The sequence below is a fragment of the Hippoglossus stenolepis genome, chromosome 3, assembly GCF_022539355.2.
Source record: "Hippoglossus stenolepis isolate QCI-W04-F060 chromosome 3, HSTE1.2, whole genome shotgun sequence".
In the NCBI taxonomy this organism is placed as follows: Eukaryota; Metazoa; Chordata; class Actinopteri; order Pleuronectiformes; family Pleuronectidae; genus Hippoglossus; species Hippoglossus stenolepis.
This window is the reverse complement of record NC_061485.1, coordinates 16,140,433-16,274,037: the sequence shown is the minus strand read 5'-3', so window position 1 is coordinate 16,274,037 and position 133,605 is coordinate 16,140,433. Positions and strand designations below refer to the sequence as shown.

At 40.6% G+C, this 133,605-nt stretch overlaps 9 protein-coding genes, 1 long non-coding RNA gene and 1 pseudogene across 16 annotated transcripts; 4 read left to right on the top strand and 7 right to left on the bottom strand.

Moving 5' to 3' along the window:
- Nucleotides 1–14,500: 14,500 nt before the first annotated feature.
- gata2b (GATA binding protein 2b) lies at nt 14,501–22,628 on the bottom strand. Its single transcript, XM_035147928.2, has 6 exons — nt 22,430–22,628; nt 21,678–22,108; nt 20,538–21,128; nt 18,839–18,984; nt 16,287–16,412; nt 14,501–15,507 (listed from the first exon to the last, which is right to left on the bottom strand). The coding sequence occupies exons 2-6, from the start codon at nt 21,895–21,897 to the stop codon at nt 15,223–15,225; spliced, it is 1,368 nt and encodes a 455-aa protein (XP_035003819.1). The 5' UTR covers nt 21,898–22,108; nt 22,430–22,628; the 3' UTR covers nt 14,501–15,222.
- Nucleotides 22,629–33,223: 10,595 nt separating this feature from the next.
- On the bottom strand, nt 33,224–39,539 carry si:ch211-157b11.8 (fibroleukin). Its single transcript, XM_035153349.2, has 6 exons — nt 38,784–39,539; nt 37,961–38,156; nt 37,558–37,635; nt 37,361–37,473; nt 36,948–37,210; nt 33,224–35,969 (listed from the first exon to the last, which is right to left on the bottom strand). Exons 1-6 carry the CDS (start codon nt 39,051–39,053, stop codon nt 35,627–35,629), a joined length of 1,263 nt encoding a protein of 420 aa, XP_035009240.1. The 5' UTR covers nt 39,054–39,539; the 3' UTR covers nt 33,224–35,626.
- Nucleotides 39,540–43,154: 3,615 nt separating this feature from the next.
- Nucleotides 43,155–52,047, top strand: LOC118104821 (ras-related protein rab7). 3 transcript variants are annotated; one of them, XM_035152032.2, is made up of 7 exons: nt 43,155–43,512; nt 43,600–43,675; nt 47,622–47,684; nt 48,226–48,352; nt 48,863–49,081; nt 50,450–50,578; nt 50,680–52,047. In XM_035152032.2, the coding sequence occupies exons 3-7, from the start codon at nt 47,632–47,634 to the stop codon at nt 50,773–50,775; spliced, it is 624 nt and encodes a 207-aa protein (XP_035007923.1). In that variant the 5' UTR covers nt 43,155–43,512; nt 43,600–43,675; nt 47,622–47,631; the 3' UTR covers nt 50,776–52,047. The 3 variants fall into 3 exon arrangements, with proteins under 3 accessions (XP_035007923.1, XP_035007922.1, XP_035007924.1); XM_035152031.2 differs by lacking the exon at nt 43,600–43,675; XM_035152033.2 differs by lacking the exons at nt 43,155–43,512; nt 43,600–43,675 and adding an exon at nt 43,534–43,552.
- A 1,468-nt stretch (nt 52,048–53,515) lies between these two features.
- arpc4 (actin related protein 2/3 complex, subunit 4) lies at nt 53,516–58,143 on the top strand. The gene is made up of 6 exons (XM_035151335.2): nt 53,516–53,630; nt 54,445–54,563; nt 54,652–54,763; nt 54,865–54,960; nt 57,236–57,406; nt 57,650–58,143. Exons 1-6 carry the CDS (start codon nt 53,628–53,630, stop codon nt 57,653–57,655), a joined length of 507 nt encoding a protein of 168 aa, XP_035007226.1. The 5' UTR covers nt 53,516–53,627; the 3' UTR covers nt 57,656–58,143.
- A 2-nt stretch (nt 58,144–58,145) lies between these two features.
- Nucleotides 58,146–75,834, bottom strand: pfkfb4b (6-phosphofructo-2-kinase/fructose-2,6-biphosphatase 4b). 5 transcript variants are annotated; one of them, XM_035151333.2, is made up of 14 exons: nt 75,677–75,834; nt 66,271–66,387; nt 66,050–66,146; nt 65,138–65,204; nt 64,957–65,031; nt 64,815–64,871; nt 64,038–64,159; nt 63,750–63,957; nt 63,503–63,649; nt 63,309–63,413; nt 63,087–63,216; nt 62,415–62,477; nt 62,032–62,096; nt 58,146–59,887 (listed from the first exon to the last, which is right to left on the bottom strand). In XM_035151333.2, exons 1-14 carry the CDS (start codon nt 75,717–75,719, stop codon nt 59,828–59,830), a joined length of 1,356 nt encoding a protein of 451 aa, XP_035007224.1. In that variant the 5' UTR covers nt 75,720–75,834; the 3' UTR covers nt 58,146–59,827. The 5 variants fall into 5 exon arrangements, with proteins under 5 accessions (XP_035007224.1, XP_035007221.1, XP_035007222.1 ...); XM_035151330.2 differs by lacking the exon at nt 75,677–75,834 and adding an exon at nt 68,718–68,940; XM_035151331.2 differs by lacking the exons at nt 58,146–59,887; nt 75,677–75,834 and adding exons at nt 59,926–61,880; nt 68,718–68,940.
- Nucleotides 75,835–77,892: 2,058 nt separating this feature from the next.
- LOC118103005 lies at nt 77,893–79,489 on the top strand. Its single transcript, XR_004694782.2, has 3 exons — nt 77,893–78,271; nt 78,600–78,692; nt 79,196–79,489. It is a non-coding gene; the product is annotated as an uncharacterized LOC118103005 (long non-coding RNA).
- Nucleotides 79,490–83,041: 3,552 nt separating this feature from the next.
- On the bottom strand, nt 83,042–89,102 carry LOC118105351 (MAP kinase-activated protein kinase 2). The gene is made up of 10 exons (XM_035153019.1): nt 88,415–89,102; nt 86,397–86,536; nt 85,371–85,435; nt 84,851–84,930; nt 84,644–84,770; nt 84,387–84,462; nt 84,138–84,262; nt 83,724–83,809; nt 83,552–83,632; nt 83,042–83,421 (listed from the first exon to the last, which is right to left on the bottom strand). The coding sequence occupies exons 1-10, from the start codon at nt 88,700–88,702 to the stop codon at nt 83,206–83,208; spliced, it is 1,284 nt and encodes a 427-aa protein (XP_035008910.1). The 5' UTR covers nt 88,703–89,102; the 3' UTR covers nt 83,042–83,205.
- Nucleotides 89,103–89,990: 888 nt separating this feature from the next.
- On the top strand, nt 89,991–92,685 carry LOC118105046 (annotated as a pseudogene).
- Nucleotides 92,686–95,205: 2,520 nt separating this feature from the next.
- uroc1 (urocanate hydratase 1) lies at nt 95,206–104,417 on the bottom strand. The gene is made up of 19 exons (XM_035152247.1): nt 103,898–104,417; nt 102,158–102,288; nt 101,499–101,592; nt 101,344–101,403; nt 101,136–101,264; nt 100,988–101,049; nt 100,786–100,852; nt 100,000–100,143; nt 99,827–99,915; nt 99,181–99,243; nt 98,893–99,072; nt 98,711–98,808; nt 98,543–98,615; nt 98,241–98,430; nt 98,034–98,132; nt 97,827–97,926; nt 96,001–96,082; nt 95,812–95,911; nt 95,206–95,692 (listed from the first exon to the last, which is right to left on the bottom strand). Exons 1-19 carry the CDS (start codon nt 104,021–104,023, stop codon nt 95,552–95,554), a joined length of 2,028 nt encoding a protein of 675 aa, XP_035008138.1. The 5' UTR covers nt 104,024–104,417; the 3' UTR covers nt 95,206–95,551.
- A 2,571-nt stretch (nt 104,418–106,988) lies between these two features.
- Nucleotides 106,989–112,985, bottom strand: LOC118105161 (protein transport protein Sec61 subunit alpha). Its single transcript, XM_035152621.1, has 12 exons — nt 112,831–112,985; nt 112,108–112,175; nt 111,922–111,987; nt 111,185–111,263; nt 110,968–111,099; nt 110,782–110,891; nt 110,238–110,391; nt 109,947–110,107; nt 109,606–109,803; nt 109,252–109,443; nt 109,083–109,159; nt 106,989–108,135 (listed from the first exon to the last, which is right to left on the bottom strand). The coding sequence occupies exons 1-12, from the start codon at nt 112,835–112,837 to the stop codon at nt 107,949–107,951; spliced, it is 1,431 nt and encodes a 476-aa protein (XP_035008512.1). The 5' UTR covers nt 112,838–112,985; the 3' UTR covers nt 106,989–107,948.
- A 13,262-nt stretch (nt 112,986–126,247) lies between these two features.
- Nucleotides 126,248–131,975, bottom strand: ip6k2b (inositol hexakisphosphate kinase 2b). The gene is made up of 5 exons (XM_035151823.2): nt 131,302–131,975; nt 128,696–128,927; nt 128,406–128,593; nt 128,087–128,262; nt 126,248–127,996 (listed from the first exon to the last, which is right to left on the bottom strand). Exons 1-5 carry the CDS (start codon nt 131,513–131,515, stop codon nt 127,382–127,384), a joined length of 1,425 nt encoding a protein of 474 aa, XP_035007714.1. The 5' UTR covers nt 131,516–131,975; the 3' UTR covers nt 126,248–127,381.
- Nucleotides 131,976–133,605: the final 1,630 nt, after the last annotated feature.

The window sequence follows — 133,605 nt, the reverse complement described above, 5'->3', positions numbered from 1 at the left end:
GTCTTTGAAGTCAGCTGTGTTACTGTATATGTGAGCAGAGAGAGCAGGAGAGATGTAAATTACTTTTGGAGCAGGCTTCAGCTACTTTCCATAGACGTTTTCAGTTACGTCCCGTACATGGTCCAGCCCTCATCCCAGGTTTTGACCCAGTCTGTTGCCCCCTGTTGTCAACACTCTCTCTCTCATCCTGTGTGTTGACTCTCGCTCTCACTGGTTTGTCATTAAGGGATTAGTAGGGTGTGAGGGAGATGAAGTGACCTGAGGTGGAGCTTGTTTTCGTTTCAACAGAGGACGTGTGCCGTCATTCAGTAATGTCTCGCCACCATTTTGCCCCAATTTGAATCCAAGCTCTACAGTGTTTTAGGCTGCATCCATAATACTACTATCTCTGTCCAGAGTGTTTGGCTCCGTATCAGTTTTACTCCCCGTCCATACTAACATGCCTGAAAACACAGATCATGTGACCCCCTAGCATACTAGTCTGTCAGAACTGAAACATAATGGTTACACAACTCTTCCTGGTCTCTCTCTTCTCTTTCTCTTCTCACCCCACTTTTCCACCCACCTCTCCTCTTTTCCCCATTTTTCTCCGCTCACCCCAACTGGTCGAGGCAGATGGCCGCCCACATTGAGTCTGGTTCTGCTGGAGGTTTTTATCTCCACAGTTGCTCATTGTGGGAAGTGCTGGCTTTCTCTATAATTTTCTAAGGTCTCGACCCTCTATTTTAAAGTGCCTTGAGATAATATATATTATGGTTTGGCACTATATAAAGAAAATTGAATTGAATTGGATAGAATACACTGGTCATGTGTGTGCTTGTGTAAAATAAAGAAAGCTTGTGATCACAGGAAGCATTTGTTTGCCCCTTGGCTACAAACGATAAGCAGCAATGCCTGAAAAGTAAGAGCAGGGTTTTGTAAAATGCAGAATTTAACTGCACAACAGCTGTTTGCAAAGACAACAGGGTCAACAACACTTGTAATTGATTATCCAAGTTGATTTCTTCACCGGTAGCCGAGGCTGATGCCTGTTGAGGGTTATGAGATAGGAGCCCGAATCAGCTAAGGCTACGTCATGACAGAAATGACCCAATCAACAAGCAGTGTCTACATCATCATTTCCAAACATCTCAGATTCTGCCTGTCCAGGCTAAAACGCAGCCCCTGAGTTTTCAAACATAAACTTGGCCAACAGCGTTTCCAAATGTTTTTAGCGGCTCTCAAACTCTAAAACCCATACTTGGAACCAAGTTAATGCCAACATTTTTAGTTTTGTAATAGTTATTTCCTTGCCTAGTTGATATAAGTTAATAAACTGTTAAATGTGCTGACGCTGACTTCCTCTTACTTCTCCACATCTCTCCCACTGTTGGGACCCAAGGCCTCCAGCGTCCCAGCATCCTTAGTGTGCCGGCTGACTCCAGCCCAGCTTCCTGTTATAGAAATTCACGGAACCGTGTCCCCCACACAAGCAGATGCACAAACATACACACACACGCACGCACGCATGCACGCACACATGCACACACACACACACACACACACACACACACACACACACACACACACACACACACACACACACACACACACACACACACACACACACACACACACACACACACACACACACTCTCCTCAGAAGCCCTGCAGCCATCTGTAGTTGAATGATTGTGTGTGTCTGTGTTTGCAAGGTACAGTATACTGCATGTGTGCTGCTTGCCCACACAATAGAGTCTGTATGAAAGAAAGAACAAGATCAGCCAAACTGCAGAATGGAAGGTGAACCGGTGGTGTGATGTCATGACACATGCATGTGCGTGGTGCTTCAGGCTGTCAAAAACATCAGAAAGCATATTGTAATGTAATGTAATAAATCCTCTGTTGAGGTGGGTAATTCTATGTGAATTTTTAAAGTTTTTAATTGACACATCAGGTTAGCTCTGTCAATGAAAAACAATGTCAACTCACTGGAATAAAACAACAACAAACATCTGTTTGCTGGGTTTGCCATATAAATATTATGTAGGATGTTGTTTACTTGTTGCAATGACATCAACTGGACCAAAAAATGTAAACTTAAAACATTTAAAACATTTCGAAGGGAGCTTGGTGCTCAGAATTAGACAATATAATGATAACGGTTTAATGAACTACCTCAGAACAATTGAACCATGTTAGATCCTGGAGCATACATTTCTATCCATCCTTCCATCTTTTATCAATACTGCTTTTTAGGGGTTTCAGGGGTGCTGGAGCCAATAGTACACTATTCACTGCAGTGATATATTGAAAAGTTGCAAAAATATTAACATTTCAATCTTCACTGAGTCTTCTGAGTCAAACAGTAATGACACACAAGACATTAAATACCCCCTGTTGGCAGAGATCAGCCTTTCATAGGTTAATAGAAGTGGGTGGTAATTCATCAATTAGTCCCTATCTTGACGGCAGTCATTCTAGAAAGGAAGTTACTTTGTGAAAGTGTGAAGCAGAAGTCAATCTTAATCATTATATGAAAAAGAGATACAGGTAACAATCAGTGTCATAAAAAACAACATGAATTCCTCTGTTTGGAACATACAGTAGTCTTTTTATGTGTACATCCCAAAAAATATATTTTTGACAATTTCTTGACCATATTACCTTCTCTCTGGGAGGGAGAGATTTTCGCAATGCTCCAAAATCTGAGAGATGCAGTCGAAGCATGATTTGCTTGGTCCTAGTTTCTATTGCAAAGTCTATTTTCTGATGAATAGCCCCCTTGTGTTTGGCAATCTGTGATTTGAACACATGTTTGGTCTGCCTTACATAGACCATACCACATGGACATTTCAGGTGTCTGATGAATTGGAACAGCCTTTACAGGGACCACATCTGTAGAATCCAGAGGGTGGAGCATGTAGTTTAGGGGCTCAGGTTTGGCACTTACCCACACCACGCCTCAATTGTGGCCCAGTGAACTGTGTTTTGAACATTGTTCAGTTATCTTTTACTATCAAAGTAAAAGCACAAAAGTATAAATTCCGTAAAAGCTAAGTTGTTAAGTTCGGTGATGCTCCATGTCAAGTAACATCCATCAATTCTTACATGAACAATCTTAAAAAGAAAAAGGATTTATACGTCAAAGTTAAACTGAATATCCTCCTGATTTTGCCTTTTAATGATGGAATAATGCTCCAACAATAATTTTCTTGAATAAAATGTGAATCACACATTTTTACATGGAGAATCCCCAGAATTACGATAAGCAATGAATTTTTACTCTAGATAAAATTAGTAACTTATATGAATTCATAACAGTGGCTATAGACACTAAAGTTCTGCATTTTATATTTGGCAGCTATTGAGTTCTTCTATCTTCAAATAGTGTTTAAATGCAAAATGCTTGTGTTTAAATGAAAAGTAGTAAATTTGTTATTGTGACACAGTTACATACAGTACTCACAGTCATGAAGGTGTAATAGGAGCGCAGCACAATAAAGGTGTAATTTATAGTCCGAGTGGAGCGGAGAGGGTGAGCAGGTTGAGGTTTCAGAACATGGACTAATAACCTCACAGTGTCACTCAATCCACATTGATTGTGCCGAATCTCCATGGCTGCGTTGTCACGGCAATCTGAGCAGCATTGTCCTCATATATGGCCTGGGGCAGTGGCTCATGAAGGAAGTATTTTCTTAAATGACAATAAAAAGCACAATAAGAGGGTGTAAGCGAGCAGTTTGATCATATTTATTTCACAAAAGATCCAGTTTAGAGGAGACAGGTGGATTTCCTTACACTCTGTTCACTCAGGTATGAGCAGGAGGACTGTGTGAAAAACTCAAAGTGAATATCTGTGTTCAGATGTGTGACCGTAACTCACATGAGTGCCTCTGCTTTTCTGTAAAAACTATTTCTTATTGACTTATCTGTCTTTGCCATTGGATTTTGTGCATGTGATTGTCTTTGATCGTAAAGATCAGTGTGTAAGACTGATGTAACTGGCTGGGCTGTGGCCCACACTGACTCCTGGGCCCTCACAATGGTTGAGGTCTGTCCGCTACACAGTGAAAACTCTGTACTAAAACCAGTCTCCTAGCCCCCACACGTCTCCGCTCATGATGTGGTGGTGCAGCACAGAGGGAGGCTGCTGAGATGCTATCTGACTCGGTCAAGAGAACAAATCCAAAGAAGGACTTGATTTAGAAATCATTATAATTCTAGATCAATTCCGCAGTTTTGGTTCTTATCGTATAGAATGTTTTCAAAGTTTCTTGTTATTTCAAGTTGCCCTGAATTTGGAGAAAAAAACCTTGCATGTTGAATAATAGTATTTTCACACTTGAAGGTCTGTACCAACATTCATGTCTTTGTTACATTGCCTACATTTGATTCTGTGAGTTTTGGTTTCACATTGCACTTAAGGGGCATACTAACCAGGCCGACTGGTACAGCAGTAGTAGCATAGCAATAGTTGGGAAATAGAAATAGCAGCATTATTTTTGGATGTGTGACCAAGGAAGCATTGACTCCTCAAATATCTTTGTTTAGCTCAGTTTTTCTGTGATGTTTACTCTTAACCAAGCAAGCCATAGTAGTAGCTGAGACCAATGTGTTGCTAATAGAACACTATACAGTTACTTTATGTTCAGACAGAACATGAAGCGAATTTAGACATAAATCAAACAAAAAGCATTAAAAATCAATAGAACAAAGAGATTCTGAATTGGCCCAGGGCGATGTGAATTGACAGAAAAACACAAACACATTAATGTTTCCTCTTGAACCAAATATTTCATGCATATCCCATGGCTATGAATCTGCTTCATAAATGTTTAGACATGAAAAAACAGAGAGACCGGGGGAACATAACTGAGTGAGTTCATCAGGTACACTCTGTTGCTAGCTAGCTTACAGCTAATGTCTGTACAGCTACATTAGCCAGTGGTCATATTTGTGTAAATGGTGCAAGATGAACATTTGCTTCACTTTTCGTTTGAACACATCTTTGAATTACTGTTTGGCTAAAAGTTAATGATTCTTCTCACAGGGTAACGACATGCATGATATGTTAGTTAGTTTAATCTAAAATGCCCATATGTGTGAATGAGAACATGCATGGTTTCTGTCTATATGTGTTGATTTGATGTGTCTTTTTACTTGTAATCCTAGAGGTGTATTTATATTTGTTTATGTATTTTATTTAATTACGGTGTTGTACTGTCTTTGGGGAGCATAACTAAATTTGTTTAAGTTTGTTGATAAATTTTATGAGATTTTCCAGACAAAAGCAAACTTATACATACATTTATTGAGTACAGAGATATTTGTTTCTCAAACTAAATAGTTATTTGTGTAACAATGATTTTCTACTACAACGAAGTATTAGAGCCAAAAGGGTTTAAAATCTGAGATTTTGAAAACAAGGATGTAATGTAATAATAGAAGACCAGTATTAAAATTAATATGGAGCATTTTTTCTTTTTAAATATGTCCCTACCACTACATACTATACAAAATGTAATGTACATTCCCCAAAAAACTTTATCTGTGCTAATCTTTTTAGATCGTGAGACACAAATATAGACTTTTACTTTTTTTTTTTGTCTAATGTGTGTGTGTGTGTGTGTGTGTGTGTGTGTGTGTGTGTGTGTGTGCGTGTGCGTGTGTGTTTTTTTTGTGTGTGTGTGGCCCTCAATGACGTTAAACTGTTTAGGAAACACACATTGTCTGTGGGCTCATTGAGTTGTAGCAGCTGCAATCGCCTGCAGTGATTTCTGTCTGCATAAAACGTCTCTTCTGGAGGTGACAAAACAGCGTCATTATACCGGGGCTGAACAAAGAACAATACAACTGGGTGTTTAGGCCACTACTACAATAGCAGTGAAATTAAAGATGTGAAGAAGCTGGCGGAGGCTGGGTGGAAATGGTTACAGAGGTACGATTGTGCTGGGAGGGGAGGGGTCTGTTGGGTTATGTCCACTTAAGCTGCTGCAGAAGCTACAGGTGAGGCAGATCCATGTCCGTCACTCTCCTTTCTTTTTTCACTTCACCTCTTTTTCTCTTCACATCCATGTCTCCAGTTTCTCTTGGCCCGATTTCCATCCCTCGCCCAACCTGTGTGTGAAAGTTGCTGTAATTGTTGTGTTTCTCAGAAAACTGTGCAGTTCTTTTGAGGCAATATGAGATTGTTTGTGTGTTTCTCACTCAATGTGAAATTTGAGAGGTTTTTAAAAAAGATACTTTTACAAATTATTTATGAGAGAGTAACTGAGCTGAACAAATAAGTCGGTCCATGTCTGATACAGCTCAGCAGGGTGGTGGAAGGGTTAAAGAGACACACACACATTTTTTTTTTAAGAAGAAGGGGCAATAAAAAGGAGAGGAAATGAAAAGCAGCTTGATGGTGAATGGTGATAAGAGGTGCACTTGTCAAAAAGACAATCAGCTCAAATAAAAAAAGTGGGATGAAAGAGAGAAAATAGACAGATAGCGACACACATGTCACATCAGGATACCTTTGCGATTATGAGGGAGAATCAAAGCTTTAGAAGTTTGCGCATGTCATCCTGCCTGTGTGTGTGTGTGTATGTGTGTGTCAGGTTTTGCATATTTAGCTCATTATCAGTTCTGACTGCAGTCATTTCCAGTGCTCTGAGTGTGATATCGAGCTGTGATCTGCCTGGGGGAGGTTTGTGCTGTAAAAATTGCTGCAGTTGTTTCATATGAGGAGTACGTCATTGCTGGGATTTAATACTGAGCCTCTAACACTTTTCAGCTCTGCTTAAGATGACCTGATCACTCTCCTGGACATCAGCACACACGAGCCACAACACTCTTTGCTTCTTTTACAGATTCACTGCTTTTCTCCTCTCTTACACAGCTTTCCTTTTCTGTCTGTTTTATTGTTATTTTTGCGCTGCAGTAACTGTCCTGTTTCTCTCTCCGTCTTGTTCTCTCATTCTGCGTTTGTTTCTCCCCAGTGTTTGGTCTCCAGCCAAAGGGGCCCCTGCTTTGGGCTGTTTTATGCTCTGCAGGTCACTGTAAGGTCAGCTGAGAGGCAATATTAACAACGGAGACACTTGGCATACAGCATAAATCTCTAGAAATGATTATCGCCACTCTCTCAAGCAGCCCTGCTCATGGCAATCACAGGACACTGCAATTCGTTCGCGGCACAAGGCACAAATCAGTGTTGAAAGCAAAGCAAAGAAATGTCTCAGTTTGATTCTCTGCCAGATGTAGAAAAATTGCATTTTTATGACACTGTAGTGAAAGTGAAACATAACTGTGTGTAAATAGTGAGTAAATAGTGGAAGGGTGTGGGCCCAAGTGAAAGCTCCACTTACAGCTGATGTGATAATACAGCAAAATAAAATGGTTAAATCCCACGGCGAGATGGAACAGCGGTGTCCAGGGACCTTCTGCTAACTGTGTGCACACTAGTGTCACATCGTTGTGTTGTTATCTGTCAAATCTCATCATACCAAAACATAATAAGTCTACAGTAAGTGCATTGTTGGTTTGTGTGTGTATGTGTGTGTGTGTGTGTGCATGTAGACTGCGTTGTAGATATTTGGCTGAGTCTGACAACCTTCTGAAACAGACAATCTGACGAGTCACTAACTTCAAGCAGTGTTTGTAATGACTTTGGAGCCTCCTGGACTATTTCATTGGCACAACAATTGGTTCACACTTAGGGAATGTTTAAAAAAGTTTCAACAACTGTTGTGCTTTGTGCTAATCAGCAAATGTTAGCATGCTAACACACAAACAACATGGTAACATTGTATTGTACTTCACCATGTTAGCATTGTCATTGTGAGCATATTACCCTGGCAACATTAGCATGTTTAGCAATGAGGGAAATCCTTGAATTAACACATAAGAAAAACATAAATGCCAGGTCTCTATCATGTTTGGTATGTCTTTTGAATAGTGGTCTTTTAAATTAAGTCATCTCATTGCATCCTGTTCGTGTGCAATGGATTAATGGTGCCTGACTGCAGGATCCATCCATCCATTCATTCTGTCGCATATTGAGTCATGGCAGAAGCAAAATAGTCCTTATTCCAGCTCTTTACAGGAGATCCCAAGGCGTTTCCAGGCCAGATGACATGAATAATCTCTCCAGAGTGTTCTGGATCTACCCAGTGGTTTACCAGTTAGATGTGCCCTGAAAACCTCCAATGGAAGTTGCCTAGGAGGTGCCCGAACCACCTCAACTGACTCCTTATGTTGCAAAAGAGCAACAACCCTGCTCTGAACTCCCCCTAGATATTAGTGCTCCTTGCCCTATCTCTATGAGGGAGTGTAGCTTCCCTGCAGAGGAAACTAATTCTGGCGTCTTGTGTCTGCAATTTCGTTATTTCGGTTAAAACCCAAAACTCATGACCATAGGTGAGAGTCAAAACATAAATCAACTTGTAAATCAAAACCATTGCCTTTTGGGTCCCTCTTCACTACAATGGTCCGGCACACGCCCTCCTTAACTTCCCAAGCTGCACCAATTCGCCTGGAAATCTTCTGCTTCATTCTGCCACAGTCTACGTCCTGCTACTGGATCCATGAATTCTCATTTTCTTAAACTTAAGTTATGAGTTAGCATCATCTTGGAGAGTGACCTTTCGAAACAACTACAAACATATTCATCTGATGTTGAACAACATGTAAACATGAGTTGTTTCATCCGTACCCTGGACTTTACACCTACACCTAGTTGTCAGCTTATTAGGCGCACCTAGCTAAAACAAATGCAATCTAATACAGTATTTCTGCAAAAAATCATACTTCATTAAAGTTATAATGTTCAGTTTGTATTAAAACTGTGTTAAAGAGGTGTTGATTCAACTACTGCATGGGATCATATAGTTGCACCACAGCCTACACTCAACACAGTTGAATCAACATCTTTTTCATCCTTCATGGAGGAGTTATTGTGAGACTCTACTGGCTAGATCGACCCAGTGAGATGTCAACTGAGTGTATATGGGCCAGTGTAGGTGCAACGTACCTGGATGTTTTGTCCCTCCTTCCCTAGTTCTTGCCCTCCCGGCCTAGATACCCCGCCTCTCAGATTTCCTGAGGGCAGAGCCCTGGGCTTTTTGTCAACTGTGTTATAAGATAGTGGGACCCAGACGCCCAGTCCCTGGGGCCCTAACACACAGGACATTAGCCTGGTGCTTACAGTATAGCTCTGTGGAGCAGATGCATTTCTCACTCCCTCTCTCTCTCTTGGACCCTCCCTCCTTCTTTCATTGGTGCAACAGGCAGAAGAAAAGAGGTGATTGTTTGGAGACAAGAGGGATGAATTTGTCTGCCTCAGACAGGAGAAGAAAGGCAGTTTGAAAGAGACTTGTACTTGGTTGTGGATCGGGTGGTTGGAGGGTGTCCCACTTTTCTTTGGTGTCTCACTTTTTGAAAGAATGCACCATGTGTCGGCATATTCTAGCTTTTCTGGAGAGCCCGCTCTACATTCACAGTGTGTGTGACTGTGAAGTGTGTGCATCTGCTGGAGTGTGCACTGCCAGGTGTTTAATAATCAGGGTTGAAACTAGAAGATGTCCATATCCACACTCGTGTTTATGCAAGTGTGTTCACTCTCTCTGAAAGTTATGTCACTGGCATTTTGTTCATTTCTCCTCTGGGACACAACCGATTCTTTCATTTATTCTGGGGATCAGTGATAGGAGGCCTGTGTTTCTCTCCCCTCTTACTCTTTGTGTGTATTCTGGTCCTCTTGAGATCACAGCAGAGACTTTGAACCAACCCAGATCTCACAGAAGCTTGCCCCAGATTGTTACAGAGCACCGAATCCCATTGGTGCAGATGTGACACATCTCAATTCCCCTGGTCCTTCAAGAGTGCAGTGAGAGACCATGTTGTTGAGAGACTATGTCATAGGTTTATTTGTCTCTTAGTTATCCAGGGACAAAGATTTACTTTGTTCTCCGCATATCAGCATATGTTTTTCCAGAATATTGTCATGGTCAAAAGCTTGAGTTTTTTTAAATATGTTGTATTCAAACATATACTACTACTACTATTACTGTTAGATAACCGGCTTTACATTTTATGACAACTGGGCAATTCAAACATTTCTGGCAAATTGATTGTCTTTGATAATATTAGGTAACTGTCCTAGTTAACTTCATGAGGATTGTCAACATACATTTGTCATTTTCCTATATTTGGGATATTTTGGGGCATTAAGCCTTTAATTGATTGGAAAGCCACTATAGTTGGACCTTAATTTTGTCATAAAACGATGCAGACAAAATTAGTTGTAATCTTCCACGTTTCCACTTTATATGGACGTCCTCGCTCATCATCATTATTACGTGACATCTCCCCTTTCCTTTCCTCTTTCATCTCCTCGATCACCATCTCTCTGCTAACTCACCCCTCTAAAGTCCATTCAGACTTTGTTTTGGTTACATTAATTGAGTTTGGTAGAAAAACAAATGCTCCAAGGAGCAGGTACTTATACAAAGGTGAAAGCCGTAAATCTCACTCGAGAGCTGATTTAAGATGCCCCCCTATAGTCCCCAAACCCTTCCTCCACAGAGAGGTTCAACTCGCAAAAGAGACTCGCCTGCTTTTTATCTCCTCATTAGGGGAACTCTTGCTCTTTCATTCTGTCATATTTCGGTGGAGAAGGTGACATTTTAAAAGGGTCTGTGAATAAGTCTGTGGGAGGGCCTGGGAGAATGACAGAGTAAGTGCTTCCAGGGTGAGAGGTCAGCGAAGTCTTGAGAGGAGGCTGCAGGCTGCACTTGGGTTGATCCTGAAAAGTGTGTCATCTCAGGGCTCGCTGCTGGAGCTCCGGGGAGCGACGTCCCTTAGCTTTCTGAGGAACTCCTGCACTCACAGACAAACTCTGTGCAACTTGAATCTGTGTCATAGACTGTTTAACAAATAACCTTATCCTGAAGAATTAAGTTTCCCTAACTTTGATCTTTAGTTGTTGAAATAATGAGTGTGTGGCTTTCAAGCTTACCAATAATACCACACTTAGTGTTTTCCTTCCATACATGTCCTAAAATCAACATCCACAGGTTTTATATCAGCTTGAAACAGGTAATAGACAATGTGACAGTGACAATAACACCATTAAAAATATTATAGGATTTCAGACGTTTTGCAATCACTCGGTCACAATGTTTCTTCAACCTTAAAGCAGATGGGATGCTTACAGTGATGAATCATCTACCTCAAGCCAGATCAGGTCTGATAATTGATTTTTAAACAGACAATATAAGAAATATATAACACAGGGGTTAGTTACACAATTTGAAGCAACAGGTTTAAATTGTGAAAAAATAAGCTCTTCTGGTCTTTTAAAGGGGACATAGCATGCAAATTCCACTTTGTTAGTGCTTCTACAGGTTAATGTGGGTATCTGGCATGTCTACCAACCCAAAAACTCTGGGGAAAAAACACTCGCGCGTTTTGTTATAGTTCCTCTAAGTCAGAAACGTCATGCTTGAGCGACTCGATTGCGCTTCCTGGGTATTGTGTCGTAACAAGGAACTGGAAGTCTCCCTACATGGTCTTGGCCCACCCCCACACTCGTTACTTCCGGGTTTACACCGGAGGCTGCGAGGCAGCGCAGCGCCGTTCCCAAGCACGCAGCCGGGCTGTTCACACGGGACGAGCATTTCTCCGCTGGTCAGCCCGCGATTCACTCACATGTGGCATTTGTCTGGATCGTTGGGACTGGGAGGCTGCAGCAGCTGCTCGGGAGCGACCGCTCGCTCTCCCGTGCGTGAGCTGGAATTTGTGTCAGCGCCACACAGCCCTGCTGGCTGTGGAGGACTTCCGCAGTGTTCAGCGCTACTGTAACCCCCGAACCCCGACATTCAACGGGTACAACAACAAGCGGAGAAAGCAGAATCGCGGGCTGACCTTATATATACAGTCTATGGGGCTGACCAGCGCGGAGAAATGCTCGTCCCGTGTGAACAGCCAGGCGGCTGCGCGCTTGAGAACGGCGCTGCGCTGCCTCGCAGCGGTCTTCCACACTGCCAGCTGTGTGGAAGACTTCCGCAGTGTTCAGCTCTACTGTATGCCGGGTTACAGTAGTTCCGCCGGGTTACAGTAGTTCCGCCGGGTTACAGTAGTTACGCCGGGGTACACTGACGCGAGGCTGCTGCGAGGCAGCGCAGCGCCGTTCTCCAGCACGCAGCCGCCTGGCTGTTCACACGGGACGAGCATTTCTCGCGCTGGTCAGCCCCATAGACTGTACATATAAGGTCAGCCCGCGATTCTGCTTTCTCGCTTGTTGTTGTACCCGTTGAATGTCGGGGTTCTGGGGTAAATGATGGTCTTCATAGCCCCCCACCTCTCTTTCTCTCTCTGTCTGTCTGCTTGTGTGCTTGTAGTGGATGGGCAGAGGGGACATTTAATTATGTGATTGGGAAAATTAAAACTCCAGGACAACAAGGGAATACAAAGTATGGGATGCATATTTGATAATTTATATCATATAAAATATGTAATTTATATCGTTTAAAATCATGGGGGAGAGGGGGAGGGGAGCTGGCTCATTAGCATTTAAAGGAACAGGCAGTCAAAACAGGTCGCTCTGTGGAGGGCTGTTTTATACAGGGTAAAAAGGGTGCTGTTTGAAATGATCCTTGTGGTATTTTGACCAAAGTATGTTACAGACATTTCATTAAGACCCCAAGGAACCATATCAACTTGTGGTAAAATGGGCATGCTATGTCCCCTTTAAGATATGTCTTATTTAACTGTGGGATTAGCCTCATGCACCAGGCTGACAATGAGAGGGACTATTTCGTAAGAGTATTATCCAACGAGCAGATGCAACTGGTTAAGTAACTGTGGGAACATATGGCTCAACCTGCTCAATTTCTGTCAACAGCACTAATCTCCCCCGACCGGTGAAGTAACCTATTTGTGAGAAAGTGGTTGTTCTTGTCAACAAGGGTGAGGGGTTATTTAACTTCACTGATACTGTACACTTTTGACATCTATTCTGCAAAGGCTGTTCTGAAAGGAGAGGAAATAAACAACTCCTTACCTTTGCAAAGGAGGTTAGCTTTTCGCCTCTGTCCATCGTTTGGTTTGGTTGTTTGTGAGCAGTACTACAAAAAAACTACTGAAGAGATTTCTACAAAAGTTGGTGAAATGATGGGCCATGGGCTAAGGATAACTCATTCTGGTTTGGGTCAAGTCTGTACAAAGGTACAGTTCAACGAATTTAAAATTGTGAGATACAATGATTTTTGACATTTTCACCAATATCCCAGGGAATAATTCCTCGATCTTGATGAAAAATCAGGAGTGTGGGAAATTTGGTGTGAATTCAAATAAAAACTTGGATCTAGTAAATAAACTGTTGAACCTTGGATGGGATTGGTCAGACAATAAATGATATAAAATTGGGAAGGGAACTTTATCCATTAAAATTGTCGCACTGCTCTTCTTTTTCTGGTCTTGTCTGTAATAACCCATTTTTGGGGGTAAGCTGAAATAAGCTGTAAAACTAACAAATGCATGTCACCCTCCTTGTTGATAAGACCAACTTGTTTGCTAGCAGTTGCATATTTACTTATTAGTCAGACAGGGAGCACCATTAGTGTTCATTTGGAGTCATGCTCCGGTCCAATAGATGAATGTTAGTCCAATATTCACTCCATTTGACCTGTTTTTAGTCTCCACCAACGTACTGGGTGGGGGTGTGTGTGCTCAAAATGTGCTAAATGCTCCAGTACAGTATGTTTAGCGTGTCGCTAAGTTTGTCTGTCTGCTGTTTGCGGTTGAGCAGATAGTGTATAGTCAAGTTTGAAAGCTTTTCCACTAAAAACAGCTGCAGATAACAACAATGCTGTGAGAGCATAAAGCTGTGCCCCACAAAACTGAAACAATGAGCTGAGAAGAAAACTAAAAGTCACATACATATACATGATCCGATGTTAATATAAGATTATTGGGCAAAACTTCTCTATGTTTGTAGAATCCTGCAAGAAAAATAAGTTTTCACACTCATTAATGCTAATTACATGTTTTTAATAACAACATTAGCCAGCATATTTTTACGATTACAAACCTGTGCTTTCTGATGGGCAGGGTGGAAGAAGTGTTGGGTGAATTTACAGAGTAGGGGGGTGCAGAGATATTGTGGAGCAATATCAGGATAAAATGGTTCACACACAAAAAACTATGAATCGCTCGATCCAGAGAAAAACAGGGACACAGGAAATGATACAGAGCATCTGATGCATATGTTTACCATAAGATCATTAACTGTGTGATGCATTTAAAAGTTATTACTATATCTTTCATTTAAGTGAACTTGCAATAGTGCCCTCATGAAGTTTGACTGTGTAACATACATTCACCTCTTGTGTCTCTCAAATCAAATTCAACACTGTACTTTGTCGATACTTAATCAGTCCTAGTCAGTACAATAATCAATATGAACACTACTGTATCTGTTCTTATTTCAGAGACTTACATGTTTGGTATTGAATAGACGGAACAGACTGGATAATGAACTTGATCTCTTTATTTCATATGAGTATAAATGTTGACAGCTCAGACAAAGCACTTCAGCTAGAAATATATTCATAACTGGGATAACAGTATCCATATTATGATTCAAATGATATATTCAAAGAAAAGAAGGCAGTAAAAATAAATTATCTGAATAACAATAATAATTATAATAACAATAATTATAATAAACAGTGTCAAATTAGGATCCATAAACCTTTGTTGTTTGCTTGTTTCTTTTGTGAAAATTCATTTTTAAAATTGTCCATGAGGAAAAAATCCAGCATCTTTTTCGTTAAATGTTGTGAAGGGGAAAACTCTGTCTGGGACGTCCCCCTCTTTCGAACACATTTACAATATTCACAGTTATATAAACCTGCTCAGCACATACTGAACCTCACTGCAGACACTCAGGGCGTCAGCGGGGACTGTTAGAGGAGATCTACGAGGAGTGATGACGTGTCTGACAGGAGGCACAATCCTCCTCCATCAAAATAGGTACCTAGATAGATAAGAAGTAAAAAGGTCCTCTCCTCCCATGATACATCTTTTCTCCGACATACCACTGGCCTAACCAATCAAGAGACAGTCAAGATGTAGACGCACCAACCATATGTCTAACATTGTCCTCACTGTCCTCTAGTGAGACCCTCATACACCCTTCATCAAACTGTTTCAGGTTCACAAAGTAGCTCGAAGCTAACCCCCGTCTTCGCCTCCTCAGCCCATGGCCGTCACCATGTTTGAGTGGTGCGGGTGGCCAAATGACGGGTGTATCGGGGTGGGTGTGGGGAGCATGTGTCCATGGTGGCTGAAATGTGACAAGTGGCCCATGGACATGTGTCCGGCCAGAGAGGAGGCGCTGAACGGAGAGCTCTTGTCGTGCAGACATTTGGTAAACTCCTCGTAGCTGTCTCCGCACCGCTTGCCCTTTTTAGATTTGTTGGACATTTTCCGGTTGCGTGTCTGTATCCCCTCCTTCTTCATGGTCAGAGGCCGGTTCACCTGTGTGCAGAGGGAAAGGTGATCAGATAAGTGATGTGATCAAACCCACAAATTATGAATTTCATGAACTAGTAGTCAAATAAATTTTCAAATATGGATCATGATAGTTCTTTTGTTAAGTTTACAATATTCTATGTACCTGTTATTGTCAACATATTCATCCCCCAATATCCTACTACCCTATCCAATGTGTGGCCCTATACACACTGGTTCCTACTGAGAATGTAAATCTTTGAAAACAGGTTCCTCAAAGCCACTGATGTTTTCAACAACCGTGCAACAAATGTGCAAATGAATTCAAATAAACCACAGTCACATGTCAACAAATGCAACAATGCGGCAACTATATCAGACTTTTACACAGACAGCACTTTAACACTGGAATTAGTTAATTGTTGGTTTTGGTCTTTTCATGGGATTTGTTGACAATAGGAAAAATAAACAATAGGACCAGACTTATCCATCACAATATACATTTTTAGCTTGTTAATATTATTCCTTCAGGCTTAATATATTTGGAGTCTGGACTTGTGGCAGTCCCACTTATCAGCAGTCCAACCTTTATGACTCTCAGGGGATTACGCCTGCTATGGAAACAATAAAGCACAAAGAAAGAAAACCCCAACTAGTCCAACAGAGCCCGAGAGTAAAACAATCCTCACTCTCTTCTTCCGCTTCTCCTTTCTCTTGCTTTTTCTCTTTCATGCCACTTATCCCTCTACAATCAGTCCAACCTGCCTGCCTACTCCTGTGAGGGAGAACATCGGCCAAAGACTTACGTTATGCAGTTTGTAGTAGAGGCCGCAGGCGTTGCACACAGGGTCGCCATTTGCATTGCGCCGCCAGAGTGTGGTGGTGGTCGTCTGACAGTTAGCACAGCAGGTGCCTGCTCGTCTGGCAGCGGACTGTGGAGAAAAAGAGGACTGAGTTTAATGAGAGGTCAACAGCACAAGCAGACACAGCGAAGGCAAGTTGGAGAATGCATTTAACTTAAAGAATATAGTTCAGTGTGGACAATATATAAGACATAAAACTAGTTCAACTTTCTATTCTGTTGATTTAAGCTGGTTTTATGACATTAGGGCCACAACTAACTATTATAAATCAAGGCAAATTGGAAATGTTAAAGATGCTTATTATAGGTGTCCATAGTCCATTGTGTTGTTTTGTCTGACTGACAGTAAAGATTATTTTATTTTACACACACACACACACACACACACACACACACACACACACACACACACACACACACACACACACACACACACACACACACACACACACACACGTTTTCGTTTTCAATACCATGTTTAAAATCAAAACAAAAAAATTGCATTCAATTTAAATTAAATTCCACAATTGTCGCATGAATTTCAGTCATTGAATTTAGTTTTCTAAAATTCACATTCGAACCTCTAAATCTTAAACTGATGAGTGAGCAGCCTCATCTCAGTTCTGGTACATTTTTCAAGCCTGAATATAATAAATAGTATATACTTGATATATACTTTTAACGAGCCGTATTTCCAATACAGGAAATAAATATAGTGATATGCTCGCTCCTACAATGTTCTTAGAATTGCATTAACTAAAACAACATGAACAAGTTAGTCAGTCACTCCTCAGCCTCCATAACTTCTCCCAGAGCCCTTTTCTGTTTCTCGCTGCTCGGTGCGTTTCTCTGTCAGCAGCGGAGCAGCGGAGCAGCTTGACCACCACAGCCCGAGCGGGGAGTGTGTAGTCAGGAGGCCGCGGGAGGAAGCAGGCTGCCCGCCCCGCTGCTTTATCTGGACCGGTCAGGCATCCGGATAGGAAGCTGGTGGAGGGCTGCTGCCACTGTGGAGCTCTGCAGCGAGCCCCGGCCCAGCAATACGGAAACCAGGCCTGATATACGGCCGCATATGCATTTATAACCTGTACTAAAAGGCACTGCAATAAACACTCCTGCAGCCTATAGACTATTGTATGAACCAGGCTTCATAATAAGAGCAGAAGCAAATTTCTGACCTCAAATTATGATCGTTAAATGATGCCGTTTTTTCTCACTGTGCGCTTTTCTAACTGCATCTTTTTTTCCTTCAAGTTCCGCACTTATCTTTACTTTTGCATGAATTAAAATAACTAATCTTTTATTGCATAAATATGTAGAGCAAGCCCTGTTTTTACATCGCTTGTCCCGCTTCTGTCTCAAACCATCCCGTCACACTGGTCTAGTTTCTTCAAAATAAAAGCATTTTTAAAACATTTTCATCACTACCAGGTTTAAAAGTGTAGCAGCTCACTGTCGTTCATTGTTAATTAGGCCTCTACTGATTTAATGAGCAGCGTCTGTTTACTCTGCAAATACTGTCTTCATCCTACAGCTGCCTCCTGCTGCATGCACAACTGCTGCACAGTGTTGCATGGATGCATTCAGGCTGCAGAGACCTTCCTTTTCAATTGTTATCTCAGAATCTAGGAATAAAATATTTTGAACAATCACAGCTGCTGCTGAAACTAAAATAATCTTGTAGTTGAATTACAGGTATATAGTATTTGTTGTATTCTTGTTTCCCGTCTTCAAAGCATTTTCCTCAAATTAGATCACATATTTCAAATGTACTTTAATTGGTGTTTAATATTTGAAGTCTCCTTAAATCGTGCAGCTGGATGAGTGTGACATGAAGTTAGAACTGGGCAACACTGATGTTTGAAGCAGGGCATGGTGGGAAATATTTGACTTTAATCATTTCCAAATTTGCTTTGATCCTCTCCACACGTCCATAGAAAATTGTGAATCATAAAAAAAGTACTTAAGAACAACAGCTTTGTGACGATGCATTTTCTCAAAGCTTTCACATGGTCGGTTTAGAAACAGGAGACATTTCTCCACCACCGAAAAGGAACAGCAATCCCTCAGTTCGTTTGAAGTTTTCAAAAATCACCAAATTTGGAGACACATGTTTTTCACTAGACAGTTTCTCTTCTTCCCACGTGTCAAAAAAAAACAGCCCTCACTTAAGAACCTCACACAACAAATTTCACTATGAGTTTTTAGTGATGGTGCTGTGGCCCTGCTATCAATGACAGCATCAGAAGTAGCAGTGATAATGATAACAGAAACAACACAGATAGTCCCACTCTGCTAACGGCCTGAGCTGAAAGAGCACGAGGTGAGCCACAAATACAATGCCCGGAAACTGATTGGGAAAATATAACTTTCCTGGCATTGTACGCACCCCCTCACCCTCTCTCCCCCTCCACCTTACACTCTTTTTTTTTTTTATTTACTGCCACATCCAACATTCACACATGCACAACAAGTGAAGTGGCACAGGAAGAAACTCACCAGCCTGCGTTTGGGTTTGATGAGGGGTCTGTTTTGGCCGTTCATCTTATGGTACAGCCCACAGGCGTTGCACAGGTAGTGTCCAGTGCTGTCACGTCTCCACAGAGGCGTGGCGGTGGCTCCACAGTTTACACACTCACGGCCCTCTGAAGAGAAAACACACATATGACATTTTTTTAATAAGCATTACTAACAAGGAGTTACATTTATTCATCCTATATGTCGTCACCAATTTTTTAACGCATGATTTTATCAGCAGCTTTGACAAGAATTGATTTGTTCTTGTGCACAGTGCGCATGTACATTTTCTTTAGATCACAGCATGTACTTCTGCTTTTATACCCCTTACTAAAGCATCTGCATGTGCTGGAAATTAAATTGACTCCTTTAGTTTGCATCAGAGAGTTTGCTTTACCATCTGCAGTAAGTTCTCTGTGCGTTCACCCTCCATTTCTTAAGCTTATTCTCTTTTTAAAGAATGTTAACAGGATAAAACCGTCTGATGATGCATCTGCACATCAGCAGAGCCATACATTCCCACTTTATAAAATAGATTAGTAGAATTAAGTTCATTTCGTATTTGTTTTAATGTTAACAAAATACATTTTACACTCAGTTAAGATGTCAGCTCATAACTCATTCAAAGACTTGTTATTTAAACTGAGGTCAGGTTACCCACCATGCTAATACGCTAGTTAAACACGATCGGGTTTGAAGGTGGAAGCCTCCTGGTCTGTAATCAAATAACAATCAGGCCAATGTAGTCTTCTGTAACAGAGAAGCGGCTGTAGCCTATAAACTGAGGTTTGGGCTCAGAGCACCTGAGGATCTTCCTTTCACACCTCTGGGCTGGATCCAGCTCAGTGTTGGTGATGCAGCCACATGATACGTTTAACCACAGAGTCACGGTTAACAAAAGAAGATTATCACAGTCTCTGTGATGGAGAACAGTGCAGGGCAGGCTTAGGCCTATGACTGCTATTTATATTTTTATTCAATTATTTTTTCCAAATACCAATTTCCATATATAAATAAATAAAGCTGGATGATGCTCAAATCACAACACATCGCAATAGGCTGGATTTAATATACTTTACAGAATATCACAAAAATAAATAAGTAAATCTGGCATTACAACATTGCCAATGGTATAAATTAAATGGCTTTAATGTGTCTTTTTTAATTTATAGAGGATTTAATAAAACAGGAGATCATCTTTCAAACTGCACTAATCAAAAACCTTTTTTATTTCATTCAACGAATATTAAGTATTTTATTTTCTTTGATAATCATTACAGCTCATGAGGCTTTGTGTGAGAATAATCTTGTATATTTGCTTGACATAACATCAATAAACGACTTGGATTTTAATGGGCGTTGTATTTGTTTATGTTTGAGTCTGTTCATATGCAATGAGGTCTTATAGTAATCCTTTTACAGGGATATTACACAATGACTTTAAACAATGCGTGTAAAAACAGAGCAAAACGATATAAAGCTGCACTTTAAAAAGAATAATCTCGAATATAATGTGTCACGGGAGATTTTTAAAAGTGTATTCCTTTGCTACCTTCCTTTGAGTTTTAGTTTAGTTACCACTGACTGAAGAGGGTGGAAAGAGTAAAGACAGTCTCTGTATGAAATGTATGTGATTGGATTTTGGTGCTGATAGTCAGTGTGGTGTTTGCAGGGGACTCACCGGTGCAGGAACGGGCCTTGCCCTTGTTTTTGTGCATGAAGCCGGGCGACGCTCCCAGCAGGCTGCCCGGGTGGAACAGGCTGCCGCCGTACTCGTGTGCCGCCGGTAGAGAGTAGGTGGGGTACGTGGGTATGGGGTGGTGGGTGGAGGGCGTCTGGGCGCTCATGGAGGCCAGGCTGCTCCTCAGCGGACTGGAGCCCTCCATCTTCATCCCCTCCGCCAGCGACACCTGGTATTTGATAGAGTCCTTCTCGTCCATCCTGGTGAGCGACGAGGGGGACGCGGCCCCCAGGTCCGGCGATACGTCCTTTGGCGGCGTCGGGGGGAAGGCGTACAGGTGCGGGCTGCTGTGGGACGGCGGCGTTAACGACGGGGCGGAGATCGTGTTCGAGTTGCTGCTGCACGGGTAGACCGCGGAGAGGCCGCCGGGGGACGCGGAGCCCGGGTGGTGCAGGCTGGGCTTGCTGAAGGGACTGACCGCCCAGGCGTTGTGGTGGTGGGCGGACAGGGCTGCTTTGCCCCCGTCCAGCCATGAAATCCCCGGGCTGTGGATGAGATGAGGCCGGCAGACCTGACTCCCCGTCAGTCGAGCTGTGAAATCAGCCAGCAACAGAGTGTTTATTACGCACAAAGATGACAGACTCTTTCATCATTTATCTCTGGGTTTCTGGGGCATGATGGTGGAGGCGGACATAACTAAATAACAACAAGACTTGTTGATTCACTGGATTAAATCGGTTGTAAATAAAGTTGTGAAAATAAAAGTTGACCAGTTTTTCTGCACTAAAATGTGAATCTTAAAAACATTAAATTCAAAGTTGCGTTAACCATTTTATTTGATGTTTTACATCTGAAATATATGACTGAAATAGCCTACATAAAATTGTAATGTAAAAAATGTGATCGCCACATAAACTTGTTTATCACACACAGATTATTCACAATTCTAATAGAAACCTGTCACGTGTTTGGCGTTTAATTTAAAAGAAATACTAAATATAAATTCATGATTTGAGGGTGTTTTATTTTTATAAATAAAATATTTTACAACTCATATTTTAGTAGCTAGATGATTTTTAGTCTTAGGTGTGTTTTTATGTATTATTAAAGTAGCACCCCTGCGTAAAGGCTCCATCTTACCGTGCGCTTGGCTGTAGGACACCCTGGCCCGGGCGGAGTTGTGGTAGTACGGGTTCCCCTGCGAGTCCAGGTGATTAAAGAAAACATCCACCTCGTCCGGAGGCAGCAGCTGCGCCGTGGGCTCCATGTAGTTGTGACCCAGGTGGTGGGAGTCCGGGTGTTGTCCGTTCAGCACGGCGTGGTGGTGCATCCAGCGCGGCTGCTCGGCCGTCACATCCATGGCTCTGGTTGTGTGTGTGTGTGTGTGTCTGTGTGCTGCGATTTAGAGAGTCAAATAATGTCCAGGGAGAGGACACAGGTTTGAAATTAGTCCTTTATGAGATCTTCACCGTGTCCATTCACAGCAGATGACTAATGCTTTGTGTTGTTCTCTCCTCGGAGTTAAATCCCTCTCTGGTCCAGGACATGGACTCGAGTTTGACACTGGAAACCTTCAATAAGAAAACATCACATGTTAATATTTTAAAGGCAGAAGTGTAGATGTTGTTATGAAGCTTGCTCTCTGTTTGTCAGCATCACAATACTAACACACACACACACACACACACACACACTAACACACACACACACACACACACTAACACACACACACACATACACATACACACTGCTGAGGTCGTACATGGTGCGATGCAACTTCATAGTAATATTTTTTTTAAAACATCTCCACCCACAACAGTTACGCACACATCACCCCTCACATCCACTCCATTACGCGCAGCCACGGTGTCAAAAAGACAAACATGTCTTACCTCTTTGTCTGTTGTTGTTTCATCCACAGGATCCGACCAGCTCACTCCTCCTGTCGCCGGTGTCTGTGTCGGTGCTGCAGGTCTCTCTCCAGCTGTCTGTGGTGGCTTTTTGTCGGCGTAAAGTAAACTCCGTCCACTGGGACTGAGAGCAACACGTCTGACTGAGGCTGAGTGCGGCTGACAGCGCGGGGCCAAGCTTGTCAAGCCCGTGGGAGGAGTCTCCAATAAAGCTTTGACTCAGCCAATTGCACAGCACCTCGACAAAAACCTCACAACACCCCCCCAAACTCCAACCACCAGAACATCGCTAACACATAGAGTTCATGTAAAAATCCTATTATAGGTCTGGGCTGCTATATATTACATTATATATATTATATTATAATCATATATCATATTCCAAGCCCAGACTTATAATAGGATTTTTATTTGGCATTTCATGTGACTTTGATGTGACTAATGTTTCATCAGGAAAACAATAAATCCATCTGTTATGTCACTATTATTTTATGGTCGTCCATGTTACTTGTGGTCATTAGTTATTGCTGGTAAGAAAATGTGATGAATACACACCAACATCAGAGGTCGGTCTAGATTATGGTTTTATTCTCTACGTCTTTTCTTGCAGCATCTTTTTGGTTTGAATTTCTATAAACAACACAACTCATCCCAACACTCCAGTTAATCTGCAGTCTTTAAGTATCGTTTTAATATCGGTTACATAAATGTGAAATATTTTTTAAGAAGTCTATAATCTCCCCCATGTGAGTGATTTGTGATCGTTTCTGATAATGATTCTATGGATTTAGGTGTATTATTTGACATGTAAAAGAAGAAAATATAGTTATTGTTTCATTATTTATTACACATTTTATGTCTCTCTCTCCCTCCCTCCCTCCCTCCCTCCCTTCCTCTCTCCCTCCCTCCTCGCGCACATGATTGACAGACAATAATTGGAGAGGGAGCGCGTGCTGCCCCGGCCAGCCAACACTGCCGCCTGCTTGACGCCGTTTCCTGACGTCATGTGCATCTTGGAGAAGAAGAAGAGGAAAAAAAGGAAAAAGATTCAGGACATGAACTTTTTCAAGGCAAACACACACACACACACACACACACACACACACACACACACACACACACACACACACACACACACACACACACACACACACACACACACACACACACACACACACACACACACACACACACACAGACGGGGGTTGCCTGCAGTCTGCTGCTGCGGTCCCAGCGGATGAACTCGAGGAAGGACACTGCAACTGATATTTACACTGCGGCCACATTAATAATACATCAAGTACATCATCCAGAGCGACTGTGATTTCCAAGAGCAGGTCCACTATCACTGCACGACACGCGACTGGCAAGGTGGATTAACTGCACAGATTAGATTAGATTAGATTAGAGAATTTACTTCTTCTTTTTTTTTTGAAGAATCAGACCCACCAACAAGTTTTATTTGCTCATAATTAAGTTAATTATTCAACTAAAACAGTGTTTCCATGAAGAAACTCTGTTCTATTTTTCTCTATGAATGAATTTTATAAGAACATCATGTGTTTGGGGTTTGTGTGGAACTTTTTAGTTGGAGTTTGGATGCAACAGATCCAGAGATGTGAATTTAGTCTGGATTTGTGTGATTTTTCATCTCTCTGAATTTTGGTCACTTGCATCGAGCCATCTGAAAATAAAGGTTATTAATTTCCAAAAGAATGCTATATCACATATTAGCATTTATATGGTCCACAATGATTTCTACTATCTAACCAATTACAATGGGACCACTAATTATGAGACACACTTAATGTGATCTCATTTAAACCGAAAAACTAGGATTTAAAACCACAAATTCCTGCACCTGCTGTTCTGTGCACATTCAATTCAGACCAAGAAACCCATTTTCAATTGATTATCTCTATCTATCTATCTATCTATCTATCTATCTATCTATCTATCTATCTATCTATCTATCTATCTATCTATCTATCTATCTATCTATCTATCTTGCAAATCTATCTTTGATTTAAAAATCTCTTTTTTGTATTTTTATTTGTTGTTGTTGCTGTAACATTTAGCACCACTAAAATGATTTTAGATAACAGTAACTTTACATATGACTCATGCATACATCAGTGTAGATAAGTCTGGGCCAGTTTGATTAAGGCTGTACCATAAAGAGCTGAGTGTGATTATTAAACCTCTCGTGTCCCTGCATGAGGAGGAAATCCAGGGTACAGTGGTGCAGAGAGCAGATCGCACCGGGGGGACAAGTGTTGCAGTATTAGAGCTCATCAGCATGATAATGTGGAAATACACATGCTTTGAGTGTGAGCCCTTTTGATCTGGCGTGGCGATAAAACCTTATCGTCGAAGAACATCCACTTCCATTTTAGGATTTGACATTAATTCAATCCGCTTTTTTCCCCTCCTTCTTTTTCTATTCCTTTTTTATAGTCTGCTGCTCTTTCTCTCACTGGAGCCCTGGAGAAAGAGAGGTCGCACCTCTAAGAATCTCATTATATATAAGGAGCACCAGTGAAAAAGAAGAGGCTCCAACAATAAAGATGAATGAAAACTGAATGTCACTAAGTAATAATATAGCTGTAGTATACTAGTAATAGTATAGTAGTAATATAGCCATGTAAAAAATGACAAAAGGCAATACGCTAATAAAATGTATTATTGTTAGTTTAATAAAAAAACCTTGAATAATAATCATAATAATTGCATTCATCCTCTAGTTTATTATTATAGCCTTTAGTTTATTATTATTAGTTTATTATCAAAAGCCCCATGATGATGATGATAATAAGAAGAAGAAGAACAATAATAATAATAATTTGTTTTGGGGGTAATTTTGTTTGTATAAGTATTATCTGTAATTTATTTACACGTGTTATTTTAATTTATTTACAAGTAGCCTATTATTTATTTATTTATTATTTATAGTATTATTTCTCTGATCTTTATTTTTTGATCTTTTGTTTTCTCTCTATTTATTTATATCGCGTGACCCTGTTGTATAAAAACATAATTATTTTCTGCACTATAAGAGCACGTCACATTGGTGCTCGTGTGTTCAGTCGCAGCTTTAAAGAGGGAGAGGGAGGAATCCAATGCAGGATCCTCGGCTCCCACTGATTATAACCCATCGCGGGGTAATTTCTCACCGGTGCTGGCTAATCTTTGTTCTTTGTGAAGATAATAAATAGCCTAATCGTTATCAGCGAGCTGCTGGAGGTGTCGCGGAGAATGGGGCTGATCGGCCCGGGGAAATAGGCTCCAAAGTGCCGCGGAATAAATGCCATTTCTTATCTCCCTCCACCAGATAATCGCCGCCTTTTCAAACCCCGCACAACACACGCATCTAATGCGGGGAATGCATCATGTGCTGGGAGCAGATCAGTGAGAATGATTGATAGATTGATGGATAGATATGTGGAGGTGGAGGATGGAGGGGTAGCGTGGTGTTGGCTATTATTTACAAGTTTAATGTTCTGCATGTGCGAAGTCTTTATTCTGTGTATTTAGGCAGCATTATGCACACTCGCCCTTTTTTCTCCCTGATTTTTTGAGGTTATCTGAAGGAGCCATCTGAGGTTCCGGTTCTTTGTTGGGATCTTATTTCTTTCATGTAGGATTTGACTGGATAAGAGTTAAACAGACTCAGCCGCTTCACGCAGGGAAACAGAGATAGATGTGAATATATATCTGTTTTCATCTGCTGCACATTTAGCCTGAAATGAGCCACGTGTACAGATGCGACACGAACTGGTTCCACACAGGCCTGCTTAGATTTACTGGAGAAATGAAACCCAAGGTGTTGGATTTTGTTTTCTTATTAAATTTTATTATCTTGATTTGAATCCTAAAAAAATGTAATTACAATCTTGGATAGTTCTGCTTGAGAGCACTGGAGGTAATTTGATTAGTCCTATACGTGTTGTTATGAGTCACATGCTATATAGGCTTAGTGTACCATATTCATATGAACATCAGCATAGTAGTTAGAGCTATATAGCTTATATAACTATTTCATAATTTCACTCAAACACCTATAAACCCAATTTTGAAGAGTTAAATCAAGAAATCTGTTTTACATTTATTCCATTTTGGTTTGTCCAAACACAAAGATTGAAAAGTAACAATTACAAATAAGATAAAATATACAGTTCTCTAAGAAAAACATCACCTTTTCATCTCAAAAGCTGTAGTTCCATGTCTCGTATAGAATATAGTATAAAATAAAACCTTTTCCAAGTATAGGCACAGAGAACAGAGGAGAATCGTTTTTAAAGTGTCATGCAAGAGTGTGTGTGTGTGTGTGTGTGTGTGTGTGTGTGTGTGTGTGTGTGTGTGTGTGTGTGTGTGTGTGTGTGTGTGTGTGTGTGTGTGTGTGTGTGTGTGTGGGGAGTGACCAGTAATGGCAGAAAAGGTATTTTTCCAATATATACAAACTGGATTCTTAATAACTTGGCAGCTGCAGCAGCCCTCGGTGCTGCTGATGGTCTCCAGGGTAACACAGATAACAGCGCAGTCATTTTCCATATCTTACAGTCTATTATATTCAAGGATTAGTTCTCCTTCTCCGAAAAGGTCAAACATAAAGTCAAGCCAGCAAGGAGTGCTCCTCCTCCTTCTCCTCCTCCTCCTCCTCATCCACCTTCCTCCTACACTGACAGAGCATTTCCCATTTTTTCACATTATCTATTAAAACCAGTGTGATGACCTTTGCTGACACGATGCTTTGATAGATGCAAACCTCCCCACAGCAGACAACAGACGTCCCTGCATCGCCTTTAATATTCTCATGTGGACCTCTGTGTTCGACTTCAACATTGATTTCCTCTGGTGTTATCTCCTCTGCTGAGTCTTTCGCTGTGTTTGTATTATCCATCTAAAATCATATCATCTCTTTTGTCCGCCATGACCCAAATATTGCTTTCTCTTGACTCAAGACACAAAAACAAAGATAAGATGATACAGAGTCACATCAGTAGCACATGTAGGGATGTACAGTACCTCAGGCCGCAGTGCATTTCAAATCATTTTAGAGAGTCAGGGATTGTCAGCGGCCTCATTCAAAAAATATCCTATAAGGTCAAGTGTAGCCTCTTACTGCTTGATTTAGGAGACACTTGTCAGCCCTTCAGTAACTTTAAGACTCATGTTTTCACTTCAAGGCAAATTCACAAAGCACTTAAGTTACACAGAAGTTAGAGCTGAGTGCTCGTCAGTCACTGAGACCTGCTTGTTAGTTGGATTCTCTATTGATGCTCGTCACATCAGTGTTTTGAAAAAAAAATCCAACAATAATGAACTCATAAAAAGCAATTTTTTTATTGTAGATTATATAATATTCAAACAAAACCTTTAATCTAATTAAATTTTCATTTGATTTAATTATTTTAAAATATTTTTTCATTTGAATTAACTTTAATTTTATTTAAATTAAACTAATCTACACTTTTTATTCAGTTTAATATAAGTCTTGATTTAACTCAATTCAAACAATTTTATTTAAATGTGATTTAATCTATTTTTTAAACTATTCTCAAAAATTCAAAATGCAATTCAAATGTATTCTTCAATTTCTGTTTCATTTAATTTCAATTTTAATCTTTAATTTCCCCTTTTCATCTAATGTAATTTAATTTAAACTACCACGATCAGGTCTTTATTTTACCTTTTGCTCCATTTAGGACCACTGAAGGGGAAGCGAGAGACGTCGCTGGATGTTGGAATAAACAGACGGACAGCGACACCTGGTGGAGGAGAGCTGGTCTCTTCGTTCTTCTTCATCCCCTTTTCAAGTATGTTAATTCACTGTTTAAATCATGTTTGATTCATGCAACTGTAAATCAACAACCTGCTTTGGCTCTAATGTGAGACGTGTACTTCACAAGACTAAAGTTTTTCTGCTCCTTAATAAGTCTGAATCACTATTTACGGCAAATGTTTAACTTTTACTCCATGACATTCATTTGAAAATTTTAGATTCACATTCAAATCAATACACAATATAATATAAATCTAATTATGATGTATTATTATTTGTTAAAATACACAGGATAAGATCTTATTGATTCACCAATTGCATCATTAGATCGTACATCAATTCATGAATAATTTTAATTTCAAATAAATAATAAAACATATATTCCTCTGAAACGTGCCCTTCCACATAATATGTCCTTCATTTCCTCTGTAATGTTTGATGCTAATACTTTGTACTTCTACTAAAGTAAGATTTTAAATATATGACTTTTATTATGAAATGTCAAATTATACAGTACACACACATTGTTTCTGCTCTGGTGCATCACCTTCCTGTTACAGGTGGTTTACACACATCTCCCTGAAGTTGACTTGATCTCTACTTTCACAGTGTATCGTCTGGACAAGGCCTTTTCAGCCATTAGAGGTCAAAGGTTCATTATCTGACTTCCTGTCTGGAGAGCAGCAGGAAGTGAAAGTTTACATGTTGTCACTGACAACCTGTCCATCAAACTCTGTGACACTGGAGCTGTCCAGGGAGTTTCAGAATTTCAAACACCGCCACCACAAACTGCTTTTATTTAGTCTTTGCTTGAAGTTCCAGTTCCTGTGTGTGCAAGTGTGTGTGCAGGTCTGCACTGAATTTCATGACATGAATTTCAATAGTTGTTCAGACATTTCGGTGTGGATAAAAGTGTTGGACTGACTGACTGACATTCATCGCTGGATGGCCCCAAGCTTATTTAAAGTAAAAAAAAATGAGCTGAGATGGATAATGTCTCTTATTTATCTCAGTGTTTCTGTCTGTCAGTCAGGAAGTTTCATCCGTGTGTCACAGAGGAAACTGAGTGACAGCGATGACCCCGACCTCCAGACACATTCACACCTCAGATTGCAAAGAGTTTATAATACAAAATCTGTGTGCTTCCTAGTGTTCTGTATGTTAGAGTGTGTACCTAGGTGTGTGCACATTTTGTGTCATGTTTTTGTGTGTCTCTCTGCTCAATCTGTGTCTGATCCTCAGTGACTGTGAATGTTTGAATACCCTGACTGCTGCTTTACGTAGGCTGATCCTGCCACACACACACACACACACACACACACACACACACACACACACACACACACACACACACACACACACACACACACACACACACACACACACACACACACACACACACACACACACACACACACACACAAAACAGCATCCCATTCATAGAGGAATTGGGTGTGTGTCTGTTTTGTCGCTCTACCACAACTCTCTGCAGGTGCAAGACAGAGAAGAAGAGAAACACAGCTGACCATTAGGCTGCTTTACCACATCCTCTGTACTCCACCCTCACATGCATGAAAAACCCACACTTCTCTCCTCATGTTTCATAATGTATTTACTGTGTCTGTGTGTTCATTAATTGTCAAAACATCTCCTGGTATTTTCTGTGGATTACTATGAGCTGCTTCTGGCCTCCGGCTGGTTTCTTTCATATGTAGGTGGGTATTATCAGTTTAGATAATTCTTTTTATTTGAGATATTCCTTTCCTATCGCTATCAGACTGACAGCGTGGTGGATTAGAACGGAAACAGTCAACAGCAGAGACTCTGATGTGACTCACCTCATTGTAAAGTCAATCAAACAACGACAAAGAAACAGAAAATGCCGAAGAAAAAACAGAAACAAAACCACCACAAAGAAATGCAACTGAAACAATTACAACTACAAAGACACACAAAATGACCACACTACAGAAAGACACAAAACTGCTACAAAGAGACACAAAGCTACAGTCAGAAACGCAGCCACATCATTTTCACTGGGGGCAGCACCGTTACAAGATGCAGGACAGTTCCCAATTCAAATCCTGGTTCTTTCTGGGTGGAGTTTGTATGTTCCCTGTATGTTTTCTCCACAGCTAACCAGACATTGTTGTACTTTTAACAGAACCACAACACCTATGTGATTATGAAAGGAGCTAGAAGGGCGCTCAGAGGCCACACACAGCTCCACCAAGGCTACAATGTCCAATCTCGCCCCAAAGAATGTGCCGATCCACCTGTTTATCCAGAGCTAGTCCGAAAGCAATGGGTTCTTCTTTGGGTGATGATGACCTCCTTGGCTGAGGTAATAAATGACATCGTTAGAAAATATAGACTTGATGCACTGTATATTGTTAAAAAATATAAAAAATATACTTTCATTTAAACTGTAATGCATTTGATATGTTATGAATTTACAAAAATAGATGGAAATTCTGGGTTACAAACCTTTAATCTTTAGTTCTTTATCATATTGAAGGCTTCAGCTTTTGCAGAGAAATGTTGTGGCTGCAGTGAACACAGTCCTGAGCCTGTCGTCGTTTCACTGGGCCTTCTCTTCACCGTCCTCACCTCGGATGTGAGAGGTCATTCAGGGTCACGCCGGTAATGTTGCTGCTCAGTCAAAGTGTGCAGTCTGATTTGATTTCTAACTTTATGTAACCCGTATAGGAGCTGACAAAGGAGAATATCAGCTGTAATAGATTCTATAGATTCAATAGAATGAGAACAAATTCATTCAGGGTCACACACAGCACAGCCGCGGGTGCCTCCTCCCCCCTCCCTGTGAAACCTCCGCCATCTTGTGCAGGTTTATAAATGATGAGAGATGGATCGAGGCCTGCCACATGGCCTCTGTGTCCTCCCTCCCCTCCTCCCCCCAGCTCCTCACCACATCAGGATACACTTGTTCTTGGTGAATTCCGGTTTCAAACGGAACGCTGCCTCTGCTCTGCTTTTCTGCATGACCAGTATTAAGAGCAGGCGTATGCTGTCTCTCAGTGGCCCTGCGGTCAGGCAGGGGGAGCCTCCAACGGCCCGTTATACTCGCACACCTCTAAAACCATCACCCGCTCCTGCTTCCTCCCCCTGGGCCTTCCTCACCCCTGACAGTCCCCCAGTGCACGGCCTTATCACCATTAGAGCAGATTAATGAATGAAAGGTTCTTTCCACTGCAAGCCGCTGAGTTCATCACGTCCTCTCGCATTTTTCACACTGTCACATGATCAAATCACTTTCTTCTGCTGACACACCACTGTTGAGCCTCACATGTTGTTTGTTAAAATCCCACTTTAAGACTTTATTTTATTATAAACACAGTATTTAAAATTTCTCAAACTGTTCTCACTGTAGACGGTTTCTGCTCTTTGACCTCTAACCTCAACAGTTATGCCCCTAGTGTGGAAAGAGACACACTGCAATCCATTGTCTTTTTGTTTTAGGTTTATTGATTTGACATCAAGTATTTAAACCCGTCATGTTTTCAGTGGCTCCGTGATACGGTTTGAAAGAAAGTGCACATATCAGTGTTAGACATCACAGCCACCAACAGAAATCACATTGTACTGAAACATAGAGGCTTTATTACACAGACGTATGACATCATCAACACAGCAGGTTTAAACTCTGTGTTTGACCCATTTATTGTCTCGGAATGTTTATTTTCACATAGAACACAATATCTATTGTTCGGTCATTTCTATACCTTTTTTTACTGGACTTTTTTGTTTGAGACTGAATCAAAGTTTCTCATGGGGAAGGAAGAGCCAGCAAGGAAAAGTTTCCTCTTTGCTAAACAACATTGCCCCCTGCTGTTAATCAGATAAATCTCTTGGCCACAGTTTTATTTGTTCCAAGAAGCTTTGAGCAGCAGACTTGTGCAGCTAAATAAAATCCTGCACTTTACCTAATTTGTTTTACACAGGTTCAGTTTGTTTTGCAGCTAAATCCGGAACTTATACCTATACTCTGCATCTACACATGATACTGTCCCTATATACCCAGACTCAGACTGATTAATTGAGCAGTGTAGCTAATCATAATTTTAAAAAGATGGATGGATAATGCCAGAGTAGATTATTTGAAAACTTGGTTTCAGTTGCCATTTGGAGACCTGTTCATACATACACATATGGACAGATTATCCTAAAACTTGGTGGAAGGATGAAATACAGTTCAGGGAAGAAGCCATTAAATGTCGGTGCAGATCTGGATCAGTTCATTATTGTGAGATAAGGCGTTATTCAACATGTTCCTGGATTTCTCAAAGAATTTATTTTGATGACAAAAGAATCAGACATATTTAATTAAATTGTGGTTTCATAAAGGGCCTTGTTGGAGGTATGAACTTCTGTGAACTGTGTGAATCTGTAAGAACTGTGTTTCTGTGATTATCATAACCTTTTGAATCAGATAAGACATATTTCATGTGTGTCTCTGAGGGTGAAGCGGTTGCTGGCATGTTAATGTCTGTCTGCGGATCAACACAGTTTTATAACGCAAACATATGTAGGCTTATGTTTTCAATCCTGTGGCACGCAGAAATAAATGACAGAGGGCACAGAGGAACCTCCCTCCGAGGAGCCCTCCCTGTGCTCCGAGGAGGGATGTGCACAGCTAACCGCTGGCCAGGCTGGTGCTTCCGGCCCTGGGGCAGCAGCAGCTACCGGTACCCCTCACACCCTGCAGCAGCACCACTATCACCCGCTCCAGACACTGTGCCAGGATACTGTGGTGACACAACCCTGAGCCTCTGTTCCTCCCTTGTCAACAAGACTGATGGAAGCAGTGAGGAGGAGGAGGAGAGGAGAGAAGAAGAGGACACGACGACTAATTGATATTTAAAGAGACAACAGTTCAGAGTTTGAAGAACATTCTGGAAGATAATGTGATAATGAGGGCGTGAATGAAAGAGAATGAATTAGAGAATCAGTGAAAATAAAGGAAGAGGCAGGAACAGAGTTAAAAGTGATTTATTTTTCTATATCAGTGATAACATAAGGTGAAAATCTTCTTTTAGGCATTTGAAAGGTTGATTATACAACTCACTTCAGTATCTCTCAAAGACAAAACCTTTATTTGGACCAACAGGACCTTTGCCAGGATCTAAATTAAAGTTATCTTCAGGTTTATGTCAGCTGAAGACAACTGGTAAGAAAACTAAAAACAGATACCTTCAGCTGACTCGAAGCTTCATACTCAGCCTCTCCAATAGGATCAGTAGCCACCAGGGGGCAGAATATGGAGCCTTTCACCTTTTAACCTTGTGTTGTTTCCCCAGTAATACAACAAAACACACACAAGGACACACATTCAAAATCAAAAGGGAAAGCTGATATGTATAATAGCATATATGGGTGACTGATCTTGATTACTTTTGGTTCTGTGTGTGTGTGTGTGTGAACAGGGAAAAGGGTAAAAGGAGATTGTGGTTGCATAACAATAATTAAGGCGGCACCATCAAACAGCCATTTTATTCTCAAATTGTTTTAATGAAGTCAAGCAAATCATGCACCTCTATGTGCTGAGAGAAGCCCTTCAGTCTCCTGTGTGATTGTGTGTGTGTGTGTGTGTGTGTGTGTGTGTGTGTGTGTGTGTGTATGCGCATGCACGTGAATGCAGGCATGTCATAGTGTGTGTATAAGTGGTGTATGTGAAATACTGTAGCTGCTCGAGAGTCTGTTCACTGTGTGTGTGTCTGTGTGTTTAGGCCACTGGTTAATATTAGAAACACTGCTTGTTGGAGCGACTGACAGCTTATGATGTACACTGCTAAAATAGGTGCAGCCGTTTTACACACACACACACACACACACACACACACACACACACACACACACACACACACACACACACACACACACACACACACACCACTTCTGCACGAGCCAAACTCAGCACTCACACACCAACACTAAACTCCCCGAAAGCCTTTGTGAAGCGCAGCCAGAGGGAGCTGCCCGCAGGACGCCAATGTGAAAAAGCAGGGGAGGCTGTGTGTGTGTTTCTGTCTGTGTGTGTCTGACTTGATAGTAGTGGGCGGAGGGTGGGTACTTGGAGTCAATGAAAATAGGATGAACCTCGCAGGGGTCAGCATCAGTGTGTCTCAGCCTCAGTGTGTCTCAGCATCAGTGTGTCTCAGCATCAGTGTGTCTCAGCATCAGTGTGTCTCAGCTCCTGGGAAAGTGGTGGGGTGAGATAAGTGGTTTCTCCAAAACTGGACTTCTCTCTGTTGACTGTCAAACCATGAGCTCTGGGTTTGGTTCTGTCTGTTGCATGAATTACACAGTGAGGGATCAGTATATCACCCCCCTGTCAGTCTCCCTCTGCAGCATTACAATGACCTCTTGACTTCAGGAAGTTAATACGACTAAAATACATTGACTTGGCAGGTGGTGGCATAAACACATTCCATAAATCCATGCATTTACATAAATATGTTTTATTTTCTTTATTGTGCTGTATGTGCATGTGCAGCTTTGCAATAAATTCATCCTCTATATGTAAACAACATCTGTATGTATATACGGGCCTCACTGGGCATCCCACTGATTGAGTCACACGGTTATTTTTTAACGTGCAATAAAGAATCTGTAAATGTAGAACAACAACAGTAACAGCTACAGTTATTTCAATATATATTTCTTTGTTTCTCTGACATGGTGTTATCACAGACTGTTCTAAAAGATGGACGACATGTCTCCACTTCCTCCCGCTGTCCAGAAATATATTTCCAAAATATCCCAGATACAAATGCTGCCATCTTGCACATGTGGAGCAGTAGCGATCAGGGACTGGAGGTCGAGGTCCCACCAATCAATCGTGAGTGAGTCTCAGCTGTCAATCATAAGGTTTCACCCGCCCCCGTTTTTATATCATTAAATAACTCTAGCACTTTAACAATCATCAGTGTGATAAGAACTACCTAAAATGACAGAAAACATCTTTGAGAAAAATTTGTTTGTCTTTTTAGTTTGGTCGATGGTGGTGGGGTATAAACCCCACCACCAGGTGGCGATTGAGACACTTTGGCTTCACTTTGGGGGAGCAGTCATAAGGTCCATCTTTATGTACAGTCTATGGAGTAGCCCCATAATTAACAGAAGTATAATGTAATGTGGGGTTTAGCCTCAAACAGTCTGCTAGTGAATATGAAATATTGTTTAAACATTATCTTTTGTATATTTTTCTTGAATCTATTAGCTGCCGTCTGCATAGATTTCATAAGCGACACAAAAACTGCTCTAAACACAGTGATGTCCACACTGTAACTCTATATCTCACATCTGTTCCTCAACTGTGAGTGACATGATCATTACAGTCGGTTGTGCCACTTATTTTCAGTTGAGTCATGTTAGATTTAGGACCTCCCCACAAAGTTCTTAGGTCTCGTTTTCATCTCCACCCTCTTGAAGGAGTAGCGTTCTCCAGTCCGTCCGTCTGTCAGGATGTACCACGTCCCCCAGTAGATACCGTTGGTCACCCCACTGTAGCGCCCACGGTAGTACCGACCATTCAGGTTGGCCGCCAGGCAGGCATCGAACCACCAGCCTGTGCCGTAGTACTGACCACAGTTTCCTGCTGCGTAGCGGTCATGATCCCGGTCAGCGGTGCTGAAGGATCTGCCGTCGTGGTTGTAGCGTTTGCTGTAACTCAAGGCGTTGCCTGCATCTCCAGAGTATTCACGAGCTGTCAGACGATACCTGGATGGAAAAAAAGTAACCCATGACACATTTGTCTTCATGAGTGTACTGTGGAACCAAGTGGAAAAAGACATACTTAACCTATACACAACCTACTCTAGTGGTATAATATCACATTCAATTAGGTGTCAGGGTGTGAAAAAGGTTTGGTTTAGCAAGTTTTGATTTTGCAATGCAGTAAAAGATTCAATTTTACTATGAAGCTGCGTGTTTTACTACTAATGTGGTGAAAACAAATGTTTTTATTTGATACTGCAAGAACATCATATTTTCTCTAAAGTTAAAGCAGTTTTAGTATTTTTGTGGTTATTTGACAAACACAGTCAAACTTAAACCTTACAACATGACAACATGACTGCTCCCAAAAGTGAAGCCCAAACGTCACTGTTGCCCCCTGGTGGCTGGCTGCAGTGCAGGTCATAAATCCTGCCTCCTCTGTGTTAGTGAATGGTACATGGACCAAACAAAAAACTCTGTGTACACGTAAAATTAATTTATCTCAAAGACGGTTTCTGTCATTTTATATAGTTCCCTGATTAATGTCCAACTGTTCATGTTTCCAGTAAGTTTGGTTTAGTAAGTTTTTTGATGCATTAAAAATGGGTTGAAACATTGTGATTGACAGCTGAGAATGATTGGTGGAGTGCATATGTCGGCAGGACCTTGTTACCGCAGCTCCGCACCATGGTCACGACTGTGCAGACTTAAAAGTCAAAAGTGCAAGATGGCAGCACCCGTATCTGGGATAGTTTGGCTTTATTTTTATTTATAATGGGTGGAAGTGGAGACGCTTCGTCAATATATATATATATATATATTTATCTATAAAAAATTATAAAATAAGAAACAACTTCCTGGACTCATAGTTTTACTGATTTAGTTCTTCAGCAATGTTTAAGATATAAAGACACAATTTCATGGCTTTGAGTTAATTCCTTCCATCTGTCTATAAGTGTGTGTTGGTGCAGTGTGCGTCACCTCTGTGCCTCTGAGGCCACTTTGAAATTGTTGTAGGTGGCATGGCGTCTCTGATGGTGCCAGTCCTCCAGCTCAATCCGGAGCTGGTGTTGGCCGACGGAGGTGAGTGCGGTCAGCACTGCGTTCCCCAGCCAGTGCTCTCCCTGCGGACTCCCAAAGCCCTCGCGGTATTCCTGCCATGTCCTGTTGAAGTTCAGCGAACCGTCCTGCCGATTCTGGATCACCGTCCAACCACCGCCCGCCGTCTCCATGTCACATTTAGCCTGAGCCATAACAAAGACTTTGATATTATAAAGCCTAGATTTTGCTGATCCAGAGATGGCTTAGACATCTCTAAAAGAAGCAGAGCAGTATATGTGTGTATGTGGTGGGTGGGGGGGCTGTGTGTGTGTTTATGAGTGTATCTGAAATACCTCCAGTGCCGGCCTGTGCAGGTCAGGCTGAATGGTGTAGATTCCATTGTCTTTGATGCCGATCCTGTAAATCTCTGCACAGTCCTGAGGATGTAACCTCTCCAAAGGGGAAACTGAGAAACACACACAGGACATTTTCTATCCCAACTTATTCATCCATATTAACTGGATCATGTGACCACACCTCCAGCCCATACCTGTCGGTGGGTGTTGTGTGATGCTCTTCAGGAACAGCAGCAGATCTTTCTCCCCCTCTCTCCCCACTGCTGCACTTTCTGTGAGCCCAGAGAGAGATCAGGTTGTTCAGTGAGACACATCACGCTGTCGTCAGGCTCAGAAAACAAATGCTTTGTCTTTATTTACTGTGCAGCGAGCTCCCTGTTTGTTTGATAACTCTTTAAAGCTTTTTTCACATTGTGAGTTTTTCTCATCCCTCTCTGTGCAGTTAAATTCCTATGCACTCACCTATGACCGACACTTAGCAGGCCTCATTGAGGTTCTGTTTACTATGTGTGGGGGAGTGAGCATGCTGGCATTTGTGTGTGAGTGTGTGTGTGTGTGTGTGTGCAGAGGTGGGGATTATAAATGTGTACTACTCACCTAGTCGTTTGGCCATCACCCCAAGGGCCTGGCTGTGACAGTGGAGGTCACACTCTGTCAGCACAGCTGCCATTAGAGCCAGAATGGCTCCCAGAGAGTTGCTCTCCTGGCCCCCGTGGCTCCAGGCTCCTCCTGTTTCCTGGAGAGAGTGCATGCAGCGCTGCAGCTGAACGAGACGCTCTTTGACAACTCCAGTCTGCAAAGACAACGTCCGGAGGGTTAAATATTGTCTATTCCTCCTTATTCTTCAGTGAAATGTTATATCTATAAATGTTGAGTGAAAAAGTTACAGAGAGGTTCAACTGTGCATTTGCATGGTTGTGCATCATTGACATGTCAGAGGCTTACAGCTGAGCGACCTGTTCTGTGTCACTCCTAATCCGTCTCTTTACACTTACATCAGCCATTGTGATCGTGTCCCTCCCGCACCTGTTGCTGCATGAGCTCAGCACAACCATATGATGAGGACATTTTTAAAGCAGACCTAATTTTATCCCTTCAGTGACTGTCATTGCTGACTGTCATTGCTCCATGGCTGTTAGTTGGTGCCAAGTTTAGTGTGCCGCCTGTCCCTCGAGTGAGGACCTGCTGGCCTGTGCCTGATAGTCCGCCGCTAAGTCGTTGTTGGCACACATGAACGAACAGAGCAGAGGGTCAGCTCTGCTCTCTGCCTCGTCTTGTCTATTAGACCCATGTCACTCTTAAGTGACTGAGAAACATCTGATTGAAAATTGCATCATCTCACTTTTCTTGTCACTTTGAAAAATATTCTATAATTGAGAAAAGTGCATAACCGGACCTCCCAAGGTTTGATGCCACTTACCTTAGGCTGAACCTGGGGGGACTCGTGCCTGTGCTCCGACCGCCGTGGAGCGTCTGAGATGGCTGGATGTGAAACCCCCATGCGACAGCCTGCTGTCCCAGTCTGACCCTCACAGGCCCCACTGCCCACTCCTGCCCCCATCCCAGGTGGCATGGGTGCAGCCACCAGACTGTCCCTGCAGGGAGGGTGTGTGCAGGCCGGGGATGCATCTAAGGACAGCAGGGTGCCCACATACAGTGATAGCATACCAAGAGAACCAAAAGGAATCATGGGAAAATGGAGGCTTTTCCCAAACTTTGTTTTAATCTCTGGAGCAGTGGTCCTGCCGCCTCTCTCCAAGCTGTTTGTCCTTTTGTTGTTGTTGATTCTCTGCTTTTCTTTAAATCTCAGTAAGTGCCTCTTCAGGTGGAAAGTGTGTCCTCTTCTTTTTGTCCAGATCTTTCTATTGCTGTCTTCTTTCTATTGCTTTCCTTTCCTCCTCACTGCTCGTCCTCCTCTTTCTCCTGCTCCTCTCTGTTAGTGAGGTTGCTTTGGCTCAGATTCCTAGATAACTGCGGCACTCTTTGCTGTCTGACACGGACCAATGCACCCACCCCCTGATGCACGCACGCACACACACACACACACACGTTTGTACATCTATATTAGTGAGGACACTCATTGGCATTATGTATTCTTTAGCCCCCTACCCTAACCTTAATCATCAAAACTAAATGCCTAATCCTGACCTGAACCTAAGTAGAACCCTTACCCTAAAATCAAGTCTTAACCCTCAAACAGCTCGTTAAAAGTGAATGTCCTCACTCGGTAGGTTGTAGGATCCAAATGGTCCTCACAGAGATATCTGTATGAGTACACACACACACACACACAGGCAAACAATCTGTCCATCTCCTCAACTCATCTTCTTCGTCCTCTTTTTGACTCCCACACAGCCACAAGGTCACACACACACACACACACACACACAAACACACACACACACACACACACACACACACACACACACACACACACACACACACACACACACACACGCACACACCTCAAATGTGGACAGAATTGGTGCAATGTCTTGAACACATGTAAATGCAATGCAATGTAAATGCAAGGCAATGTAAAAGTATGAATGCCCTTCACAGATTAACACACTTTATTTCTGCATTAATGTTTTATTCCTCTCCAGTAGCATGAACTCGGACAGACACTGAACACCTCATAGCTTCAACCATCAAGGTGCATCAATGACAGTGTTTGCAGAGATGAAAATGCAGCAGATGCTTCAAATATGTGGCTCCTTCCTTCCTCTCCTTGTGCCGTTTTCACGTCCTTTTGTAACGCCAGTATTTGTGTTTACAAACTGAGTTCCAAAGAGGTCATAAAGACTTGACATTCAATAGGTGCGAGACAGAAGGAATTCCTCCATAAACACCAGAGTCGTCCCAGTCATCAGGGCTCTGCACAGGCACACTCCCAGTAACAAGGAGGACAAACATATAGACACATGTGAACACGTAGAAGAAGGAAATCAAGATGAGAATTCCGTTAGGTTCAGATAATGTCCTAATACGAAGCCGATGGCAGCTCAGCTTTGTTATTTAAAGATTGAAGATTTAAAGGAAGGGATTGGAGCCAATTTTAATGTTACTATTTTCACATAATGGTTAACGGGTGGAAGTGAAAGGTTTGAGCAGCTATCCTTATTAGGACAGACCAAAATCTTAACTCTAACCTTAACCTAACCACAACTTACATCTTACCTCCAGACTTAATGAGTATTTGCCTCATTGGCGCTGTGGTTCCCATGAGATCTACTGGTCCTGACAAGGTCAGTGTTCGTGCTGGAAAAGGTCCTAAATAGGCAACAAAAATGAGTAAACACAAACACACTCACCTATCTCTTGTATTTACTGTGTCTGTGTGTTAATTAATTGTCAAACCCTTTCCTGGTATTTTCTGTGGATTACGATGTGCAGCGTCTGGCTTCCGGTTCGTTTCTTTCATGTGTGTTTGTGTCGGTAGGTATAATCAGATTAGATAATCCTTTGATTCGAGAAATGGAGTCTGCCTGATCAGCATTTTCAATCTCATCACCTTACCTTTCATTATTCTCTCCTTCCCATTCACATCAGACTGGCAGTGAGGTGGATTCAAATGGAAACAGTAATCAGCAGAGACTCCAGAGGCAAACTGATGTGAAGCATTATCACCAGATATTTTCTCCAACATGAAGGTTTTGATCTCTTCTTATGGTCATAAACACACACACACACACACACACACACACACGCACAAATGTTTGTACAGCTATCTCAGTGAGGACCTTACCCTAACCCTTACTATCCAAACTAAATGCCTAACCCTAACCCTAACCCTTAACCTGACCTAAACCTAATTCTTAACCTAACCCTTAAACGAAGTCTTAACCCCCAAACAGTCCATTAAAGGGGGGTCACAAAGTGAGGACCGGCCAAAATGTCCTCACTCCGTCGGTTGTAGACTCAAACTGGTCCTCACAAAGATAGCTGTACAAGAGCACACACACACACACGTCACTCTATATTTGTGAGGACACTTATAGGCATGATGCATTCCATAGCCCCTTACCCTAACCTTAAACATCACAACTAAATGTCTAACCTTAACCCTAACCTAATTTTAACCCTAAACCTAAAACCAAGTCTTAACCCTCAAACAAGCCTTTGAAAAAGTGAGGACCGGCTAAAATGTCCTCACTTTCCGAAAATGTCTGTAAGGTCTATGCTCAAAATGGTCCTCACAAATACATAAGTACAAGTACACACACACACAGGTCTCAGGGGTGTCCCAGCCTCAAATGTGTAGTCACCTTTCAAATCACATTCAAATTTCAAATTTGATTTGTATAGCCCATAATCACAGATTGTCTCATGGGACTTAACAAGTTGTGACATACTCTGCCTTTAACCCTCAATAAGAGTAAGGAAAAACTCTATTCTTAGAGGATCCCTCTCCTAGGGTGGACGGCAGTGCAATAGATGTCGCGTGTAGCTGAGCACTTCATCAAAATAACAGTATTTACAACATTGATGAGAAAAAACAGTGTCTTATATAAATGGAGAGGTATATCAATGTTTAAAGTATTTTTATAACAAAGAAAATGTCTGACAGAGAGGAAAGGAGCAGTAATGACAGAGGTGTTTTCAGTACAAAAGGTGCAAAACATGAAGGTATAGGACAAAGTTTGGGAAAACTGCTTCGCTTGGTCCACTCATTTAAAATAAGCTGGCAGTGCTCTCTAGTGGTGAACTATTGCATCTTTCCCTTTTGACAGTGATTCAGCACAATGAAGCGTCACATTCATAACGTGCTGTTGATCATATGAAGATGAAAAAGCGTCACTAGTGGGGGGGGGGACTGATGTGAAGCAGGAGTTATGTGCTCTCACGAAGGAGGATGGCAAGTTTTTTTAAGTCCTTTGAAGAGGTCTTATATTTTGGCTGTTAGAGATTCACTCCCCTCAACACGACAAAATTAGTTCTTTAATGGCTATTTCAATATCTAAAATTTTGTAGAGGTATAAATAGTTGGATATAAATTGTGAAAAATATTAATCTGCACTTCTTTCGTCTTATCGGTTATACAGAATTTCCCCCAATGTTGCTTAAAAATAGATAGATAGAAGGCCCTGTTGATAATTTAAACAAATTTGTGAGTAATTTGAAAACGTTAAAATGAATGAAGTAAAATGAAGTCCACCAAATTTTCTGAATATGTTATTTTGGAATATACTCTTTCCGGATCCTTCTGGCAAACTTCTTCTCCTCTTTTAAATCTCTATACTATACTTTTATTGGTGTGCGTTCGCCTAGTTCTGATCTTACTCTCTATTTTAATAATTTTATAATGTTTTATTTTATCTTATTTTATCTTTTCTCATATGAAACATTCATAATTTCGTTTGTGTGCTCTATTGCTGTGTGATCTCCCTATTGTTTGTCTTCAATTTTTTACTTGTAAAGCACCTTGTAACTTTGTTTTGATTAAGTTTGTACTTCTTCTTGCTCTTTTTTCAAATTTGTAGATTAAATCATTAAGTGTTTTTTTCCCTCATCACTGTTTGTAAATAATACTCTTTTCTGTTTATTTTCTTTCACTTGTTTGTATAATTTGTCTTTTTTATTTACATGGTTGAAATAAATAAAAATGAATGAAAATGTGCTATATAAATACAGTTTGCTTTTATTATTATTGTTGTTGTTGTTGTTGTTAATATTCCTGTGATCACTTTACTTTATTCAGATGAGTAAAATGTTCTGAGTCAGATTTTGTTTTCTGTAGTGCTGGTGGGCGGGGAACCTTAAAGGAGCTGCGTGCTACGTAGGACGCAGACGTATTGTTGGAGGAGGAAGTGAAAGGGGAAGAGAGCAGCAGCAGCAGCAGTAGCAGCAGCAGCAGCAGGTCTCCAGGCAGAACAGCCTTCTAACAAAGTGCCAAATTTAATCATCTAAATCTGCCTCCTCCGCTTACGACACTGTGCTTTTTAAGTGGTCACACAAAGGGCGACTCTGTTTTTTACTAGCATCTGAACCGAGGGGTTGCCAAACTAACGCGAGCTTGAGTTGCCAGCGAGGAAGCTAGCTAGCTAACTGCCGTAACGCCTAGTTAGCCTCTGACGCTAGCTGCCCCCTGAACAACAACAGCCTGCTCCGGTGCTCAAGTGTCCTCTCCGCTGTGCCACAGCTCCAAAGTAAGTTCTTACTTCCAGGTAACACCAGTCTGATCCCGAGGTAAATGTGAACCCACTCGTTATGCGCTCTGTTTCCTGTTAATGCAGCTGCGGCTAATGTTAATGGTGCTGCGGTGTTTTTCGAGAAGCTGGATTGCGAAAACGAGGCCCGTGGCTCCTCTGGGTGAGACGACGTCGATGCAACACAGCTCCGTGAAGATGTGTCCTCTGTCAAATGTTGAGAGGGTGAAAGTTTGAAATACTCAAGTTTCCACGTAGCCCTCATGCTCCCAGTTAGAAGCTGCAGGACGCACTCAGCCCTTCCACTGAAAACTCCACGTTTCTGTGCTAGTCATGGTCAAAGGTGTTGTTTTTTTTTTTGGCGACACGTTGTTGTTGGCAGTGTTGTGTGTCTGTCGTTGTGTTTCCAGGAACACGGGACTTTTAGTTTCGGTTGTGACTCATGCATCTACATGTTTTCACTTTGTTTAATCAAAGGTATTTGATTAGGTGGCTTCAACGCCTATTACTTGTACCAACGCGTTGGGTTGACACGAAACCGGTGTTGTTGACGTCCAAACTGAGAAGTCCTAATGTTTTTTGATGCAGTCATGTAACCTTTTCCCCCTCTTGTCTCCTGCACCGCTTTCCTGTGATGCAGTGTTACACAGTGAGATGAGTCCCTGATCTGCGATTTAGTTTTTAATTAATTGCATTAGATGACAGCTATTCATCTCAAGTTAATTGACATTAAAATAATTTGAGTCTGAATGACCTGTCTGGTTGTTTGGATCAGCTTCAGTTCAAGCTCTTCTCATATCCCATGAGGTGACATGTCTGATTCTTAATATTATCAGTATGTTATTTATATTATCATTATGTTCCTGCTGGCATGGTCAGCGTGTCTCTGTTTTTCATTTTTCCACAGTTAAACATGTTGCCCAGACGGCTGCATTACACCATCTACCTTCCAGTTGGTTCTGTTAGTGGTGCCCTTCAATGTTTACAGTGGAATTAGCAGGTTTTTGTCTAAGCTCTTGTGGAAACATAATTTTTCTGTCTTTCTCTTAATACAGCTCTGTAATATGAAGGCAGAGTTGTTAGACGTTGTGGGTTTACAGAAACATTTGGCTTCACAACATACTAGAAACTGTTAGTGCTCTAATGAGTTATTCTTTTAACAGGTAGAGTTAATAGAAATACTAAATGAATGTGTTGTTCAGAGCATTGAGCAACCTCTGAACTCAGCTGTCCCAATCTATATTTAGTCCCTGGTTTGTTTTCGACTGCTAGTGTGCTTGCATCATACACAATGTATCATTTACAGTTGTTTATCAGCTGAAATTGAGTAAACAAGTAACTTTAAACTAGCTACCATTTCTTTGTGCAGGGTCAAAGTAAACACATTCATTTAGTATTTCTATTAACTTGCAAATACTGTACATATTCTTCGTCATCTGTATTCAGTTTGTTACAAAATGCTCCTATTTGTATCAGTCAAATTTTCCAGTTAACATTGATGTAGCAATGATAATAATATTAATCAGTCAGTTTGGCGAGAGGCCTCCACCCGATTTCAAACTGAGTCTCCTGTCACAGACTATAATCTCGTTCAGGAATCTGTCTAATGCTCTTGTCTGTGAGACGATCAAGATGTGGGATGAGTTAGCTCTGTTGTCATGTGACTGTGGTGTGAGCATGCCCAGACTTCAGTGATGTGCTGCTGCTCTTGCTCCTGTCAGCTCGTCTTCACAGTATGGTAGTCACTGGAGTGCTGTGCTAATTCCACCAAGAAAGAATGCAAGTGTACTTTACAGCTCCAGGTGGGAACCGAAGGGTTTATGCTTCATAAGGCTTAAGTTAAGAATTTGGATTTATTTTCATGGCTCATAATTCAGTGTAGAATCAAATTTTTTTTATTTTGTGTGTAAAATGTTTTTGAAAGTATTGTTTATGTATGTTCTATAATTTTTGAGTTTACCCTGTACCCTTTGTACACGGTGCAAACAGATGCTAACCAAATCTCCTTATAGTCGCCTCTTGTAACATCTCTGAGTGACCACTACGTCCTCAAGTCCTTTACATTTTTGTGGATGATCACGCTGCGTGACACATAATAACTTTGCTAAATCAAGATTGATAGTGAATGGATTTTCTTATCCTCCCATAACAATCTGATAATTTAACAGCTTTTTACCATAATCCTTGTTCAACTGGACGTCTATAGAGAGCTCACTTTCATTTCCCTGAGTTTCTGTAGCGACTCATCTCACACTTATTTTCTTTAACAGTGATCCTTTGTCAGACTTCAGTCTTTCTGATTCCAGCATATGTGACAGCTATGATTCAGATTCTCTATGTTTTTTCTGTTCATTCAGCTTAGGTGCCGCAGTCTCAGGTCTCATCATGTTAGGGAACACCCGAACTTACGTGATGTTCAGATAGGAAGTGGTCAAGTTTTCTTTTAGACTGTTGTGTAACAGGTTAGTGCACTTCACAAAAACAGATGGAAGAAATCATTTAATTTCCCTAAAACCAGTCACAGAACTTGTGATTTAAGAGACATTTGTTGAGAAACAGTATAGACAGCAGGGCAGCTACACATTGATTTCTTGATTGACAGTTGTTCCAGTATTTTTTTATAGCAAAATATGAACATTGTTTGCGTCCACCTCTCAATTGTTGTATGCTTATCTTTTTCATACAAACTGAATATGTTTGGGTCTTGGACTAAATTTCTGTTTGGGATATTTAACAGGTATTTTTCACAACTTTTTGACCTTTTCTGGACAAAACAGTAAGTCTGTTAATCAAGAAAGATATATTGGAGAATAATCATCAATGAAAAAATGTATTTATTTATTGCAGCCCTTAGTAATTAACACATGTAATTGTCCTTAGTCACATTTAAGATCTCCTTCATTGTAGTAGGGAAACACTGCATCTTATTCCCTTCAGACATTCACTACTGCACCCACCCTCGCTGACAGCATGCACATCTACAGTAGACTTTCTAAAGTATATTTCTTATCAAAATCAGTGCGCTTGCATGTTAACTAATGATAGAGCAGACTGCTATGTAATCGAGGTTTATTTTAGAAAATCCCTCAGGACGGAAACATAGACTTGTTTATTTACTGTTCTACACTTTGTTTTGTTATGAGTAGTAGTCTCGAAAAGTCATGATATACTGTAAATAGAGAATGAAAAAACTAATATTAGGAGGGTTTAAAAATGAGTCTTCATCGGGGCAGTGCATAAGCAAATCGGTCTCACCAATATAAAAACTTAAAAGAATAAACGATGCAGAGTAAGTTTATGTAACTTCTATATTTATTAAAATATCGGCTTCCAAAAAGCCATATCGTATGTGCACTACTACCAACAACTTCTTGTGGAAACATGGTTGAATGCATTTTTAAAGAAGTGTAACGTGATTTGCTCACTTGTGCATTTGGAAAAATCTCTGATCTTGCTTAATCAATTTTTACAAAAGGAAATGATGCACATCGCTGTTCACTGCTGCATTCGAGTTTTCAGAAATTACACAGATTTCGTAATGAAGATTTCCTACAGTTATTGCTGCAGGTATGAATCGAAAGCACTGACAGAGATTTTTTTTCACTAAAATGTAATATGAAGACTCAGACAATAGGGCTTTATTTAAATGCACATGTAGAGTGTCCCCTAACTCATGGTGTGTATGCTGCTGTAAGTGTAGTGTACTGTCTGTAGAGTGTTCTGAGATCATCAACACATGTAGTAGCTGGTCTGCACAGTGAAGGTCAGATCAGCAGAAAAGTTCAGATGTGTCACTCGGTTTTGAAGAGTCCGTTCTTAAGGAGGTGACTTCCTGTGGTGTGTAAGAGGGGAAAGAGAAAGAATGATGTGGTTCTCGTGATTTGCCCAGCAGCGTAGGAAGCGCATGACTGGAATAAATGGTATTCAAACCTGATTGGTCCACGGGCAAGAAGCTCTACACGCAAATTTGTAGACTAATGTTTTCCAATGGCCTTCTCTGCTCTGAGACATATTTTCTTTATTGATTTTTATGTGATGATTAGTTTGTGACAATATATATTCTTGTAAAGTGGAACTTACTAAACATTTTACTGTCTGTCTCTCTGCAGCTGCTGAAAAATGACATCCAGAAAGAAAGTGCTCCTGAAAGTCATCATCCTGGGAGATTCTGGGTGAGTCCCAACGTGGCATATTTGACGTCAATCATCGGTTATTAATGTTCTAGAATAGCTTGGTGGGAAAACACCTAAATGCCAGGGTGTCATTAAACTTTGGAGTTGAATCCTCTGTTTAAATCAGTCTGTATTAAGATGACTTCCTTGTTGGCAGGAGTTATGATTGTGACACAAGCTGTATCCAGGCAGAATGAGGCCTCTGCTCTTCACCAATGCAGCTTTACTGTTTTTCAACCATCTGCAGAACTAACCAGACATAATCACTGCCGTTACAATACTTATAATGTCATTATAATGCTTAGTACTGCGCTGGGTTGTCTTAGAAACATAAATTTGGTTGCGTTTGGCTATTTTGACATCAAGTGCTCTCTGAAAAGCTCAACATGCATAACATGGTACAGAGAGTAAATAGGGTCTTGATTACATCCAAAGTCACATGGCTGTATTTCATCAGTCAACGTGTACCACAGTTTATTTCTTCTCCTGTTCTACCACCTACAGTGTCTGTTATTCTGTTATCTACTCTGTCGTTGCTCAGTGTTGGAAAGACCTCCCTCATGAACCAGTATGTGAACAAGAAGTTCAGTAACCAGTACAAAGCTACAATAGGAGCAGACTTCCTGACGAAAGAGGTGATGGTGGACGACCGGCTCGTTACAATGCAGGTGCGGCACAGTTACAACTAATAATAACAATAACTTGGGTTTATATAGCCCCTTTCAAGATATCAAAGGCTGATTTACAAAGTTTGAAAAATGAAACAGATCAAGGACAAAAACAATTTTGGGGAAACTCTAGCTGGGGATAATGAAACTTTACTGGTCAAAAGCCGTTGGGAACAGAACTTAAGGAGTTATTTTAAGGAAACGGTTTTAAGGAGTTATTTAAAAGTGCCCAGAGATGGAGGATTGCTAATCTCTGCCAGGAGCGAGTTGGCAGGTTGGTGCAAGGCACGGTGAGCAGACCTGTATATCAGGATTGTAGGTTCTGGGATGAAGTACAGGGGAGGAGGAGGTCAGAGAGGTACTGGGGGAATGAAGCATTAAATAATTCAAGCATTTAAACAGCAGCATCCTTTGAGATTATCATCATATTGCTGTATTTGTTTCCATCTTTTCCTCACTCCTGTAATCCTCTCCATTTATAAAAACTATTCTCTTTCTATTTTTGTCTAGATATGGGACACAGCTGGCCAGGAGAGGTTCCAGTCCTTGGGTGTTGCGTTCTACCGTGGAGCAGACTGCTGTGTGCTGGTGTTCGATGTGACCGCACCCAATACGTTCAAGACACTCGACAGCTGGAGGGACGAGTTCCTGATCCAGGCCAGCCCCAGAGACCCGGAGAACTTCCCCTTTGTGGTGCTAGGCAACAAGATCGACCTGGAGAATAGACAGGTTGGTACGAGTAGATAGTGCCTCCATGATGGACACATTTTAAATCCTGACCTATCCTCCATTGCATTGTCCATATGTCAGACCTCCAAACACTTAGGCCCAGCTCTTGTGGGTGTGTTTCAGCTGTGAACATGCATACGGAGCCACATGGAGGGTTTTAGTGCTTTTAAAACACTTCTGGCTGCACAGCGTGAATATGGCTGATGCTCTTAAATACTTGAATTGACATCAGCTTCAGGATATGCCACGTGGCTCATACTTTAAATGTAGGGTTATCAAGTGGTTCATTGGCATGTGGCTTAAAAATATGGTTATTTGTGAAATTGTTTGATCTGGCCAGAAGCCAACAAAGCTTATTTTATTTTGTTCTTGACTGCCTTTTCTGTTGTCTTTGTTTTGTTTTACTGATGTTGGATCCTTCAGCTGGGACTTCTACATTCACTTCACCGTCAGTGAGGTGTGCTCCACCTTTGTGGTGTTGTCCATTATTCCTGTCGTGATTGAGCTAAGCTGAGTGGAGTGGTAGATTTTACATAAAGAATAAATAATCAAATTCAGATCTAGAGCAGAATGTAGAGGTCGTGTTGATGCACAAGACTCAAGAGCGACGTTCACATCTGTGTGCAACAAATGACTGATAGAGGATAGCATAGAAAACGACCGTGTTGTGTTTCTTAGCAACGTAGTATTTAGTCTGTGTTTGTCGGCTGCTGTTGAGTTTGTGTCGTTTATACACCGTGGCTTTTTCTGCTGCTTTATTTTGCTGTTAATTCTGCAAGAAATGACAAGCTGTTTGATTTATATAGCTTCATTTTTTCTCCATAAAATGCATTGACGCCCGCTGTCATGTTAATTAGTAGATTTGTATTTATCAATTTATCAGTTGTGTGGACAGGCAGCAAAGTGCCACAGTGGATTTTTTTGGTTGCTTTCGGTGCAGTTTTCACCTGGAACATCTTACATGTATGAAATACAAATAAGCCTGGCAGCCTTAAGGTATTCTTTCATAGTTTTATCATCATTATTAGAACTATGCAACACTCCCTCCATCCCCCTTTGACTGTATTTTTAAAGACTACATTTCAAGTGAATCACTTTGTCATTTTCTACACACGTAATTTTCTTCATGCTTGAGTATATTTTCTTTCCACCCCTGGTTATAGGTTGTCAATGTAACCCTTTAATGCTCCAAATCCATTTTGATTTTAAGCATGAAAAAAAGTAAACATGCATAGTAACATTCAGATTGACATTACAGGCTTGATTTAAAAAAAAAAAAAAAGTTTTTTTTTTATTGAATCTCTAAATGACAAGTTTACTGATTTAAGCTTTCTAAATTGATAATTCTCTTCATCTTCATACACACAGGTAACCACCAAAAGGGCTCAGGCTTGGTGTCAGAGTAAGAACAACATCCCCTACTTTGAGACCAGTGCCAAAGAAGCCATAAATGTAGAACAGGCATTCCAGACAATTGCACGTAACGCCCTCAAACAGGTGAGTCACAGCTGCTTAAAAATGAAAATGATAAATGAGTTGGTGTCATGTCTTTTCTTTCTTTTTTCTACACTGCTGATGTCTCTCTTGATTCCTCACAGGAGACAGAAGTGGAGTTGTATAATGAATTCCCAGAGCCCATAAAACTGGATAGGAACGACAGAGCTAAACCTTCAGCAGAAATCTGCAGCTGCTAAAGGACAACTCGGACCATCTTCTCTCTTGGCTTTCTGAACCACCCTGTCACCGGTTACATCACCTGCACCTTGCTCCGAGGGAAAATACTTCCCTGCTGGTCTTCCTTCTTCACACCTCTGTTCATTCCATCAACACAACCCCACACAAAGTACGCTGCACATGGATGTACCCCACGCCCACCGCCCACTTAGCACACAAATTAATACACTAGCGTACTCGCTGCAAAATCCATTGCCCAAAGATCACATACATGAAAAGAATGACACCCCTTCTGACCTCACGGTCCCTGACTTGATAGCGAGTGATCTCCAATTGTCTGCCTGTGGCCCCTGATTCCCACACACAGGGGCCTGAGGGAGCTATGTTTAAACAGTGCAATTGGGAACTCTGGATGGACTGGCTGATGCTCTGTAGTGTGAGACGATGTTGGCTAGTATCGGCATTCCAAGTATCTTATTCTCATTGTCTGTTTTCTCTTTGCTTTATATTGCCTGTCTTTCAACAAATTATATTTGTGTGTGTGTGTATATATGTTTTTCCTCAATTGGCTGATAATATTTCTGAAGCCAATCTGAAATATACTTTTTTTTTTTTGCACTTTCTTTTTAAGTTTTTGTCTTTTAAATGTGATAGTGGGATGACTGATTTTGGGCAACGTCGGCTACACACCTTCAAATGATCCCTGTTCATTCTCCTTGTCTAATACACACTGAGAATCTGTTTGGTGATTGTTTTGCCTTCTCCACTCAAGGTTTGTGGGTTTACAACGGCCTCACCGAGCAGAAAAATTCCTGAGAAGACATGTTGAAGCTAATGATGCAGTCACAGTGTAAAACATGGATTAATTCTTAATATATTAATATTTGCCTTTTATGTAACATTACTTGTACCGCTACTATTACTGCTGTATGTGTTTACGTCCTTCATCAGACATCTTTCAATGCTATGGAATTACAGTACGTGTCACCAACACACACACACACATACATCTGCCTTCTGTCATGTCTTTGTTATCGCTGTTCTCTCTATCTGCTTGTAGCTCAGGTCGGCTAAGTACTTAATATTTTTAATGGATTGTGTATTACGGTGTATAGACAATAAAGGTAAAAGGCTGATGGACTGAACAGAAATCGATGTTCTCTCTCTCCATTTAAAGAAAAAAAAATCCAACGTTTTGCCCTGCTATTACTCCTTATAGATGAAGATCACTTCGATGCCAATGATGTTGTCAAACAAAATTGGGATGTCAAATAATAAAACTCTTGAATATATCTGTGTATGACTTTGTGTGTCAATGTGTTCAATTTCTTGCATTTCCTTCATGCATCCAGGCTTTTCCTTGCATGAGATACACTTACTTTTCTTCACATTTGTGTCTGATTTGAGACGTGGGTGTTGTGTGATGGAATGTTTGGATGAGCTGCCGTGTTTGAAAAACCTGGTAAATGCTTCCACAAAGGGGTTTTCACTAAGATTAGCTATTTTGACATCTCACGAGGTGGAGGACCACTCGCACCTTTACATCTCTTAAATTTGGTGACCATCACAAACTCGCATGTTCTCTAAACTTACCCCATTGCTCTATACTTGCTATATAATACACTATTATTACTTTACTTTCCAGCATGACACTTTCTACTTTGAGAGAGAGAACTGTTATATTCAAGGGTCCCAGTGAGGCAACATGCACAACAAACTTAAGCAGCTTAATATAATTTAGAAATTGTATTATACGTGTGTGTGTGTGTGTGTGTGTGTGTGTGTTTTCTGATACATCATAATTTCTTCAGTGTGCCAGGACACTGAGCCCCTACTAACTATATTTAGATCAACTACAGCACTGACAAAAAAAGGTTTCAAAGTCTTAAGATAACACGCTCACACAATATGTAGACTTCTGTGTGACCCACATTTTGACATGTGACTGTAGGAAAAGCACAGATGTGTTAAATAAATAACGCGGGCTGCATTCCACCCAGGTGAATTTGTTACACTTCTGTTCTCTCAGCCATAACAAATCAAAAATGTCTGCCATGCAAAAGGTCTGTTCTCATGCCTGTTCAGGGAAATACAGTTCAGCAGCCACCACCCAGTGTACAGACACATTTCCTTCACTGCACTGTGTGAGCAGACAGTCGGGGCAGTAGCCAGGATGTGATGCAGTACTGAGGTCATTAGTGCAAATTACACAATAAATAAATTAAAAACTACTCTGGTGTGTTCTGGGGAATTCCAATTTCTTTTTCAATGTGGTAATAGTTTATTATTAATAATAATAATAATTACATTTTAAAGTCTACATTACTAAGTGCAAACAGACATAAATCACCATCAGCAAAATAAAATTACATCAGTTTTAAAGTGGATAGGGTAAAAACAAGTCGATGCATAAAAACCAAAACCATGATATGTGAAAACAGAACTAGAGAAATTAACACACACACAAAATCAGGATAAAAAAGAAAGTGGGACTAAATCGAAACTCGTCACTGAATGACGACGTTCTCCCACATCATCATTATGTGATTGTTCAGAATGTCAAAATAAAATGACAGTAACCTGTTTAAACTAATGTTTCTACAGGAAGTTTAACATGTTTTCACTTTCAGCTTTGAATCCTATGTTGAGGAGCACAGGGACTGTTGTGCTTGTTTCTTTGCCTGTAATATTTCATTATAGATTGATTAACTGTAGATCGATCATATTTATTGTGAATATACGTTTGTTATTGATATTATATGTGTGATGGATGACAGATCAGAAGCAGCGGCTCGGAGGAGGCAGAGCGGACTTCCGGTGTTCTGACAATTGAAGCTACTTCCGCCTTTAGCTGCTCTGCTCCTCCAGAGAAATGGTGAGACAAACTACACACTTACACTGATTCACACCGACTCAGTTTAATACGTTTTAACATTTAACCGTATCGACATTAAACTGTTGCAGCTCGTCGACTAACGTCACATCCGTGTTGGGAGTTGCAGCGCGTTTCTTCCTCCAAATGTTTCATCTCCTCCAGCTAAGCTAGCTAACAGGCTAACGTTAGCTGGTCCAGGCTCAGAGGAAACAAACGAGAACAGAATAATTCAGCGTCTTAGAAGCGATCAAACGTATCACTGTCGGTGGTGGAGTCATAGTGAGATGTGGTTGTTCAGTATAATGTCAAAGACTGTGATGGGCACGAGATGCTGCTGCTTCAGGAACTCCTGATGATCCGACCCGGTTTTAAATGTATTTATTGTGCAGCTGCTAATTCGTGTTACCAGCCACAGTCGCGTCAGTGTCATCCACCTGTCGTAGTGTGACACTGATGCACACAACCGCCACACAATGGTTTTCAATGTACTTGGACGGAGGTCTGCTCCTCAGCATCACATCCCAACCAGCCCAGCTGCTCTCAGCTTTATGAGGCCAAGAGCAAGGAACAGGAAAAGACATATTAAAACGTTTACATAATTATTAAATATGAAGAAGCTTTGGATGAATTGCTAGTTGTCATGTGCAGATCCAACGTGAACGAGAAGTCGCCTCTTCTGGGTTGAGACCAAAGCCAGATTGTAATCTGTAACCAGGGAGGAAGTGTGTAATCGAAAACATGTCTCCAGTCAGTCTCGAGCGTTGGTTTCAGATTCGCTCTCTTTGACGAATTGATCTCTCTTGCTCCTCCTCAGACGGCCACCCTGCGACCATACCTCAATGCGGTGCGCGCCACCCTGCAGGCCGCCCTCTGTCTGGAGAATTTCTCGTCACAAGTGGTGGAGAGACACAACAAGCCAGAAGTGGAAGTGCGGTGAGCCTGTCATCATGGCTTTAAAACAAAGAAGTAAAAGAGTATAAAAACACCATTATTAAGAGTATGTGTTTCGTTCCACTTCCAGAAGTAGTAAAGAACTGCTGCTCCAGCCAGTGATCATCAGCCGCAACGACAAGGAGAAGGTTCTGATCGAGGGCTCCATCAACTCCGTCAGAGTCAGCATCGCTGTCAAGCAGGTCGGTCGGCCTCCAAACTGATGGGCGCATAGTAACGCATAAAAGGATCAAATTTCAATGTTAGACGACTGACAACTGTTTCCCTCTATCTGCTGCTTTAGGCAGATGAGATCGAGAAGATTCTGTGCCATAAGTTCATGCGTTTCATGATGATGAGAGCAGAGAACTTCTTCATCCTCAGGAGGAAACCAGTGGAGGTATGTGGGCGTTGAAAAAGGGTCAAACACATTTACAGGGTTTAGTTTGACATTTCCCCCCCAAAAAAATACAGACAGACGGACGAAAATTTTTTTACAAAAATAAAATCTGTCCGTCTGTCCGTTGTAGACGGACAGACGGACGGATTTTATTTTTTTCCGTCCATCTGTCTGTCTGTCCGTCCAAAAAATAATAATAATACAGAAAGACAGACATCCGTCTGTCTGTCTGTCTGTCTGTATTATTATTACATCCGTCTGTCTGTCCAACAAAAAAAAATACAGACAGACGGACGAAAATAAATAAATAAAATCCGTCCATCTGTCCGTCCAAATAAAAAAAAAAATGTCCGTCTGTCTGTCCGTCCATAAAAAAATAATAATACGGACAGACAGACGTCCGTCCGTCTGTCCGTCCAAAAAAAATAACGGGCCCGAGCACAGGCATTTTGAAGCCTGTTGCGGTTAGTGGAGAGAGCGATCAATGACCAAGCACACGTCTCTGCGTTGCATGCGTTTTGCGCCAAGGATAAACGCTTCACTTCCTGCGTCCGTCACACGATGTCGATCCTTGCCTGCTAATTGCTCATTACGGTCCACGCTATCAATTGCAGATCACATGGTGGAAATTGTATGTAAATTGAATGGTAGTTGTAAAACAAAGCTTAGTTCCTCTTGCCAGTAGGTGGCGCCATCAATATTATTACATACAGACTAATAGATCTGTTCAAGTAGGGGCTCTGATGTAGCATTAGCAATTTTGTTTCAATTGGATAATGTTACAACAATTTAATTTTCACACTGATCAGTAGGTGGTGCTATGACCCTGAACTAATATTAATATATGGAGCTGTTCAGGTCAGGTCAGTAGGTCAGTAGTTCGGAGCCGGTTGGATAATGCGGAGTGGATTTACAAAGTACTTCCTGTTTCATGGCGAATCAGTAGGTGGCGCTATGACAGTAAGGAAATATTGACACACAGAGCTGTTCAGGCTTGGTCTCTGATCATGAGACAGAAGTTTGGTAGTGATAGGACAATGCACAGTGGAGTTATGACAACATCGTGTCCTTTGGCGAAGGATGAACCTTCGCCGCACCTCAATGTTTACACGGTTTGAGGAAATGTCACAATTCTGACCATGGTCCTATGACTTGACTGAGCTCATTTGAGCTGTATATTGTAAAGCAGCCAGGAGCAGTGTATCAAAGTATAAAACATGTCACTCCCTTTAGCCAGCAGGTGGCGCTGTAATGATGAGTCAGTATTGACACATGGATCTGATCAGGGCGGGACTGTCAATGTGTGAATGAGGTTTGAGGCTGATAGAACAATGCACAGGAGTTATAATAAATCCCTCTTTTTTGGCGAATCATCAAAGTTGTACGCCACACCACGGTCACACCGTGTTATGAAATCATATATATACCAAGGTAGTTTATATCTCCTTCTAGTTGAGATGACACTCATCTCAATTTGAAGTTGATCTGATGAAAGCCCTAGGACAAGTTCGTCAAAGTAGAAATGTCTAAAATGGTCAAAATGGCGGGCTTCCTGTTTGGTCTCCGAGTTTACATCTCCATCTTGTTGAGATGACACTCACCTCAATGAAGTTGATCTGATGAAAGTCCTGGGACAAGTTATTCAAAGTAAAAATGTGAAAAATGGCCGTCCGTGTGTCCGTCTGTCTGTCCGTGTGTCCGTCTGTCTGTCCGTCCGTCCGTCCGTCCCTCTGTCTGTCCGTCCGTCTTGTCTTACATGTCTAGTTTGGAGTCGATTGGTCCATGTATATCCGAGATACAATAACCTTGTGTTTTGATGGCGTGTAATCAAACTTTGACGCCACGGTCACACCGTGTGACGAAAACGCGAAATTCGAGGTAGTTTATATCTCCATCTTTGACACTCACCGTCGGTGCTCGGGCCCTAATAAAATGAAACACAGTTGGAAAATACCATATGGAAAAGCTAATCTTCTGACTATTGTTCAGGGAATGTTTGGAGGGAAATGGAGGATGGGTTTCGGAGGAGTAGCCTGATACACTAACAAATAAACAGCTCTCCAATTAGTGTAGGATAGAGTAGCCCAGCCAACATGATCAAACCCGACCCAAACTCAAGTATCATGTCAATTATTTTCTCCAAGCCCGGCCCGAGGGTTAGGGCCGCAGTGTGGATATGACGGGTCCTGATGGGCTCAGGTCAGCTATCCACACTCCTGACGGCATCCTGAATTATTTGTGTCTTTACATCCATCTCTTTTCTTTTTCTATGCAGGGGTACGACATCAGTTTTCTAATCACCAACTTCCACACAGAGCAAATGTACAAACATAAACTGGTGGACTATGTCATTCATTTCATGGAGGAAATTGACAAAGAGATCAGTGAAATGAAGCTGTCAGTCAACGCTAGAGCTCGTATCGTCGCTGAAGAGTTCCTCAAAAACGTAAGTTTTATTCGTCTACATTTTTAATTAGTAGATTAGTGTTTGTTTTTGCATTATATTTCATATTATGGTGACAAACTATTTAATACTGTTTCTGATTGTTTTCAGTTTACTGCTTATTACTAAAATGTTTTATTATTAAATGGTTATTATGGTGTATTATTATTCATATAAAATCTGAATGTATTTCTTGTTTGTGAGATGTTTTGTAGCTCAGACGTTGTTTTTGTTTTGCTCTTGCAGTTCTGAAACTGAGGAATACATTCTTCTTGCAATCTTGGCCGTCACTTTGGAGCGTTCACATCACAGGGCAGAGACGAGACAAAAAGCAGAGAGAAGTTCAGAAATATAAGATGTACAGTAAATATGTACTGGCCAATAAGGTTTTGCCCGTAAACCTTAAAACGCCCCTGTGCTCAGAAATATTGACATTTGTACATAATGAATATTTACACCCGACATGAACTTCTGCCTTTTAGAACATTGGAATATGTAAAGTCAGGTCCTTAAACAAGAATCAGTATTAATGAGCACAGGGTAATATGGAAATTAGTATTTAAATTTGTATACATACACAACACGTATGCACATTTCATTTTGCTGTTTTGTTACGACATGAAGGCAATCAACCAGTACACGTTTCTTGTGTTAGTACACAGAGTAGACCCTACTGTTGATGGTCCATTTAACTAAATAGACATGTTGGCGGTGAAGATAAATAAAAACATTATTCTTTGTATTTTAGTTATTTCTTTTTTTTATCTGTTGTGGTTTTATGAACAGCAGCTCTGTCTCTCTCCCAAAACATCACTGAGATCGTGACGTCTGACAACAAACAAGGCATTGAGAATATTTTTCTGGTATATACAATATCAAATGTATAATATTACAGAAATTGTACAGTTTTCAAAAAAGACAAATATAATACATTTAAATTTTCACACAAAACTTACATCAAACAAACATGCGTGTACAGTTTGCACTGTACCTTATTTTATACTCCAAATACAACCAGGTACTTGATTGAATGATAGAATTATTATATATTATCAGTCATGCAGTGTCTTTTTAAGTGTCACACTTATGACTGAAGATTTCTGATATAACTTTTACCTCATTTCTTAAAGACTGAAACCTAATAAAGTTCCTCTTTCTGAAGTCTGTTTGAATTACAGAGCAGGAGGTGTATGGCATTCAGAAAGTTCACTACTCCTTCACCACATATTTTGTTTTGTCACAGCCTCATGCTGAATAATAAATAATTTTCTTGCTTCAATCTAGACTCAATACCACATGATGACGAAGCAAAACTGAAATATCACAAGGAAGTGTTTCATGTGAAATGTTTCTACACCTTGATTTGATTCTGCCTGTGGTAAATTCAATTGTTGGACATGCACACACACTCGTCTGCTCACAGCTGACAAGTAAAGGTTGAAGGAGATGCAGAGCTCAGGTCTCCATCATTCTTAAAGGGAGAAGTTAGAACAGCTAGGACTCTTCTTAGAGCCGGCTGCCCAACTGAGCAAATGTGTGAGAAGGGCCTAAGGTGAAGCTAAACTTCACGTGTCACAGCAAAAGGTCTGAATACTTCAGTCTTTTTGCTGTGACGCGTGAAGCTAAACTTCACGTCACAGCAAAAGGTCTGAATACTTCAGTCTACCTTTGTCATAATGGAGAATTGAGTGTTTATTGATGAGGGGGAAATGTTTTCTATATATAAGCATAAGACTGCAACAAAAAGGTTAATACATAACAAATAGACTATACATTTGACAGAAAACGTGTTGCATTTATAATGCTAGTTCCACTTTTTAAGGTGATTTTTTTTTCCCCCAGCACCTTTGGAATGTTTCTTACCATCTGAAATCAAAGTAGGCAAACCCAACACACGAGCTGGTTCTTTTTTAAACTATAAATCGATAACCAGGAAAAAGATATTCTTCTTTTACAAAAATGTAAATATTCATTTGTGTCTTTTGAAAAGTTTCACAACAGTCAGGGATTAAGGACATTGATCAAAAGTGTTTTTAACTGAAGTAACTCCAGTCTCTCATAGCCTTTTTTTGGGGTCATGATACATGTTCTTCATACAAGGAAAAACATCACAAACACAGAAAGCACCTGGCAATATACAAAGAGCACAATATACAGTAGATGTCAAATATAATCCATGAGAAAAGACGGAGAAAGTGAAGGGAATATTACAATGACAACTGACCTACATATCAAAAATATTGGCGTTTTCGAGCTACAGTAACAGAGTTCACAACAAACAGATGTATAAAAATGGATCGTATTTACTCAAAGTGCTTTATAGTTGAAGTCTGGGGAGATGCTCATTTCTCCGGATCAGTGACAGATGGAGAGCACCGTTACAATGACGGGCGAGGTCTCAGCTGTAACAGGAAGTGCAGGAGATCAGAAGTGAGCTGGGACTGTTAGCAGAGCGTCGTCGGTGCTGCGGAGCACAGTCACATTCTGAAAGAGCCATAACAGAAGAGCGGACTGTTATAGTCTCATTACTTATCTGACATTTATAAATTAGATTCTTTACAGAAAAATCCCTTGATATCATTATCTTCATGAAGAGCAATTGTGAGTAGAATGGCTCGAGATATTAATTCATTCATCTGATAGTCAATGTGTCAGCAGTGAAAGTACTTTGTTGCTTTTTTTAATACGTAACAATCAATTTGAACCTTTTTGAGTTGTCAACATTAAAAATCAACCTCATAATCATCTAAATGACAAATCTTAAACAGAACAGACATTTTCAGGAGAAGCAATACACATGTGAGCATGTGACTGTAGGGAGCAATTCATGTCTCAATAGTAGTCAGTTGCCCAAATGAACCATGAAACAGGTTCTGCTTGATGTAATTAAAAACTGTAATACTGACCATGAAAGGTTTCCTTCTGTACATGCTTTTACTGTGTGATGTTAAAAATAGTTGTTTGAATAAAATGTTATTTAAAGTTTATCGGAAGGTAATTTATGGCCTGAATTGGACAAATCGAATGGATATCATTTAATGTTGATTTCAACTTACTTCATGGTTCACATGGACACCTTACTGTTGACACAAGATACAAATGTTGTGTTTACGGCTGAATAATGATCATGTTTCATGGTCTAAAATTATCAGTTTTTCAAATTGTTTTTTTCCAGTGATCCTTTTTGCAAACTAGTCCTTAAAGGTTTTACTGAGGCGAATCATTAAGATCAAACTCAAATCGCTTCTGAAATGTGTTCTGTGATTTTGCACTTTCCAGACACAGTCATGACATGAGTGCAGTTCATGTTTGACATAAAAACAACTGAACACTGATGTCTCCACCAGAAAAATGAACAGAAGAGTGATTTTTTTTCAATTTGTACATTTATATTCACAATGAGTAAACCTTGACAAACACAAAAACAAAGAAAATCGTTCCATTTGATCAAATAATATAAATGTGTTTTCGCCAGCGACGTAAAAATTAATTACTGATTTCATAATAAATTAGGTAAATCCTAATTCTATTGGAGAACTAGTGACTGAAAATTCGGACAAGACATCACAGATTATCCTTCATTTTTAAACAGAAAATAAATCCTAAAAACAAGAGAATGGAAATGATATAGTGCATTTTCTATGCAGCAAAATGAATGTGGATGTTAAATGTATTTGTTCTACTACACACAAGTAAAAAGTCAGTCAGGTTATAAAGCATACATGGAAACAACTTTATGTAAATACAATCAGGGAAGAATTCATGATTTGAAAAATAAATTTATATCAGAATTAAAAACAAAAAGTAATGTGCTTGTTCTTATGTTTTAATTCAGATTGTTCCACCACACGTCCTTTCTACACTTGTAAAGAACCAATGCATTTCATATCCTCTAACCTTGACATCGGATGACCTCTATTCTTTACCTCCAAACTCAAACTGAAAGTCTGGCTGACTGTGACGTCGCAGCAGAACATGCATCGTCCATGCTAACAGTACTTATGATGAAAGGTGAGGACCAGTCAAAATGTACCCACAAAGGTCTAAAAGTCTAACAGGTCCTCACAAATGTAGGTTGACACACACACACACACACACACGCACACGCACACGCACACACACACACGCACACGCACACGCTTCCAGTTATGTCAGTCCCACCAAGATGAAAAAACAAATAATAATATCAAACAGAATTGTAACATTCATTTCTGACACCACTGAGAGATCAATATGAAACCAGAGGTCATGGTGGAGGTAGCAGTGTCAATGTTAAGCGATGTCACAGTTGTCATGGTTACCATCATGGATCTCCTGTGGACGGAGCACAGCTTCCTGGTTGTGAAAGATTTACATTCTTGTGCGATGAGAAGAGCGGGACGGATCCCCAGTGACTGGTCTGCGTGCTTCAGGAGGGAGATGAAGAAAGTGTGGAAGACACATTGTGCCTCTCCAGAGATCACGTTTCACACTGCTTCTAAACACACAGCGGTTTCTGAGATGACGTCCTGATTCAGTCGTAGATCACAGAGGATGTTGTCTTGAACTTGGGGTGAAACCCCTGAGGTGGATTCAACTTGTTTATATTGTCTGCTGACAGACATTTGTGTGCTGCCTAGGAGACCTACCTCTGGTCTGTCTCTGTGGGTGTTCACAGCGTCCACGCTTAAATAGACAGACTCCACTTTACATCCTGAGTGAGAGCAAACACAACAAAAAGGCTCGAGAGTTAGATCCAGTTAGGTGCACGCTATCTGACAACTGTATATCATGTGACGATAGAAAAATAATTCATATGATGCTGTGTTGTTTATTTTTGTGCTATAAATGAATCTTCACAGCAAAATTATATACTGGAGATAAATCGTTATTACGTTTTCTTTTGGTAGTAACAAGATTATCGCAAAATAAAACCAGAGTACATAGAACTACAAGAGGTTACTGCTATAGAATATTTGTGAATTTACAGTAAATACATGATATATGCTTATAAAAAAATGGTATAACTCACCGTAAGCCATGGGGGTCAACTTTAATACAGAGTGCAAAGGGCACTTTAGATAAGGCAACTCATCTGTGGAGACAGAGACAGGAAGTCAACATCTTCATTTCAAGTGTGGAGGTCAGAGTGTAAAACATATTTTCACTTGAGGCTGCAAATGTAACTAAGTACTTTTCAAAATGTTGCAAATTAAAACTCGAAACGAAATAAGCAACAGCGCCTCCTGCAGCCAAACGTGTTTATTCTATTGAATGAAATTTTCATGTAGAGAAAAACAAAGCCTATCAATGAGTTGACTGAAGCTCTGACTGCGCAGTCCCACTCACTGACCTGAAACCCAACTGAATAAATAACAAATGCTAAGAAATACACAAGACTCTGTTTAGAATTCTTTATATTTTAAGTTTCCTCACTGAATATCAGAGATAAATGCAGATTTTTAATGATGTCTCAGTCTTTTGAAGTGATCTCCAGTTTGGCATCACTCTTGAACCTCCTGGACCTGATTCTTGCAGGAGATCTTACCGGCTCACCAAAGTTTCATAGAGCAAGAACAGGTGTTCAGGGTGAGGCGTGGGAATGAAAGCAGCACAATTCTCCCCATTCCAAGTCCGTTTACCATCAAACTAATACAGTTTATATTCTAAATTGGCAAAATAAAAAAGGTTTTGTCCTTCATACCTGCAGACTTGTCCAGGAAATATGCGAGAAGACAGCGCATCACTGCTTGGTGACAAATCACCAGAATGTTCTCTTGTCTCTCCAACTCCATGATCACCGGCTCCAGTCGCTGCACCAGGTCTTCATACGACTGAAAATCACAGACACGTCGAACACAGTCATGAGGACAAGAACATCTACAGAACAATAAGGATGAGACATGTGGAAGAATCCCACTCTCACCTCTCCTTTAGGATAGCGGTAGCGGTACTTGTCTTGGTCTCTCAGTGCAAACTCCAGGGGGTAATTCTCTTGAATCTCTTCGTACATCATTTCCTCACACACGCCCTGAAAGACAGAATATGTGTTTAGCTCAAGAAGATAAATGCTTAAAATGAGCTGCTGTATTCATTTCACAAATACAGAAATCACCGTACAGCATCTATTTCGTTGAGAGACTTCCACTGTTCGTATGGCACTCCAAGGCCCTCTGCCGTCTGGATTGTCCTCTGCATCTGGCTGGTCCACACCTTCAGTTCTTTGATATTCTGCTCCTGGATGAATTTCCTCAGACTTCTGGCAAACTAGAAATCAAGACCTTTGTATTATATTCAAATATTATATAATCATATCTATCCGATGAAAACTCAGGTTTTAAATACACCCATAGTGACAAACACACACCTCTTTTCCTCTGTTAGACAAACCAGAGTCTCCTCCAATGCGTCCCTTGATGTTGAGGTCACTCTCGCCGTGACGACACAGGTAGATGGAGCGCGGCGTAATGTGGATGTTCATCAGGTAGTAGACGATTCGACTCTGGATGTGATCGACAACACGGTTCACCAGGTATTGACGGCCCACGTCCATGATCTTTATGTAGGACAGGTCCCTGAAGCAGGAAAGTCAGTTACACACTAGGATCTTTTGGAGCTGATTTAAATCCACTCTGTTGTTTTTGTGTGTCCTCACCTGTCCAGAACCTCGTCCAGAGGCTGGTAGGACGACTCGTAACATTTGATTCTCCCCATGAAATCCTCGACGGCCTCCTCTGTGTTGCAGTGAATGTAGTCTGGGCTTCCCAACTTCACTTGCTACAGGAGAGGAAACACAGGGAGAGAATGTGAGCAGAGAGAAGGGCGTGACGGCTGCCTGACGCTTTAAGCACTTTGTCATGCTGAGTTTGTTCAAATCTGAACTAGAGCTCCACTGTTCTCTTCCCTCTGACCCTGCTCATCAGCCGCAGACGCAGGTTTTAATCAGCTTTGGCTTCAATCGGCAGTGATGCAAACGTGAAACCCGGGTGAATATTAATTAATTTGGCTAATTTGGCAAGACAGCGAGGTGAGAGAGCGCCCCAGCCTTTGGTGCGTTTGTGATGTTGAACATGACGAACAGGGAGGAAAAACAGAAAGGCAAACTCCTCGACTGGCAATAGGAAAGGAGTCGATCGCCTTTTTTTGCGGTTTGCTCATGTTAAAAACCTGCTAATTTTGGTGTAAAACAGGTATTAGAAATTATAGCTAAAATTCAACTTGCATTACTCTGTTAAAAGTTAAATAATCCACCTATCAGCACCTCTACAACTGGTCTTCATTTTCCTCCAGTCCTCAACAGAAAAGTTGAAGTTGGTTGAAATGTTTCCTATACAAGGACAAACTCACTTGCAAATACTTTGATTTAAAAGTATCACTTAAGTATGCAACTATTTAAACGAGACAGGATTGCATAAATTGAGACAATACTTACCACTATATTTTGTGCAATGACATCTGGGTCCTCACACACAGACTCCACAAAAAACACCTGCATTGACAAAACAATATTTTAGACTCGGAGAACATTAAGTCAAGAGGACTCATGATTCAGATAAAAAGCTTAGTGAAAATACCTTGAACCCATTCTGCTCAGCGAACTTCACAATGGTTCCTCTTCTTTCTCTTGTTGTATTTGTGGCATCAAAGACCTGAAACAGCAGGAAAAAAAGCATTTCTAATTTAGCCCTGACTTATGCTTAATTATTGTATTAATAATATGTCAAGCAGACTTCAGGGACAGTATCAAGGACTCACCGCCACCTGCCCTCCTTCAACACACAGGTACTGCCGAACATCATTGAGAGCTGCCATCGCACAGTGACTGTTGAAACACAGCAGACACAGTCAGTTCACTGCATGTCCAACACTTTTTACCAAGTAGCTGCAACTACTTTTGAATTTTGCAAGACAAGCTGTAATAATCTCAAGGCATTTTATTATGTAATGTGTGGGAAAATTATGAGAGACTGTTAAATTTGACAATGGTTTACAAAAATTATAGTATTTAGAACAGTTATAAGTTCTTCAAAGAGGTAGACATGGTGAAAAGAAGATATTAATTATTTGAAGACAAATGAGGATCAAACAATCCTTTATGATCATGTTTTGTTTGTCATTTTTGCCACTTCTTCAAAATTTGAAGAGCCTTTTTCCCCAATCAGATAAACTGACTTATTCAATCCAGTTTAAACCAGTTACAGAAAATCACTTTTAAAGAAGTAAAAATGAAGTAGAAAGTATTTTCATGACCATCCACTGCCCTAAAAACTGAGTGTACAAAACTTTGGGAAGTGCAATGAATCAAACTTACACCAGAAAATAACTGATATCTCAGAAACTCTGGGAATCTGATTGGTAAACAGACAATTTTGGCAATATCAGTGATTTTCACTTCTGCTTTCAATTCAGGTTTATGCTCACTTCAAATTTGTTCTATAATGTTTGTCTAAAGATCACCAGATTTAATTTAACTGTGTTCTCTATCATACACCTACAAGACAGGAGGATTAGCAAATGCAGTATTATGTAATTACTGTATAGAATAACCAGACTGCTGGTTTTCAGTCCAGCAGATTTCACAGTTCATCAGAGTGGCTGGTGGCTGTATCCAGCAGACCTCACCTGCATGATACAGGTTGAGTGTTAGAGAAATCAATGTGGACTCACCGTCTGATCTTTAAACCTTCTTCATTATCTGGACGGAAAAACTCAAAGGACTTGTAGATCTTCAGACACTCCCTCCGATACTGGCCGACATTGAACTCTATTGCAAACAGACATCATTTGTGTTTAATGATGGAGCGTTTCAAATTTGTTTGCACTTGACTTTTGTAAAAAAAAGTAAACGCCCTGTGCAAGGTTTGTGTGTTTGAGAGTTCAGTCTCTACCTTTGGTTGGCACACCGATCCAGTTCAAGTAGCGTGTGAGCTTCTTCGAAATGTAAGTCTTCCCTCGGGCTGGAAGTCCCACAGTCACAATGAGCGTCGGGCAATTTGTCATACAGACTGAAAGTGAAGCAGACACAGGAACCAAAACTTGTATTAGATTTTACTTGCAGCCCCGTGTCTTCTTTTTCTTATTCAGCTACCCATAGAAGTGACAAAGTGAATAAATGATAAAACAAATGATTCATGTCAGTTTCCTGTCACAGCACTACATGTTAATATTGTTCCACTCAGCAAGAACAGTCGTATTGCTTGACTGAGCTGCTCATAACTACGTTGGCTAACACTGTGTGACAGTGACACACATTACTACAGAAAATCCCTGCCAGACAGAGGAGGTATAATTGCTACAACAACTCAAACAGACTGTGAAACATGTTTGAGACCAGTTCTTAAGGAGAATGAGAAAAAATGAAGAAATGTCAAGAGGACAAGCCAAATAACAGAAGCTGACGATGGAAATGAGCTACTGAATGAGGTATTCAGACGAAGAAGAAGGTGAGGTATTTTATCAACCCTGACCTACTTCGGGTTCAGAGGGACATGCTGAGTAATGTGAAATACTTGGGTCACTGTTACAGGGTGAGGGTTAGTGGAACATTACCAGGGCAATACTTGTTTTAACCAACAGAGGGTGGTATGTGAGTGACTGTCGTGATTGGTTGATTGAGTGTATCAGCGGGACCATGATACTACAACTCCCCGTCAGTACAGCTCTGACTCCAAATCCAAAAGATGGCAGCGTTCGTATCTGGGATATTTTAGCTTCATTTCCGGACAGTGCGAGGAAGTGGAGACGCAGATTTATTTAGTGGGTGGGGTTAAGGTGTTATTGTGGGAGGGGCCATTAATCTGTCACAGCATCATCGCAGGTGTGTTCACCTGTCGACTTTTACAATTCCCGTTTATGTGAATGTACGAATGAAGAGCATGACCACAGTCCCTCCTCCTGTCGCCGGGCGGAGTCATGAGGAGGCATCACAACCAAAGTTTACAGCTTTCTTGTTTTTAATGGATATTAAAAACAAGAAAGTACAACTAGCTATTACTTACTCCTTGCATGTACATATGTATGTAGACGGGCTAAGAAGATTATTATTCATGGTGCCATGTTTCATGTTTGTTTGATGGATATCAAGAGAATAATATTAGTAGAGAAGATTAGCTTTTACAGCTAATGTAGTCAGGACTAGTACGTTAGCTTGTATTATGTATTGTTCTTGTACCAGATGAAATAGGGGAATGCTATATGTTCAAATGATGATAGAATCTGTTGCCTTGACTTCACTACAGTTTGCTGCATTATTGTTGCTGTACTGATGAAGAGCAGGCACAAATGAGCTCGAAACATAGGATAGTCAGTCAGATAACAGTTATTACTCTACACTGACTGTTTATTGCATTTACACTACAAATAAATGAATCTGACACCTCAATGGAAATTGTCATAAACAGCATTTTAGATTCTGCCGCCACCATTTCAAATTGGTATCCTTTTTTTAATGTTGAAATTGGTTCAAAGTGTAAAACTATTGCCTATACAGAACTAAAACCATTAAAAGTAAAATCCCTGTGCACTTCTTCAGATATCTTCCTCGTGTCACAGGAAGAATAGAGAATGACAGAGGATTGATGTCTTCAGAGACATTTTATCACATGTAGTGAGAATTTTATACAATAAGAAATCAAAGATTAGAGATTTTATCACATGTAGTGAGAATTTTATACAATAAGAAATCAAAGATTAGAGATCAAGTTGAAGAGGGTTAAGTGCCTCCTTCAGGGCTGGCTGCAGATGGTTTGAAAAAGATAACAGCTTGAAACAGTCAGAGCTTGACTCAGCAAAAAACAGCTGAGCTGCAGAGAGAGCAGACCAGACTGAAAACTGCTCTGCATGCTCGCATGCTCACAGTCTCTCACAAACACACAAACGCACGCGCGCGCGCACACACACACACACACACACGCACGCACGCACGCACGCACGCACACACACGCACACACACACACACACACACGCACACGCACGTTGGATGTTAGAGAGGTGGTCCTGGGTAAGTCGATGCGTTTGGGTCATGAGTGTGTCATTTGGTCAAATTCAATTAAGTGGGATTCTAATTATTTCTAAGTGCTATTCTGATTTGTCTCCGTGCGTGAGATTTCATGGTAAAAAAATATGCAACACAAGAGGCAGGACTATTCAGCAGTTTGTGCGCAACATTCAAAACAACCGTAATATTAAATATTAAATTCTAAATTAATATTAAATTTAATATTAAAGTTAAAAGACAAATGGGCTCAGGAAAACGATAAGACACGAGAAGGATCATTCGGAGACACACATCGCATCTCCTCCCGGTCACATCCTCTGACGCTCAGCCGCATCTTACCCCGTCTCTGCGCTATGTGGCCGTTTTTACACGGCATCCAGATCTTCCGGAGCGGGTTCTGAGTGAGCTCCCGCGGGGAAGTGTCCAACACGAAGTCCTCGTTGTCCAACATGCTGGACGTCCCCCTCCCAACCTGAGCACACACTGACTGAGGCGGTGGGCTGCAGACCCGACGGACTGATTCAGCAGCAGCAGGAGGAGGGAGCATGTCACATATCAGCTGAGGAACAGCAGCTCCCCGTCACCGTAACGACTGGAGAACATGCGCAACCCAAAGTGATGGAGCAAAACAAAGCGCGTGGAGCAGGATGTACTGTAACTACTATTTCATACATGTTGTTCCCCCTCACCTCAATTAATTAATTAGTTTATGCAGTTATTTGATTTCCCTTTACAGTGTTATCCCAGGCAGACCTGATATAGGAATATAAATAATACAAATATGCCATACACAAGGGATGAGAATTGCAAGGTACGATACGTGACACATGGCCCACGATAGCATCATTACTATAGAGCAATTCTGCGATAATCGATATAATGCCAGACAATCATATCTCAAATACATCGTGATAACTGCCAAAAGCTGCTTTCAGACATGCACTGAACTCTGGATAATCTCCAGACATTTTTCGGAGTGGCTGTACATGAGAGGACAATGTCCGAGTGAGAGAGTCTGGACTTTCTGTGGAGTTTCTGTTTCCAGTCCTCGAGTATAAAGTCCACAGAATGTCTTGAGGAGCCAAATGTGAAACCACAACAGGAGATCCTCCGCAGGATTCAATACAAGTGAGTGGGCGTGTTGATGAGAACCCACTACAGCAAAATACAAAATACAAAAGTCTCAGGATAAAAAGCACTACCATGATAAGGACTGATGCCAGTGTTGATGTGCTGTAAACAAAAACATGTGATCCGCAGCAGAATTTATACGTTAAAAACCTGCTGCACCACCCCTCACCTGAACACTCAGGTAAATGGTCAGTATTTATATAGCACCTTTCTAGTCCTCATGACCACTCAAAGCTTAACAGTACAGTTTTATATTCACACACACATTCATACAGTGCATCGATGTGCAGCACTTTCTCTTTGAGAAGGGGTAATTTGGGGTTCAGTATCTTGTCAGGAGGTCATAAAGTCTTACTTTAGTGCCTTATAAGTCTTTGACAAACTCACTGCAACTTGTCAATGTCCACACGTGCCATCATTCCAATGTAAAATAACCATAAACTGTCAAAAGTCCTAACTAAATACATATATAACTAAATAACTATAACTATCCAGCCCTTCAATAATCATATCTAATGAGTCAGGACGATGACCAATCGATATTATGTCTCCCCCTATAAATTACTTAGTTTTTAAATGATTACATTCACAAAATTTGGGAATTTGGGAATATAGGTTATAATTTTGAGATTTACTTTTTTTGTACTTTGTCGTGGCTGTTTTTAGTTAATGTTTCACATTTAGCTGAAAGTCTTTGGATATGACTAATAAAACGCCTTGAATCTTTTTCACAAACACATTTCAGTACAGACAGACAAGCCCAGATCCTTGTTTCTAGGAATGATGCGTTACCGTAATACTTCGTACAGAGGACTGAGCTGAAGCAGGAAAAAAGGAAACGATGTTAAGAAAAACAAGGATTCGGTTCACGCGCACCACGCATGGACAGTGAATGCAGCGGGCGACTGGACCAATCAGAGAAGAGACGACAGCTCCAACAGCCAATAGGAGAGGAGTGCCAGGGATACGGAGGGCGTGCATTATGAAGAAAACTATCTCAGCCTCAACAGCGACACGACCCAGGCACGGGCCCCCCTGGGTCACGACCCCGAATCCTTCTTATGGCAAAAGTCATCAACAGGTCCATAACACACACACAAAACACCTCCTGTTACTATGTCAATATTTTATCCAGGATTTAAATCAGCTGCTCTTGTTGTTGGTATTAGATGTGATATACTATTGTATTTATTCATTATTGAATTTATGCATCATTATCATTAATGTTATTATTTTAGAGAAACACAACAACAAGAGAAGAATACAGTAAATCTTTTGCATTGGTTTAAAAATAGATAAATTAAGAGCAGAGATGTTATAATACAACTTGTTATTTTTTCTGATTATGAGTCACGTCTGTTATATATCATGAATAAGACTTGAAGGATATGTGACAAACCTAAGTGTCAATTCACAGAATCAATCAATCAATTATGAGGTTTGATTTAGACTTTTTTTTTTTTTTTTACAAAAACAGTGTTTCCAGCTTCTCAGGTGTGAAGATTTATTGTTTTTCTTTGTTTACTATCGGTGTAAATCGTATATTTTTGGTTTTGGTCTCTGACAATCGTAAATTGTCAACCTGGTCTCTAATTCTAATGGACATATTTCCGTGTTTCCTGGTGTTCTATATCAAAATGTTTATCAACTAATCAAGAAAATGATCGGCAGTAATTAAATAAAAAATGTAATGTATAAATGTATTAAAAAAAATTAAGGGAATGCCCGGCACAGCCCAAAGTGATTTTCTCAAACTATTTAGAAAACAAATCCTTACATTTAAAAAGAAGTGCCAGAAACTTTTTGATATTTTTGCTAAACCTATAAGATTTCCATGAGCTCTTTTGTTCAACTAAAGCATAAAAACGTATGTTTCTTTTCTGTTTATCACTCATTTCTCTGTACAAGAGACAAGAAAAAGATGAGTGCAGCCTTGTGATGACTTGTTATGACTTTGGTAGCAGCACTGTTTTTTTTTTTGTCAGCCTTATGTAGTGTCAAACATTTGACACCAGGTGGCACTGTGCACCTATCTTTAAAGGCCACAAGAGTTGAATTTAAATGAACAGACAAAGCCATTAGGACAAAGATGCATTAAAGAGGATGAATTACTCTGTTAGCAGAGTTGTTATCAGTCCAGCATCAAGTGTAACAGTAAACACAGCCAGAGGTCAGTCAGCATGTCAACAGGACTAATCCCATCAGCAAGATACTAAACCTCACAGTTTGTAACAGTAATCCCATTAACACACATGTTATATACCCGTCAACACAAACAAAAATACTGCTAGAAAACATATTTCTGCACACGAGTTGGTCAAAGTTATTCTTTACGCGCTGACTCAACAGATGATTGTTGTTAAAGTCAGTTATTATCACGGCAAAACTGAAACAATAAATACATAATAATTATAATGAATCCAGTAATAAACATGACATGATACAGGATCTAAAATAAAATTATTATTTCAGATGTTGATAAAAAAAAATTGAATAAATGATTCAACAACCAATATTTAAAAAATAAAATAAAATTCTATAAATCATTCAATGTCTGGTTTATATTGATGCATCAGGATTAATGGTCTCCATTATTCTCATATGTGTGAATTGTTCCCGCTTAACATCACATAATTGCCTTAATGAAGCAATATTTGTTTATGTGAAAACAGAGGGGCAGGTGGCAGTTCTAAATCCTAAGAGACATACATCTTAGCTAACAATGTATTTCACTATTATTTTATCATAATTATCAAATAGTCATTACCATCCTAGGTTTCATCTCTCTTTTTCATTTATTCACTGGCTTTGAGTGTTTGAGTCCACAAAACACTTCTGGAGTTTCAGGGGTAAACTTTGTTGTAGCATAATCCAATACAATTGAAGTCAATGGTGACCTAGACTTCAGACGTAATGAAACAACATTAAAAACATAGCATGCCTCCATACTGCTCATGTTGTGTCTGCAAGCCCTGACATTCATATTCAACTCGAAGCAAGGTCACTTACACCAAGTTTTAAGCCCAACAATCCACTGATATCTTCCTACGAGGTGCAATCACGGCCCCTCGGACACACTACGTCCACTAGTTTAGCCACTTACAGCGAACATTTAGGCTTAAAACATGGTGTAAATGATGCCGTTTAGAGTTGAATATGAATATCGGGGCTTGCAGACACTTGGGTGACACCACACGAGCAGTATGTTGTTTTATTATGTCTGAAGTATAGGTCACCATTGTCACTATTACTTCTGAGATTCCAGCTGTGTTTTGTGGACTCAAACACTTCACCCACCCACCCACCCCCAATGCATTTTCAGTTTTCAGTGAACTATCCCTTTAATGTTACTAACAATTACTTTCATGAAAACAGTGTCATTTATACTGATCCAGACAATAGCACATTGAGTGGTTTTCTCCTCAAGACATCAAGACCTGAGAATTTAGGTTTCTGCTGACCGTTTACACCACATGGCCAAATGTAAGTTGAGGGCAGGACATCACACTCATATGTGATTGTTGCTATAACAGCTACCGCAAAGATTTATGGACCCTGGCTGTAAAGATTTGCCCAAACAACAGTTGCTGTCCTCAACTGAACTCACCCTAAAGGAGTTGGCATGAGGACAGGGTTGTCCATATGGTGAACGAACTGTTATATTATCCCCCTGTGGTCTGTAGTGGTTTATATTAGGCCTAGAGCTTCTTTCATTATCAATCAATCTACTGATTATGTTTTGAATTACTGGTTACATTTTGACTATTTATTATGATGAACAATCATCAAAAAAGCTCCTCTCAATTTCCCAGAAGCCCAAAGCGATGCTGCAGTCAGACATCAAATTTACACTAATCCAAAGAACACTCAAGTTGGAGAAGCAGCAAACTATTGCTAGAGAATATACGTGATCATCAAATACACTGGCAACAATGATAAACAGACTAGTCTTTTTAGCATTGAATTGTTTAAACTGTAATTCAGAATCAATAGGAATCCATTGTGTTATCCATGACAGAAGAAACAGTTTCATCTGAACAAAAATTCATGTCTCTGTTGTGCAGAAACCTCACTACATGTGTGAACATCAAACATAACAAATAACACCATCGTCATCTCTGCCCTTGAAAGCTCCCAGATGCAGAAACAGTTGCTCCGTCAGTGCACTGAGCAAGCGCACTGTAACTTCATCACACTAACACACACACACACACACAGAGAGAGAGAGAGAGAGAGAGAGAGAGAGAGAGAGAGAGAGAGAGAGAGAGAGAGAGAGAGAGAGTCTACAGCTCTGCCTGAAGCCTATAATGAGATTCAGAGCGGGTGAACTTTCCCCCAGATAGAGAGCAGACAGGGAGGGAGGGAGCGAGCGAGGGAGCTGCAGCGCGAGAGAGAGAGAGAGAGAGAGAGAGAGAGAGAGAGAGAGAGAGAGAGAGAGAGAGAGAGAGAGAGAGAGAGAGAGAGAGAGAGAGAGAGAGAGAGAGAGAGAGAGAGAGAGACTGAATAAGGAGGAGGAATGATTTCTGGAGATTATTTAGAGCAGGGATGTGACGGAGATAGAACGTATATTGAGTAGAATAAGGAGATTGAAAGAACGGTTGAGAAAAAGCAGGAGGCAGCTTCTGAGGCATGTGGATGATGGGCTGTGGGGTATACGGATACTGTGAAATGCACTTAGGGGTATAATCTGGATCTGCTGCATGCACTGAAGCATATTTCTCTCCCTCTGCAGCAATAAAAACATGGGGCTCTCTCAAGATGCAGCAATCCTGATGCTTTCACAACCAGTCTCCATTGCACTTCCAGCAGATTCATGTGCATAGAAATGGTTAGCAGCATCCTACAGAATGAATAAAATACAAATCTGATGTTTATTTGTTTCCCAGCATGCTTATAATAAAGTCCCTTACGTACGTACAAAGATGTCACTTTCTAGTATGTTTTTCCTGTTTTTCTGCTCAGCCCCTGCCCCACCTCTCTGTGTGTAGGCACAGAGCCAGCACAGCACAGCACAACACAGCTCCTGCCTCACCAACACTGAGCCACGTTCATCCCCTGTACATCTGCCACAACAGCTCCAGCTGCGGACACTAAAAACACCCGTGAACAGCAGAGGACAGCAGCGAATCCCTCAAAGCTGTCACAACATGGCAGCACAGGGAAATGTATTGTTACCCTCTGGGCTACATGACTAACAGAATTGCATAACAGTCTATTCTTATAATAACTGAGTCTTTGGATTATATAGGCCACAGTATTAGCAGTGGTGCAGATGCCATTAGTATGAACATGGTGCCTTGTTTAGTACTCAATGTATTAACTGAAGGACCTTCAACAACAATAGAGATGTAGTGGGACAACAATTCTTCCACCAGGGGTTTGAGGCATCTGTCTTCCATGTTGTAAATAATAAGCAGACTTTCCTTGTAGGAAACACATAACGTATAATTAGTTGAAATTGAAATATGAGACACACATTCTGTGACAATCAGATAGACTGTGGATGTATTTACATTATAACCAATGAGTGAGCCACATGAGGAACTCCTGTACTTTACAATACTGTCCTTTACCCAAAGGATCCTGTGCACAGCATCTCTGGGGAAACAAAAGTTTCAGGGACATGAGCCTGGAGGTCAGGGTCAAGTTGTCTTCACCACTCGCCACATAATCACAGTGGATCTACAACACAAAGCAGCCATGTTGTGTGGATCTACAACAGCAAAGTGACAGGGTGTTTGGGAACATGTAGGAAAACACACCGCCGTGTTTACATCCTCCTCTTCACTGTCCCTGCACAGATTAGCACACAGGCTAACCCCAGCAGCTGCACACAGGCTAAACAGCAGAAGATGCTAGCTCCCCCTTGCTGATGCAAAGTGACAAACTTATGTCCTCCGCATGAAACCTGAAACAAGCAGTGTTTCCTCCAGCTGTGTGTCGCAGTCAGTTCCTTGTCTCCGCTGAGTAGAAAACACAGTCAGCTCCTGTGAAGCCTCGCTGCCTACGTGACACAGACTTGTTTACTTCGGCTAACCCAGCTGCTCCATAACACACACACACACACACACACACACACACACACACACACAAACGCTGTACACACGCCTGAGAGTGTGACGGAATAGAATTAAAAGTGTGTGTTCAGCGGGAGTTCGCGTCCTTACCTGCCCGGTCCCTCGTGTTCCTCGGGCGGCAGGAGCCCCTCATGGTCCCCGTTTAAAAGCCTTTTCTTCCCAGTGTGACACAGAGTGAGCCCCAGCAGCAGCAGCAGCAGCTCAGGGTGAAGCAATGAATGAAGTGAGAGAGAGAGAGAGAGAGAGAGAGAGAGAGAGAGAGAGAGAGAGAGAGAGAGAGAGAGGGGCGTGTGCACTGGGCTTTCTGTACGCACGCGTGCACACCCTCATTTTTCACTGTTTAGCTGCACCTCTATCTTTACCTGAAGGTGTTTTCACCCCCTCCCCCTGGACCCCACAACAGGTTGAAATGATAATCTCATAGATGGAAAATCTGATATAGATGTTTGACCATTTCAACTTAAACTGGTATTTAGGTCACCTGGAAGCAGAGACAAGCCTTGAACACAACGCTGACTTGTCTTTGGCTAAAGGTTTGCACACATTACTTCCAGCAGTTAAACAGCATCATGATCATTCATCTGAAGTCAGGTTTGGCCACCTGGCAGAGGCTGTATGACAAAATTGTTTTGGCCCAGCTTTGGCCCACACTGTCACACTGTCACATAGTCATCCAGCCCACATACCGCGTGCATGGAATGAATGCACTTGGGCGGTCCGCTCCAGTTTGCCAGATCTGGAATGAAGCCATAGCAATACAGCACGTAGAACAAAGGCTCACATCCATTTTGTTCGAGCCGCAAGAAGGCCTGAAGTGCTGTATTGCATGAAGAGGCCCACATGCTATTCCCCCTTTTAAACCCTTTTAGCTCTGTTTTTGTTCTCCACTAACCGACAGGTAAATATCTGGTCTTTTAGCTGCCAAATGCCGCACTATATTGATCACCTGTTTCCTTCTCTGTCTTTGCACCTTTGCTGAGCAGGTAGTGTTCAATGAACTAAAACAGTAAAGTTATGGGTTGAAGCTAAAATAACAAAACAAGGGGAAGTGCGATATTCACGTCAACATCATCTCTATCACTATCAGTGACCCCTCTCACACATTGTCTTTGATACACTGATATAGAAACATTGATACCTGCATTAAGCACAATAATATATAATGTGGGTCTTGCATTAATAATATTGAATACTCTGGTTTCAGTGCAGTCAGGATGAGGTCAGCCACTCTCTGGATATGTTGAAGACCCCAACTAACCACAGAGAAAATTAAAAATGAACTAGTGCTACATTTTACATATTCAAACAGATATTCAAGAAATGTGTGTAATCGTTGCCTTCTTACACATTTTAAACTTGCACTCTTTTTGATCCTCTATGGAACAACTTGAACTGGAGCAGACGGTGGTGGAGGAATCGGACCTTGTCTATTCTCTGTGTGCCTTCAAGTGTCTGCTGGGAGTTGGAGTTGCCTTTCATAGAGGGAACTTATGGTAAGGGCACTTTCTTTAGAGCAGTGGAAATGGATGCTCCTGCAGCTCTTGATCAAAGTCTGAGAGGCTGGGCCTTTCATACACACCAAAATGCTATATCTTAAAATATCCCATATTACCTTTAAATATAACGAACAGTTTATAAGGACTGTAGGACAATTTAAAATAAAGTACCTTGGTTCTTCAAAGCCTTTAATCCTCCAGATGTGTTGATGATGCACTCAACAGCATTGGCACAGACTTCTTCTGGGAGTTTTGCCTGCATCAACCAACAGGCTATACTGTAAGCCCGGACAACTAATGAACTGGAAAATTTTATTTGAATGTACACAAAAAATTTAAGTATGATACCATTACTATCAAATGTAAGTATATTCTACTAATTTGAAGTAGAATATACTTACATTTGTTAGTAATGCTATTAACTATAACTTTTAAGTGAAATATACAAAAATTGTTAAGTTTTGGTTGTATAAACTTGAGTTTTTTATTTCATGACCAGACATCTTTATATCAAGGAGAAGCTGCAGTATTCAGAATACTTTACTAATTGAAATTAAATATTAACTATTAATGACTTATTAATAATGATAATATTAAGAGTTTTGTGGATAAATGAATGACACACCAAATTGTATCACCCCTTAAGTAATTTCATTATATTTCTCAAAAGTTAATATTTTCCTGTCAAACAAACAGTTACAGGTTCACAGAGCATTATTTAAACAAAATACAGGTCGGTTTAATATCCTCATTATGACTTTGGGGTCAAAGTCATGCTGTTACACACCCTGCGACGTAGGTGGCGACATGCACCTGTAAGGACGAAAACGGCGACGAAGAAGAAGGTACCTTCCCGCCTGTACGTGTCGTGCTACTGAAGAGGGTGACGCTATTCTCTTCATGCGTGTGGATTCCTGTTCCTTTTGAATCGTACTTGGGACGTTTGGTTTTTACCATGTCACGGGTTAGTTTCGCTCGTGGTGCTCTTTTTGTGCAGAGTACATTTTTACCCACTTTAACGCGTTTTTGTACCTGTTCGCCGCCTGTTACGTTCACGGACAACGCTCTGTATTTACACCCCGATTGAACCGGATAGCACACCGGACGAAGCGGGGGTTTCGCAACTTTATCCAGCAGAGAAGAGAGGAAGACGGCGGCGCAACTGCTGTGGTGCGGTCAGTTTAATCTGGTGAGTGCTAGTAAGCTAACATTAGCGACGACATTTTAGCTTGTCTGCTACACTGGTTAGCCGTTTTACAGTGAGGTCACATGGTGGAAAGCGTGTGTTTGAATTAGAGTGGCTCTCAATGAGACGTTAACCAGTCCACCGACATTTTTCATCTATTATTTACTTAATTACTCTATGAGCAATGCAAACTTTTATCAATGACCACGTTTTTTGAAAATGCAGTAAGGTGATTAAAAAATTTAGAATATGCAGATATTAAATGCTAAAAACGTGACTATCCTTAACAAACTGTGTTTTATTGTTGTATTCTACGTCCACTATCTTCCAGGTCAATGAGCCAACATATATCAGGTGCCTCATTCTTCGGGGACTGCCGGTCATCTTGGGGGATGATCCCACTGCATTCTTCAGGAACTGCTCTGTAAGTAACTTAATTTGTCTTAAATGTTTGAGAGGCATAGTTTTTCATTTTAAGCCATTGTTGAAGACTGCTACTAATTTTTTTAATCATTTGAATAGCATCAGACTTGGACTTCCAATTTGGCCAAACAATTTGCAGTGCTGCTTTTAGTCTCCATCAAGCTTAAAAGATGTGGAAAAACTGCTCCCAGAAATTTAAGTCCTATTAGTCCTATGTTTGACTTAAATTGTTTTTAAGTGAGGAGTTCTGAGTGTGCTTGTTGTTAAGGAGTTCGAGTAAATTTCTGGGAGCAGTATTTGACATCTTTTCAGTATGACTGGGACTGAAAGTGGGTAAACTTGCCTGAGCTGACTAGCAACAAAAAACACATAAGGTGTGTGAAGTCAGTTTAATCAGTTACTGTCTGTGCTGTTTATGTTGTGCAACACTTTTCATAATAATCTACATAATCTAGGTTGCATAAGTATGTCCTCTGCTTGTCCATTTGTTTCTTGCTCTGTTAGGATGTAAATGAGAACGGATCATACAGTCAAACTGCAGTGGGAATCCTCTGCATGGATGAAGACAATCCTCAACTCAACCCATCCACAGTAGGGATCATCTTGGAAGGGAGCATGGTGATGGACAACCTGGCAAACGTACCTCAGGCCTTCTGCCTTCTTTTTGGCCTAATTTATGCCCTGCACCTCGATTACCCTAAGTATATGAAAAACACTCATTCACAGGTTGTCTAAAAACTGGTATAATGTGCCTTCATTTTCATATTGTATGATCAAACAAATAAAACAGAAAAATTATGCATTTTTGTCATTTAATTTTTTTTATTCTAGTTTAACAAATTATAAAAGAAAAGGAAAAATGTCTCACTTTAACTTAACAAAACTAAGTAGAGTAATAAGGCAGAGTATTTGATATTACAACTGATTTCAAGTTAAGTCAACTAATTTTTCATTGCACACAACTTAACATTTTCAGACCTATTTTCCCAAATATTTTAAGTATATAAAACTACTGACTACAACTGTTTTTAAGTTAAATCAATTTGGCATTTAGTGTTTTGAACTTAAAATAACAATTAAAGCTTTTAAGTTAAATCAACTCAAGTTTTCATGTTCCATTACTAAAATATTTTAAGGCAACCTATTTCCTCAAATTTTCTAAGTAAACTCTACTTATCTGGGCTTACAGTGTAGTCAGGATAGTCAGATCCTTGAACTTCATCATGCAAATACATAACAGAATGAGACTGATTATGGACTCAGCTGTTGTCTGTGATGATGAGAATTGTGATTTGATTGGCCCTTGTATGAGTGTTTCGAGGGCATGTTTTGAACTGGTGGAATGGTGTAACTGTGATGGATGGTGCGTCCATGGTGAAATGCTCCTCATCCAAATGATCCACTGGTTGGATTCTTCAAAGAACAAAAACAAACCGCAAACCATATATTTAATCATCTGCACTTTCCTCAACTTAACAAAGTGGTTTATACTGCTCTTATTCTCAATCCGGTGTGTCACTTCTTGTGCGCCTGCTTTTTCAGTGTTTGTCATCTATATCAAGCCAACCATCGTTTCTGCATTGCATAGAAACTGAGGCTAACGAGTATGAACAGATGATACAGAATAATAGCTTCACCAAATAGTTTCCTTTCATGTGCAAAGAGCAACCACATATTTTATGTGCATCGATACACATGCGTCATCTATTTGTTTGCCATTCTAACCTTGTTTCCTTTGGGCAGCCTTCACTGCCTGATAAAATTCATCAGCGTCTGTCATTTGCAAAGTTGCAGCCTATCTGGTGGCCCTGCGCAAACACAGCAAATCTACCCCAATCCTGTAAATGCTGTGATAACATGTTATAGGACAGATGCTTTCAAACAGGGTCACTTGCATCTGCAGGGAAAGTGTGGAAGAACATGCCAGGTGCCGGGTACTTGCTGGGACGTACAACTCCTGCCACAGTAGCTTCTCATGCTGTTTTTAAGGAAACAAAAGGGAGAGGTAAAATGAAAGGAAGAAAAGTAAGGGGTTAAAGAACAACATGCCCTTGCAGAATTACAGCAGTTTCATGAGGAAAAGTACAGGCACACCCATCACGATAAGACTTCCTATAGTTACCGAAGGACATAATCACATATAGAAACAGCTGTCTCATGCCTGCAGCTCAACTTGTACCTATATAATGAGGACAAAACGTTCTGTCTCCCCATTGATGGGCGTGGTATAGATGCCTCATGTGCGTGCTGATGTGTTTGGGTGGAGTATCTAAAAAATGTTTCTCTAACCTTGACACAGACTCGTCCTCAGTGAGACACACCACGCCTGAACAATGCCAGCCTGGACTCTCACCCTGGGGCTCTTTGGCCTCCAGCACCTGAGCTACTGTCGATTTGATCAGCTGAAATACACCAGTAGTCATGTTGATGAAAGCAAAATATACATTCTGCAGGATTTAAATAGTAATCACGTTGCTTGTGCATATCTATCACAAAGTAGAACATTTTCCCTTCAGCAATTATGTGAAGGAACTGGATACCCCAGTAGTTACTGATTTATCATGCTGATTGGCTGGTTTATCATTAAACCAACTCAATTTTAAATACCAGTATATTGTTAACAAAGCTTCCCAAAAGAGTATTTCTATTGGGTTGAGTTTTAATGCCTCCTCTCTGCTTGTGCACAAACTGTCAAATCCCCACAATGATCTTTAAGAGGTATGTGGTCCAGTTAGTGTTATCTACCATTGCTTAGTTTCTGAATTCTGATATTTTTCCGTCAACTTTTTTCTGTCAAGTCCAGTCCCAGACATCATTTTTAGTAGGTGAGATGCTTTTTTTCTGTGAGTGTGAGGCATTGTGGTCGGCTGCTCCTCAGAGACACCAGTGACCTGTTTTCAGAGGCTGATGATGCTCTGGAATGATCCACTTAAATTCTCTGCAGGAGAACAAACCATTTGATATCATTTAAGAAAGAAGGTTGGTTCCAGGGCTCACCACCGGGCAAGTTATCCTCACCCATGAATCCTGAATGTTGTACAGAAAGGATTCTTGTCATCTATGAATTTTCACTTTGATACAGTTTTCTCTGTTATGCTGATGACGAACTATTATACTGTACATGTGTAGAAAGCTACATCTTACAAGTAACACTGCTGGGTGTGGCAGCATATTCTTCAACCTAAAGGAACTAAATCATAATTATTAACATTTTATACATTTCACTATATTTTATCTTACATTTGTTTAGAGAAATATTGACTCTAAGTTACTTTTATGTTTTTCCACTCACCTAGGAAATCTCTATCTATGTCTGACTCTATTCTTTTTTCTAATCAAACTCTTGCCATCCCAAAGCCTAAATGTGTTTGAGTGCTCCTTGACTCTGTTACACATTTTATAAAGGCATATAAACACTTTCTGCTCGACAGTTACTTGCAGCCACTGATTTATCTAATACTTATTTTATATCACTTACGTCCTTCCCCTCTGTGTGTCTGTGTAACTGTCTTTGTTGTCTTCTCTATTGATGTCCCTGTCTTGATTTTGTTCTGTTTTTTTATGTGACTTCCGTCTTTTATGTGCTGCAGAACAGGAACCTGCTGTAAACCAGTTGTAACTGAGTCAGGCTCGTTAAACTGTAACTGTAATATTACTTTAAATTCTTTCCTGTAAAATAAATCATTAGATTTGAAACTATACGTACATTTTGTTGCTGTTTTTTTAATTAAAGAGAAATTTGAATGCAAGATTTTACATCCTTGACACGTGTGGATTTACAGGTAACAGAAAGGTTCCTGCTTTCTGAGGCTCTTGTATTTTCCTCCAATGGTTTAACATTTTAATTAAAAAGTAAACAATTTAGCTTAAAGACAATAGCTCAGTGAGTTACTTTAATACAACAGGCAGCATTAATGTCTTGGCAGAGCCTCTGTAGGGAGGAAATTTAATGGAGTGGAAATGTCTGGCCGGGTTGATAGATCTACACAAGAGGCACGTTAACTCTTTGACCTCTCATGGTTTCATTGTGCTTCGATTGTGCCTCTCACAATACTCACATATTTAACCATCACAAAAGTCCCCTACCGGACACATTAGCTGGATGTACTGTTGCCTAATAAATTAGTTTTAAGACTTCCACGTATAGTTTTTTCTTTATTTAAAGCAAGAGAATCCAATTTCTTAAACTGCCACAAAATATCTGCATTTAATTTTCTCACTGACAGAAATAATCACCAAATAGATGGAACTACCATGAACTGGATGACTGACACCCTTCACAGACAGAGGTTCAAACTAATGAACACAGTCAAATGTATTTTCATGTACAAAAGTGACACAACACACCTGTAAAACATAAAAAACTCAGTTTTATTTAAAATGTTCGAGTGGTTCCCATCTAAATAAACAACATTCATTACACTATTGAGAGCAGTGATGTGAAAAAGGAGAAAAAAGTGAGTAAAATACAACAGGGACTTGTAGATGGGGAAATATTGCTCACCCTGACTTTTTTATGCTACTTTTTCAGAAAACGTCACCTCTCTATGATTATTACACACTTCTCCATCTCCATCTCCTCCATCAGCTTGTCCGGCTCCATCCGCTCCTCCACTCGCAGGCTTCTTGCGTCTCTTGTTGAGCAGAGGGTTGTTGGACGTGTCCAGGTCTTTGATTTTCACCTGGTCGTAGTCCACTCGCATGGTAGCCAGAGCACTGGTCATTTCCTCCTGTTAGAGGACAGGAGACATGTTGTGTTTTATTCTGATATTTTACTGCCACCTTGTGGTGAAAGCCTGACATGGCCTTAATCGGATCATGACAACATTTCTAGAAACATTTAAATTGAACAAGTCTCACCTTCACATCGTCCCACAGCTCCTTGTCTTCTGTCAAAACACGAGAGGTGTGCAGGGGTGTTGGGGGGACGACCATTGACTGCTGCATGTATGAGACACATGATCGTACATGAATACACACACGGGAGAAATAACAGGCCTGTAGCCACAAAACGTATCAAGTATTAACTTACACTGATCCAGGGATGATTCATGAACTGTGTAATGGTCATCCTTTCATTGGGGTCGGTCTTCAGTAACTGAATGATGAGCTGTTTGGCTGCAGAGAACATGAAAAAAATAACCTCAAGCATTTAACCTGATAGATTGAAATAATTCAGTTACAGTGTGGATGCATTGTTGGAAATAAAACACACACACTCATAGATATCAGTTCCCTAAATGTGTTCCCTAAAAATTTTTTCATCATGATGTAGTTCAGATAAACATGTGGGTTTTTGTTTAAATCCTTGATGTCACCTACTTAGTCCTGGTTTTTGAGCCAGCCATGACACACAGAGTGACAGCTGAGGTGTATGTAAACTCTTTTTAACAACTGTAATATCTTTTTGCTCTTTGACAAATATATTTTATGTACATGGTCTGACCTTCCTCAGAAACATCCGCCCACTCCGGGTTGGGGAACTCGTATTGGCCCAACCTGATGCGCTGCTTCATGCCTGGTGAGATGGCCTGACCGGTGTTAGAGTAGAACGGAGGAAACCCACACAGACTAAACAACAGAGATGAGAACACTATGTTACCCTGATGTCTTCAACGTAAATACACAGCAAACCAGAGAAGCTATAAACATTTCTTTAAGTGGAAACAGTTTAATAGACGCACATGATACTCACAGAATGTACATGATTACGCCCAAAGACCACATGTCACATGATTTGTCATATTTCTCTGGCCCAAGCACTTCTGGGGCTGAACGCAGAGAACAACACAGTGATGTGAAGAATGAAAGACACACATGTAAAAAGCAGGTCAACGTGCACATACACAAGGACATGGTGATAGTGAAGGACGGTAACCATATTTCCAGACACTATTCCTGTATTTACACATTGTCTTTACTGGCAGAAACCCCATGAAAGTAAACACTCACCAACATAATATGGAGTGTAGCAGGGAGTTTGGAGGGAGTTGTGCAGCGTCGTCTCCTTAGCAAAGCCAAAGTCAGTGAGCTTCAGTGTGGCGTTGCTCTCCTTGGTGGTGTACAGCAGGTTTTCAGGCTGTGGGATGACAGAAACAAACCCATTGGAGATTAAAAAACATGCACACGAGTGAGGAATAATTTTGACAGTGGCAGTACCTTCACGTCTCTGTGAGCTATGTCCATGTGGTGCAGGAACTCGATGGCCATGCCAATGTCATGCATGATCTCTGAGGCCTCTGGTGGAAAGAGACAGGACAGATGTACCAGAAAACATGAAAACAACACACACAGCAAGTAAGTTATTTAAATTTGATTACTGCTGGATTAATACAATATCCCAGAACTTTTGGAAAGAGAAGAAAATCTGCACATATATACTCCTCCTTAGATTTTTGATAGATACAGAGTAGCCATCTTAAATGCCCACATAATAAATATATACAAAAATAGATCAATGGATGGATGGATGGATAGAGAGAGAGAGACTGTGAATAAGGAGGAGGAATGAGAGAGCGATAGATGGATAGAGAATCATGTAGGACTCAGGATGGAAGAAGTTAAATTACAGAAAATGTCTAATGTCTTCATTTAAACCTTTAGCAGCTGGAGCCCATACAAAAGTACCATTACACGATACAGAGACTGTGAGATCTGAAACAGCTGAACTCCAGCTCACCTCTCTCTGTGAACGCCTGGTCCCCTCTGGCCTGAATGCGATTGAACAGCTCCCCTCCCACCATACTGAGACAAGGTGAACACAGAGATCAGAACGGGGTCAGCGAGGGGGAAACTCATCACTGCAATCATGGCTTCATTGTGACAAACAAGTCATTGTGCCTCATTATCTATTGGTTAGATGAGTCCAATCTTCTGAGCCACGGCACAATCAGAGGACTGCATTGATGATTGAAAGAAAATAATGACCTGAACACTTCCTGTACATCGTGCGACTTTTACACTGTAAATTGAATACAATCACATAAGATGCAGATAAGGTGATGGTGTTATTGTTCCAAGAAAAACAAGCCTCATTTCAAAGTGCAGTTTATACTTTATAAGAGAGGTTTTCCATAATCCAATAGAAATGGCTTTTCTTTAGCATTAAAGGATTTTATATGTGTTCCACTCACAACCGCACACTGCTAAATACTTATTTTAAAGAAACTCTGCCACAAAATTTGATATGATAAGATCCCAATGTCTTATATTGAAGCACAACAGAAACAGACATTGTCTCTAGTGATTTATGTTTTTTCCCAAAAATGTAATGCAAGTGTAAATTCCAATCCTCAATCGTCATTCAGAATCTGTTTGTTTGTTGGTTAAGAGGATAACACAAGAACTACTTCACAGATTTCCATGTAACTTGGAAGGATGTTGGAAGGAAGGATGTGGGATCTGTTGGTGAAGAACTGGACATGATGGTAAGTCTGTGATGACGAAAAAAAATCAGGACTTTTTATGGGACCGATATCTATCAGCGTGTGTTAATTGGTGCAGATCCACATACAAATCTGGATCTAGGGAATTTAAATGTGGTTTGTGCTCTACTGAATGTCATTCTAGTTCAAATTAACACAACGCTGAACTACAATATAGAAAAAAGGATACTGACAATCTTTTAAAGTTGTTTAAGTCTTTAAGTCTTTTTACAGTCTTTTAATAAGTAGACAGTAAATCACATGGTGCTGGTAATGCTCACCATTCCATTATAATGAGGAGACATTTCTTTCCTTGGTGCATGTTCTCGTACAGGCTGAGGATGGGGACGATGTGGGGACCTCCGGACACTCGCCAGTGCAGCTCAACCTCCCGTCGGGCTTTAGGAGTATCATACAGAATCTGAATAAAGCACAACAGAAATATCCAATTGTTCAGACGTCTAAATGCATAGGTTTCCATCTGTATATGTACAGTATATTTGCAGATCACAGTGTTCAGGACAGAGAAGCTTCATTGATTTCTTAAAAATCTGTTGGAAATATATTTTGCAGAGAAATCTATAATCACATACAGACATTATCTCATGCTCCAGTGTGAAGTCATTCACTATTAATGGCCACTATTAGAGCCGTTAATCTACTGCTGTTTGCTGGTCATTTCCACTGAGAAAATAGAAGCGTTCATACTTTAAGAGTGCATTTAGCAACATGATTTATCTCTATGGACACAGAGCAGCAGCAGTGGAATCATAAACATGAGAGGAGAATGTTCTATCTAACCAGAAATGCAGACCCCAGACCAAATCCATGTGGGATTTAAAAGGCATTTTGAGCACTGGAGGTGAAAGAAGGCTCAGATATAAATGTTCATGAGGGTGTGACTTTAACCAAAGCATCAATGCAAAAAACATTAGAGAACGAAAAACATCCCTCACACACACACACACGAGAAAATGTGGAGGCTGCTCTTTCTGTTCGTCTTTTCTTCTGGCTGTTTATTGACTTACCAGCTTATCAGGACACATATTTCCCAATGAAAATCCCTGTATAATATGTAACAAGCTCAAATACTTACTGCAGATTTTAACTTTCGATAAATGTCAAAGGCCTAGACGGTTGTGTGAAGAATTAACAGAGAACATCATTGTCCACATAAAGAAAAAACTGTGTCAAAATGTCCCAGACAGCATCATCACTGTCTGTCAGACTGTCTGAGTTTAGCTCAGCAAATGAATCTGCCTCATCCATGAGATTCAATCTGCGTCATATCATTCAAACTAGGAGCTATCACTAGAAATGAAACTTTAAAAGTCCTGCAGGGAAAAATCTATTGAAATATAAAATCTATCTAAGACTCAGACAGTGAGAACCACAAAGACAGATTAGGGATGAATAATTTATGTTTTCTCTCTTTCCAGTGACAGCAGCCTTCAGAGGACTGGTTAGATCATGCAGAATTAAGATGAGCACACACACACACAAACAAACACATGCATGTTTTTACTTCTATCTGAGTGAGGACAATCATTGGCATAATGCATTCCCTAGCCATTTACCCTAACCATCCAAACTAAATGCCTAACCCTAATGCTAAGCTATACCTAATTCTAACCCTAACCCTAAAACCAAGTCTTATTCCACAAACAGTCCATTAAAGGGTGGTCAGAAAGTGAGGACCAGCCAAAATGTCCTCACTTTCCCAAAATGTCCTCCGTAGGTTTTAGGGCCAAAGTGGTCCTTACAAAGATAGCTGTACAAGAGCACACACACACACACACACACACACACACACACACACACACACACACACACGGATGGATTTACATTGATTTTCAGGGGACTTACACTAACCCTAACCATAGTTACTACTAACTCTAACTTTAACCTTAACATAAACCGAACGTTAATGAGTTAAAGGGCTAACCCAAACCCAAATATAAACCTAACCCCAACCTAATTTTAACCTAAGCCGCACCCCTATCTTAAAGTAAACCTTATCGTAAAATGAATCTAAACCTAACTGCACCCTCACCTAAACCTAACCTTAACCTAAATGTAAACCTAAACCAACCCAAACCTTGACCATAACTTTAACTTTAATCTAACCTGAACCTGATCCTGAACCTGAACCTGAACCAGAAAACCCAACCTAATCTAAAGTTTAATGCTTTACACTATGGGACTTGATTTATTTCCCCACAAGGAAGAAAAGTCCCCGTAATGTGACTGTCAGGTCTAGGTCCCCACAACATCAGTAATACCCGGACCACACACACACCTTGAGGGCACATTTCTCTCCGGTCCTCTTGCAGAAACATTCCAGCACTTTGCCGTTGATTCCCAGACCGAGAACTTGAGCTGTGATTTTATAATCGTCTGTGACTGCGTTTCTCCTGAAGTGCAGTGAGGAGTAGGATGGTGGTGGAGGCTGCTGCTGGAGGAGGAGGTCAGACAGGCCGCTGTCGAAGCTGCTCCCCGGGCTGCTGCTGCTGGAACCGCTGCGCTGCGTCGTCCCGTGTTGCGCAGGAATCGGTTTTCCCCGCTGCTCCTCCTGGTTATGATGCATATTGTTTGTCTTTCCAGTAAAAAACTGACAGTGGTTCGGAACAGATGTCTCCAGCCTCAGGCACAGAAACCACCCAGTAACATCTTAATCCAGCTGCGTGTGTCCTGATGACTCTCCTGCTTCCAGACACAACATCTTGAATAATCTATAAAAGCTCCTTGGTGTAAAGAAAAGGGCGGAAATCTGAAGTCGAACCGTTATACTGGCATGGAGACTTAAAGGAGAGTCCAACTGGACACTGGTTTCAAACGTAAAAAAACACACTAAATCCGAGGTAAAAGGAACGAGTAAAGTTCTGTCCCGACCCGGCCTGGTCCTCCTCCTCCTCCGCACGGGTATCCGTCTCTTCCTGCAGGGTACAACAACCTCTCAACTCCCTTACGTCAGTGCAGAGCGGCTCAAATTCATCCTCCATTCAGCCACAGACGCTGATCAGTTTTCTTAAAGGAACAACCACGCGTAAAGACGCACGGTGGGGCACCGGAGTTAAGGACCAGAAGATAATGTTGTGAAGACGTCCAGGGGCGTAGGAATGAGGAGTAGGTCCCTTGAAGGAATATTGTTCTGAACTGAACATGTAAAATTAATTTTTCCACTTCGTATATTTGATATATATTTAAACATCTGCACTTTAGAAATATGTGTGGTCTTTTTTCGTTATTAAGCTTTTAAGCCATGTTGTTGTAACCCAAGTCAGGCATCAAAGAGGACAACAAGTTTGTGTACGTACATAATCCAACCTGTAGTTTTGGTGCAGCAAGTTTTGACCTAATCGTGGCTTTGGCCCCAGAATTCCCCTCATTTTCATGTGTAGGACTAAATCTCTTGTTATAATATAAAATTCATAATTAAAAAATAAAATAAAACTAGGGCTACGTTGTAGCACTAACGGGCCCGAGCACAGGCATTTTGAAGCCTGTTGCGGTTAGTGGAGAGAGCGATCAATAGGGCCTCCCACCGTTCGGCGATAGGGCCCTAATTAGTTGCTTTTAATTGATAAGTGGTTTTATATCATTATAGACAGTAAGATAGATGAAATATTGCTGCCAATTCAGATGTAAAGTAAACCCTCTATAATTACGATAATTGCTCCTATATATATGTTGATATGTATGTATATATGTGCTTTTTTCAAAGTTATAGATCGTGTGTGTGTTTTTGTGTTATAGATTCTGTCAGTACATTTCCATAGATATGTTCCCTGCACTAATAGTTTGTTTTAATGGTGTAGTTCATTTGTGCATCGCTCCAGAGAACGAAGTTGCCCTGTGAACTTCAGGAAGCCATAATGAAATGGGAGAAGTTAAAGCCTCCGGAGCCAGATGATCCCATGTGCTGCTGCGAGTGTGATATCTACCAGTATGGATGCTGCTGTGACTATGAAGATCTGGACGAGGCATTTAACAGGTTAGAAGAAGTATGACCTTTAATGAGACACAAAAGGGTCACAAGGTGATTTACAGACATCAAATACAATTTAGATGCAATTCTCAATATCATATTTTAGCCATAATTGTTCCAAAAGCTAAACAAAGTACTTGTTAGAATAAAACCATGTAAATAACCATGCATGGTGATTATGACAGATGAGTGACAGCATCAGTTGCAGCAGGTCAGTTTACAGCACCACAGGAAACATTGCACATGGGAGATTTTTTGTGAACAAGCTCAGCTAAAATATCCTTTGGGATAATGGGGGTCACATATCTCTGACTCGGTTATTTTGGGCATCAAGGACTCAAAGGTTTTGGAATCCCTGCTTTAGTACAATAAACTTCAGGCCGAGTGAAGAAATGTCCCAGGGCCCCAGATCCTTCTGAGACTTCATGACTTCATGTTGCAATGTATTTAATCATAAATTCATTTTATTTTATCCATTTATTTATCTTTTTACAGTTTATTTAAAACCAAACACGTGTGACATCACACCAAAGCACAATATAAAAATTACAGGGTCTGACCCTTCTAATAAGAAAACAACATGTGATTTTTCCTCATATCATCTTATTAGTTTGATCAATGAAAGTGTATTAGCATCATTCCTAATTAAGTTTTTTTATTTTCAAGTGTTTGTAACTGCCATGTGTGCGCTGCAGGTGGCTGAGACACAAACCCCCTCACAGCGGATGTCACTCTCCTGTTCTCGGGGGCCCTGATTGACAACCTGGAGATCTCCATGATCCCGGCCCTGGTGCTGCTGCCTCTGCTGCTCCGGGCCGCAGCGCTGCACTACCTGTTGGGCATCATCATCCTGACAGCTCTGCCCAGCCTGGTCCTCTGGTACTACTACGCCACGCACCGCAAGAGGAGACGCACCCTCTTCTTCGTTACTCTGGCGCTGTTCTCTCTGGCCTACATGTACTACCTCTTCATCACAGAGATTCTACCGCGTGGGGACGTCAGCCATCTGCAGCTGTGCACTGTGACTGCTGGGATGATCCTCACCATCTGATCTCTCATTCACACCAAGAGAGGCCCAGGGTTTCACACCACCTCCTATCACAGCCAGAGTGAGGAGGTTAACAAGGACTCTACACATCTTAATGGATCCATCCAATCAGCGGCCTCCTCCTCCTCTCCTCCTGCCCTGACAGAAAAGTGGAGCAGATGCTCTGTGTGCAAAACAATGCGACCCCCGCGGGCCGGACACTGTCGAACCTGTGGATCCTGCGTCAAGCGTCTGGACCACCACTGTGTCTGGTGGGTTGGATTTGATATTATAACATCTTTATACTTCTTTGAATTGTACATTCACACCACATCATGAAAGTGAATATTGAATTATGACAGATTTAGATAACTGCCCTGTAATTACACAACAACGTTCATGTCTTAAGCAAAGACTCCTACTGTACCCACTGGTTTCCTCAGGGCCGTGCACAGACATTTTGGGGAGCGGGGGCTCAAGTGAAAAACTCTTTGCATCCAAAGATTGATTTTTAAATGGAAACTGCTCCCAGCAAAAATGTCTTGAAATGTAAACTTGAACTAGAAAACTGGTAAACTGGGATCTGTCTCAGGCCAACCAGGAAGACAGGGTGTCTATTTGTCTGTGAGCTTTATCAGACACTTTCCTGAACTGCACACTGCCAAGAACATTAAAGATGATGATGTCAGTTTTATAAATCTCTTTATACCTCATGCACAGTTTCTGAATTGTTTCATTGTCTGCAATAGACTTACAACCTCAAAGACAAAAGAATAACATGTATATATGATGTTAATCTTCCTGTTTATTATTCACATTTACTATATAGATATAAACTCCAGAACCAACCATGATATACTGTGAGTATACTGAATCTATTACCACCAAACTAGAATAACCCACATGATAGTCTGGATCAGGAAATATTCAATAGTCTTTCAAATGTAAACTTCAAATACTACATCTACTGTACATCTACTGAGTTATTTTAAATACAGCAGGTATATGGAGCCAACATATCCAGGTCAGCTTGGGTCTCACATATCTGTGTCTTGTGGGTCTGTGTTGTGTTTGTGTGTTTGTGTTGAGGTGTTGCAGGATAAACAGCTGTGTCGGACAGGCAAACCACCACAGTTTCCTGCTGACCCTCTTGGTGTTCGTGCTGACCTCTCTGTATGGGATCAGTTTGGTGCTTTGCAGTATGTCATGACTCTTCTACTGCCCCGGTGTCTACAGCCAGTCCAGGTACAGCACTCTATATATCATAAATACATGTTTATGTATCATATCTTCTGTCTCATCCCAACAACTACATCAGAAGTCCACATTGAAAAAGTTCACCAAATTAATATAAACACAAAAATTGACTTTACTTGTTGCTATTAGATAATAGGTATGATATGATGATATTAGTAGAATTTGTAAGGACATATATTCTACTGCCTCATCTTTGATACATTGATGTATTAGAGTCATCAGTATTTGATTGTGGGAAACAGTTAAAAGAAGATTCTATTTGGAAATTTTTGACTACTTATTTAAATGTTGTCCATGTTTTGAGGCAATTTAATTTGAAACAAGTCACAGCCTTTGGAACGGCTGTCAAAAAATACAATTAACTCAAAACACATATTTTCAACTTGTGTCTTTGTTAAAATACTGTCAAGTCAAGTAACGAAAAGTAACGAAAAGTTACAAAGTTACGAAAAGTAACGAAAAGTAACGTAACTAAAAGTACAAAAGTAACTAAAAAGTTACTTTTGTACTTTTAGTTACTTTTGTACTTTTAGTTACTTTTTAGTTACTTTTGTACTTTTAGTTACTTTTTAGTTACTTTTGTACTTTTCGTTACTTTGGTACTTTTAGTTACTTTTTAGTTACTTTTGTACTTTTAGTTACTTTTGTACTTTTAGTTACTTTTTCGTTACTTTTGTACTTTTCGTTACTTTTTAGTTACTTTTGTACTTTTCGTTACTTTTGTACTTTTAGTTACTTTTTAGTTACTTTTTTACTTTTAGTTACTTTTTAGTTACTTTTGTTCTTTTAGTTACCTTTGTACTTTTAGTTACTTTTTAGTTACTTTTGTACTTTTAGTTACTTTTTAGTTACTTTTGTACTTTTCGTTACTTTTGTACTTTTAGTTACTTTTGTACTTTTAGTTACTTTTGTTACTTTTTAGTTACTTTTGTACTTTTAGTTACTTTTTAGTTACTTTTGTACTTTTAGTTACTTTTGTACTTTTAGTTACTTTTTAGTTACTTTTGTACTTTTCGTTACTTTTATACTTTTAGTTACTTTTTAGTTACTTTTGTACAAAGTTAAAGAGAACAAAATGTCATTTTTTAAAGTCAAAATTATAAAATACTTGGTCTGATTTAAGTCAAAACTGTGTATTTATAATTAATGTCAATCTTACAAAATATATATATACATATATCAAAATGTGATATAAACTAAAAACCAATTCTGACTTACCAATATGATTCAATTTGGACTTAGTGAGTCAAACCTACAAGAGTAGCTTATAATTTGACTTCATGAATCTTTTTTGATAAATTTCAACCATGTAAGAGGCTAAATGATTCAATTTATGGTGTCAATATTGTCACATTCCAAACGTTTCATATTTTCTCCTGGGAAAGGAGAAATGTTCTTCTAGTTGCACCTCAGATCAGGACGAAGATGAAAATAAAGGTCCTAAACTAAAAGGAACAGACAGCACATTTATATTAAAACGAGTCCAAAAATGTACAAAAATTCTTAAAAGAGCAAATAAATATGATTCACATTTAATCACGTCTAAATGGTTTTCACTAGTGCAGAGGGATGACAGCAGGGTAACATGAAGAGTTGAACGCACACTTCCAGTCGTCTGGTGTCGATTCTACACACCAGTAACACACACACCCACACCCACACACACACGCCACATCTGTACACCATAAGACAGTATCACAACCTCACAGATCTTTTTAGTTACTTTTGTACTTTTCGTTACTTTTGTACTTTTAGTTACTTTTTAGTTACTTTTGTACTTTTCGTTACTTTTGTACTTTTAGTTACTTTTTAGTTACTTTTGTACTTTTAGTTACTTTTGTACTTTTAGTTACTTTTTAGTTACTTTTGTACTTTTAGTTACTTTTGTACTTTTAGTTATTTTTTAGTTACTTTTGTACTTTTAGTTACTTTTCAGTTACTTTCGTACTTTTAGTTACTTTTGTACTTTTAGTTACTTTTTAGTTACTTTCGTACTTTTAGTTACTTTTTAGTTACTTTTATACTTTTAGTTACTTTTTAGTTACTTTTGTACTTTTAGTTACTTTTTAGTTACTTTTGTACTTTTAGTTACTTTTTTACTTTTAGTTACTTTTCAGTTACTTTCGTACTTTTAGTTACTTTTGTACTTTTAGTTACTTTTTAGTTACTTTTGTACTTTTAGTTACTTTTTAGTTACTTTCATACTTTTAGTTACTTGTAACTAAAAAGTACAAGTGTACACAAATGTAGTTTGAGGGAGATAGACCCATGAACACGGAAGTTACAGCAATTTCGTGTGTCACAGCGAGTCGATGAACTTTAACTCCACGCCATTAATATGGCGTTTGACGAAAAGTCACAGTAATCTTATGCCTACATTATCAATGTCTTGAGATGCTTTTGACATAGGTTTGACATGGTTGCAGTAAGTGGATGAGGAGGAATACTTCCAAGTGTAAGACATGCAAAAAACAAGACATTTCCTGTTGCCACCAGGGGGCGCTGTGTTTTTAAGTCATGATTTCTGTGTAGATGTCATCAGGCCGGGACTTTTGTCTTACATGTCTAGTTTGGACTCGATTCGACCAAATATGTCCGAGATACAGAACCTCGTGTTTTGATGGCGTGTAATCAAACTTTGACACCACGCCACGGTCACACCGTGTGACGAAAAATCGATCTTTGAGGTAGTTTTCATCTCCATCTTGTTGTGATGACACACATTTGAAGTTGATCTGATGAAAGCCCTGGGACAAGTACATCAGAGTAAAACATTTTTTTGTAGATCTACACACAAATGAATCAAACACCATAAGAGTTATAATTTATACAGTTTAATTATCAACACAAAATAATAAAGAATATATCCTTATACATTAAATGATTAAAACAGCCTAGTACAATATTGTAGCCTGTTTGACATTATCTGTATTCACAGCAAACTACTTGTGTAACATTGTCATTGCTTTATTAACTACTATAGAACTGGCAGAATATTTTGCAGGTTATAAGTGAAATGAGTTGTTTTTGTGGGTGATTTCTGACAGTCTGTAGTATGAGAAAAAGCCTGATTCAAACACATGAAAACATGTGATGATGCGATTACAGCTGTACTCCTTTGCTGTGTGGCTTCCGATGACTGGTATCCTGTGCTGAAGTGTTAGCTAGGCCTGCAGGGCACGGTCCAACACGAGCTCATCCTGCACAGGAAAAGGCATGGTGACACGCAGCTGTCTGTTTTCCTCCATGGTGCGTTGGATGGTCTCGTAGGCATTGGAGTTTCCAGACCAGCAGCGACGAGCCACCTGCACAGAGACGCACAGATTTGTGCCAGTCAGTCAGCAATAATCTGCAAATCTGAGCAGATTGTAAATAATGATTGAGGCTGGATTTAACAGAGCCTCTCTTCTCTCTACACTCTCACCCCATTGGAGACATCCCAGTTCAGCATCAGACTGGCACGCTTTGCCGTCTCCTCCGAGCCGTCCAGCAGCAAGCCAAAGCCTCCATTCATCACTTCACCCCTATAGGTGACATATAGGTGAATGATTTTGATGAAACCTAATGAAAATTCACAAGTATGACTATTAACTGAAAACCCATGAAGCCTTACCAGCCAACCCCACCACCGTTGTGCAGCGCGACCCATGTGGCACCTCGGAATGCATCACCAACAAAGTTCTGGACCGCCATGTCTAAAGGAAAGACATTAAGAGCTTCATATAAATCAAGAGAAACACTGGAAAAGGGTAAAGTAGAAGTAAGATTTTGAGTTTGTTGGTAAATTCTCAGTCGCAGCTATTTTCACGTCAGTAGATACTCAAAGTAGATCTGTGGATTCTAGTCCAGTTTTCAGGGTGTGGAATTTAGTAACATCTAGTGGTGATCATGTTGCAGCTGAATATCCCTCACATCACCCTCTCCTTCCAAACATGAAAGAGAACCTGAGGCGGCCTTCAGTTGTCATAAAATTTTAATGACAACTGAAAGTTTGTCCAGTTTGGACGACTGTAAAAAAACATCCTCCGTACCAATGTAAATATAAAGGTCTCATTCTAGGGTAAAGAAAAACCAATTCGTATAGCTTTGATAGTGAAAACATTACTAGGATTATTTTATATTTCGTTTCTGCGAATAGATACTTTTGACCTAAATCTTACACACTGAACCTTTAAAGTTTGATGACTCAAATCATTAGTCACAAAATCTCCAGAGGCTCCGCTCCGAATCACTATGTCTTCAGCGAATCGGATCTTGCTGCAACTGACGGATTATTCTTCAACCACAAAATAAACTGCACCAACCACCTCCCGACTGTTTATTTTGTTGTTTGTTTTAGTTTCTTTCCTTTTTTTTAAATTTTTTTTTAAAATCGTCTACGTTCGAGACCGGTTGGTTTTACATTACATTTATCTACATTAGTTTGGCCAGTTTTTCTAATACAGTTCATCTTACATCTTTGTCTACAGAACAAAGCATTAACCTGATAACAAACTAGAATGGCACTAGAATCAGTGGAGCTCATACCTCCCCAAGGCCCAACAGTCCCCTTAAATTCAATCAATCTGCACACACTCATAGATATCAGTCTCCTTAATATGCCAGATTTTTTTCCCTCAAGATGCATTCATCATTCCCTGGGAAATCTGTAAAAATGTCCCAATGTTAAAGAAAGAGATTCAAAATAATTCCTAGATCCACCACTTTTTTCAGATCATGTTTGAACAATTGAATATGTTCTTTCTTGGCCTATGTCCCATCCTCACACTAAGTGTTGTGGAAATCAGTTGGGTAGTTTTTGCATAACCCTGCTGACAAACTACCAAACAAAGCGACGGACAGGGGCGAAAATATAAAAGGATTTCTAGTTTTAATCATTGCTAGTGCAGTGCCAGTTCTAAACCTTCTTGTTTGGAATGGGCTGTATGCTTGGCCTGTGGTGATGCTGGTTGCAGCCTTGTTCCCGATACTGTTAAAGTGACCTGTAGTAATGGAGCCGCTGAAAGTAAAGACCAGCTGCTGAACTCAGTCCACAGAACCCTGAAGCTGCTGCTGCACAAAGAGCTGTTTACCTGTTTATTCAAAGCTCAGTGAAGCAGAGCCCTGAACTGGAGAATCAGTTTTCTCTCTGATGCTACAGAGCTCTAGTCGCCTGTTTATTCAAGGTTTATTAATATACTGCCTCTGACCCTTAACAATACACATACCAAGTGTGAAGCCGATGAGATATGTGAGTCACATACAGACAAGACATTTCTGGGATTACTAGATAGATGTAGACAGTTCAAACTTCCTTCAGATTGACAAACTATCACACAAACTAAGTCTTATTTTTGTTCATGCTATTGTGGTGTTCAAAATCCATCAATCTAAAGTTGACAAATTATCATTGCAAAATGCATCCTCAGTCCTCAGTTACATACAGTGAAGTGCACATACCTGCACAGAAGGCAGATCCGTCATAAATGTTAGAGGTCTCTCTGAAGGGGCTGTCTGTGCCACTGACGTCATGATGGTCTCTGCTTATAACCACAGGAGCCTGAGTGAGAGAATCAACAAAACACACTGTTGAACAACTCCACTGAAAACTTTGATATTGTGCAAACACACTGTGCACATGAAACAATCTTGTTAGCAGCCACTTACTGAAACTCTTCCATCAGCGATAGCCTGGTTGATCGCTAAAGCAATCGCGACTCTTCCTCTCTGGTCAGAGTAGAGGATTCTGGCTTGTGATCCCACAACCTAAACAAAAACACAGAGGAAATCCACCCTCGTGGTTAATTCTGAATAAGGCTCATTTGCACTGTGAGAAAAAGATATACGTAGGTGTTGTTTTTTTTAATAAAGGACCATTTTGTGTTTGCCAGCTTCTCTGATCCAGCGGATGTTGTCGTTGTACTGCTGCCTGATTTGATCAGTCACATTGGCACTAATTTCCTCCAAGACGGTAGCAGCGATGTCATCTGTTACGGCAAGATCCTGGGCGTCGCCAGATGTGCACACCCAGCGAAACGGGCCGAAGCCCAAAGAGAAGATGTCTCTATGGTGAAGAAAGAAGGAGAGCAGGATGATTGTCAGTTCATCAGGAGAAGAAAATAATGTCTCAGCCTTTTTTGCTTTACAGGGTCGATACTAAATCAAATAAGTCTCACCCCATAATGTGCTGAACATAAGAAGGGTAAATAAACTCTGTCGCTCCACCTCCAACCTTTTCTACCTCCGCCCCTACACAGAACAAAAAACACGACTCCCATTATTGTTCTGACATGGACTGAGTGATAATAATGACATTATAATAATAATGTATTATAATCAATTACCAGCTCTTTTTGCCTCCAGGAGGAAAGCGTTGCCATAGTCCCAGAAGAACATGCCAGCATCAGAGAGCTTATTGATTGCCTTTATTTGTCTCTTGAGGCTGTGAACGTACAGGACACAATATTTTAGCTTCATGGACAAACATTTGGCAGAAAACATCTACAGGAAAGTCTAGTCATCTAACCTTTCTTGGACCATGGTTCGGAAACGCTGAGGATCGGTTGACATGAGTTGGTTTGCCTGACGGAAGCTGAGCTGGACTGGATAGTAGCCTCCGTTGAACGGGTTGTGAAGGGAGGTCTGGTCCGAACCCAGATCGACCAGCAGCTCCCCCGTCCTCTCGTACTCCAGCTGAAGTCTCTCCCTGGTTACAGAGATAAAGTGCGAGAAAAGATAGCAACAATTTGAAATAAATGGTGCCTCTTTCAGTTGTGTAGTAGCCGCAGATGTGAGCATTTGAGCTCTCACTCACCACAAGTCTACGATGTTGCCATGGTAACCCAGACTGAGGGGCATCTTGGAGCTTTTGGAGTCTCTGAGAAACAAAATAATAACATTGTGCAATTGTCTGGTCACTGCAGTGTAATGTAACCACGTACATTAACTGTAGTTAAATGTTTTGTCATACTTCTACTCCATCACTTTTCAAAGGTTAATAAAGGGAAATATTTTATTTTTCATTGTAAATGTATTTGACAGTGATAGTTACTGGTTAATATTTGAAATACAAAACATGACTTGATATTTTGCTCTGTTGCTGTATTGTATAGTGGTTTGCGGTTCAATTTGCCATGTGCACAATGTGTCCATCGTCCATTAAGTTTTAACTGTTGTTTCACTTAGTCTGTCTCTTAGTTAGAAGAATTATGCAAAAACCACTGGATGAATAAATACAAAACTTGGTGGAACGATACGATATTGATCAGAAAAGAACCCATAGAATTTTGGTGCGTAAAAAATACATATTTTGGGGACTGATATTTATCAGTGTTTGTAAGTTGGTGCAGATCCATATAAAAATCTAGATCTTGTAAATTTAAATGTGGTTTCATAAGGAAACGGTTGGGCCTTGCATAATATTTGGACATTCATAATAAATCTCAATAATCTTTTCCTACCTGATGCGTTGAATGCAGTGCTCCATGCTGCTGGTGACCTCCATCAACCAGCCCTGCTCATGTCTTTTTCTAAGAGGAGCCTCATCCACCTACACAGAAAAATAGATTCAATGACATTGACACACAGGACTTCCTTAATTCTGGCTCAGCAGTCAGTATTAACAGGAAATGACCTCTGCAATCACGCCAATGCAGCCGGCGATGACGGCAGCTTTAGCCTGAGCTCCGCTCATGCCCCCCAGCCCAGAGGTCACAAAGACACGCCCACTCAAGTCGTCAGAGCCCAGGTACCTCCGGCCGGCGTTCAGCACGGTCAGCTACACACACAAGGAAACAGCTTTGAAAAACATTTATAAGAGGAACTACAAACTGCATCTATGTACATCAACTGTTCCGATTACAAGCAGTGGCTCTTCAACTTTTGGACTTGTGACACGTCATTACAGAAACCTTATTTGTATGAGCTGTGAGAAAAACGAAAAAACGATTAATGATAATATTTTCCTAAAGACTTTTGTTATTATCTTGTGACACCTAGGGTTGTCAAAAGTATCGATACTTCGATACTTTTTCGATACCACATATTCAAAACGATACAATCTCTGTTAATTTCACTTTCAATAGTATTGAAATGTATAAAAGCAGATATACGATGAGATTTTCAACCCAAGGAATTACATAGAAAAAGAGCTCAGACAGTTTTCCCCTGAGCGAAAGACGTTATCATGGTTGCTAAAAAAAAAGTATTTATGTGCCAAGGCACATAAATACTTTTTATGTTAACAAAACCTTTTTTGTTTTATTATGGTATTGAGTCTCGTTGTTTTATACCAGTAACATATCCCAGTATAAAATTATGGTATGGTGACAACCCTGGTGACACCATAATAATATATCCTCTTAGAGTAAATCCATATTTTCAAAGTGTTTGCACATTTACTTTTCATAATTTCACAAACCATTGTGCCATGAACAATCCCCTGAGGTCCAATGTAGCAGTAGCTGCCTGCTGTCATTTGACCGTACCTGAAATTACAGAATAAAAGTACAGTTTATTGTATGTTCATAATAGGTTCCATATGGAAAGGTTTTTCTGACATAATCCTCCAATACCCAATAACAAATAGAAACCAGCAGCAGCAATGCACCTTTAAAACTTACATTGAAACTCCGAGAGCAAACATCTTCTCATACTGGTCTCTGGAGGAGTAATTTGGAACAACCTGCGTGAAGCAAAAAAAGAATGAGTGAACTCTTCATCTATCAGTGTGTCACGTTCTGGAGTCAGATGTGTGTGGTGCAGAGTTACCATGCCGTTGGTGATGATGGCTCGAGGTGACGAGGGCAGGCTGGGAAACAGGCCCATGGGGTGACCGCTGTACATGACGAGAGTTTGCTCCTCTGTCATCTCGCTCAGGTAATGCAGCACCAGGCGTAACTGCACACGCACACACGCACTAGGCATTAACATCGGCTATTTAGACTAGAAGAAAAACATGCATGGATTCAGGGCTTACCTGGGCCCAGTTACTAAACACCTGTCCGTTGCCTCCATAGGTGACGAGCTCCTGGGGAAACTGAACAATACAGAAAAACACAACAAATTTAAGGATTAAAACGATCCATTAAATTTAACTTGACTATATTAATACAAGAAGTGGACGAGGCTCACCTGAGCAACAGCTGGGTCCAGGTTGTTCATGATCATCAACATTATAGAGGCTGCCTGACGTGTTCGGCACGGGTACTGATCTATGGGGTACGCCCTGAGGACACAGACAGAATTGACACCATGACTATGGTGGAACAAAGAAACTAGACAAAGCCATCATGAGGATTTTTTTTTGTCATATAACATGTTCTGTATATCTTTAACAGAATTCAAAAGGGCTGTTGGGCCTCGGTGAATGTACAGTATATGCTTTACTGAGAGTCATTCTAGTTATTCTATGTGTTTATTTCTGGTCATTTTGTATTTGCTCTAACTGTCTCATCTGTTTCATCTTTGAAACTGTTTTGTGCCTCTTAACATCCCTGTGTCACAGACCATTATTAACCAGAAGGATGAATTTCAGATTTCTGCATATTGTTAAGTGTAAAATAAATACCAACTAATATATATATGTATCTCAAAGAGCCCAGTATCAGTCAGACTCTGGTCCTATAAATGAATAGAGTGGTATGTACGATGCTTTCACCTTTTTAAAATTCCTCAAACACAAATAGGAGCGTGGAGGGTGTGTGGACTTTTTATATCCACTGGATGTAAATGAATAAGATACTTTGAGGTAATCTCTCATCATTTTAACTGCTTCCCGTGTTCGGCCTCACCTCATGCGTAACGTGGGGCAGAAGCGGTACATGTAGATGTGTCCATACTGCCGCAGCTCTTGAGCAAATTCAGGTGCGAGAGTTGCGTGGTGAGTGGGAGGAATATAACGCAGTGCGTTTCTCAACGCCAACTACAGGGAAGAGGCATTTACAGTAGATTAGTGAGCTCAGTGCCAATGTTAACAAAGGCAGCAATATTAATAATCTGAAGAAGTCACTGCGATCTAAACAGATTACCTTAACCCAAACAAAAGTCATGCACAGGATAAGCAATAAATCAAATGAAGACATGTGGAGTGTTCTGATCTTCGTCATATTCATTTATAACCTTCTATTGGAGTTTTCACAGCATTTTGTGACATTGACGTGTACATTACCAACAGCTTGAAATCATTATTAAACTATTCTCTGTAATATGTAAACAGGAGTATGAACAGAATATTCTACTTGCAACTCATGAAAACATCACAATCGAAATTATATCTTATTCAGAATAAGGTCAATAGTCAAATTTTTTGCTGTCCTTCCAAAGTCAGACAGATGACAGGAACTTTACTTTTTTCTTTGTTCTTCCTAAAATACATAGAGGGTCAAACATACTCCCCGTATCTCTCTTAATTATTGACTGAAGCCTTTACTCTGAGTTTGGGAAATCAGTTGAGGACCTTGGAGAATAATCAATTTTTCAGGCAGCCCATGAGCAAACTGTGATGATGCAATCAGACAGAGTACACAGTGTGGCATAATGGTGTTTCTTTTATCTTATTTATAACAGAGCAGCAGTCTGATTTAACAGTGAGCTGCAGCCCTGTTCAGATCACAGGTCACTTCATGATACTGTCACTGGTAGCCATCTTTTCTTTTTGATGGTGCGTTTCATATTGTTCTAAACCTTTCTTCACAGAAAACATTTTGACTTATTCTTAAAGTATGTATTATTACAAACATCAATGACAGCTCGGTTGCATTTAGGTGTGTAAGTAAGACAAGCATGAAGAACCACAGGCCTCTGGGCCACATTCAGCCCGCTAGGAAATTTAATCCTACCAGCAAAAAAGTATCTCTCATGACAATAATTATTTTTAATTTGCGATAAAAGAAAATAACATTTTAACTATTCTTGTGTTACATATGGTGTATTTATAGGTGTTTGCTTCTCCTCATCAGATCTTAATGCTTGTATTTACATTAATTATTCAAGTGATATTAATTGTAAGGTGTCCTCGAAGGATCAAGAAAGGCACTGTGAAATAAAATGTATTATTGTTTTTATTATTATTCATATTTATTAACATAAAATTGTGGATGGCAGAGCTGCTAGAATCGGACAAATTAAAATTGTAGAACTGCTTCAAGCATTTTGGTGAGAAGTTTCAGGACATGAAAAAGAAACAAAAATAACTGAACATACATGATGACCTACAACATGAAAGCATTGAGCTGCAAAGTAAACAACAACCTCCCTCTGCTCGACGTACGCACATTAAGAGATGTCACTGAAGTTTGCCTCTGTTTGGCAGAAGTTGAGCCTGTGACTTGTTTTGTTTCAAAAGTGACTAAGATCAGTGACAAAATGAGATGTAGCCATTATCGACGTTATATAAACCATGAGGGATGTTGAGTGCGTCAAATAAAATGTTACACTTGCACTGTTGTCCACACAAAAGTCATCATATCATTAAGTGCATCTGGATTACTACTAGCAAAGATAGGAAAATGGTGGATGCACAGAAAACTCACCCGCTCCTCCTCTGCTGTGAGGTTCGGGGTGCGGATGGGTGCATGTGGCACATTGGGGTCTCTTCCCCGGTTAGGTGGCAAAGGGTCCAGAGGTAAACCACTGCATAGCTCCTTTAAATCTGACATCCTGTTGGCTCGTTTCTGCTGCTCAGACCCGGAGACAGAAATCAGGCAGCTCTCACCCTCACAGCAAATGAGAGAGGGAAGAGGAAAACTGTGATCTTGTCAAGATTTGAGGGCGATCCCTCTTCGCCCGCCTGCCCCATTGGCTTTTTGGTTGTCTTTGCCCTCCACAATCCACCAATGGCACAGCTCCGATAGAAAAAGAGTGTTTGGTAATTATTGATTTCTGAGGGAGTTCGAAGCGGCACATGCTTCAGTGGAAAAACACCACAGACCTCTGACCCCTGATGCTCAGACATGTAACTCAGTTAAACAAAAATGCATGCCAGAACCTTTGGACAGGTCAAAAGCTATCATGTAAAATGCTGTTATTCTGCTTTTCAGTTTTTCTGACACTCACTCTGTATTTCAGGGCATGGCAGAACAAGCACACTCCTCCAGACTCTGAGAGTAAATAAAACCAATTCTGATGCTTTCTCAAAAAGCATTTTCCTTCCTTTTAACAATATCAGCAAAGACTTTAAGTCCTTCTCCCCATGTTACCGCGAGGTCTCATTACTAGCTTGACCCTGAACTCTCTGGATTTGGTTCCTGTGGCACCTTCTCATCTGCATGTGGGTAGATCTGCTCTAGACAGTCAGGACCCTTCATCTATATTATGAGGGAAATGGAGACAGTGTCCTTAAATTTCGTCACACAAGGACCACTGATTATTCCACTCAGACGAGGTAAGTTCCAGTTGATGTCCCTGCTGAGAGGAACCAGATCTAGGATCAGATCGAGGATGAAAGAGGAGGAAAGGTTAAGCAGGGTTTTTTAAACTCCACCAGATTCCCTTATTTTCCTGAGGACAGAATCATCTCCTCACTCCTCAAATAGGTTTAGATTTACATTATCAGATTTTTAATCCTGTGACAGGTCAATTTAACCACTTTTTAACCAGGTTTTTCGGTCTTTTGAGTTAAAAGATGCATCACCAGCAGAATAACTTGAGTTAAAAAGAATATTCAGTGTTCAAGGCAAACAGAGCATTTATAAGTGTCACTTCATGAGAAGATTTTTGCACATGTGCGTTTGCTCTCCCTACACCTCTTTCCTGCATGAATGGATGGATGACATGACTTTCTGAATGACTTTGGAGTATTTATTTCCACCCAATCCCGTATTTATTGTTTTTTATTGTATTAGGGTTAGGGTAAGAACCGCCTCACTCTTGTGAGGCGGTTTAATGTTTCCCGTCTGAAGAGCCAAATGTGCAAATGTGCAATTGAGTTAGGTATTAAAGTCCAGTGTTTCCCAACCAGGGGGTCAGGACCTCGAAACATGACAAGGGGCTCATATAAACAAACACTGGCTTTGTTTTTTACTTTGACAGGTCGACAGCCAAAAGGTGAGTTGCATTCAGTTACATTTCTTCTCTATTTTCCAAGTTTGTTTATTTTTAGTGTCGCTAACCATTCCGAAGTATAGGCTGGAAACCTTAAGGAGACAGAGCCTTTGCCGTGAAGACCATTACACTTTGGAACAATCTGCCAGAAGAGATTATACTGGCAGAATCGGTATCCCATTGTACCTCACTTCTTAAGACACATCTTAAAAAGCTTGTGATGTCTATTGCTTTTATTATCTTAATTTTTCTTATTCTAATTGTTTATGAGTTTCATGTGTGTTGTAAAGCACTTTACTTGTATTGAAAAGTACTATACAAATAAAGTATTTTTTTATGTATGTATGTATATAAACACTGAATTTATGTTGCCTCTATAACATTTTTACTGATTGATTTCTGCTCGTCACTATTTGTTGTTTTATGTATTTTTGTGTTTGCTTTGATAATTGTTAATGTTACTGTTTTCCATCGGCTCCACTGTCACAGCTCCACGTAAACGAGACACTTTCGGTTTCCGGTGACGTTCCTTGGCGCACTGCTGCCTCCCACAGGTCAAACCAGTCACAACAGTCTTTCAAAAGATGATACGGAAAACAGATTTTTTTTTTATGTGCAGCTCCTCTCTTACAATATTATGTTTTTAGTTCAACAGTTTCATTAAGAAATTGTAGCACAGGCTATTCTTGAGAAGAGGCATTTACATTATGAATAGCTTCTGTTATAAATACAATATTTATATTTCTAACGAGAGTAAGGAGGAAAAATATAGAAGTATCCAAAACAATAAGCCTGTCACCAATGTTTTTTTAGAAATGTTCAGTTTAGCAATGCAACTAAATATTATTTTCATTATTGATTAATCAGCTGATTATCTATCCAAGTACATGTTGGGTCTATAAAATGTCAGAAACTAGAGTGAAGGTCAAGTTAACACCCTAAAATCTCCTGTTTATTCCCGAAAGTTTGACACCCACAGATACTCAAATACTGTCAAATATGACAGAGTTGGAACCAGCTAATGCTCAACATTATCGCTTTAAAAAATTACTATAGAAATTCTGATTATCTGAATATAGTTGCTAGTTAATTCAATTCAATCAAATTGATTGATTACCACTCCAGTTCAATTTAGAGGCAGGTGATTATAATCTTCTTCAATACTGTGATATTTGAAAAAAGAAATCACAGGATAAAACATGAATTAACTTGTCAGTCAAATGACTTGAATTTCACAAAAATGTGTTCTCATGTACTTCAGATCACAATAAATGGGACAAAAATATATATATTTAAATAAAATACCAGATAGTATTCAATTAGGATCACCAAAGACAAATTTTAAAATATTGTCTATTTGTTGTGCCCAAATTCAAAGCTGATCTATTGAGTCAAATAGCCCCGGAAATAAAATGTTCTTCTAAAGTCAAAGAACATACCTCCAAGTATTTCGAGCTGTGTTCAACAGAGCCTGGAGACATCAGAATGTGTCATGGTATCGTCAGTGTAATAGGAGACACAACTTAAGCAACATATCAAAAGTAAAAGTCTTGATCCACAAATTCTTTTTTTTTATATAAGTTTGTTCTGAAATGTGTTTATTTTTTACATATTCAAAAGATTTTATCTTACACTTAATACGAACTCAACATTTTTTCAATGCATGGCCTATGTACAGAAATAATAATATGTTGCGTCGGAAAAAGTGATTAATTAAAGAATGCTTAAAGCAGACAATTAAAAATCAAAACAAAACATGGGTAACAAGAGTGAATGTGACGTGTGTTAATACTGCAGCTCCCTGGGAATGCCATACATTAAGACTGAGTGTTATTTTGAATGGTTCATCGTATGACTGTTCACAGTCATAAGATGAACAGTTTCATTTGACAGCTGGAGCCCAATATGAGCTTCACATCCTCTTCTTACAAGACCCTGTTCAAATAAAACCTAAAACAGAGTCACAGAAAAATCAGGAAAATGTACAGTACATGACTTAGAGTCTGACAGTTCAGCTTCTCGTCCACACTTTTACCTGAATGACAGGTCAAGAGAAAAATAAAATAAAGTTGAGAGTAAAAGTGTAAGCTAAATCAACACGAAGCAGATGGTAGAGTGGCGTGTACGCACACAGCAGGTAGTTGATCGACATCCTCCAAGTCGAGTGTGCCTGCATACTGAAGCGCTCACGTTGGTCTGAAATAAGAACCAAACTTCCACAGGACTTCATTTGATACTCAAATGAAGCCTTTACAACAAACATGGAGGGCTTTGATCTCGAGTCAGTTAGAAAACCTGATGAAATACAACTGAAATGTCTGTTTTGTTTGAGAAGATACGTTGGAAGATATGTAAAGGGAGCAACAAGCTGTGGAGTTGTACCAACGTCCTGTTTCAACCGAGATTCCTAAGGAGGTTCCTCAAGCACTATCCTGAAACTGGAGAGCTGACGATGGAGGCGCTTCACATGGATGGAAAATATATTGCAAGGTTGATGGTCCTAATAAAAAGTTGGTTGAAGGTGAGAGGATATTGGCTTTTCTACAAGAACAGGGCCCCCATGCTTCCCATTTCGCTCTGTTCTTTTACAAAGATCTCAAAGTACTGATAGATGATGGTGACGGCCAGCAGGATACCGGTGCCAGAGCCAATGGCTCCGAGGAAATCCGCCATCACCGATAAACCACCGATACACAGTCCACCAAAGGCAGCAGCCGTGGGAATGTACCTAGAATGCAACAACAGGAGTGTGACAATATTAATACACAACATTTTCTAGTAGAAAGGCTATTTAATACATTTCTGATGATTGTGATTGACATTTTGGTATTACTAGAGTCCTTGCTGAGAGTTAGATGAGAACAGCCTCATGTCTGTCTGTTAAATATGAAGCTACAGCAGCTGTATAGAGAAATAGTTATCCTGGACAAAAGCAGTTTCCAAAATATTGAATTATTCCTTTAAATTGTGCAGATTCACACCCAATTGAGGAATTTACAGAAAACTGAGGGAACATCAGTAATAAGAAAAGTAGTTGCATTCTTGGAATGGTGCTCTACTTAGAATTAGCTTGAAACTCAATCGTTGACATTTTTACACTTTTTACACATGGCTCTCAAACAACAAACTAAATCTTGTAGAAGATAATTTCAAGGAAAATCCCATCATTCATTTTAATATTTACAACCGTGCTGTACATTAAAAAGTCTATTGTTTTTTATATATTTATTTTATTTCTTCCGGAATCTAGTTTGAAAAACACAGCAAGTAGTTACAGGTACTTACACCTTACAGGTGATTATTATTAACAATGTGTAACATGCAAGTTGTTCAATAATATTATATAATACCTAAATAAATAAATAAAATATTTAATATATAAATAAAATAAGTTACAAGATTCATGATGATGGTGAAGGTGTGATGGATCTGTGTATGATACGTATTGTGTTGGACTATTGCCTGCAAAGCAAAGTGCTTCTCTTTGAACAGTTTTATTTTACTCTATTTACTTTGTAATGAGACAGTGGCCAAGTGGATTAGATCATGTAAATTCATGATGATGGCTTATAACCTAGCTGATACATTCGTTCCATGTGTGGTTAATGCAGCTAATGAGGTGTGTAAATGAAAAGCAAAAATAAATCTGCACAAGACTAAGATTTTGGATTTTACCTGTTCAGTTCATGCACCATGGAGGTTTCTCTGTGTCCCCTCATCACCATCTGCTGCTCCTTCAGCTGTTTTGCCACCTAGTTGAACATAAAGACGAGAGCTTTGAAGCAAAGTCGGTTTGGAATGGACTGTTAACACCATCAACTATTCAGTAAGAGCTACAACTTACATCTTTAGCAGAGGAGCCAGAGACTTCAATCCAGGTTTTGGAGAAAAATGCACATGAGCCGAGCATGAAGACGATGTAGATGCATGCGTGAACAGGGTCGTCTAGAACTGAGCCGAATGACTCTGGTGGGGAGAGGTAGTAACAGAGACCAGCCACAGGATAGGCACGGGCTGGGCCACCTGACGTTGCGTCCTATAAACATGAGAAAATAAAAGAAATACATGCTTTAATGGGCAGAATATGAGGTCACGGAAGCTAGTAACTGTAAGATAATGTCAAGTAATTATGGAGAGTCATTCTTTAAGAAACTGAACAGAAACTTGTGTAAAAAGCTCAGATTAAATGTATACTTACAGACCACGTTCCAAGCAAATTAACCAGGAAATTGCCACTAAAACGCGTGGAGAGCATCTGGGAGATAACGTACAAGTTGGAGACCAGAGCAGACTGCAGGATGATGGGTATGTTGGAGGTGTAGAAGAGCTTGATGGGGTACGTGTTGTACTGGCCACGGTAGCGAGCGGACTTGATGGGCAGATCCACCCTGAATCCCTATGACAAAAGGCGAATGTGTAGGAGAGCAGTGAATAACTGAACCATGAGTATTTCCTGAACATGCTACTAAATTCTTCACCTTTTAAAAAACGGAAGCAGGTTTATAGTGAAGTAGCACAAAAGATATATCAGCGACTCACCTGAAAATATATCACTACAGCAAAGACAAATACTGTGGCGAGGAGGTTCATGAGGTTTGGCAGGTTTTGTCTGTAGAACGCCTCTCTCAGAGCGCGCACTTTGTCTGTCCGAGTCGCCAGCAGATGGAAAAGAGCAATTATTGCTCCCTCGAACTCGGTGCCTAGAAAACACAAAAAGTCACAAACGAGAGTCACATTTCTGCAGATTGCAGTATAGCAGCAGGATTGCATTAATGACTAGGGTGGCTTTTAAATATCGCACATATTTACAACCACTTTGTGGCCTGTTACCTCTTCCAGTGTTCACAGTCGTGGGGCTGAAGGCCTTCCAGACGATCGTCTCACAGATGTTGGTGGCAATGAACAGTGAGATTCCTGAACCAAGACCGTAACCCTTTTGGAGCAACTCATCCAGCAGCAGCACAATGAGCCCAGCTACAAACAGCTGAAGAAGAAGACAACATAGATACAGTCAGTCGGGAAAGAGACAGTCACGTGAAACTGTTTCAATTATCCATTTATTCACTTTTTTTGGAGCCGCAGCCGCTGATTCTGAGAACCATTTGTTCTAATAACTGAATCTAATGTATGTCTGCCCTTTTTAAAGGCAAACAAAGTTATACTGGAACATATTTTACTTTGTGAGTAAACTCAATTAATCTAACATTTGAGAAACACAAGCTGAACTGATCTAAGCTAACATAATTTGAATAAGACATAAAACGAAAATGTAGTCATGATCCAAATCTTAGTTTTTTAATGCTCTGTTATCACATTATAATATTTTCATTTTAAATGCATAAGATAGCCAAAGGGCTCCTGGATTGGTTCTCACCTGAATGATGATGAGGAGACAGATTCCAGCTCCCATCTCTGAGGGATCTCCATACATGCCGGTCATTACATATACGATGGCCTGACCAATGGTGATGATCATTCCAAACACTGAAAATCATTAACTAACATTAGTCCATGAATTTCATAGTAAAAACAAGTTTTTACAAATGATGAGTTTATTTACATTTCTGAGCTCCATTGAAGAGGGCTCTGTCCTTTGGTGTGTCTCCAACTTCGATGATCTTAGCTCCGGCCAGTAGCTGCATGATCAGGCCCGAGGTGACAATAGGCGAGATACCCAGCTCCATCAGCGTACCTGCAGGGAGATATGTGAGTTAGTTAAACCAGCAGGAGGGGAGACATGCATTTTATATTTTATTCTGCTGTTAGCTGAAATATACCTCTGTTTGAGGCCAGAATTACTCTCATCCAGTAGAAGGGATCCGCGGAGTCTGAGGACATGATGCCAAAGAGAGGGATCTGGAGGGAAAAAGTGTAAGTCCTATTTACAACAATTGATTTAAAAAATGCAATCAAAGAAAACTCGCCTGTACGTGATATTTCAGTTTGGATAGTTTGACTATTGTGCAGACACAGACGTCATTCTCATAATGTGTGTTCCCAATTTCACTACAGGTTGTTAACTACACTGTTATTAATCAGCTTATCAATATTTTCAGAAAAGAAACGGCTAATTCATTAAATGAATCAAAAGCATCAGACATTCCTAGTCGACATTTAGAAATACTGTTTTTTCTCGGTTACCTATCACCCTAAATGGACTTTTACGTTTTTGTCTGATAGAAACAATTTACTAATTTAAGACAAATTGTAAATAATCTGTATTTATAAAGGGCTTTTCTAGTATTAATGACCCAAATCAAGGCATAACTTGATCGCCTGTATACAGATTTTAGGACAATTTGGATGAAACATGATAAATAAACACTCTATAGATTAATAGAGAGTAGTCAACCATAAGTCTGTCAAAGACTTGGTGGTGACATAACATGATTGAATCACTCAGTGGTTACAGTCAATAGTCAATGATTGAATTGTTTTTCTATTCAAAGGCATCACACAACTGAAGATGACTGAAGCAAGAGACTATGGAGGAATGAAGGATGGTGACACTTACCTGGCAACACACCAGGAATATGAAGAGAGTGATGGCCGTCCATAATACCTTCTCTCTGAACTGGATCTGTTGGTCAAGCACATTTCCACAAGTTTATCCTGCAGCTAAAGCAAAGCCAGCATAAAGTTAAAAACAAATGTACTGCTATAAAAGAATAAAATGTGGATGTGATTAAAAAATACACACCTTTCGTTCAGGTTTCTGGATCTCTGGCAGCACGGCACAGAAAGGCTTTATCACCTCTAGGAATTTGACTGAAAACAAGCAGAGATGAGAGTTAAAGTGGAAATAATAGCTGGTCGTCAGGAGGACGTGGCAGTGAATGGGGGGCGGACTCAAGTCAAATTAGATTTTTCACAAATCAAAACCGAAGAGATTTGTAGTCACACAGTTGGTTTTTGTATCATAATGTCTCCTGTTGATCTTCTGGCTCTTTACATTATACTTGTAACGTGTTGACAGAGAAGAGCAGGCAGCTGGTTTCGATCCGGAGCTCGAGACAATACCGGCGCTGTTATGCGTCGTCATCACTAGACTGTCAATGTCTTTGAATGAGAGGCTAGCTAGTTAGCTCACAAGTTAGCTTACGAGACGTGTCCAGACACCAGCGGGGAACAAAATCAGACACAATCCCACTACAAGCAAAAAACTCGGCTTATAGGAATACTACCCAACCTTTAGTCAATTCACAAACGTCTCCTGATAAGAAATGGCTCATAATAATAGCACAAAGGCAAACGCTCAGCTAGCTAGTTAGCAACGCAAGCTAGCCGCCTGCTACTCCAAAGCCAGCGCTCTCACAGTTAGCGAACCAAGTTGTTAAAACAGCCCCAAACCGTCGTGTGGGTTATTGTAGAGGAAGCTGTAGTTTCCAGTGTCACACAGGAGGAGTGAAGAGGAGATACTCACTGCCCATGATGTGTCTAAAGGCTCCACGGCGTCCACAGTTCGGCTCCTTCTGCTGCTGCTGCTGCTTCAATGTGCCACAGTCAATGTGAGGCTCGTCAGGCAGCAGCACGAGAGAGGAGGGGAAACTTTAGAGACACGTCACCACTACACACAGCTCCCACTGAGCTGTTAAACACACAGCGGCTCCACCGGCAGGACGTCTGAAGAGCGAGTCAGACACAATGTGAGGGTCAAATACAAGAGTCAAATAAAATACAAGAGTCAAATAAAATACAAGAGTCAAATAAAATACAAGAGTAAAATACAATACAAGAGTAAAATACAATAGCATTTTATAAACCCATTGAGCTGTTAAACACACAGCAGCTCCACCGGCAAAACGCCTGAAGATAGAGTCAAACACAATATGAGAGTAAAATTAAATACACGAGTAAAATTAAATACAAGAGTCAAACACAATACAGCTTTATAAACCCACTAAGCTGTTAAAAACACAACAGCTCCACCGGCAATACGTCTGAAGACAGAGTCACACCCAATATGAGAGTCAAATTAAATACAAGAGTCAACAGCATCAAAGGATTCATATTTTTATTTGACACACAGCGGCTCCACCGGCAGGACGTCTGAAGAGCGAGTCAGACACAATGTGAGAGTCAAATACAAGAGTCAAATAAAATACAAGAGTAAAACACAATACAAGAGTAAAATACAATACAAGAGTAAAACACAATACAATAGTAAGATACAATACAAGAGTAAAATACAATACAAGAGTAAAATACAATCGCAATTTATAAACCCATTGAGCTGTTAAACACACAGCAGCTCCACTAGCAATACGTCTGAGAGAGTCAAATATAATACAAGAGTAAAATTAAATACAAGAGTAAAATTATATAGAAGGGTAAAATTATATACAAGAGTTAAATTAAATACAGCTTTATAAACCCAATGAGCTGTTAAACACAGCAGCTCCACCGGCAATACATCTGAAAATAGAGTCAAATACAATATGAGAGTAAAATACAAGAGTAAAATAAAATACAGCTTTCTAAACCCACTGAGCTGCTAAACACACAGCAGCTCAACAATACAATATGCAATACATTTAAAGATAGAGCCAAATACAACACACTTTTATAAATCAAAACTCACTCATTATCTACTCACCACTATGCCGATGCCAAAAAGTGTTTGAGTCCACAAAACATTTTTGGAGTTTCAGGGGTAAACAGAGTTGCAGCCCAATCCAATACAATTGAAGTAAATGGTGACCACTTCTTCGCACGTAAAAAACAACAGAAAAAAACATAAAATGCCTCCATGCTGCTTGTGTGGTGTCATCCAAGTGTCCGTAAGCCCCGACATTCAAATTTGACTCAAAACGGCATCATTTACCCTATGGTTTCACCAAGTTTAATGCAAGTCAATGAATTCAGTATTTATTTTGCAATCATCTTGACAAATAAACATACAAAGTAAAAACATTTACACAAACAAAAAACTTTTTCTGCACTTTTTGTTGCTAAAAGTATAAATACTATTATATTAGATGTGCTGTGTCACAAGACTTCTATTCTTTTGTGCCTGGAGTGAAGTACAGAAAGCTTTTCCTGCTAAATTGATCAAACCAGTCATTTTTTTCCTTTTTGTCATGGATGGATAATCTCCCCGGTCCCTGGGGCAAGAGTTGTCCTTGTACTCTCAACAATTATTTACAGAAAAATAACAATTTCTACTCAAATGGAAAACATAGGCCTCATTTCTACAGGAAAGATGTAACTTTAATTTCAGAGAGGCAAAATAACGATTGGGCAAAATAGCTATTGTCTGATAATAACTTTATGGTAGTTGATACAAGCTCAATTAAAAACTGGAGCGAGTACCCTGAATGGGAGGTTTCTGATTTGTACCTGTACCTTGACCGGCCCTGTTTAAAAATCTAGTTTTTGTATATTAATACTACTGTTAATATTTTGCTTACATTGTACATATTATATCTATACTTCTAAATGACTTTTGTTTAAATTATCAGATAAAGCCTATTACATTAAATATATACATGTGTCCACCAGAGAGCAGCAGTGACCTGTAAAATATACCTCAGGAAAGGAGCTTCTGAAGCTGAACTGTCAACAAACACTCCCATCAGACATCAGTTTTCCTACAGAAACACGATCCCTTCACACGCACAGACACACACACACACACACACACACACACACACACACACACACACACACACACACACACACACACACACATACACACACACACACCGAAAGGAAGTGGGATGTAATGTTGACGTGAGTTGATGTGCAGGAATATAAATGAAATATTCTATGAACAACTCGTGTAAACATCATAATCAAAATAGCGTCTCATTCTGAATAAGGGAGTCTCTGAGTGATCTATGAACTGTTAATACATTGTTTATAGGCCTTTTATCCAGCAAACATTTAACACACGTCACAGTGGGTCCAAGTGTTCCTAAAAATAATAACAAAGTGGTGATCAAGAGTCTCAGTTATCAATGTTAATATTCAAACTTGTGCTTCATGTCAAAATATCTTGTGTGGAACGTGCCATGAAAGAACCTCTACTTCCCCACTGACCACTATTCATCAGCATTTTAAAATGTGACTGTTTATCTGCAATCTAAAGGAGGAAAAACCAGAATCCCCTCTGATAATGAAGCTTTGGTACAGCAGTGTTGAGGAGCGAGGGACGAGATAAGTGAGAATAAAACCTTATCTAAGCTTCTGTGTGTTGACATGGAAGCACTTTATTTAGTTGTCACACTTCAGGACAGAGTGCATGAAGCTCAATGTCTCACTGAAGACTTTTCTGCAAAACAAATCCAGCATTTTGAACCTCTGGGCATCCTTCGTGTTTTTTCGGGACATCGAGTCTAAAAGCGTAACAGCTTTGAAGTTCAAACGCCCTGAGGCTAGCAATGGAAAATACACAACAACAGATGTGCGTGTAAGTGAGTTTCTGATCACTTTCCTCTTTACCAGATTTTAAAATCACTGTAAAGGGAACACTCGATAACTGCAATTGAAACAAGACTCAAGGCAAAGGTAAATACATACAAGAGCTATATTGTTCGATTGAGTAGTTGTCTTGTACTATTTTCAATAGCGTCTCAATTCAGGAAAAAGAAATTCCACTGAAACATGTCACAGACATATGACATAATCAATATCAAAAAATGTTCAGCTTCCACATCTTGGAAATACAGTGTTAATTGAGCTAATGTAATGTGTGCTTTATCCTTAAAGAGACCAGCTGGCCCAATGAAAACTATAAGAAAAAGTTCTGAGACTGAATGAGCTCCATTTTTATACATATATTATTGTTGAATTATAGACCACAGGCCAGATATTGAAGGGAACAAAAACCACCTACCATCACCTCGAAATCCCCTATAATCTATATAATATAAAGTTAAAATGCAATATAAAAATGATAATTTGTTATTTCACATGAGGTTGGCTGAGGGCAGCTACACTCTCCTTTAGTACCGATTACAAAACAACAACACCCAACATTATTTCAGAAGTCATGGGAGACAGATTTCATTTCATCAGCGGGCAGTGTCAGACAAGTTGTGCTTTTATTCATTATTTTTGCCAAGATAAACTAAGCTTACTGGACATACAGGCATCAGTGGTGTCAACTGTTTCATCTAAGTATTAGTATAAAAGTATATACTTGCATTTTCTAAAATGGGAAACATTTCTTATATTCTTCCCTTATTTTTGTATTTGATGCCCTTTCTCACAATTCAGCTAAAGGGAGTGAACAGAAACAAGATGAATGACAAATGACAAAAGGAGTGATTCATAGTTGTCTAGACCTAAACCTGCGCTAAGATTGTTTTTAATTAAGGTTAGTTTACGTAATGTCGTGGTGATTATGACAAAATGCTTTATTTTAAACATAATGGGGCATATTGAACAAAATGTACTTGTCTTGTTTTTATTTGAATAATTACATGCAACATCTTTTTCCATAATCTATAATCTTTAATACACTAAGTTCCAGTATTAATGACATTTTAGACACGTTTCTGTATCTAGTTCCTGTAGCTTCTTTGTGTGCACAAAAAAGTGGCAGCTAGTGTTACATAAGAGTCCTCGCTTCCTCTGTAATGTGAGGGGGTGTAGATTTTTTATTAACCTCCTGCTTCTTTTCTCACATTCATCTTTACCCTCCTCTGATGCAAGACAGAACAATTCCAATCTCTTGTTCTCTGGGACTATGGAATGTAACTGGATCCTGAAGTAGGAATGTGACAGCAGATGTCAGGGGCTCTTTAAAGGCCACAGTTACAGGCCTTTACTGTTACAGGATAATACTATGTTCTGTACTACTCTTCCATTTCCCATCCCCACGCAGTTGTCACTGGTGGTTCTTGGAGGGGTGGGGGGGAACAGTGGAAGCATCAACACACAGGGAGTGGGTGGGAGTGAGGAGTCACAAGATTACCATGAGGTCGAGTAGTGTGAGTCACTCCATGCTCAGCTGTCTGATCCCACCTCTCCTGGTTTCTCTTTTCCATTGCCACTCTGTAACACAACACTCGTCAGTCACCATAGAATTTACTTCATTGACTCTTTTTTCTTGTCTTTATATTTTCTTATAATCTTACAAATCTTTATAATCATTTTGAGCATACTGTGAATTATTTGATTGAAATTCAGTTTTATTTGCATGAGGCCAAATCCCAACATACTGTACATTAACTCATGGCACTTTGCATAGTAAGGTCGAGACCTTACTATTGTATTATAGAGAAACCCAACAGTTTCCTCTGTTGGCCACTGACCTTGATCAGAGTCAAGGTCGGCGGCCATCTGCCTTGACCGGTTGGGTTAAGGGGGGAGAAATATGGGAGAGAAAAGAGAGAGGGGGGAGAAAAGAGAGAGAGACCTGGAACAGTTGTGTAACTGTCAGTCTGGTTGTTGAAATGCTAATAATGATGCATAATGTCCTTAATAACACCAACAGCAACTAGAAGGTAACTCGGACAGTGGATCCTTTGGCCAAGACTTGCGCCCTCACTCACAAAGGTAAGAAAGTGAGTCAGCAGGTCCTCTCTGTGTAAATCAGTCACTCTGATCACCAAATCAAAACCTGCTGCTCAATTTCAATTTGACTGTCATACAGTAAATCTGTTGCAAGACAGGTCAGGGGTTAAAGTTGATGGGTTTTTAGCCTGTGGGTTTAATTGTCCAGATAATCCAGTGTGGTGATCCAGCAGACAGAAGAACACTGTGTCCTCGAGCTCATGCCTCAGGTTACACAAACATCTGTAGATCTGTAGATCATAGTCCCACAACTCCTCTCTGCAGCCATTTGCTCCCACGGCATTACAGGGTTACTGGAGACCGGCATGGCTCTTCAGCTTGAAATAAACATGGTGGTTCTTTACATTCGTCACATCCTATATCAAGGGAAAGTCTCTCAAAGTAAAGCTGCTGGTTTGAGCATATAGTTGTGTCCCTTTATATCCTGGTAACTTATCTTGTTAAGCTGCATTTAGTAGCGGTATATGAGGTAAGCTACGCACTAATGTTATCATGCTAACATATTGACAAAGTTAAACTGCAGATTTTTAGCAGGCTTAATGTTTGCTTTGCTGTCTATCTTGGTTCAGCATTTGAGCAAGCTAACTTTTTCTAATTAATATAGAGTATTATCTACATAAACCTAACCAAAGTTATGTTAGGTTGCAATTCTAATAATCTATCTAGTAGATATTTCAGGCTGGACCAAAGTGAAGGACTGACGAACACAGCAATCCCTTGAGAATTTACAAAAGGAGAGAAATGAAGCAGTCTGACGAAGATAAAGAAAAATGTGACATGCGATGTCCAAGTTTGAGATAAGCTTTGTAAATAATAGCACTTTTAAATCCCCACGGAGTGTGTGTGTGTGTGTGAGAGTGTTTTTCTTTGTTGCCCTGCTTATCTCACCAGAACAGCTGGGCCTCAATGTAACTGTCTTATGTAACGTGTTAAAGGTTCCCTGACTTCTACGCTCTTCTCATGACACGACAGTCAAATGAACCCAGGGGAGATGTGTATTCTCTTGCTAGATGTAAACAAACTGACAAATCTCTTAAAAGTCCAGATGTTTGTTGAAGATAATGTTTATAATAACTAGAATGGCACTCAGCCAAGGCCGAACAGCCACCTTAAATTCAAGATGCACCAAAATTCACACACCCATCGATATCAGTCCTCTGTAAATGCCAGAAAAACATCAAGATCCATGAATTATTGCCTAGGAAAAGTGAAAGTGTACAAAAAATAAACCAAAAGAACACGCTCTATCTCGCAATGTTAGAAAAAATCTAACTAGTCTAACCAACCAACCAACCAACCAACTAACCAGCCAAACCAAACTAACCAGCCAAACCAACCAACCAAACCAAACCAAACCAAACCAAACCAAACCAAACTAACCAGCCAAACCAACCAACCAACCAACTAACCAGCCAAACCAAACTAACCAGCCAAACCAACCAACCAACCAGCCAACCAAACCAAACCAACCAATCAGCCAAACCAAACTAACCAACCAACCAACCAAACCAACCAACCAACCAGCCAAACCAACCAATCAACCAATCAACCAACTAACCAACCAGCCTAACCAACCAGCCTAACCAACCAACCAACCAACCAACCAACCAACCAACCAACCAACCAACCAACCAGCCAAACCAAACCAAACCAAACCAAACTAACCAACCAACCAACCAACCAGCCAAACCAACCAACCAACCAGAAACCAAACCAAACCAAACCAAACCAAACCAAACCAAACCAAACCAAACCAAACCAAACCAATCAACCAACCAACCAACCAACCAACCAACCAACCAACCAACCAACCAGCCAGACCAAACCAAACCAAACCAAACTAACCAACAAGCAAAACCAATCTAACTAACCAACCAACCAGCCAAACCAAACTAACCAACCAACCAACCAAACCAAACTAACTAACTAACTAACTAACTAACTAACTAACTACAGCCAAACCAAACTAACTAACCAACCAGCCAACCAGCCAAACCAGCCAAACCAAACTAACTAACCAACCAACCAACCAGCCAAACCAAACCAACCAACCAACCAACCAACCAACCAACCAACCAACCAACCAACCAACCAACCAACCAGCCAAACCAACCAACCAACCAGCCAAACCAGCCAAACTAACTAACCAACCAATCAACCAATCAACCAATCAACCCATCAACCCATCAACCCATCAACCAACTAACAAACCAGCCAAACCAACCAACTAACCAGCCAAACCAAACTAACCAACCAACCAACCTGCCAAACCAAACCACACCAAACCAAACCACACCACACCACACCAAACCAAACCAAACAACCAACCAACAAGAGACGAGTGAAAACACTAATGATGTAACTAAATACAGTTTAATAGCTTCTATGGTCACTCTATTTATTGCAGGAAAAGACTCTGGTGTCAGGGCCGTAGACTGTAAATAGGTCATGGCAAGTATTAGGTGGAAAATGTTTGTGAGGAGGATCAATGGAGCCAGAGAACCAATACAGTCAAAACAGAGAATGTGGTGAGACAAGCAACAACATAACCCCGCCAGGGTTTAACCGCTCTTTACTGGTCTGTCATCAGGCGTAATCCAGATTATTCCAGACTACGGACTGTAGACTCAGCTTCTCAGCCTGTCTTGTCCTATCTGGGTTATTTTAAGTGCACATACTCATACGCTTCACTGTGTATGACCAGGGGGAGCGTCAGTGTGCTGTCAGTGCACATATCTTTGAATAGACATCTTTCTGACAGGCCGAGAGGTGGTTTCTCTTTTAAATTACCCACACAAGATTTACAAAGTCACACACACACGCACACACACACCATGCCTTTACATCCTCACTCACTCTCACATAAAGTTCTCAGAATTTTTTTTCTCCACAGTGGATATCATTAGTTTGACATTGCGATTGCAAATCGGTCCCAAAGGTATTGGGAGCTGTCAGCACCAGACATCTAATTTCCTCTGAATACTTGTGGACTTCCTAAAATATAATCTAATGTAACTTCCCATTTAACCACCAATGACATTTATGATACTATCAAATTAATACATCTATCAAGCAGATATAATTAAAATTGACTAACTGTGACATACAATTAAATGATTGTATGCTGATGTGACTGGGCCACCATCAATCAAACACAAAATTACACCCATATATGTAAAATGATGGAACAGACTATGTGGTGTTGTACAATGGGGCAGTTCAAAGTTATTTTGGGGGCCCCAGGCACAAGAAACCGCAAGGGCCCTACATGATTGTCATTGCTGTAGACTAATGCAATTAGCCGCTCAGGAGCCCCACTCAGTTTAGCCCCCAACCTGCTTTGCCTAACACACTTTTGTGGGTTAAGTGGTAACATCTATCTATCTATCTATCTATCTATCTATCTATCTATCTATCTATCTATCTATCTATCTACTCTATCTATCTATCTATCTATCTATCTATCTATCTATCTATCTATCTATCTATCTATCTATCAATCCATCCATCCATCCATCTATCCATCCATCCATCCATCCATCTATCCATCCATCCATCCATCCATCTATCTATCAATCTATCTATCCATCCATCCATCCATCCAATGTTTATTGAAGTTGTAACTCTCAGCTGATGTTGGTGAAACATTCAGAGACAAAGGTTAAAGACGTGATAAGACTGTACATGAAGACAGTGCCAGCAGGATCACTACAGCCATAGAGGTCAGAACAAAACATACAGCAACCAGCCTGATATGGACCTGGGCTTTTAGGACAGAGCACAGAGTGTTCAGGTTTATAGTGTTGTAAATTCTCCCTCTGATCAACTGCCACTTGATTCCTCCTGGTGGCTGTGGCTTGTTATCTGATCAATCTGTCGACCAGGGTTCAAAGAGGGTTGCATAACCCGCTGTGACATCACAGTCTTTAAACGTATGACATGTTGTACAGCCCAGAGGTTTCACTTGCAACCGTGCAACAGTTTCATTTCCTCTACAAGAACATCTGCTCGTGTTGAGTCTGAGCTGTAGCTATTCTAGATCTGTGAGCAAATTGTTTACCACACTGTAATATAAGTTGATATTTAACTTATATTAAGATAATGAGTTAAAATACCTTGTTTATAGTGTGTTTTAACTTTGTAAGCTCTTAATGTATTTTAGGGTACTCAAATAACATGGACAGAAACTCAATTAGGAAAAGCTGCATATACTGTGCTGTGCCTATTCAAAAGTAAAAAAAGTTTGGGTTAACCCTTAAATGAAGTGCACTCTAGCAAGCTAGTGGTATCACAGAGGCTGCTTGGTTTTAATGGAACAATATTGCACTTGACCTGAGCGATGATAGTAACTATCAGATAACTTTACTCATGGTACAAAGTGCATTTCATTCACAAGCAACTTAAACATAAGAGAAACAAGGTGAAGAACAGAAGCACTAATGAGTTGGTAATAGTTTAAATACATGTTTTGTACCATTGCAATATAATATTTTGCTCTGATTCCTGTGATTTTATGGAAACTAAAATATTGAGCTTACTCCATTGTCCCTTGAGCCTTCCTAAAGGCTGGGATGACACAAGCTCTGACCCGGTGATATGCTTCAGTCGTAATTTTAATAATTGCATTCGGCTGTGCCTCAGAGGGTAGAGCGGGCTGTCCACCAGCAAGAAGGTCGGTGGTTTGATCCCTGGCTGCAGTCATATGTGTTCTTGAAATTGCCCCTGATAGCAGTGTGGGCAATGAATGGTGTAATAGAAGAAGTGCTGCGTATAGAAGTGTATGTATATTGATGTGTAAATTTGAAATGTGCTGCAAATAGTAAAAGCGCTATATAAACAAAGACGATTTACAATTCATTTATTTATATGTTGGGATCAGTCATCACTTCTGTGATAAATTTCATCTTTGGGTATTTCTCTGTCCACTGTTTGATCCGTGGGTTAAAGTGTTGGTTATTTAATATAAGCTCCGATACTTACTTCAGTTTTTTTGCTGTTATTTGAGGGTTTTTTGTAAGAGTATTCATGTACACTTCTCTTTTATTATTGCAGGTGTATGTGCTGCATGGAAGATTCAAATATGTTTCTTCACTTTCACTGGTTAGATCCTCTAAGAAGCAACTTCTCTTTTGCAGCAGGAGATGACATCCTGCAGAAGAAAGCCCTCCAAAGCCCCTCAGACATGCATCTGAAAAGACTACATGACAAACAGGCAAGAAATTCCATGACCTTTGAACTGTGACGAATTCCTTACTTTCTTACTCATAGCAAACACACTCGCTCCCAAACACCTGCATGTGTGCGGCCACGTACGCCTCGTGAACTGTGCACTCACGTGTTATCACATTAATGAGTGCAGCTCTTGCATCATTACTCACACTTTCGTTAGTGGTATTGAGGTCAATCAGGTTTTGTTAGTGCTTTCAGGACATTTCAAAACCACCACTTTGATCCAATAACATTCAGGCTGATCTCACTTGGAGTAAACCGGTGAGTGTTACACTGAGGTTTTCATGAGAGATTTTTGTGAAATGAAGCAAACCTTTTGCTCCATTGAATACAAGAGGAAGCATGACCTTCATCATCACCATCATCCTAAATTTAGTTCTACACCAAGTGTCATTTAATTAGGTTATGAGAATATTTTTAAATGATCAATGAGGCCAACCCACTGCTGCACTGGGTCAGAAGGGCTAAAAATACTAATGCAGTTGCCATAGGTATATGTCATTGTGAAAGAAAAGTCACCAAGACGACTGTCCTACACACACACACACACTTACAGTACATTATAGGGATTATTATGTCCCCATAATATATAAACACACACACACACACTGTAACTTGATTTACCCTAATCTTACCCCATCATGTCCGCCAACACACAACATCAAGGGGATTGTGTATTGTCAACTAACCTAAATCCAATTTCTTAAATATATTTAAAGCCTTCATCATTAAAACCATATGAAGGCGTAGAACAAATTCATCTAAATCTGTTTTTCCTAAAGCAGCAGATGTGCAGTTATTTTTTGTACAATTTAGTAGATAATCCCTCACATATTGTGCCTCACGCTATCATCATCCCTCCAACCTCTGAATGGATTCGATTGTGATTTATCCAATCAAGCTCAAGAAGCAGATAAGATCCACCCATGTGCAGGCATTTGCATCTCTGTGTTACAGCTTCTGTGGCCTATGGATGAATATGTTTGAAGCTGAAATTGATTAATTGTGGTTAAGTCTGTTCTAGTTGTAAGGACAAGGTGGAGTTGTGACGTGTTGTGATGATCGGGACCTGTAGTTTCTATCCTGAGAGGACCCTGCTCTTACCTGGCATTATAGTAACGTGCATCAAGTGAACAGCTCTTAGTGCAGATCTGAAAACATGCAAGATGCACTGAGGACGCATTTGAGATCTGATCACTCAGACCCCAGTCAGAGCTGTTCTGTCACACATTCTTGCAGCTGTGTGGACGCAAATGCATCCTGGGCCATCTGCCACAACATCAACGTATATCAACTGTCCCGGCGATAACAGGGCCGGGATGCGTCATGTTTTCAGGTTGTGCGTCTGTCTCATTCTTCTGAACAAGATATCTCAAGAACAACTTTAGGTAACTTCTTAAAAATTGGCACAAATGTTTTTAACTAACCACATTTTGGTGATCAAAGGTCAGATCAAGGTCTTACAAGCCCTGTTATTGGTCTTGTAAATGCATTAACATAAGAATACCTTGAAGGAATTTCTTCAAATTTGGTACAAATGTTCACTCAGACTCACAGATTAACTGATTGGATTTCAGAAGTTATAGGTAAAGGTCATGGTGACTAAATATAATTGTAATCTAACACCTTGAGGTACTGAAACTGGCTGAAGGCATACAAACAGAGCGGCAATTCTGGTTTTTCGTGTTTAAAATGAGTAAAAACGTATGGAGCTGGTAGAGCTGTGCACAGCTGTGTGGAGCACATCATTTCGCTCAGCCCCTCATTTCACATCTGGAGACACATTCTTATCCACTGATGTATAGGCTGTCCACTTGTGTTCGGATCACCCAGGACGTTTGTTATTTCAGGTGTGTCTGTGTTGGCTGCTATGCCAGGTATGAACAGGACGTAGTCAGACCAGTGAATCCTGACCTGGTCTTTATATATGTATTCTGCAGTTCCACCCTTCATTTGAGGCAAGTACACCAAGTTACTTGAGAGTTTTTCCACACAGCTAGTATTTCCATGGATGCTTTACTCTCCTCAGCTCTGAATGTTCTCCTGCACTGGAAAGCTGATTAGGCGGACTACAAAGATGCAGGTTTAACAGGCAATAACTTCCACTATAACGCACAGTGCACGGGACACATACTGGTCACCTGAGGTTGCTACTTTGGAGCGGGTGGGATATGTAGGCGCTGTAATACTTCCTGCTTAGCACCACAGCTTTAATGGAGGGTTTTCTTGTTTGAAGTGCGTAATCTGCGGCCAATGCCGCCTGGTGCAGATCAGTCCCGATGTCGCCGCTGCACAGCAACTGGGCCAAGAACTTCAACTAACCTGCTTAATATTGAACTCTGTAACAGTGATGACGCACAGGAGGAGAGGTGTGCAGGCTGTGTACTTATGCTGTCACATACAAAGGAAATGTCCCAAACGCCTGATTTCTGTGAATGGGTTTTGTTTAAATTATGCAATCTAAAGAAATAAACAGCACCAGGTGATAGTTAGTTCACATCATGACATCATGGATGGATGTGCTTTGTTGAGCCCAACTTGGGAAAACACACACTACAAAATATAAAGAATAAAAATATAAAGTAAACATGACTGACACAAGACTGTCAACCTCATACAGCATCATCACATTTCTTCATTTTGGTTTAAAAGCTCTATGCAGCTAAAGGATCTGCACTGTAAAGCATCTCACTGCAGAGAAAAACAAACATCTGCTCTAGAATGTGACAATGTTCTTCCAGCTGAAGCTTGATAACAGGTTCACCTGAAGCTGATTCAGAGGAAAAGGTGACACTGTTCTACTGGACTAGGACATGTTAAATTAGATTAAATTAACTTGGTTTGTCATCAAAAGCTTAGACCACTGTTTTTTCGGTTTTGATGGAGTTTAAGGAGGTTTCCATAACCGTTACACATCAAAAATGACATTCACTGTTTATTAACACAAATAACACCAATATAGATTATGAAGCTGAATAGGAGCATGTCTCCTTTATGTATTACTAAATAATGACATCACTATACAGATGCTTTCGAGATCTGCTGTTAGCATCTAACACACGTAAATGAACACACAAAAGAACAGACTGTTTTCTTTTTAAACACAAATGAATGCCTTTATTAACCAAGACACTGTTAACACACTGGTATACAAGAGAGGTATCGGCTCTTGCAATAAACAAAATAAATCAAAGTCGGTATCAGAACATTTAGAGTGGTAATATGGAATGTACTGGTTTCCACTTTTTATTTTTATTTTTAAACAATCCTTTCAAATAAATAGTCTCTATAGTCTTTATAGCTAGTGTTTCTATCAATATATTCTCTTTGCTTAGGCAAAGTTCTGGGAATGAAATAGGAAAGAAATGAGAGAAAAATACAAATAAAAAGACAGTGACAAAACAAGGAAAATATCCCCTTTGCAATCCCCTTTTCAAAATGTCTGTTTTTAGGCAAAAAAGCACAGGGGAGAACAACTGCTGAAAAAAGGCAAATCCCTTCTTCTAGACCTAAATCATCTTGTTCTTCCACCAGAAAGTGTAAATCCAGGTGCCCGGTGGACACAACCCACGTTTGTTAAGAGGGTCTTCAGAGACACCAATATAAACACAAAATGTCCTTATCAGAAGCTTAACTCGTCAATTGCTACAAGACTGCTGATCTAGCCAGCCAAGGTCAGCTTGTACGTCATCTTCGCCACCAATAATGTGCTGTGCTGTAGAGTACTGGCAGTCCAAACTTCATCTACAAAAGTTACGTAATAACACAGGTAAAGCACCACGTCAGGCTCCTAGAAACTACACTGGAGCTTCAGTTATCTCTGCCTCGCTCTGTCTCTCTCAGAGAGAACTTAACAATAAAGAAACTTGTCTGTACCAGAGGGGGGAGGAGAGGCCTAGAATGCTACAGGAGTCCTGGTGTTTGATGGGAGACCTTCGCCTTGTATAACACTTTTCCTGCCATTTAGAGCAGAGAAAGCAGTCCCAGAAGGAGAAAAGTGCAAGAGGGGCACAAGCAGCCCTGTCCTCTGGCAGTTAAGGGAGAGTGCACAACGACCCGCAGGCTCTCCCCCCACCCTGAGATGTCTGATGTTCACTCCGAGCAGAGGAGGATCAGACCCCCATTTGGGCATAAGGACGATGCACCTTGAAGTAGCAGGGTTGCAGCTCACTGAGCTTTTTCCCCAGGCTTGAAATTCAGCTCATATTGGCTCCAGTGCAGCTTCAATCAGTACTGTGATCCTCCAGTTGGGAGATGATGGTAATCAGGTTCTGCAGGCCGAAGATGAAACCACTGTCCTGGCCTTCGTGCACCACACTGTCTTCGCCATAGTGCCGACAAGTGGTGTGAGCAAAGTCAATCATGCGCACGTCCACCACGGGGCTTCTGGCCTCTCCTGTGCTGTGGGAGGAGCGACCACTACCACTGTTGCTGCTCCCTGCGGCCACACCGGCACTGCCACCTGCTGAAGAACAAGGGAAACCAAAGGCCCCCTCCTCTTCCTCATCATCATCTTCCTCCTCGTCCTCCTCTTCATCTGATGGCTCGTCTTCATCACCCTCTTCACCACCACGGTGTCTAGGTCTAGTGGGAGTCCTGGGAGGGTCTCCATCGTAGATGATGAGCAAGGAGCTGGAGTAGAAGCGGTAGGATTCGCAGGCCTCCAGGGCAGCCTGCATTTCCCTAAGTCTGCGCAGCACGGGGGACAGCAGCTCTCGACGCAAGCGACGCCCATTGTGGAAGAACTGGTACAGGGCCTCCTTGAAGCCTGCGAGGGTTAGCTTACGGCCGTGGTACTTGTTCATGAACATCAGCTGGCCTGAGTCTGACTGGTACACCTGCAGGAGTAACACAGAAACATGAGTGTTACAGCTCTAAACGTACAGAGGACTCAAGACTAGAGAAGCTGAGCTGCATATCTACCATACCTGCATGCCACAAAGTCGCACTCCAATAGAGGCTGATGTGCTCTGTTGACACTTGCGGATCTGATTGGCTTTCTTCTCCTCTGATGCATCATCCCCATGCTGGCGAGTTCCCATCTTCAAGTCTAAGACACATGGTACTTTGTAGCGCCATGTCAGATTCTCCAGAAGGATAAATTCTTTGAAAGGGGGTCAAGGATCATACACCAACAAAAGACACAAACTAACAAGCTGTAATCATGCATTTGTAATAAAGCAATAATTATGTATGTCGCTGTACACTGAGACACCAACTAACTGCTGTTCACTAATGAAAGGATACTGTATTGGTTGCGGTGCTTTGCATTCTCCTTCATCCTCTGCAAGTGCTGCTGGTGGCATTTGAGGCTCCAGGGGTTGTGTTTGATCTGTGGAACTACGTTGCCTTTATCCAGGCTGAAGTAAAGAACCTCCGCCTGCTGCTGCTGCTGCTGCTGCTGCTGCTGGACCACCACCTCATCACGATTATAACTGCAAAAGGGGAAATAATATCAGCTTTAGTATTACAGAACTTATTCATGGTGCATCTGGTTGTCTGTGAATGCACGACGGCGCTATGGCAAGCATCTTCACCTCATGAGCTTGTCTTCTTTACGACTGTGACGACCTCTGTCTTTGCTGTAGTTGTCATTCTCCAGAAGCAAAGCGGACTGCTTCTTGTTGCTCCACTTTAGCATCTTGCTCTTGGGCTCGCAGTCTGCTGAGGGGTCTTTGTTTTCCAGGTCCCCTGATTCACTGTGGAGGGGGTAGGCGATGAGGCACAGGTTCCCTTCCTCATCTTCCTCAAAGCTGACTGATACTACACCTATTAGGGGGAAGAATGAAGGTGGTCATTAGTATAGTAATAGTTGTTGTTTGGTAACAGTTTTCCTCAATACAATGTTTGCGTTTACATATTTAAAAACACATTTCCTGAAAGATTTGACAGCCACTGACATGATCATATGCCCACATTAGTAAACACACACGATGTGGATGTAATAGGAAGAGATGAAGGAAGAAAGCAGCCATGTTTGTATGACTCGAGAGTCAGAAAACAAGAGACACAAAATACCACACAAGGCTGAAATGTGTCAAACTGAGAAGGAGATTTATTAAACAACTGCCAAACATCCTCCCAAAAACATACAATAAATCTGAATACATTGTTTTATGATTTATGACATAATAGAATGTGACACAGTTCTCTCTTTACAGAAACATACATGGAGCAGTAGCAATACAAGCCACAGTGAAGACTCAGTGTACAGTGTATGAACATGTCATGATTCAGTCCAAACTGTCCATTATTAAAAAAGTTGTGGTATGCAAAAAAAACACATGTGAAGTCCACCTTCATTCTCATCACAATTTCAAAAACACAGAACAGATGAGGCGGAGATGAGGCTAACAAATGTTCCTAGACTCGTCGTGATGATTGAAGAAACAGTGTACCTTCATGCCAAATGCTAATTAATGACATGTTCCACAAACAGGCACCGGAGTAAAGCCCCCCCATGAACCCCTAGTAAAAGTCCCTAAAAGGGCCTGTCTATGGCAGGGTGGGGGAGGTGTTGCTCTGAGAATAAACATCACAGCTACAGCAGCTGATAAGGATCAAACCAAAGACAGGAAGAAGGGATGTGGTCGAAACAGATCGACTGAAGAATGTGGCCAATACAAAACATCCAAACTCACACATGTTCCAACGTGTATCCAGCAACAGTAGTAGTAGTGATCAGATTTAGAAAGACAGGTTTGTAATATAAAAAAAAACAGCCTGACAACAAGAGCCAGTGTTTAAAAGAGGGATTGTGGTGTTTGAATGTAAAATGGCAGACCTGAGGACCCAGCACTCACATTCCTTCTGCTGCAGGCAGAGGCCTCTGTGACGCCATTAGCACTGACATCACCATCTTACAGGAAGCCCCGCCTCTAAAGTGTGTCCCGATGAACTGTGGTGTCCGTTCAGGAGCTGCACCGTCACCACACCACATACAAGTGTGGGAACTTCTGAGTCACCCTGACTTTAAATCAATAGAGCGGCTTGTAAACGTGTGATGAAGCCAGAGTGCAATTCAGTGAGATTTTTTACAGCCTGATAGTACATATTAATGTAGATTATCATCAAGTTCTGGTCATCTAATATTGCTTTCAGGTCTGTACATTGGAATTGAAAATCCAATCATGTTTTACACTTGATATAGATAAACTGATGTAGCACAACTTAAAGGTCCACCCCTAACTTGTTGTGATCACTTGATCTACACCTACACTTTCAGGAATGTTCCCAATATTTCTTGCTTTTACCGTCAGAGTATAGATTTCAACCAAATTACAGGTCATTGCAATGTGGCCGTGAAACCTTTAGACATTCTTAAAATCAAATTATCTCCCAATCCCGGATTTGTTTTAATAGTCCTATGTTGCATTAGTGGGACATCAGATACCATACGCGTCCTTCCTCATCGTCATATGGCTGCCCACAGACATCCGCATTAGCATGTACTGGGTGTTATTGTCTGTATGTGAAACTATTCTGAGACCGTAGACCTGGACGCATCAAGGGGGCTGTGATATTCAGCTCCAAGCGGAATATCTTGCGTACGAGTGTAGATATGTTTCCATCTTGCACCTGACACCAGGCCTTGGAAATTTCCTCAACGTGGCCTGTGCTGTCGTGCATTACTCCCCCAGTGATGTGGCCCATTTATTTTTGATCTCTGTGGAACTCTATCTCAACTTGAAACCGTAGCCTAGTTAAAAGCCAGACACTTGGAACTGACCTCTGGCTTAATCATCCTGCTGGCAGAGTCACACAGTCCGCCCTGGGGACGTGGGGGGGGGGGGGATGCAGGAGACTGTGGCTGTGATGCTCTGCCAATTCTCACAAGTCACAATGTGTGGCCAGTAAAGCAGGAATTGGGGCATCTATTAATAGTTGTGTGCAGCATTATCTTGAGCAAATGCAAGAACCACCCATTATTAACTCGTGCACGAATTCAGTGCGTGCATTTTGGACATTTCTAGGCCTACTGTTAAATGCAGACAAGAGAGCACCGTACATGTAAAGCTATGAGCACAACGATGAGGAAGAAGAGAGACAGGATTACTGCTGGTATCAAAACAACATCACACATGCTCCGCTGTGGCAGATGAGGTGTCAGTTCCTGCAGATGTAGAGGGGGGGGGGGTCTTACCTTTATACAGTGGGGTGAACTTCCTCATCTCTGCGGGTAGGCTCTTGTAGAACTGATGCTCGCGGGGGATGAGGGGCTTGCAGATGGTTTGCTCCCCGAACCGCAGCACGCAGGAGTGGCCCCCTACCTGGTGCACGAATGGTTCAAGCATTACCCCTTTCCCGGGATACGGAGTCCCGTCCGCCTGCATGAGCGCTTCGAGAGCGGGACTCATCCTCACTCCGCATCGGACAGCTGAGCTGGGGGGACCCACGTCGCACGAGAGGAGGCAAGAAGCTCGGCCGCTCGTCTGGCTCCCTATCCTCGGACGCTTTCTCGTGCTGTGCCGCACGGGGGCGCTGCCGGCTGGTCGCCCGCTGACGGTGAAAAACAAAGGGCTGAACAGGAAGGACGGAGCCAGGCACCAAATCCGCAGTTTCCCCGTTTTTCCTCGTCGGAGGACAAATTAAAACGACCCCCCGCGTGGCTGGATGTGCTCCGTGTGTGTACGTGAGATAAAATGCCTAGTATATAGTCGTGAAAAGCTGCTTAGCACGTCTCCAGACAGCGTGAGGCTCCGCGCTCCTCACGAGGCTCTTACCGAAACTGACGTCCGCGTCCGACCCGCAGCGAGAAAAACAGCATCGACAGCACCGCCCCATCCGCGAAACGGGCCAATCGGAGAGCCGCGGCTGTCGCTGGGAGGAACACCTCGGAGAGGATCAAGCGGTTCCAGCAAACAAAGAGGAAGAGGAGAAAACAGGGGGGGAGGGTAACGCAGGAAAAACACCAGACACACAAAAACACAACACAAGTCACCTCTCCTTCACTGTACTCACAACTCTCATCTGAGGAGACAGGCTGCAGGCTGCGATTTATGTTTGATCCGGTTCTTGCAACATCAAATGTCCTTGGAAGCAGCAGAATTTAAAACGAAGACAAGAGGGAACTGGATATTGCCCTGGCATTTCTCTTTAATCCAACATTTTTGACTTGAGTTCACATGTGTCAATAATAACGAGGGGATACCTTCAAAGAATGATGGAAATTGAAATTCAGAATTTAAAGATGTTGCCTGTATAATCAATACATATTTGTATATTGGGTAAATAACAATGTTTTCAACAAAAAGCATGGTTGATAGATCTTTTAAAGAGGGTCGCTTTTGTCTCACATCAGTGACACAAGACATCGAGGCCTAACTGAGAGTGTTATGCTGTTCACATCATATGTGATGGCGGGCTGAGATTGGGCAGATTTCCATGTTTACGGCTTACATCATCAGACAACTCAGTCAGGGCTGATCATGTGAGGGTTGAAAAATACTCTGCACGCTGCCCAAAACAGCACTAACCATTCAATTTGGTTAAATTACCTTGAAGAATGAAATCTGAGATTTGACAAGCGTACTATTGGGTATTGTTGTGTTGCAGTACAGCAGCTGGACACTGAAAACCGGCACGGCTGACTGACTGAAGCTGCTTTCAAAGCAACTCCAGAGATTCGGAGGAGGAGGTGTATGTTTAAACACAAATGTACAAGTAAGACTCAAGAGTTTCTGCGGTCTTTCTCCACCTGGGCCCCTAGTATAAAGTCTGCAGAAACTCTCACTAAAATGTACATATAACACTAAACACAATCCAAGCATAGCACTGATATGCTAACCACAATCTAGTCACATTTCCTGTGGTGCCCTAAACCCTTTTCTCACAGTATTATAAAATAAAATGTCAGAAGACGAGCATGTTTTGTGTTGGCTCAGATTCATATCTACAATAATTCTGGAAAAAAAGGATTTTAACTGCAGGTCAAAAATGCAGGTTAGTGGGTAAGATCGCCACATTGTGGTGCATGGGCCCTCACTAGTTTGAGGATTATTGCTCACCCAACAAGCTTCATATATATTTACAGACTAAAATGGAACATTTGTCTTGTGATCTAAAGAGTCTGACTGGTGTGCCAGACCAGACAAATCGGAGGTACTGTAAGACCGGCTCGGGTGACCAGGAGGTTACAGCCTAATCACACACTAATCTCTGATGTTCCAGTTCTGCACTGGGATTAGAAATTGGAGGAAAGATTCCCAGACCTGAGCAGGGAGGGGATTAAATGATCAGGTCTGGGACAGGGCACCCAACGTTTTAAGATAGTTAGAACACCATGTCTTTTTACCATGTGAAGCATTTAGATGTGTAATTTCAGTCTGTCCCACATAGTGCTACTTATCTTGAAACTAACATGAATCCATAAACGCTCATTGTTTATGGCTTGCATATCTCAAGAACTGTTCATCTAATCGGTTTGATATATGGTAGTGTATTGTTT

Bases quoted from the DNA above. Each gene is read 5' to 3' on its own strand.
- uroc1 (XM_035152247.1), bottom strand. From the start codon at position 104,023: ATGTCAGATTTAAAGGAGCTATGCAGTGGTTTACCTCTGGACCCTTTG. The intron at 101,593-102,157 runs GTGAGGCCGAAC...CTGTGTCCTCAG, and splicing joins TGCCCCACGTTACGCATGAG to GGCGTACCCCATAGATCAGT. The intron at 98,431-98,542 runs GTGAGACTTATT...TCTTCACCATAG, and splicing joins TATGTTCAGCACATTATGGG to AGACATCTTCTCTTTGGGCT.
- LOC118105161 (XM_035152621.1), bottom strand. The intron at 110,392-110,781 runs GTGAGAACCAAT...CTTCTTCTTCAG, and splicing joins GTCTCCTCATCATCATTCAG to CTGTTTGTAGCTGGGCTCAT. The intron at 109,444-109,605 runs GTAAGTATACAT...TCATGTTTATAG, and splicing joins ATTTGCTTGGAACGTGGTCT to GACGCAACGTCAGGTGGCCC.
- arpc4 (XM_035151335.2), top strand. The intron at 54,764-54,864 runs GTCGGTCGGCCT...CTGCTGCTTTAG, and splicing joins TCAGCATCGCTGTCAAGCAG to GCAGATGAGATCGAGAAGAT. The intron at 54,961-57,235 runs GTATGTGGGCGT...TTTTCTATGCAG, and splicing joins TCAGGAGGAAACCAGTGGAG to GGGTACGACATCAGTTTTCT.
- gata2b (XM_035147928.2), bottom strand. From the start codon at position 21,897: ATGGATGTGACGGCCGAGCAGCCGCGCTGGATGCACCACCACGCCGTG. The intron at 18,985-20,537 runs GTGAGTCCCCTG...TTTTCTCTTCAG, and splicing joins CAAGGCCCGTTCCTGCACCG to AGGGCCGTGAGTGTGTAAAC. The intron at 16,413-18,838 runs GTGAGTTTCTTC...TTTTCTCCACAG, and splicing joins TCAAACCCAAACGCAGGCTG to TCCGCTGCCAGACGAGCAGG.
- LOC118104821 (XM_035152031.2), top strand. From the start codon at position 47,632: ATGACATCCAGAAAGAAAGTGCTCCTGAAAGTCATCATCCTGGGAGAT. The intron at 48,353-48,862 runs GTGCGGCACAGT...ATTTTTGTCTAG, and splicing joins ACCGGCTCGTTACAATGCAG to ATATGGGACACAGCTGGCCA. The intron at 50,579-50,679 runs GTGAGTCACAGC...GATTCCTCACAG, and splicing joins CACGTAACGCCCTCAAACAG to GAGACAGAAGTGGAGTTGTA.
- pfkfb4b (XM_035151329.2), bottom strand. From the start codon at position 68,925: ATGCTCCCTCCTCCTGCTGCTGCTGAATCAGTCCGTCGGGTCTGCAGC. The intron at 64,872-64,956 runs GTATTTTCACTA...TTGTCAATGCAG, and splicing joins CTGAGCAGAATGGGTTCAAG to GTGTTTTTTGTGGAGTCTGT. The intron at 63,414-63,502 runs GTACGGTGATTT...TCTGTCTTTCAG, and splicing joins CTCTCAACGAAATAGATGCT to GGCGTGTGTGAGGAAATGAT.
- ip6k2b (XM_035151823.2), bottom strand. From the start codon at position 131,515: ATGAGTCCCGCTCTCGAAGCGCTCATGCAGGCGGACGGGACTCCGTAT. The intron at 128,928-131,301 runs GTAAGACCCCCC...TCCCCCTAATAG, and splicing joins GTTCACCCCACTGTATAAAG to GTGTAGTATCAGTCAGCTTT. The intron at 128,263-128,405 runs GTATCCTTTCAT...CCCCTTTCAAAG, and splicing joins AAAGCACCGCAACCAATACA to AATTTATCCTTCTGGAGAAT.
- si:ch211-157b11.8 (XM_035153349.2), bottom strand. From the start codon at position 39,053: ATGATTCCTTTTGGTTCTCTTGGTATGCTATCACTGTATGTGGGCACC. The intron at 37,636-37,960 runs GTGAGTAGTACA...CTGGGCTCACAG, and splicing joins GGTGATGGCCAAACGACTAG to AAAGTGCAGCAGTGGGGAGA. The intron at 37,211-37,360 runs GTATTTCAGATA...GTTATGGCTCAG, and splicing joins TGCACAGGCCGGCACTGGAG to GCTAAATGTGACATGGAGAC.
- LOC118105351 (XM_035153019.1), bottom strand. From the start codon at position 88,702: ATGCATCATAACCAGGAGGAGCAGCGGGGAAAACCGATTCCTGCGCAA. The intron at 84,931-85,370 runs GTGAGCTGGAGT...TCTTTCCACCAG, and splicing joins CCAGGCGTTCACAGAGAGAG to AGGCCTCAGAGATCATGCAT. The intron at 84,263-84,386 runs GTGAGTATCATG...TCTGTTGTTTAG, and splicing joins GGCGTAATCATGTACATTCT to TCTGTGTGGGTTTCCTCCGT.